At 43.5% G+C, this 144179-nt stretch overlaps 3 protein-coding genes across 16 annotated transcripts; 1 reads left to right on the top strand and 2 right to left on the bottom strand.

Moving 5' to 3' along the window:
- The first annotated feature begins 43047 nt into the window (after positions 1 to 43047).
- FAM241A (family with sequence similarity 241 member A) lies at positions 43048 to 60380 on the top strand. The gene is made up of 2 exons (XM_074589355.1): positions 43048 to 43226; positions 56594 to 60380. Exons 1-2 carry the CDS (start codon positions 43110 to 43112, stop codon positions 56837 to 56839), a joined length of 363 nt encoding a protein of 120 aa, XP_074445456.1. The 5' UTR covers positions 43048 to 43109; the 3' UTR covers positions 56840 to 60380.
- A 22062-nt stretch (positions 60381 to 82442) lies between these two features.
- Positions 82443 to 140995, bottom strand: SLC20A2 (solute carrier family 20 member 2). 14 transcript variants are annotated; one of them, XM_074589344.1, is made up of 13 exons: positions 121508 to 121627; positions 120741 to 120990; positions 115069 to 115619; positions 109566 to 109706; positions 108237 to 108322; positions 106088 to 106184; positions 103923 to 104039; positions 103015 to 103218; positions 100979 to 101567; positions 89867 to 90052; positions 89056 to 89140; positions 85296 to 85354; positions 82443 to 83371 (listed from the first exon to the last, which is right to left on the bottom strand). In XM_074589344.1, exons 3-12 carry the CDS (start codon positions 115355 to 115357, stop codon positions 85322 to 85324), a joined length of 1827 nt encoding a protein of 608 aa, XP_074445445.1. In that variant the 5' UTR covers positions 115358 to 115619; positions 120741 to 120990; positions 121508 to 121627; the 3' UTR covers positions 82443 to 83371; positions 85296 to 85321. The 14 variants fall into 14 exon arrangements, with proteins under 14 accessions (XP_074445445.1, XP_074445446.1, XP_074445437.1 ...); XM_074589345.1 differs by lacking the exons at positions 120741 to 120990; positions 121508 to 121627 and adding an exon at positions 140652 to 140880; XM_074589336.1 differs by lacking the exon at positions 85296 to 85354 and having other exon boundaries at positions 121508 to 121968.
- Positions 140996 to 141318: 323 nt separating this feature from the next.
- On the bottom strand, positions 141319 to 143741 carry SMIM19 (small integral membrane protein 19). The gene is made up of 3 exons (XM_074589353.1): positions 143575 to 143741; positions 143334 to 143458; positions 141319 to 142224 (listed from the first exon to the last, which is right to left on the bottom strand). The coding sequence occupies exons 1-3, from the start codon at positions 143739 to 143741 to the stop codon at positions 142154 to 142156; spliced, it is 363 nt and encodes a 120-aa protein (XP_074445454.1). The 3' UTR covers positions 141319 to 142153.
- Between the last annotated feature and the right edge of the window lie 438 nt (positions 143742 to 144179).

The following is a 144179-nucleotide window of genomic DNA, read 5'->3' as shown; positions in this document are numbered from 1 at the left end:
TGCCAGCGCGTCTCCTCCCTGGCCTGCAACACCTGTGCTGCATTACGGTGCAGAAAACAATACCCACACTGAGACAGGCAAACTGTATTTCATTTGTCAGCCGCGCTCAACTCCAGAAAAGCCACTGGAATTAATCCGCGAGGCAGCCTTTGATAGTCTGTTTTACTGAGAGGCCGGCTGGAGATACTGGGGGCACTCCAGGAAGGGTTACCTCAAGGCCTTTATAGCGAGGTTTGCGCGCACCGAGTTATGTTTGAACTGAGCAGCAGTAATTGTTTCATGACCATTTCTCTCTAAGCTGTCCATTGGCAATGATGTAATCAAAGTCACTTGACATGGAGTTGGCGGACACACAATGCTTTGTCTGCTTTGGCATTTGCGATCCACTTTGTTAGTAGGACCTGCTTATGATTTAAAATATATGATTTCCTTCAAAGTGGCATAGTTGCGAAAAATAGCATGTGATGCACTAATAAATTATTCAGTCTTCTGAACAGGCTACATGAAAAGCACATTTTTCGGACTGCATCTGGCTAGGCATTTGCAACTGTTTCTCTTGGATCTGTACCGCAGCACACTTAGCCATGATTTTGTGACCTCCAGAAAGGATTAATGCAATATGTTGTGCACGGGGCTGCTAGTGAAGGTCACTTGGAAGTGCAGGCTAGTGCGACATGTGGCTGCCCACCTGCTCCGTGCTGTTAGCCGCGGGGAGCCTGTGATCCTGCGTTTCCGAACCGCAATGAGCTCACGCGCCACAAACAGGCAGAGAGTCCGGCTACCTTCTAGCCTTACTCCAATTCAGTGCTTAGAGCTCAGCACTGCTGGGTCTGCTGGGGTTATTTCTCACCAGACCAGGAAGAGGAGACTACCTACAGTTACTGCAATGCCACTTACGAAAATCAGAACTTGAGATGAGACGCTTAAAACCTCTTTTTGTGGAGGAAAAGGAGAAAGTTCTGTAACTGATGGCAACAGGGAGGTCCTTTATCATCCCTCTCAAAGTTACACAAGGGTTCGGTACTACTCAACCATTAACAAAAACTCATCCTTTCTGCTTTGATTTATTCTCTAGAAGTCAGTTTGGATTAGACACTACTTTTTGTTGGGAGAAAGATGGGATCAGCTGCAGCGCTCAAGACCCCCGTTTAAACCCAAGATGTTTTTACACTGAAAGGGTTATTAAACATTAGAACAGGCTGCCCAGGGAAGTGGTTGAGTCACCATCCCTGGAGGTATTTAACAGACGTGTAGACATAGTGCTTAGAGATATGGCTTAGTGATGTTTTTTTGTCACAGGTTGATGGTTGGACTAGATGATCTGAAAGGTCCCTTCCAACCTAGGCAATTCTATGTTTTTAGAGGACTGGCACCAGGACAATGTTAGCCCAAGGGAACTGAAACCTGTTGGCAGCTCAAGACGCCTTTTTAATTTCCCTTTTGCCTGGGAAATGGTGTTGTGCAGTCAGACCTGAGATTGGAAGATTTATGGTGGAGATTATTTTTTATTTTTTAGAATGTTATTAAATTATTTGTTTTATTGTGTACCTGCCTTCTGCATTCACAGTATATTTCATCAATCAAACAAGTGGCATTTGTACATGAAATGAGCACTGGAGTAGTTTGCAACAACCTGCAGAAAGCCGAAATTGTCTCCTGTACCCTTAAGCACACTGAGTTTCATAGGCGGGTGTACTCTGTTGTTAGGCACTAGATAAACAGTGATGATACAGACTGAAAACAGAGCCACACAAAACACTTGATTTTTGTGACAGAAACTGCTCAGCTCAGTGTGCCAGAAACATAACCATGGTCACATTCAGTTAAAATATATTAGGATTTGAATGCCCTGGGCCTTAATTTTGATAAAAGACTTTTGCATACCACCAAAAAGAGAAATAATCAGTACTGCCTAGAGTCTGGCATCAGTGAGGCTCAAAATGATTTCTTTGCCAAGATAAATACATCTTTCATATCTTGGGATAGGCTGGATATTTAATGTGTTGGTACTAGAAGAAACCAAAAATTGGGCATGCTTAGGCTAAGATCAGAAGTTTGAGTCCTACATGACAAGGAAAATGTGTGTATTCTTGTTGACTCTGACAAATCTGAGAAGTCAGAATCCTCATTAATTGTAAGCATAAAAATAATAACAATGAGGAAAAAAAATACGCAGATTATGTCCTCCTATTATTTTGATGTGTGATTTGGTAGAAGGAGTATTAGCACAGACCATGAATGAATATGATACATTGCACTTTGGCCAGATATTATCAGGTACAGATTTACACGGAGAAGCTGGGGGAGCGTGTCACCTCTCTCTCCCCACCACCTGCATCACCACACTGGGGGGAATGCAGATAGTGCAGTCAGGACCATGTCGTTATTTCTCAGCTCAGGCAACTGGCCCCCAGCACTTGCTCTCCTCTTGCCCTCACCTCCTTCCTTCCCAGCACCGCACTGCCAAGTGTCTCCTGCTTCAGTAGGAGACATCCACAGTACAGAGAAGCTTTGTCAGTCCCTCCCATAAGGCCACCTCAGTTTCAAAAATAACATTCAGAAAGACATAATTACGCAGCTGCCATTAGCACTATTGTCTTTTGCTGTTATGAGGCCTGCCTGTGTATGGATTGATCCACAGGATCTCACGCACAGGGAGTCAACAACTTGAGCCACTTGGTCATATGTTCTCCTGGACTCTTCTGCCACTCCTCCTGGCTTGCATCCATCCTTGCACAAGACATAAGGCCACATAGACCAAAGGTCTTTGGCTCTCATGTACACAAGAAGCATGTGTTTGTGATAGAGGTAACTGAATCCAGTGAGACTTGGGAGTGAAGAAAACTCACAGGATCAAGGCTGGGAAAGGGTCTTACCAGTCAGAAGCAGTTACTGCCCCAATAATTTGTGGGTTGGGGAACACAACTTTTTGTCATCTTCTGAGCAATGAAGCTTGCGTCTAACTCAGCCCTTGATTGTGTGTCAGCAGATAGCCAAAGGATGATATTTCACAGCTCTGCAGTAGCTAGGCTGACCTTCTGCAAGGCTCTTAACCTTGAGCTAATAAGTTTTGTCCTTCAAGGGGTAAAACATTTAACTGCAGCTGTTTATTATTTACACAAAGGGACTGACACGTGAGCCTTCCCATCGTGCAGTTTGGCCCGTGTGAACTTTGTTCTAAAAGAAAAGGGAAAAAAAGTTCAGATTTTATTACATTTGCAACTTACAGAGGGCAGACTGTCCTCAGCTGTCGCTCGCGAGCTCTTTCTTGAGCTTTGCTCATTGTCAGAGACAATATTAATTATTTCAGTCATTTTCTTCTCCATTTATTGTTCAACACCAAACCATGAAAAATGAACACTGACGTAATGATTGATCATGAAGCTGGGGGTTGAAAGTGAAGGCTAGAACTGTTGGGCTGTATATGAAAAGGGTTTGGGTTTTTTCCTTTTTTTTAGATGATAATATATTGTTTGTGAATGGGTTATTTATTAGAGCCATGTGTAGCCTAAAAGGTTTGTAAAGATGATTACTAAAGCATATCCATATGTGGAATGTGTGTGCATATTTGTAAACTTGGCAATTTGTCCAGAGTTTTTTTTCAAGGTTTGTAGAAAAAAGGTCTCTGGAATTGTGTAGGGTTATTCTTTTTCTTAATGGTAAGCAATACATTTTCAAAGCTATTGTGCTTTGCATAACCTGTGCTTTAGTTCTGACATCAGATGCATATGTACTGTCGTATACTTCTAAAATTATGAATAATCTAAATATTTGATAGTCCAGCATCAATCTTAGCAGAAAATTGCTTCTTTGCCAGCATATCATATTCTCTAAAAATTGTACTAGATCAGATACAGATCTCTTAATGCATCTGTGTTGGAAGGTAACAAAAACTGGGCATGACCAAACTACTGTTGGAGATGCGAGCATTTATCGCAATGAAAACTGACATATTTTTGTTAAATTTTGGAATCCTGGAGTACCAGATTTTTCTTAAAGACACTTTTGGCCAGATCACACTCTCCTGTGAGTTTTGGAAATACAAACAGTGGAGGCTCAGACAAGAAACTGATACTCTTGTTCCCTGCTCGTAACTAGTGGGTCTAAATGCAGAGCTGTTGCACTGCTCTACGCAGAGAGGTTCGGCAGTAGCGCTGGCGGGGCTGAGAACAGGGCCTTTTCTGTCATGTGTTTCCAAGACACTACCAATGTTAACGGGAATGGGTTCTGTTGGGTCTGACAGCATTAAATCAGGCTTTTACAAGATCTAAGCAGTGTGCAAAGAGGAACGTCCCACAGCGCACCTCAGAGGCAGGCTGCTATCTATTAGTCTCATTTTAAAGGAAATGAGGAAAGCGGCACAGACAGGTGCTCCCTAGCAAGGCAGCACAAACATAAAAGGAAATCCATGAGCTCATACTGCAGAGAGGAAACGGGCCTGTAACTCAACATTGACAATAGTCAACCAGCGGAAAGAAACTCCAGTACTTGTGTATGCAGCTGAATTCAGGCCCAGGGCTCGGTGGCTACTCCCCAGTCTGGGGAGATGCGCGATTCCCTGCAATCATCTCCCCTCGCTGCTGTGCAGAGCTGTACAAACACACTAGATTTGCCTCTTCAGGGTGCCCATAGCAGCACGATGCTGTCACTCTGAGGATCACCTCGTGAAGTCCACGCATTGAACTTTTTTGTGAATGTTTTCGTGCATAAATGTCAAAGTAACCAAAGAAACAGGTAAAAGCAACATGGGAAAACAGATCCTTTCCATGTAGTTGAGAGTCTATATTTCAGGAAATAGGGATGTGATTAAATTATGCACGTAGTTAAGTGCCTTATTTTATCAAGGCAAAAAATATTTATTTACAATACTCATCTAAAAGAAGGCAAGGATTATTTAAATTTGCATTAAATTTGCATTGCACTAAATTTTAATTAATTATTTAAATTTTGCATGTTGCCAGAATGCCTCATTGGTTTGGACTGGAACTAAGAAAGATCAGAAAGTCATGTCACAAACAGATCAAATATATAAAATACAGGTTTACTAGAGAAAAAGATCCAGTAAACAGACCAATCTGAAACTCAATGAGAAACTTAAAAGGGATTTGGGAAGTCAAACACTGGAAGCTATGATTTGCTTCTCATGTTAAAAATAGCACCTCCTTCACATCTCCTTAGGATCAGGCTTATTTCAAACAATTCTAGTTTATGGAGACTATTCTGTGGAAAAATATTTAATATATTAATTTTCCTTTAGGTAGACACTTCAGCAGCAATAATAAACCATACTTGAATTTTATGAATGAATTAATTTTACATCAAAGCTATGGTTTATGCCCATATAGACTTTTGTGTTATAGTCTGATGTGGAAAAAATATTTAGAAATGGGGAAGCTTTTAATTCCTAAAATATTCAATAAATGTTCTTGAAAATGGTATACAGTGTCTTGTCGGTGATGCTGTTATTTATCTTCAGATAACTGTTATTTTGTGGAGTAATTTAAATATTTAAAATGAGTGACAGCAGTGAATGGGTACATGGAATAGTTGTAGATTTTTATAGCTGAAAGTTATGAAAACATATAACTAGGTTCTGATTTTTTGGCTTGGTCGTAACTAGTCTAATTTTGTACCAACAATTTTATAGAGGAGGGTTGTGGGGGGGGGGGTGCAGTAATTGTAGGTGCAATTGAGGCCAGTTTAAAAGTCTTCAGAGCTGGCTTGTTTCATTTTAGTCAAAGATCAGCAGTGGTTACACAGGGTTTAAACCATTACTGGGTACTTAAAAATTTCTCACCAGATGTCTGTATGATTATGTTATCTAGCCTGATGTTTAATTGGGCATCTAAGCAGTATCAGTTGCCCTAAGATTCTTTCCGTTCACAGAAAGTAAATCCTTACTAAATTCATTGAATTAAATCCTTGATACATCCCATTGCTTGGTGTCTTGCAATGTGGAAAATTTACCATTCTGTTTCTGTCTTAGATTATTCTTTCATCCGTCACCACTTATTTTCATAACTTTTTGCTTTGTGACCGTCTAGGACTTCATTAAATTCTTTAAATGAATTTGGGCTTATTTGTGTTAAATTATTGCAGCGTGTCCTTTGTACACTATGATGTGGACATGCACGAGAGATATTCGTAGCTACTAACACTGTAATACTTGATCAGGTTCTCCTTCCTTCAGGCGTTTGTACATTCTGTCTGTACTTTTATTACTGCCTGTTAAATTATAGCAATCCCATTAATGCCTAACAAATGTCTTTGTTCTCCTGGAATTGTCACTATATGTTGGTCTTCTCCCAGCTGTAGTTCCCAATCTTTGCCAATTATCTCAGATAAAGGTTTGGATTTACTTTGGTTAGATGGAGCAGCAAAAGCTCACCAGCATTATATCAAGATAATTTCCTGTCTCTTCTACACTGTGTATTGAGTCCCCATTTTTACTCTTGGCCAGCTGGCCTAGTATGCTGAAGGAGAACTGTAACGAAGATGATTACTTTAGAAACGTTTTCACAGACTCTGCTAGTTGTGCATCCGGATTTACTGTTGTTTCCAGTATGAAATGTAATAAGTATATCCATTTCTCCCTTACAAACCACTCCTCCAGCACACATGTATGATTTATTTTATTTGCTTTGCTGACAGGTTCTTTAACAGGTTCTTGGCATCTGAGAAAGTGTTGGCATTCCCAGTCCTGTGATTGTCAAATACAGATAAGTATTCCCCTGCAGATATTCAGAGAGAGTTATGTTTCTTGCTACCTGAGCTGATAGGGTTGCAACTATAAATGCAATAGAAATATAGGTTTTGAAAGCAAGAATGAGCATTTTTTTCCCGTTTCCATTTCAAATTTTATGTGAGAATGTCTGTCCCCTTACTGGTAGTTGTGGCACAACAAACACCAGGTATTTTTTTTCAGACAGAAATGATGTATCATTTGGTTGTAACTATCCCTGTTAGAGAATGGTATTGGGTAAGAAAGAGTGTTGGATAGTGTCATAATCTAAGAGTGCTTGCAAAAGCATCATATTCAACATTTCTCAGCAGAATATGACATAGCTGCCTTTTGTTATCTACTGTATTACTGGTAGGCCACCTGTCCTCTTGGCGTGTCAGTAGGCATTCCCTTTTTACAGAACTGCATCTTCAACAGTTCTGTAAATGAAAATTTAAAAGCAATGACATTCAAAATACATGAGATACAAAGACTAAGGTCTTCCCAGTGAATTGCTTTACTTTCTGTGGCTATGGTCTATACAGCGGGTCTGAACCAAAGTCACATGGCCAGGCTTTTTTCCATATCCTGGTCTGATGAGGACAGACCACTGCGGAAGCTAAAAAGCTTGCCAGTTTTAATTCGTGGTTACTACCTTGTCATTATTTGCTCTGGCTGGTTTTGCAATGGTCTTGGTAGTTAGCATAGGCCTGCTTGGATGAGTATTAATGGCTAAATTTTAGGGCCAATTCAGAGCTGTAAGGTTAAGATAGAGTGAGACAGAGGAAGGGAGGAATCATCTTAAGTCTGTAAGAGCAGTGTAGTCATCAACAAGGTGAGGAGAAAGGTATGAACTATTTGATAATACCTAAAGAGAAGCATTTGTATGAAAGCAGAGGAGGATAGGAAGCTTCTCCCTTCCTCAAAGCCTTTGTGTGAGATCACACCAATGATTTGATAAACAATGCACTTTCCATCTTTACTGATTGACTGTTTCACAGTTGCCTTCCAGATAACCACAGAGTGTGAACTCATACTTGGGCTGCACCACACTGTGCCAGACACCAGTAAGGGCAACACTTCATAAGGGGTTTGCTTGCCGGAAAGGCCTAGTGCTTTGGCTGTGTCTACGTCCAGACTAGCTCAACTGAGAAGTATTGTTTACTGAATAAATGGCTAATAAGCACAAGATCTTACTGATATTTTTTTTAAATCTAATTGTATTTAGTAACTTGGTAACAGTTCCAAAGGTGTCTGTGAAGCAGGATGCTAACAGATACAGACTTGTATTGTCTCAGGGAAGAACAGCAACATCAGCTTCTGTCACTAACATACTTTTCACAGAATCATAGAATCATTTAGGTAGTATGCAGCAGGGATCTCTAGAGTCACTTCATCGAGTCCACTATTCAAAGCAGAACAGACTGGCTGAAGTTACTTAGGGCCTTGTTCAGTATTTTGTTCAAGTTGAGGTTTCTTTTAAATGTAAGTTGTTCCACGTCACACCAACTGGTCTGCTTCTTGTATGCCTGTTTTTCTCCTGAATAGCTCCATCCATGTCCGTCAAGTTATTCCTCTTCATCAGTGCTTTGAGAAGGGAATGGCTTTGAAGAATTTGCTGTAACAGTGCACAGAACTCTGAAAGAACCCAAGAATTGATGAAACTCACACGTCAGGGAACTTCAGACTGTTTTTTTAGAACTTCTTCAGCTGAATGCTTATCCCAAGAAATGGTTATTTCTAAAGCCCATCTGAGGGAGCCTAGAACTTTAACTGCCATATGCCTTAAGTAAGCCAAATTCTTGTCTGTGCTAGGTGTGGCTTGTAATTATGTGAAAGAATATAAGGCTACAAGCAACATTTATCAAGTAGGAGGAGGACATAAAAGAAGGGAACAGCCTTCGTTGTGGATGGTCTGCACTTGCCTCCATGGCGTCCCTGGTGTAGTTCTGGCCTGTACCGATGGCACATGATGGTCATATGTTTCTCAAGAAAAATTATAATCTTTCTAATAGACTGAATCTCTGAAGTCAGTGCTTAATGCAGAAAACATTACCAGCATTTACTGCAACAAATGGATACAGTGAACATGCCACCAGCCTTCCTGTGAACCAAAATATTATTGACCCTCTTATTGTCTTTGACATATTCTAGTGCTAGTCCATACATCTCTTCTTCTCAACTTTCATAGCAGTAATTATCAAATCCTAGATAGGGCAAGAGTGTTTCAGGCCCAAGCACAGTTCATAGGCTCTGCGCAAATGCTGGAGGGAAAACTGGAGAACACCTGCATAACTATTTTATTACTGAACAGAACTCTTTGTCTAACCTGTCAACCACCCTGCTGGGAACCTCTCATTTTGACACAATAACGAGAGAACCAGTTTTACAAATGAATGTTCAGATGCTGAAAAAAGCAAGTCCCAACTCATACGCTCCGCATGTCACCTTTCTGTTTAATAAGCTGTAATTTAGATGCCAGTTCAGTGGAGGTTTCACCCCTTGCTTTTTCACTTCCAGTTAAGCACGTCAGTGGGTTGAGATGTACATACCCCGCAGCTGCGGCAGTCTTCCCTGATAATAGCATAGAAGGGATTAACCACAAACACATTTTAAAATAATTCCTCCTCTTGGTTGGTTGGTTTTCCTTTTAAAGTTCTCATTTTATTCCTTTGACATGCTCACATGGTTTAACACTGCAGTGAAGACATAGAACTATCTCCCCTGGGAAGCGGGATAATGTAGTTCTCACCATTGCAACACTGTCCCAAGTTACATTTGCCCAGGCTCTGTCCCTTCATTTTCCAGAAGTCAGGCAGCAAAACTGCGTATCTTTTCCTCTAAGCCCTATGAGCCCTGTGCACGTGTCAGGGGTCTGCCAGGTTACTCTGTTCAAGTCTGTAGGATTTGTGGTCTCCTCCAGAAAAATGGTCTCACTTGTCTGTCCGAGGCGCCTTTTCCGCCCGTAGTTGGAGTACATGTGCATGTCAAAGAAGAGAGCTGTTGGATGCGGGCCCAGCTTTAGAAAAATTAGTTCTTCAGTAATTTGTGGTTGCAACACTTGTGAAGGTTTGATGACTCTGCAGCCAGAGACCAGGTTGTGGCCACTGTATGCAGAGGTGAATGATGCAAGAAGTCTTCATCTCCCCTGTCTGGGGCATTGAACAGTGCCTCCATACAATGGCAGTCCCCAAGAGCTTGGAAATCAGGCAGTGCTCCTTCCTTAAAGCATCAGTTCTCTATCAGCAAAATGAGTGGAGGTACGGAGGGAATAAGTAAAATGTGAAGAACAAATAAATGGTGCTGGGCATAGGGTCAGTCTCTATGTTACTGAATGAAACAGGTCAAAAAAGAGGAGACAGTAACAAAGGCTTGAGTTAGTGGTAGGAGTCCAGACATCAGAGGCACAAGGAGAGGGTGACAGGGAAGGGTCACTAGCAGATATTGTGTCATGAAGGGACCAAAAGGCCATCGTGGCCAGTGGGAAGAAACACCAGCCATCTAGGAGACAGAGAGATTTAATGGAATAAGAGAGGAAATCCCAAGCCTTTGAGACTGACAGACTCTTGGTGACAGAAGCACTTTCCCTGAGTGATTAGTTAATCAATTGGGTAGCTTTACTGCAGCTTTTGTATAGACAGATGAAGCACTAGCCCCAGGTAAATCAGTTGCTGACAGAATCTGTGCCCTTCCTTAGATGTTGGCAGACACATAGCTGTGCCTCAGCGGGGAAAGGAGCTTCGTCAGCGTTTGGATTAAGCCAGTGGCCATCTGCAACACATAGTTTCACTCTCCGAGACCTTTTTTGGTTTCAAATATGGCCTTTATTCAGTTTTATTACTGTCTCTTATACTTTATTCCTTGCTCTTACGCTGGCCTGCTGGTTGATTTTGAGCATTTTTTTTGTCTACGTACTTCAGTTCCTACATCTGTATAATAGGCATAAAATAACTTGTCAAAGGATGCTCTGTCAACCAATATGTGGGAGCTCTGAACTTAGAAGAGAGAAAAAATATTTTAAATATAGTATATTACCTTTTTAAAATCAAAATATTTTTCTAATCCATTTCCTTTCCATTTGAAATGCATTTTAATAAGTGTTGTGTATAACTCATTAGATGTGACTTGTCTCTTATCTACCTTATTTTAGTTTTTACTTTATTTGACTGCAGAACAATTTAAATAGAATCCAGAGAATACCAAACATTTGGTTCATCTGTCTCTGATATTGAACAGCCACACTGTGGGGCTTGTGCCTATCCAACTAGGAGATGTCTGTAATAATGGCAGGTCTTGACTCTTCCTGAAAAACAAGGTTTGCTTATCTGACACTAAAATCTCTGGCTCTGACACCCAAAATTGAGAAGCACACTGAATGTCTGAGAAGCATATGTTCCAAATCAGCTGTCATTAAATGACCGAGCAAATGCATGGAACAACGTAGACATTCTTCACACATTGCAAATGCATAGACACTTTCTCTTATTTTTAAGTTTTTCCTTTACGCTTATGTTCAAATGGAAACCTCTTCAAAAGCCAGGTACTGTGGTACACAATGGGAAAATAGCACAGGGAGTGATTGATTGCTAAAAATGGAAGATGTATTGTGTAATCATATGCCGGGAAAAGGAGCAGGCAACCTGACTTGGTTTCCATTTCAAATAAATAGACAGTGGAACAATCAAGAAACTGCCAAAGTAAATGAATTCAGCATGGTTGGAACACCAGCACATCGCTGCTTCAGAAAAGGTTTCTGTCACAAGTTACAGCATCAATGGTGAAAGACACAGGTCTTCTGTTTTATTTTTCACTTCCTGAGCCACACTCTGCTCTCTGTTATTCTAACTGACATCTGGAGGAATGCCAGTGAGTTCACTGAAATTAGTCTGGTTTTAAATTATTGTAACACAGATCAGATTCCTGCCCACTGTCCTTGAACCCCTGAGATATGCAAAATGTGTGATGGACTCTCTCTCATGGGGACTTATACACTGATTTAACTGTTCCTGACAGCTTCTTTAGCACATTATGAGCTTTAGGGGAGACAGAAAAAAATCTTTTAACTATGAAAAAGTGACAGAAATAAAGAAAAATTAGTTACTCTCCAACAAAATTGTAAGAGGTCCCTAGGCCATATCAGAGCACATTATTTAAATTCTTTTAGCTATCATCAGCAGTGCAGGACTTCTCATCCAACATGTCCGAATCTGCATTTGATCTTGTAATTTGAGGTATGTTAAATTAGAGGTTATCATACTCCTTTACTTTGAGATCTGTCACAGGGCTTCTTGTAAAAGGCTTTGATTTTGCATATGCTGAATATAAACATTACAACATGCACACCCTTGACTTGCACCAAACCTTGACAGACTTCAGCGGCGTCGCATATGTGTGTAAGCAAGGATTTACCAACATACCAGGTCGCACACAGCTTGTGTCAGAAGGGCAGAGCGCTCAAACAGTATCCTGATCTAATACCTGACATGCTTTATGTGAAAGCAGGGCATTCCTTCATTAGCTGAAGGTCATAGATTATAATAATGCTTGGCACTTACAATCCTGAAGGTGTTGTACCCCATCTAATTAAAATTTGCGGATAGTAAGCTTTTATGCATAGGGAAAGTAAAGTAGAGATTTCCCTAAAGGCATAGATAGAAGAGGAAAGGAGTCATAGGCACAGAATCCTAATTCTAATTCAGTTCCTGGGCGCCGGTTCTTCCTCAGATTCCTGGACACACTTTCTAATAATAAGGGAAGAATTAGAATTACATCCCTCCCAAAAATACAAAATGAGCAATGAGTAATAAATCTACGATTTATGCTAAAACATGGCACAATATTTTGAATAACAAATAGTTTTTCCAGGACTATGAGTAGAAAAGAAAAGCATAACACCCACTGGTGTTAGAATTTGCAGCATTATTACAAGCCCAAAGTCATCCCTTATTTCCCTTGCCACTCCACATCTTTTTTCCCAGAGTGAAATTATAGGCTATGTACCAGCAGCTTTAAAGAATATTCACCCTGCTGCATATGAGAACGTGTGACACATTCGTCTTATACAGATGTCGTCTCAGCATGTCAATGTATTTATTAAGCTGAAAACCATAACATTACTGTTTACCTTACATTAAACATGAAAATAGAAGGGAAACCCAAATCTAACCAATTCCATTTTTATATTTTAAGATATTTTACTCTCTTTCTACCAAGTGCTACTGATAAATGCATACTCCATAATGAAATATTTAATATTTCAGAAATTGCGTGAAAGTATCTTCGCTGGCAGTTGCGTGACGCTCACTTCAGCTGGGAGTACAACTGTCTGTCATTCTTCACAATGACTGTGTGCAGTGAGAGGCATTCAGAAACGCCAGCTCCCTTGGCTCTCTCCATGCTCCCTGAGGTTGGCTCTTACTAGTGTTTGGAGCAGCTATGGTCATATCCCTTCTATTGAGTCTCCAACTGAAGGGATGCATCTCCTTTGCTCAGAAAATTCCCTGACATCTGCAAAGTTAAAGGAAGATCAGGTTTCTCTTCAGAAGCATTTTGGAATTTTTCTGCAAGGACAGACAGACTCAGCTCTACCTGACTGAGTTACGCCGCTGATGGTCAGCAAGGCCCACTTGCAGCAGGAGGAGCAATGCCCAAGGGCAAGTGTTCTCTGTGTTTGGGATGCAACCTTGCAGTGTATATTTAAGCAAAATGCCATGGAGCTTGGCTTAAGTGAGAATGTAGGTTGAGGCCTGTGTGTCTTCTTAATCAATAGAGAGAGAGGCTGTAAACTGCAGAGTGCACACAGTTGACTGGCTGTAGCTTGCAGTTTATAAAGTCTCCTTTCCTGTTATTCTGTAGGGCAACATCATTAGCTAGAAACGTTTCAATAATCACATATATTTTAGTATGTCTGCTGTGCTCTTACAATTGAGTACATGCAAAACTCTAGTCTGAAGTTTCTCCATTTTGTTGTATGCTAGCTTAGAGAAGGTCTTAGCATTTAATAAATACTATCAATTTTTCAAACCATACTTCGCATTCTTAGAACGCGGTGCAAGCATTGTCTAGTGACATCTGAAAAACATGCGGAGATCAACGTTCAGTAAAGTGCATCACACACGGCTTTTTACCCTTATTCAGTGGCCATCATATAATTCTTCTGGAGATAAGGGACAGAGCAGGCTACCACTATCTCAGTGGTATTTTGTGGCTGTCACCTTGATTTTTTTATGTCAAACCAGAGAAGGCAGGAAGGTCATTCTTAATAAAAGCAACAACTATGGAAAATATGAATTTTATCAACGAATTAATTGTTCAAGAACGCAGAGCGTTCTCTCACTGTGTCTTGTATTCTTCCTTGTGTATTGAAACAGAGCAATATGCTGGAATAACTTTTCTTAATAGGCTGCATTTGCTTTTGATAAATGGAAATCAGTGAAAATGATAGTGTGGAAAGCTGAGAAGATTTTTTCCTCAAAGCACTAGCTGGAGAAGATTTCGTGTGAGAGTGTGGAGGACATTTTCAGGAGTTGAATAAACAGGCACAGTTATTTATACTGAAAAATTCCAAAGATTAAGCTTCTGCTTTTTAATGTCTCAGCCCTAAAAGGTATATGATATATGTGTTCAGTTTGTTCTTTTTACATTTGCCCTTTAAGTGCAGGGTCCATTGATAGCCATTTAGAAAGCACCCAGGACTTGAGTGCCATCTGTTTTAGCAAAGCTAACAAGAGAGAGATTTTAGATATAAGGACTAGTGTTTAAAACAACCTTGTGAAATTGCTGGTTTCTGTACACTGCCAGGAATCATCCTGGGATGGGGGGGAGCAGGGAAGTTTCGGAGGAAGTCTTACAGAAATGAGCTGTAGCCAATGCTGTCGTTGGTGCCAGTGAGAGTCAGGCCAGCAGTTTAGTCAGGGTTAAACTAGTGTCTGGAATTTGGACACTCCTGACCAAAAATCATTAATGCCAGCGAGCTCTGTATCTGACTGGCACTTCAGCCAGCCGTACAGACACGGAGTGGCTATCCTGACGTGGATAACATGTCTAACCTTTGGAGAGAGTAAGGGATCAGAGGTACACAGAGATGGCAACTAGTTGCTTTTCTCATCCCGTCACATGGGATGGTCAGAATCATATTTATACTTCTCTAACAGTCAATTCACACATATTTTTTCATCCGTCTTACACCTCCAAGGAGTCGTCCTTGCTGCTGAACAAGGCAGGACACTGCAAAATTATTTAGTACTCCAGAGAGATGTTTAAAATGTAAGTAATTGTGTTTAATGAGGGGACAGGCCTTTTCCAGCACTCACCAGGTCTCTGGAACTTTTTCCTTACTTTGTCTGAAGCAGTCCAATTTTTTGTGGCCTTGCAAGAAACCTTTTTGGAGAGGGTTGTGTGTAACGCAAGAGTCTGCAGATGAGTGTGGAGTGTCAAATTTGACCCACTGCTGTGATTTGATTGCAGTATTCGTAGTGGCTGAGGATGCCTGAAGTGCTTGGAAATGTAGTCATCTTCTGTATCGTTATCTGAATTGGACTACCAAAGTCATGAAATTGAGGGTGTAATTCAGTGAGACTTGCCAGAGCCTCTGTCAGCTGCTGAGGAACAGAGTTCCAGAGGGATTGATGGGAGTTGGCAGATCTTGACATTTCTCAGGATCAGACCTACATCAGACCTATTTCCTCATGATTCGTACAGCTTTCCCAAATTTAGAATATATTTGCACCCTTTTTTGTAACCAAAACTACAATGAGAGCCTTAGTCTGGGGCACTTCAGAGGCATGTGAAGTTGGCAAGAACTGGTGGTGTGGGGCACAAGCTTGGATTATTAACCTCTGACTCCCATTAGTTCCCAAGAAATGCCTAGTGATCAGTGTTGCTTAATTAATTTGTAGTGAACTGACAGGAAGATGTGGACCTGTTTTCTCCTAATTGTGTTCCTTTATAAATATGTCTTTTAAAAACCTTGTTCGTGTTATTCTTTAGACTTTTGACCTGCCATTCGTCTTTATCCTGCCATACAACAGATGGACTTGAATCTAGCGTGAACGATGTCAAGTCTTCATCTAGTAGAAGCTCTCACCAGGATTGTTCCTAGCTGCTCTGGTTTGCAAATACCCTGTTTCAATAGAAATGAGAAAAATGCCTTTATCCTCATTTCTCTGTGAAATACAATATATTTGGAAGATAAGCCTAGACCTTCATGTTAATCGTAAATCAATTATGTTTATCCCTAACCTAGAAAGCATGAAAAATCCTTCTTTTCTTATTGCCAGATCCAGTAGGATATTCACAGTAATTATGCCACTTTTTATACAAATCGGAAGCTCATATCATAATCATTAGAGCTACAACTGAGTAGTTGTCTATCTTAGAATATTTGAGTTGTCCATTTCAATTGCAGTGGAGGTTTGGGAATTTATTTATTTTTAATAGCTGAAATAAATCCTTTTATTAACCACATTTCCCCTTTTTATTCCTTATGTAGCCTTTTGAATTTAGTTAGATTTTACATGACAGAATTCTGCGTGAAGAAAGTGAGGAGGGAACTACGAGGTTAAGCCTGTAAAATACTATCTATGCCCGGTACCGTTGGCCATTGATTGGGCAGATAAGCACCCTGCAAGATTGCTCCTTACACCTTGAGTCTGTAAATAGATTATGTCAGTCAAGCTGTCCCCACTGTTTGTTATTACTATTACTTGAACCATCCAATGTGTTTATCAGATGGAGACCTCCTCTGTGTTATGGGATGTACAAGGACAGTGTAAACGTGAGAAAAGGTGGGATGAAAGAAATATCCTTAATTCTGCTATATACATAAGCAACTGGGATACAGAGAAAGTAAGGATTCTTCACTGTCTTCATGCTCCCAGATTTTTGGGATTGGGTTTTTTGGGGATTTTTTTTGTTTGGGTTTTTTTTGGAGGGGAGAGGGTGGGGGTGTATTTACATTTCTGATCCCACTTGGAACACAGAGGTTCCAGCTTATAGGAAAATAGGAAAAATGGGTTAATCCACCATCAGTGGCTTGCACGTACTATTCTATTCCCAGCCATGTCTAAAAACTGGCTAGGTTCATCATGGGCTCTCAGCTCCCTTAAACCAATTTACCCCATGTGATACTGAGGTTCTGGGTTTGGCTCACATTGTGTCTGGCGGTGCCAGAAGAATAAATTCACTGCATCTTGCCTCACAGTTTAGTTGGCAAGATGTCAAATAAGCACACTTCTAAGAGTTCACATTTAATTGTCAATGTCTAGAACTCAAGCACCAGAAATATCCCATTATTCTGTGTGCAGTAAGAAATAGGTGTCATGGACGCATTTCTCCTGTTTGTCTCAGACTCTGTGGAATGTAAGCATGATCTTATGGTCAGGCCCTGCTGCCCTTTCCACATTAAGTACTAAACTGTCAGAATGAGTGGAAACAGGTGTATGCAGAGAAAGAAAGATGGCTATATCTGAAAGAGTGATTTTGATTGTTGCAGCCATGGATGAAATTAAATCTGGCTGAGAAGTGCAACCAAAATGTTTCAGGCTCATTTGTGCACCATCGTGGCTAGTGATATACGTGCCAGCAAGCGTGTTAATAACAGGGCACTTCAAAAATTCTCTCCTCATGGCAATGCCCATTTCAGTTGCACGCTATTACTTCTTGAAGACTCTCTGAAATGTTTTGGCTTTGTTATGTCAAACTTTACACCGCTCTGCCCTCACTCTATATTCTGTCATTTCTGCATTGCTCCCTTAACGGTCAGAAAGGATTTTTTTTAAGATCAGAAAGCCCACTTTATGCTAGCAAAGGGGAAGTGGAAATGGCAACCAGCTTGTCATATTCAGTGGTATAGTAAATGCTAAAACATGCCCTTTGATTAACTGGTATCCTAACAAATGACGATGACAAATCAGAATAAATATTCCAAGTAGTACTCCTGTGAAGTATCAAAGATGATAGTTCTGCCCCTGAGATTTCACTTCTTATTTCTTATTCAGCTTTTTAAAACTACATAAAGATGCATGAGCTCAGACCACTTTTTGCACTTTTCTATGCAGAAATCAAAACTTCCTAATGAGTAGGCCAAAAGATTTAAACATACCCTTTGTCTTTCTTTCACTTCCCTAAAAATATGTGACTACAATCAATCCCAGGCAGCCTGCATGTAATTGCCAGTGCTGGAAAAGAGGCATCTGAAATATCCCATCGTTTCCCATGCGCTGTGAGATAGGCAAGGAGGATTCTGCTCTGCCTGGCTCAAGCTCTCTAAATGTAAAGCACACTTTGAGATCACGTACTCTTCCTACAGGCTGAGGCTATTACTACATCATGCATAAAAGCAGCTACTATTTGTGTCGAAGTGCAAGTATGGTAACTAATTTTATGGGATATATAGTGTAATGAAGAACTGAATTACTACAGAGGGGTTTAAATTGCCAGTTAAATAGTCTTTTGTCTTCACTTTGGTGGGGAAAGGGGGACATCTGGTGGGAGGTCTTGTTAAAAATTGAGCAAGGCAATTTCCTACTTGAAGCAGTCGGATACAAATCCGTATGGAAGTGGTATATTCTGAGTAACCATTAGATTTTGCTTAATTTCTAACCAAGAGTGTTGATTAATCAAGGCGCATCAAAATCACACAGATGGCGTATCAAAATGACACAGATTAATGTTTTGCAGTGGTGCATACTGTAAAGGCCTCACCTCCCTTTTTTTAAGTTCTCAAAAAAGTATATCTAAGCCTGGATGAATGCCCAGTACCCTCTTGTAAAGAGATTTTCACTACAGGTCTGGGAGACAAGGGGTAAAAGGAAGTCTGATCCAGAAAAAGTACTTAGTACTTTTTGCTGGAGATTAGAAAATAAATATTAGCAACCTGCAAGCATCGCATGAGTACATAAGAAAGCAAGATGTTGTGGCATTCACTAAGCCTTGAGTAGACATCTTCTCAAGGATTATAACCTGCTTAATCAAGCCTTGGAAATGCAATGAGGGAGGAGGCAAAACATACAGTAGTACTTGAGCATGACACTTCAAAATAAATTCCAGCAAATTAAAAGAAGACATAAGAATGTGGCACACCCAGGGTACACTGCCCAGTATACTTTGGCCCATAATGTAAATAGTAAGTAATGATCACATTTATTGATAAAGAGGAGGAGAGCTACAATTCTTTGTGGTTTCCATCTTCTCTGATCCTTTCCTAGCAGCAGTCAGTCTGGAACATGCAGCTTTTTTCTTTCTGCTGACATTTCGTAGTTTCTGTCCCATTTGTGAATGATCCCTTTCAGAAACTGTCCTGCGTGGAGGCAGCTCCAGGGTGACAGCAGTCACAGGATGAGAGCTTCCATCTTGCTGTGGGAGCAACAATGCCGGGAAATCATTCCCTGCACCAGCATCGCTGCACAGGACTTTGAGAAGGCAGCCAGCACGATGCCGTTGCCATTGCACGATGCAGCCGTGCCATTGCTGATGTCTCTGTCAGGCCTACTTGCATTGTAGCTAAGCTATGTCACCCATTCTGTGGAAAATAAAGACATTTCTTTTCACCAAAGAGTGCATAAGAGATCTGTTGCAAGCCGAGAATTGAAGTGAGTGTATTTCTTTTTCCCCTACTGCACTGCACGCCATAATTCACTTTTTTGTCTGATCATCTTATATTCTGTGTCCCATGGCAGCATAGTATACTTTTAGCCCATCACTGTTACAAACTTTGATTTTTTTTTAATATTTCTTAGTTCTCACTAAAACATTGTGTCTGAACACATACCAGATTTATCTGCAGTCTTTAAAGTGCAGTAAAGGACTATCAGTGCAGACAATTTATGCTTGCATTTGCATTTAAGTTATAGTTAGCATAAGGTCTTAAATCAGATTGTGATTAGCCTGCTTTTGCAAAGCTAAAGCAGAACTTTCTAAGATAAACTGTATCTTGCTACTATCCAAAAAGTTATTTCCATATAAAGTATGTTTATTAAATGTGCTGAACTGTTATAAAGTTCCTTTAAATTTATGAAAAGACTAAGAAACTGCTTGGCAACAATACTTGAAATGACAATATATATCATAAATGCCTTTCATACTATATAAACAGCATGCAAAAAGAACAACTAAAAAAGTTCAGCATGTTCACTTATGCTCCGAGTATAGCATAAGCCAAGCTGACCTCATTTTATACGAGGGCCTTTTATACTCAAATATACCACTAAGCTTTATTTTATCTGTTGTATTTTCATTATTTTTGGCCAAATCTGAAATGAGAGCATTCAGGCTTCTGAGCTGCCTGATAGAGAGGAATTTAAAAATGGAACAAGGTTCAGAACTGACTCCTCTGGTGGATATATAATTTATTTTAAAAGATAGGCTTCTAAGCTAGCACAAAGAAGCGATGCTAATGTTGTGGTCCTATCTGGAATGCACATTTTAATTGTCTGGACTTTTACTGCAAATGGAGTTTCAATTCTGTCTTTCAAAAGGGAGTGATCGCATAGTTCGTTAATTTTGGCAATCGCTCTCTGCGTAGTTTAGTTTTGTAACACACTACAACTGGCAAGTTAAGCCATTAGGAAAATTATTAGAGCCAAGTGCCCTTTTACTGTCAATGAAGAATAAGATTTCTTGCCCTAAATCTTCAATTCCCATTGGTTCCTGTAGGGTTTTATATCAGTGATGCAAAGTCATTTTTAAAGGCAGGCTTTCACAGCTGATGGTGGGCCACGAAGCAGCTCTGTGAAGCACCGTTACTCAACGCAGTTATTGCACCGATGACTCCCCAGTGGGTTACTGGTTGTTTGAATAACTGTTCTGTTTAGGGATGTGCCCAAACCAAAATCCTGGATTTGAATGCCTGTTAATCAAGGAATGAATTTTTAGCACCTGAATCTGAATTTGTTTCTGCGGTTGATAGGTGACAAAAGGAATGGTAGATCTTCTTCACCATTTGTGAGAAAATTTCAGTGAGATTGTTCTCATGGGGAGTCCATTGGCTAAGCTGTATAATGAAATTTTCAAAAGAATTGAGCAATCCAATTGCCTGTAATTACAGAGTTTGACACACTTAGAAAGGTAGTCAAATTTCAGCATCAGTCTGGTATGTTCTTCTATTTCTACTCCACATTAGTCCGATGGCATTTCCTACTTTTCTCTAGGACATTGAATATTTACTACTTGCAAGCGAAAAATACCTGCCTTGACAGAAAAACCAGCTGATATGTTGTGGTAGGTCCTGCCTTCCTGAGAGTCATAGTAGCTTAACAGCAAGGGTAAGTGCCTGCATTACCACAGTGCAAGGCCAGCTGGAGGGGGCTGGCTTGGGCATTGAGAGGCGAGGTGTGCAAATGGTGTCATCCCTGAGGATTTCTGGGACTTTCCATGCGGAGTCGAAAAATGAAAAGGTTTCCATGACTGTGTGCGAACATATATATTTTTCAAAATGCATTCGGATCATTTTTGTGGAAGTGTAGCCATCTGTAAACCTGTTCCTTATCCGAGTTGAACAATTTTAATTGTCCCAGACTGATCCATGAAATAAACAGGTGACTGAGAAATAGTTGCATTACGAAAAAAATAGGTTCCTTGTGGTAATAGATTGCAGCAATCTTCAGCACAAAAAATAAGTGGCAAGTGTTTGCAATAGAAAGCTTATGCACATATTTTAAAGATATTGTTACTGATTCAGGTTAAAATGATAACTGAAGTTAATGCTTACCCATTCTGTTCTCAAGAGCAGCGCAATGAAGAAGATATATCTATTTTTTAATTGGGGTTTTCTGTCGAATCTTGTATAAACAAATCCAAACTCCATTGAACTATACAAATAGAATCCATGCCAGATTAATTTTGTATGGTTTAGGGCTGCTTGAGAACATCACACACAACTGGACTTTCTACAGCAGACGTAAGTCTGTTGACAGCAACTTACATGACCTGTGAGCAACATGTACCCAGCTGTAGGTGTGTGATACATGCCTCCCTACTTTTCATTATGAACTCTACATAAGAGTCTTCCATCTTCCCGGAAGATTAACGCTTTTTCTTTGGCTCCAGAGAGGTAAAAGATACTCTGTGGCAGAATTCAGAATAGGAAGCATTCATTTGAATTGAAAACACAGACAGGAAAATACATGGCATTTATAGCACAACAGTTTATTTCTAAGGGATTAGCTGATGAGATTTTAGGAATAAATACAATGTACATTAGGTTTAGAAAAGGCTTTTCCCTAGATTACTATAAGAACATTATGCCATTGATTTCTGACACTGGATTTGTAAACTGAAAATGTAGTGCTGAATCAGTAAGCACAGCTTTTGTAGAACTTAGAAGTCATCTCATGCAGTAATTGTTTCAGCCGTAACTCTGACACCAGCAGAGTTGTGGGAAGTGTGATTTCTGTTCTAACCGCATGATGATTGGGCTGAACTTATTAATTCCAATGTAATTCCATTGAATTAATGAAGCTACACTAGAAGAAAATTCTTTCCTGGTCTAATTTTCAACTGGGTCTTTATTTTGTTTTTTTTAACCGAAGATAATTGTGAGATAGTTGTACTGGTTGCATCTATAATGCTCATGCTAACCTGACACTTCTATCATACTGTGCACTCTTCCTTTAGGTGATAGAAATATTTATAAGCAGGAGGAGAACTCAAAATACCTTTGAAATAGTCCTGTGGTCATCGTTTGTAAGAAAATAGGATCAACACATAAGATTGTGGGATTTCTGGCAGCACTGTTTGTGAAAAGCATCACTGAAACTAGTTTGTGATTAAAGCTGCAATAATTTTTTGCAAACAAGTCTGCTTAACATATTTTTAGCTCTCCTACATGGCAGAAACTGTCCCTGCTTGGTCTTTGCTCAATGTTTTCCATTTATTGAAAAGAACAGTCATTTTCACATCCAGGGTGGAAGTAGTAGTAACAATTAAATGTTTTCAGCAGTACTAATAGCTAGGGAGACGCAGTGCTGTGCTGATACTGAAAACTCTCTAAGCTGCTTCTGCTTAGAGTGTGTCTAGTGGAAAGATAAGGTTGAAAGTAGCACACGGTTCTCTTCCTGCATAGAAATGTTCTTCTTACTGGCCTGTTTGTCGGGCTTACTTCAGCGATGGAAGGATATCTAGGAAAATGTGCTATTTAAAATCTTTGAACTCATTCAATTAAACAAAAGCCTGGTGTTTCCTGCTACTGCAAAGCCTTCACTGTCATCAAGATAAAGTTGACCTTCAATAAACCAGAAACTGATCTTTCATCATCCTTTGGCATTTTTGTGCTTCTTCCATTATTCCTTTTTCCTATTCCTTCTCCTTTTCCTTTGGCCATTGGAGAAACAGATATACATCTGTATTTCTACATGTGTACATTTACATAATTTTATAAATACATATATGTGTTTAAATTTAAGTATAAACATAACTATGTATAAGTAACCTTGAAAAGAAAACAATCATCAGTAACTAAAATTCACTTCTCTGGATCAACTGTGCCGAGTACCTGTCAGGAAGAAGTGAACCCCAAAGCACTGGAGAATTAACAGACTCTTTGAAGGCAAACTCAGGCAAACCAGGCCACGTGCTCCCTCAGGACCAGCTCCCAGGGTACAGATGGAGAAAATGCTGAAGAGCCTGGGCCTGCCTCAGGACACCACCAATGCTCTGAATCATTCTGCCTTACCACTGTATTTTTAGGAAATATTTATATTACAGTAGAGCACAGGAGTGCAGCTCAAGATAAGGCACTACGGTGCAAGGCTCTAAAGCAAACTTAGCAATAGTATACCGACAGCCTAGGAAGGCTTGCATCGACTTAGAGAGCCCTCAGCACAGTCACTCCTGTAACAGAAATTACTCATCCTCTGAACAAGAAATGCCTCGTTAAGCTCCAGCAGTAAGACACAGTAATCACATTTTGCCCTGAAGCATTTGGCAGTTAATTATTCTTGTAGAGAGTATCCACCTCATTCAATTCTCAGAGAAACTCATTGTCCACACAGCCACCAGATCAGTCCGGTTTTCATCTAGAGATGTTGCTTCAAAGGGAGAACAAGTATTTCATGCTGTATGCTGGAATGTGATTCTGCATCACTAACTCATAAAAAGATAATAGTGAACAGTGACATAAGTGGCAAGAACTGCTAGAGCATAATAGAAGATAATACTTGGCTGATAGAAGCTGCTAAGCATGCATGGGGTACCAGAGAAACATCGCTCAGCAGCTCAGGCTTTGAGGGGCCCACTGGCTTCTGTGTATGCAGTGCTGGGTCCCATTTCTGGCACTCTCAGCTGCACCCCAAGAGAACAAGGGCCATGCATGAGCTGGGAGCTGCTCACATCTCCCACTCCTCTTGTCGCGAACATGAAGCGATTTCTCTCACACCCATGGCTCTGTAATGGTATAAGCCTATTGGAAGGAAAGGGAAGTCAGGCTTTTAGCGTCCCTGTGGCTCAGCTGCTCCTCTCTTAAAATATTGCGAAGGTTTATTTATTTAATATTGTTTTAAAGTTCAGATGCCTTAGTGACAGAGGCCTTTTACACAAATATTTGGAAGCTGTTCTTATGCGAGCTTTTAAAACTTATCTCCTCTGGAGTACTCCAGGGGTCTAGACAGATTTATTCCCTTCACATATGCTTTCTTTCTCTCTCTCTTTCTCTGTTCCACCCCCTGCCCATGTTCTGTAAAACATATTAACTTCTCTGTCCTGAAAGGTATTTACTTTTAACTTATTCAAGAGATGGTCCTGAAACTCCATAGCTACATGAATTAAATACTATCTAGTCTGTAGAGTTGCAAATGTTGCTATGTTATCTTGACTCTATAAGTGGGTACAAAAAAGATTTTTTCCTCTTTTTCAGTGACTCATTCGTCTTTATTCTGTATGAAATATCTCCATCCACTGACTTGCATATTTTGTCAATGGTTATAAATATCCTGGAATGGGTACAAGCCAATCAAATAAATATATACAGCTCTTGAATGAGATCAAAGACAATCATAATCAACCACTTTACAGCAAGAGTAAGATTGTGCAACTGACTGTTAAGTTTTTGTTCCACTATATTTTTTAAAGAGGAGGAAGTGCTTTTAATTCCTACCTTATGCTGCCCCAGATTTGTAATTATTGCACCACTTCTTTGGATTTAATCTTTTTATGATTTTTTATGTCTCCATGTATCTAGTTCATAAATTCCCAGACATTTTTTCCCACTTTGGATAACTTTACCTCTTTCTGGAATGGCAGATCTCTGTACCACGGAAGTAAAAAATAAGCTGTTGCAGAAGAGACTGAAAGATTGATGAGGCACAGGAACTAATAAATTACGTAGACTGAGCATATCCTGCACTTATTTCACATAATTCTTTAAAATTATTATGATGTAATGATTTTGTTTGTTCCATAAAGAGGGCTTTTGGCAAGAACTTGCCCAGTGAACGCATTTAGCCTACACCCACTTTTTTTTTTTCTTTTTTTTTTTCCCTGGCAGGAACTGGCAAAAAAAAAGCAAGCCCTATAACTGGAGGTACGTCTGCTGGAGGACACCACCACTGCCTGGTTTGCATGCTCCTTGATTGGGTTCATCCTCATTCAGGTACCCACCAAGCTGTCTAAGAAACCTACCCCTGCAGAGTTGTGTTATTTAAGTCATTTCACTGAAGTGACTTGTTTCAGAGCATTCACCTCAGTAACTTGGTATCTTTCAAGCACCAAACATCTGATTCTGACAAATCCACTAACGAAAGTCAGTGAAGCTGTCCTAGAACAAAACTAGGGAAAGATCAAAAAGTAGATATCAAAATTTATTGTTTTCAGTCATGAAGTAATCTGTACTACTAAGTTAAACTAAGAAAATTCAATGCCATTAACAAGTAGTGATCCGTGCTACCAATGGAAAGGAAACAATAGTAGAAACGAAAGCTGACTGTGTTTGTTATTTTTGGTTGCAATTTGTGTAACTGTAGTTCCGTAAACAGCCTCTCTGATTTCAGGAGAACTATCCAAATTCTTCTGTCAATCATGCATGCAGGGGCTTAGCATTGTTTCTGGGTAAAGCAGCTTCACACGTTGTGTCACAAATCTCACCTTTGAAGAAACAATGTGTTTAAAGGCAGGCATGAAAGACTACAACTGCAGAGGTCCAAACAGGAGGTTTACATTGAATTAAGGGTGGAAATGGTTTGGGCCCTTCCAGAAGCACCATCTGTTTCTACGGCTGGTCATTGTTTAGATTATTTACGACCATAACTTTAAATTTATCTGGTTAACCTTTGGATAGCCTCCTAAAATAACTATTGACTCTTTGAGTTTTCAAGGTAATATATTAAGATGCAAGGGTTTAATGTTATTATTTTATGGAAAGAACCTCAAGCCTTTTTATGTAATATATCAATACCTATGAAACCAGGAAATAGCTATACTATCACACGGCAAAGGGAAGTGCAGCATCCAATGTTTGTTGTTCACAGCATGACCTACGCTAATTGAAATGTCTTCATGAGAAAAACAGAAATGCAAAGGACAGCTTTTTTTTTTTCTTCTGAGACTTCCCCCCCCTCACAGTACTTACCACAATATTTATCTTCATGTTACGGTTCAACAGAGAGAGGGGAGTAGATGAGATGAAGCTCCTCCAAAAATAATAGAAAAGAAGAAGGGAATGGATCTTGAGGATTCATGACTTGCATCAGACTTAAAATGGATGAAAAGAGATGGAAAAAAGTCTTTTCCGCATTAGCCTGTATGATCTCATCCTGCACTATTAGAGGTGCTGGGGGTCTTTCCCTTTTTCTTGAGCAATCAGGTTCCACGGTTCAAAAAACTGTGCTAAAAAACAAAAATGGACAGAACCCTAGTTGGTTTAGCAAACATTCATCAAGGATGGTTCAAATTTAGGTCAAAAATAAACTAGTAGAAATGAGTATCTGTGGGAAAGGTTTTGTAAGACTGAGGTAGTTTTAGTTGGAGTATAATTACACTTTCCATGCTCGCTAGGTTGTGCATACCAACATATAGACTTCAGAATTAAAGAGCATGCACTTTCATGAACTTGTTTGTATTTAAAGGGCAGAACTCCAGTTAAATGAGAACATTTATAGAATTTCTTCTTCAAAAAGGGTGAGCCCACAATCTCATGTAGCTTTTGGCTCCTCTCTGTGTAACAGGGTAAAAAACCACCTGAGATTAAAACACCTTACTGTTTCATTTTGGACTTTGTGGCTTATTTCCAGTCTTGGTTTAAAATTCTTTTTGCAATACTCTGAATCCACACAGCACTCTACAAAATGCATATTGATAAGGATGTTAGCAACCATTAAAAAAAAAAACAACAAACTTTGGAAAAATATACTGCAAAGGAAAGTTAGTCTTTTAGCAAAATAAGTATAAATTGAGGAAAACATTTTAGTCTTCCTAATAGTGTACTGTATTCCCCTTCCTGCCAGAGAAAATTTTCTTAAGTTATGAAAATCTAAAAACGGCCTTCTTCGTGATAGTCTCCCTGCATTCCCCCATCAATAACAAATAAATCCAAGAGAGATACTGCAGCACAGCGCTACAATCAACAATAGTGCCAGGTATTTTAGGAGGAACTATGCATACCTGGTAGAACAAATGAACATTAGATGAGGAACTCAAAAAAACATGAATTCATGTCTCCCAGATGGTACTGCAGAAAGATCTGATTTTTTCATTTGTGTGAAAAAGAGCCAAAATGCTGCATGCCTAGATTTTCTACCCATTCTATGATTTTCGTTACCCGAATACTCTTTGGCATGATGTTTTTACCATTCAAGGAAGGCAATCAACCATAAGCAACACGAGCATGCTGAAGTCAAACACAGCAGAGGAAGTGAACCAGGCCAACTTATTCTGTTACAGCTGGGAGTTCACAAAATCCACTCAGTATTGTATCCTGTAGTCATATAATCTTCCTTTTTTATGCTTCTAACCCTATAAAGTTAATTTGTCATATTAGACCCAAGCCATTCTGTGGTTCTAGTTCCGCTCCAGTGTAAGGCTGATGGCATAGTGTTAGAAGTTGATCATATTGAAGTTCTTTAATCTAAATAAGATTCCAGAATGGCTAAACTGTGTTTTTTGAACCTTACTAATCACAAAACATAAGGTGAGGGGAAAAAATGGGGGGGGGTTTATGCACCCTTTGTCCTTATGATTAATCAGCTTCAAATAATGCTCTTAACCCACTGTGGAATCTTGTGAGACATACTTTTGTTCAAAGGGTCTGTCTGATTTGATACAGCATGAAAATGTTTTACGAAATTTCTTATGGAGCCAGCATCTGTTTTGAAGTTTGCTACAAAATGAATACAAAACTACTGGTTATTTTTACATGATTTAATCTTTTACTACCGCCTAGTGGCCAAAATCTAAATGAGTCACTGTACAACCTCTCTGCATTATCTGTATGGATGCAGATACTTAGTAGCTATGTATGTTAAAATATTATTTTCATTTGTTTTTATAAACCATATTATATAACAGCATTGCCAAAGGTAGTGAAGACCAGAGACATTTCCATGCTGAAGGACGCTAATGTTCATGTTGAGCACTACCCGTGATTGAGTGCAGTCTTAATGTCAACATTTTATGTCCATTTTAACATAGTTACGGTTTGAGATAGAATTACTTTAAAAACGAGCTGTAAGGAAGGACTTCAGCCATCATGTTTGAGATATCTATCAGTTGTCATTGTTAGAAAGAAACATTCTTGGGGTAGATTGTGTTATAGATGTCCAGTAAGGTTTCTTACATGTTCCTACAAAGCTCTTGTGGCCCAAACATTCATGGGCTTGGTGGTGAATAGAGTTTATCTTGCTCAGTGTAACAGACCCAGACACAGTAAGCCCTCAGGAGTCTATTTCCCATTGATTGCTGTAGTTCCTCTACCTGGCTAAGTTCACCAAATCAAGCCCATGACTGTATTAAGCTTGAAGTGTAAATCATTCAGGAGTTACAGGTTTTCCCATTTCCTCCAAACCCCATGTCACGGCTCCTAGCAGCAGTATACGACTTAGCAAGAAATCAGGCCCTTGCAGAAGCTTAGAGGAAAACACTAGTAGTAAAAATTATTTCCGCAGCTCTCAGGGACAACAGCTAGTTGGAGGAAAGGATTCCTCCTCAAGAAGATGACCTTCCAGCTACTCACACTGCGTGACTTTTAATTCTTGGCATTTTGCATGCCTGCTGCCACAGAAGCTGCTCCTACTACAACTGTCAGCATTCTTTGTGACGGCAGGAGGACGGCAAGGAGCAATAGAGGTGCACCTTGACTACTTCTAAAATTATTTTTTTTTAAAACCAACGTGTCTGTATGTAGAGCTAGATATATAGAGATAGAGAAGTTTAAAATTAGTTTATTCAGGTCTCTTCCCTAGAGGCTTCTGTAGCTCAGGTCTTGCTGGAAGGAGAAATTTTAGTACACGAAGTTAGGTGTGGACCAGAAAAAAACAATGTCATTTTGTCCACCAGATGGCACTTCGTTATCGGGCTTCTGTGTTTAAAACACCACCCGAAAGCAAAACAAACTTTAGGTTATGATTATATGAGATGTGAAGCATTATTGAGCAAGGATCTGTCTTTGGAAACGTAATCTAAAGATCCCTTCTGGGGAGATTTTGATCTTGATGAAGGGAATGGAATTTCTGTCATTGACTCAAGAGAAGAGCCAATTGGCCTCAATTAGGTGGAAGTGTTAGGGAAACAAAATCTACTTCCAGTGTGCAGGACAGACTATTTTTCTTCTCTCTGATTTGTTGGAAGAGCTATATGAGTGATACTGGGTGATTTGTATCTAATGCAACAGAGACGGGAAACGGAAAAGGGGATAGTCACTGAGTGTCACAAACTCAGAATTTTGGACAATGAATAAGCCAAACAGGCAGTACAATTCATTCTGCAAGAGCTTCCTGCCATGATGGAAAACGTCCTAGTGTAGAACTCATAAACCTTTATTTTAATGCAGTTTTAGTCCAACACACACATTGTCTGATGTTCCTTTTCCACCATACCAGCTGGAAGTTAGTCTGCAGACATTGGTATTGTGTAAAGACATTTATACAGTGTAAATGAGGAAAAAAATTATCCCCGGTGGAGGCAGCACAGTTTGAGTTTGGAAACTGTCCCTTTACCAGACATCTGTGCGAAAAACTCTAGTTTAATGTTGTTTAAAAATATTTTATTCTATTCTGCCCATTTTCTATGATTATGTATGAGTATGTTTCGATAAATATAGGAATGTAAGGTGCAGGGGATGCGCAATACGCTGATGGAAGTTGAAACTGTTTTCACAGTGGAAGAGATCCACCTCATGTGGCGGCAGCCAGTGCACCCCAGTACCCCCAACTAATATACTCCTGGAAAGACAACTTCAGGCCTTACCTCTAGACCTTCAATCCTTCCCTCTCTTTCCGTAGCAGCTCTCTGACAGCAACGACTTCCCAGAAGCCACACAGTGAGGTCACAGAGAAGATCTGTCACGGCCTTTGTGCTAGGACAGGTCTCTGACACTGTCTCAGCTGATGATTAGGGAATATTGTATTGATGACAAGGAACTGAAGAAGTTTTCCCACCTAGCCAGTCTACATTTTGGACTTAAATTTCTGTTCATTGGCATCAGTGGTGATTTAGAACCATTTGTGCTTCGCTACTCCATGTACTTTCCAGGTTTCTCAAAGGCTGCTGAAAGCACCTCTGCATACATTACTGCTTGTTAAAATAATGAAATTTTCTGTCTCCTTAGTGCAATACATGTACAATTATTGCACTTCCTGAACCCTAGCTAGTGGTGCTCTGCTGAAAAAGCAGGTTTTAATATCAATAGCTTGTAAGTGAGCTGGAAAAAGGGTTTGAGTGGACGAGTAATGATTGTAAGAGCAGCTACGAGAAAACAGTATCTCGGGTATCTAGTTCTCTTTCTTAGAAACAATAAAAAGCTTCATCTTGTCAATCCACAAAACTGGCATGAAAGTGCTATTTACTATAACCAATTTGTTTCTGTTAAAGAGAACTGTCTCCACGGCATTTGCTTAAATCAGCTTTTTGAAAAAGTACAATTGTGTGCTAATCTACACTATGCAGCAGGAATCTGCCTGACCCTGTACCGTCACTGGAAGCAGATGCTGAACTGGAAATGATCGGTCCAATTAGTTTACAGTTGTAGAAATAAGTAGCTCAAGTAATAAGCAATTCCCCAAAACATAAAGCATCCTGAAATCATGCTGTTGCTATTCTGAACACTTTGCTAGTGTTCTCATGATGAGTTTTAGCTGAGTTGTTAAAAACAAATACTGACATGAAAACTGACACTTGGGTCTTGCCTACAGAGATCGGCTACCTCTCTTAAAATTTGCTCTATCTGCTATGCCTTAGATCCTCAAGATGTAGTTGCATTACTCTAATTATCCGGCCACACTGAAAGCGTTTGGGGGCCTCTACACGGATATTCATTATACATCTCAGAGGAACATCTTCTGATGTCAGACCTTTCTGCTGTCATCTAACCTTCTCTTTGCTGTCGTCTCCACCTGCTAGTTCCACCCTACTTCTTCTTCTCCCTCAACCCAGAATTAATATTGGAATGCTTTACAAAAGGAATTAAAGGGGAAAATTTCTTACCTCTACCAAATTCATTCCAAAAAGTAATACAGGAATGGTACTCTAAAACTGAGAATAAGACTATACTTTATCATAGTTGCCATGGTGATCAAAATTAGGACAGTAACCTTTTTTTCATTTTTCAGCCTGGTAAAGAACTTGTTCCCTGATTAGGGATCTGATTAACTTCAGAACACCAAACAAATCTCTGAGCCATGAAAAAGAAAAAAAATTAAATGTTTGAGACTTTTATTATTGTATCTCTGAAGAAGAAAGAGGAAAAAATGGGGTCCCACTGAGAAAAAAGGGATAGGTGACAAAAGAGAGTAAGGATGAGGCTAAGACATGGGCATACAGAATCACAACATTTTAAGTTGATGAGAAGCAGGCAAACACCTTCATGTTTTGGGACTCCTCCTAATGCCACCCAGTGCCAGATTCTTGACCCAGGATCTCAGAAGAACACTACTACTAAGGAGTCATAGACCAATTTCCTTGACATATTGTTCCAGGCACATATATTCCCTTCCAGACCTCACTTCAAAGGAAAGAGATCAGTGAACACTTGGTTCCACCTTCAGTCCTGGAGCTGCAAATGACAATGTATTTTTTCACATTCCCCACACCAAGGCAAGGACTAAAAGCGAAGTTTAAGCTTATGCACGTTTTTTACAAGACTAGAAGTGTGTCGGTATTGTGCATTTGTGAACTCGATACACCAGTAAGTCTCATAATGTCTATGGTTTTGTCTGCTTTGGCCAGTAAAGGGCTTCCTACAGTGATATGCACTATTTGATTGCTAGTTTGAAGGATTCAGTTGGGTTTCATAGAATTGCACGTATACCATAGCCATTAGTAAACTAGTGCGTAAAACAATTAAAATCATAGTCAAAGTTCAGTGCAGCTTTTTAGCACGCAACCTCATAATTTTATACTGTGGTTAGCTGAAGTGCCTCTCTGTAAAGTTCATCAAGTCACAAAATCTCTCAGCTGACATCAAGAGAAAGAAGCCAATCAGATAGGAAGGACAGGGAATTCTAATTGAAAAACTAAGGGTCATATAACTTGATAAGAAATTCAAAATGAAGAAACGAAGCAGGAAGAGCATTGAATTGAGCAAGTAATTTCAGTTTAAATGGGGTTTAGTTTAATTTCACAGCACTTGCCTTTCCAAATGTAAAGATCAGGGGTTTTATTAGATAATATACTTGGGAAACTGTCAGCATAACCATTTCTTAAAATTTCTGATATTTTCTCCTTTTAAAAATGCTTCTGAAATAAAGGATTTTTTTGCTTTACACAGTCAGGCTTTTCTGCTTTGCAGCAACACAAGTTCTCCATATTCTTTTGCTTGGTCGTACCCTCATTCATATGACAGTGACAAAAATGACTGGGGATTTCTATAGTGAGTGAAGTCAGGTGAAGGTTCCATGTGTAGTATTGCAGGTAAAGTAGCACTTTTTGAATGATCAGTTGCAGTGTCCAAGGCACTGTAATTTCACGTTAGACTTGCTTCACATCTCTAGCTTTTAGGGTCAGTTCACTTCTCTAACAGTCATGCGCCAAATGTTTCCTTCAAGCCTCAAAATGCAGTGCTGTTGCCCGCTCCTCCTCTGATTCCCGTGGCTCTGGCCACGCTGAGCACGAGCAGCACATTTCTTCCTGGCAGCTGTCTTTCGGGTCACACTGGAACCACACTTAGAAGGAAAGGCTACAGGTGCTAAATATGTCCCAGAAGGTCATCATACAGTTTAAACAAAACTTGGGATTAACAACAGGGACATGTTTGGCAGCCTGCCTCTTTCTTGACGAGGTCTCTTATTTAGTGAGCCTCTGTCTCTTAATATCACTGCCCTGAGTTTGTCTAAATTGAATGGCTAATTTAGCATCTGTTAGATCAGCAAAGCTGGTCTGACGTGCTGGTCTCCATGAGATTGGACTGGAATAAGCTGTTTTACTATAAGTGTCCCAGGATAGCTGTCCAGAGTGGAAACACCATTAAAAATAAATAAAGTAGCTTTACTCCAGTACTATCATATTCTGATATTTTTTAGAGGTAAAGACCTATATAGTTTTAGTAATTAAAAAGGGAGGAATGAGGACATGAATAAGAACATGAAACTTAGCTTTTAGACAAGCATTTCACTAACTTCCTTTTCCATTGTTTTCCCCCTTGGAAGTAGTCGTTTTCTTTCCTTTTATTTTTTTTAACAAGCAAAACAGACATGCAGCACCGGAGCTGTTGTACAGTTCTCTGGTGGCAATAAATATGCTCCATTCTGTTTGGATGTCTCCCCTGAGTATGAAGCACAAAAGTAATCTGAAAAGGCAAAAAATCCTAGGATATTTTAAAAGCTAAAAGGCTTCAGTTAGTTTTACTATGAACTACACCAGCTCTCATAATTAGATGATAAATCATCTAGGCATAGGAGGTCTTTTCAGTGTGTCTAAGTACAACCTCTACTGAAGCCGAATCACAATCCCTGAGTTGGCTATTAAAGACTTAATAGCTGTTTCTCTAATAGAACGTCATAATAATCTTTTATACTAGCTCTCGAACACTGCTGTGGAAGGAAAAACAAAATAAATTAAAAAATAGTAGTAATTTCGAAGCAGAACTCATTCAGTATTCTCAGTATCTTAATAGATAATATTTAAGGCAATTTGCTCAGGAGATGAGGAACAGAAGGCTTGACAGCCAGGAAAAACTCAATTATTTGGGATTTGTTTGGGTTTTTTTCCTTCATATTTCTGAGTTTTTCCTTTCCCATTTACTGTGTTTGTCTTTCGTTGCCCTGAGGAGAAATTGCAGTAGCAATAGTAGCTTCTTTGCATTACTTTAATTAAATTCTGAAAGGCGCCAGATGCTTCCATTTGCAATCTCCCTTTCTTTTACTACAGCACAGAGGAGTTAATCATATAGTAGGCTTTAGTTTACTCTGAACCCAGGCTGGGGCAGCGTTAATTAAGTCTTGCCATTTAGTTAAAGTATAGCCTGTCATCACAACAGGTCTCCGCTGCATTCCTTTGTATTGTTTTTTCAATCCAGTAGAGAACTATGATATTTTAGCGCTCTCTGTAGTTTCAGTTATTAAACTGTAATGGTTTCTTTTTGTCCAAAAACTAAGTGTTATAATTTGGACCTTAGGAATTGCCTGATTCGGTCATATTGAAATGTAGATAGCTAGGGCTAGGAGAAACAGCAGGAGAATTTCAAAGGATGATGGTTCGTATTACTTTAAACCAGAGTCAAAGGTTATTTAGGTGCCCAAAGGTACAAGTAGGTGTTCCCTGGGATTTTCACAAACATCTCAGGCCACTTTTAAAAACCCGAGCGTGGCTGATCTGCATCCTTAGGTGTCTAAACAGTCTTTGATGTGTTCTTGACTCCTGCCTCCTCTTTCCAAGGGTACTGCAGTATTAAGCAAGGCAAACGTTAGGCAGCTACGTTGGTATATATTCCAGAAACAGACAAGGAATTCACAGCCTTTACCTTTCGTCATAGAAATTTTATCCAAATAGTCAACAGTGCAACGGGGATGCGGATCACTTCCCAGGTGCATCTTCAGGCTGGCAAGATGATTTTTTTTATCACTTTACCTTTTTCCTCCACACATCTGATTCCCCTGGGAAGGAAATGTGGGCACACAAGCCAGAAGGGACGCCCAGCGCACTCTGACTGGGTCCCCACCTGAGGGACTCGGCACTCAGTAAACAAGTGACCCCAAGGAAAAAACGTATCCTCACAAGATGACTCTCAGATGTTCACTCATGGATGAGCTGCAGACCCAGAACTTTATTTAAAGGAACGACTTAACAAATAATTTTTAATAACAAATATTTGAGGAAAACTTGCTCTGCCTGGGAACAATTAGCAAAGAAGAGAACTAAAATTCATGAGATAAAGTATCCATTATGAATTATTCACGTAATTTTACAGAAAACTTTAAATTAGTGCAAGATAAAGATCCTAATTTATTACTCCCTTCCCTGAAGCGCAAGGGTATGTGAGAACTTAGAGTACTTTGTTAACTTTGTTAAAAAAAATTAATAAAATTAATTTTAAAGCATAGTGCTTAGACCTTTCTAAGTCTTTAATAACTCACTTGTATGAACTTTATCAGATTTGTAGTTACATTAAATTAATCACAGCAAATGAAACTGGGGCCATGTAAACTGAAGTCATCACTAAGCATAGCCCTGACTCCTCAGGCCTAGCTTGAGTCTTACACACATGCACACACACACGGAGCTTTCTCACAGGCTTCTATTGTCAGAAAATAAAATACTGCCTCTACTGCAGACAAAAAAAAAAAAAGGCCCAGCCAGGCTAAAAACAAAACATAAATTGTGTGGGGGTTTTTGTCAGTCTTTCTCCCAGTGTCTGTTCATCTGCCCGCTCTGGGGTGCCAGGAAGCCTTCTCAATGAAATACTTTGAGTAAGGCCATTCCTCTTAATTTTATCTGTCTACCTCATGCTCATACAAATTCATTGCTATTTCTTTGAGAATATGGGGTTACTGCAATCCCTTCTGCTTGCCTGGATGCTCGGGATTTTAATCAGGAGTTAACATAATCTTTCCCAGTTTTAACAAAAAGACCTTTTCTGCTACCACATATCTAGCATCCCCTTTGTTCTTTCTGTAGCTAAGTTTTATATATTCAGAATCACTTAAAACCGTAATTCATTTGTCCACGTGAGATTTAACACACACGCACACACAAACCTCCCATACAGTACCCTGCTATTCTGGCCTGTCCTTACTTGCACTTGGACAAATGACAGCACAAGGAGCACCATTGAGGAAAGCTTGGGTTTTATTTCAGCCTAACAAATTTTACATTATAAGCCCATACTTGTTAAAGTGCCCATAGCCTAAATATCCTTGTCCTCAAAATGAAAAAAAAAAAAAAAAAAAAAAAAAGGCATTTTTTTCATGTAAACACAAAGAGATTCTCAGTGAAGGAGAAGAAGCGTAATTAAATGTTGGGGATGAGGTCACAGATCCATCATGTGAAGTGTTCGGCAAGAGTGCCTTATTAAGGAGTTTCCCTCTCCTCTTTCTAATGCCTCAAGCCATTTGTTTCTGTTCCTATGACTCAAAGCACCCTCTTCGTTTAGTGGTAACAAAACTGTTCATGGGACTAGGCTAGAAATGATCACGAGCCCTTTTTAATACTTGGCCAACATATTTCCCCATCTCTGGAGGTATTTAAAAGACAGGTAGACGTGGTGTTTAGGAACATGGTTTAGTGGTGGTTTTGGCAGCGTTAGGCTGATGGTTGGACTCGATGATCTTAAAGGTCCCTTCCAACCTAGACGATTCTATGATTCTGCGATTCTATGATTCCATTTCTAGTGTGCCGGAACAGCTGTGGGAGGGCAATGAGCCACGAGGGTGGATGAGGAAGGGAGAGGTGGGGAGAGACCTGTGAAACTGGTATGGCACACTGTCGTGGTTTAGGCCAGATCAGCCAATGGTGAGACAACAAATGCTCTCCCCCTACCTCTCGCTCCAAGGAGAGGAGGAGGAGAGATGAAGAGATTTACGAGTTTAGAAGGAACTAAATAAACTAGTTAAGTAAAATATTAATAATAAAATAAAAAGGAAATAATGAAATAGATACAATATATACAGAACCTTGTCAAGCTCTCAGGATGATGTCACTGGCAGGCACTGGGGAAGTGCCAGACTGGACTCAGTGATGGATGGAAACTGGATTCTAGAGCTGGAGTCAGGAATCCAGGGATTGGGATCAAAGGCAAATGAACAGAGAGGGTCCTCCTTGGGCATCGACCATTGAAGTAAAAGGGATGAGCTTTTGATCCCTCAGCTTTTATACTGAGCATAGGGCAGATGGGATGGAATACCGTGTTGGTTTATTTTGGGCCACCTGTAGTATCCTCTCCTCCCTGCTGGTGGGACCCCTCTATGCTTTTCCTTTTCCAACCCTCCAGCGAGGCAAATAACAAAATTAGCTGACCTTGGTTGTTATAGCAATAAGTATAAGCAAGAGCCTCTTTGCATACCATTCCTTAGTGTTAACTATAAACATAGGCCTTATGACTCTGAGAACAAACAGTTTTCTGCACAATATGCTGTTAATTTCAGAGAGTTAGATGAGGCCAAGCTAAGAAGTAAAATTACTGAACAGAAAGTTGGTTCTGTTCTTACCTCAAACCAGGACACACACTAATGGGCTTGCACTGTAAAGACAAAGGCATCGTATTAGTAACCCGTCAGACTTATTCCAACTTACAGATGAACTAAGAGAACAGTTTTATTGCTATTGAACACAGCGAAGAGGACTGCAGAAAGAAAAGGCTATATTACTGTGGAGAACTGCTGAAAGGACAGGAGCTTTGTGAGTGGCAGCAAGCAGCAAATTGGACCCATGCTTCCAGTGTCCTGCAGTAATAAACAAATAAATAAATACACTGCTGTGAATTTAGACTATCTATAAATTTTAAAAGCATTTTTTGGCTTCTTTGAGCTTATACTGTAGTGGAGTAAATGCTTATAAAAAGCTCATGGCAAGACAAAAAATCAAAGCTGTCTTCTCGAATGGTAGCCAAGAAGAAAGGTCATAAATTAAGAAAGATCAGAGCAATTGAAGTAAGCAAAATTAAGGTTCTGTTTTGCAAACCTGCTAATCCTAACAGGGTTAGAGGGAAATATTGATCATGCAAGCAGGCTGTGCAGAAAATCAGACTTTCATCAAGGATGATAAATTAACCTAACCTAATAATAGAATGAAATAAAAAGGGGAAAAATTAGACTTGATAGCCAGAGGGGAGCCTTATGTCAAATTTTTTTATACTGTGAAATAATATCCAAGGGAAACGGCAGACTCCACTTGAGACATTAAAAAAGAAAAAATTAGACTGGCAAATGCATTAGAAAAGGTACGGCAGAAAACTACCCTCCAATGCCGAGGAGTGCTCCAGGTGGCCTTTTGTAATAGAACTTCTCCATTACTGTTTTGTTTCTCTCTTTCTGAGCCTGTATATATGAGCCCATGTATATCTTGCTTTGGCCCTTGAATGAGATTGCATGATATACATCAACTATTGGAGAATAGGTATTGCTAATGGGGGGTGATCTTCAATGTCCTTTTGTCATTATACACGGAACAAAAAAGGAACCAAATTAATTGTTTCATTTCATTTTTATTCAGTATACTCTAATATATTTTCATGTTTTGAATTCCAATTTCTCCCAGTTCACTTTGTATCCAGTGTTGGAAAAGCCATTTCTTGTATTTCTTAATATGCTTGAAGGATCTAAGGAAATTACAGAATTTAACAGCTTTACTTCAAAAATCCATGTAAGAGCTCCAATGACCACCATAAGCTGCATGGTCATACTGGACAAATTGTCTGAGAGTTTAGAGAATTTACTTATATTAACATCTGGAATATAAAGTAGATAAAACCCATCAGAGAGTTTGAAATGTTCCATTCATCAGTAAATCCATTATACTGTACAAAACCACATTGACCCCTTCCCAGTTATGACAAAAGTTTCCATTACTAGAGGTTTAAAGAACCTCTGTCTTTTCCAAGCCTTTTAATATTTAGATGAACTCTGGAGTTTGGAACAATTCAGGATTAAACTGTGCACTCAGCAATCTGAGTGAATCTCATATTGAAGTCAGTTACGTCTGTTAGATGCATATAAAGAGGGAAAAAAAAAAAGCATTTGTTGTTTTTTTTCTGAAGGCCTTAACCGCGTACTTACTAAAGGAAGTTAACTGAGTTACCTCTGAGAGGAAATGACAGGTAGCAAGCAGGTGAGAACTTGGCACATCCGTTGTATCTTATCCCTGCCCTTCCTGAGTCCCCACGAGGGTAAGTTTTGTGCTGAGAATAACCCCAAGGGCCCAGCTTGGCCCGGAGCAGATGCAGGCACGCAGTTGCCTATCCGTTGAATCGGCTAATACACAAGGCCAGTGGTGTAGGCTGGTGGTGGGTGTTCATGCCAGCTTTCTGCCAGCTGAGAGAGAGAGGACACACAGTACCTGCTCTGGCGTAAGACCTGTGTACACAGTGATAACCAATCAAAATTTGTTGACCTATTTAAACCAGCAAGGTGCCTCTGTGTTACACGGCTATTCAATCTGGAATTAAATGGCCTAAAACTCGTTTTATCCTATCTTCAAACCACAGCCTGCACTCTGCAGGCTTCATCTCTACCTTCATGCCCTCGGGCATGTAGCTGGGATGGGGAACGCCCAGAGAGCAGGAGCAGCTGACATCCCTGGGGAGGGGACTCGCTGCCCCAGCCATGACAGCGTTCTAAGGAGGCACTAGCGAATGCCAGAGACATGGGAAAAAAAAGCACCGGATGAAAGGGATACAATCCCTTGGGCAACAAGACCGATATAAGCGCTCTGTCTGACTTGGCCGCATGCGATCCCTGTGGTAGCATGCCTTCCCTCAGCTGCCTCTGATCCCACCACTATCCAGCCCGGCGCCCAGGCTCTGGGAGTCTTTGAACCTCAGATCACTGGAAGCCAAAAGAATACTCTCAAGGAGTATTCCTGCAGCATCTGTTACTCCTTCCCCGGCACCTACTATTGGCTACAGTTAGAGAGCCAGTCAGAGAGGAGATACTTAGAGAGCAGATGCCCATCCAGAGGGAGTTTTCCTTTCGCTCACTCCAGCTGTTCCTATGTTTTGCGGTCTAGAGTGGTGTTGCAGAAAGGCCAGTGCGCTCAGCCTGTCCTAGCTCTGAGCAAAGCTGCAGCATTCAGTCTTCCTCCTCCTGCAAGCACCTGTTTTCCAGAAAACCCTTTAATTGCAGATTTTTATCATGCAGTTCTGACTCTCCTTAGTGACCGCCCCAAATCACAGAGTCATGAGAGAGGACCTCTCTTTACCCTTTGGGAGATATTTTGTCTGTACACGCATTACAAATTGACCACAAGTTGCCTCGTGCAAAACAATTATTTTGCAGAATCTGCCCTTTAACTTGCATCTCTGCAATTTCTTTTGGCACATGGCTTTTTTGCCTATCGTTAAGTCATGCTGGGATTTATCCTGGCATTTTCGGAGATTATTGATACTGGGAGAAGGCACTGTCAGCAGAAGGTCAGCCATGTCCAGAGGGCTTTGGGGTGGGAAACTTCACTCAGACAGTGATCTCAAAAGGAAAGTTACAGTCATCTCTTTTGGTGACACAGATCCTTCAGCTGATTCTTGTGATTAGATCTCTAGGAAGCTGCCACACGCTTGTGAATTTTGTAAAGAATCCTGATTTCAGTAAGACAAGGTTGAAATGTCAGTCACTCAGAGCAGTTTTGCAACAGCTCAGCCACATCCGCAGACCCAGGCACCAGTGCTCAGAGCACACGAAGCCCAGGGGAAGCTGGTGGTAAGAAGAGATGGGGATTGTGATGTGATTGTGGCATCGCCTTTTCTGTGAGTGTTTGCTATGAAGGGGAATGGGTTTCTTTCAGGTTGCTGAAGTTGCCCAGGCTGTAACGCTATCTGCATCCTAAGAAATCTCAGTGAGGGCTTCTAAGTCCCCATTCTTCCCCTGGGCACTGGGGCTATTGCCCCCCAAGGTGCTTCCCCACACGGAGAGTGCCAGGGAGCCAGAATCAGTCCCGGAGCATCTGGCATTGCTCAGGGTGTGGAGAGGCAGTCAAAGGCCGACAGCTGCAGCAGGGAGGAGTGGGGCTTTTTTTTGAAATGTGATTAGTTTTGCTTCACTGCAGCAGTTACGGAAGAATCAAAGGGCAGATCAACATCAAACCAGTAGGACTGCAGATAGGCAAGGAGGAAGGTGTAGCACCAAGCCAGCCCGCACACATTATAGTACTCCTGGCACAATGGTCGCCGGTCCCCGAGAGGCAGCAGGGATCAGAGGCTGTGCTGTAAAGAACAATGGTGGCCTCAGCATCAACTTGTTCTTAAAAAACCCTAACTCTCATACACGTTTTTGTGATCCACAAACCAGCCAAGGTTTATGGATTTAAGTGTCCTAAAAAGCTCACTGAAAGGTACACTTAATCAGTGCTTTATTTAAGACCTTTTTCCAGAGAGAGTTTACTGAATGTCAGTACTATGTGTGACTCTTCATTTGTTCACAAATCACCTGAGGAGCAGAGAGCCTCGGGGGTGTTTTACAGAGCTGCTGCTGAGCAGTCACATTGTGCACAGAGATGTAACACCACGGCCCTCGGTGGTGAATTCCACAGGATTTTTCTCTGTGGTGTCCAGTATTTCCCCATGCCAGCAGGATTTGCAATGGTTTATGCACTGTTTCAACACTTTGATGTTCCTCCAAGAATGTCCCCATTCCTAAGAAACCCAACTAACAAATGCATGATGGACCAGAAATCTGGGCAAGTAATTAGTCAAGTCCTCAGGGCAAACTGCTCTTGGCCACCCTGCACCTCGGGGAGCTGCCGGGACCAGCTGCTTTGTCAGGAAGGGGAGCCGCAGCCGAGCACAGCAAGGCAGGCAGTGACAGTGTCCTGTCCCAGCTGCCCCTGAGCTGGCCCTTGGCCCCAGAAGGCCATATAAAATTCATCTGAATGTCTGTTTTCCACAGAATCCTACAGTCACACAACCTGTTAGTGCCTCCAACCCGTGGAAACAGAATTGAGCCATGCAGACCCACCATAATTAATGCACCACCTGGCTTCTGGATGAGGAGAACAGATGCACCAGCAGCTCCACCACGGCTCGGGAATGCCACACACTGAAATCCAGCTGCACTTTCAGGCCCACTCCTCGCTGTGCTGTACTGGGGTGGCCAGCATTGATAACACACGCAGGGCTGGCAGAAGCGAGGCCTCTCTACAAGTACCTGAAAGGAGGTTGTAGTGAGGTGGGGATCGGGCTCTTCTCCCAAGTAACAAGTGATAGAATGAGAAGAAACAGCCTCAAGTTGCATCAGGGGAGGTTTAGACTGGATATTAGGAAAAAATTTTTCACCGAAAGGGTTTCAAGCATCGGAACAGGCTGCCCAGGGAAGTGGTTGAGTCACCATCCCTGGAGGTGTTTAAAAGACGCGTAGATCCGGTGCTGAGGGACGTGGTTTAGTGGTGGACTTGGCAGTGCTAGCTTAATGGTTGGACTCAATGATCTGAACAGTCTCTTCTAACCTAAAAAATTCTATGATTCTCTCCCTGCAGAGGAACAGTGGCACCACCACGGGGAGCGGGAGCCAGTCACACCGCTGAGTGGTGGCACATCTTCATTGGCATTTCAGCCCTCCATACCCTGCCCCAAGAGCTTTGCTGGATGCTAAGACTTATCTTCTGGGTTTGCTGTTACATTTCCTTCTTCCTCGTTTGCGTTAGCTCGTTTTAAAAAAGAAAAGGACAAGATTCAAACAGGTTCAGAAGAGCGAGGCCAGTGTTTTCTCTTTCCCTAGGGAAGAACGGGCAAATGCTACATCTCGTCCTGCCAAGAGGCTGCCAGCCAGGCATTCCTCCCCAGGGACACACCGGCGGGGAGCGGTGCTAACGTTAGCGCTTCAGCAACACCTGGTGTTAATAAAAGGTTGAGAAATGGGGTTGGGGGTGCTTTAATTAGCAGCAAGCCGTTCTCCAGCTGAAGGCTCTCGGTGGCTCCCGCTTTGGGGCGGTCGCCCAGCAGTCGCATCCTCCTCCTCCCTCCCTCCTTCCCTCCCCGGGGCCCCCGCATCCCCGGTGCCAGGGGCCGCCTCCTCCCCCGGCTCCCCGCCCTCCCGCCGCTCCCCGGCACCCCGTGACGGTCCCGCCCCGCCGAGGCGGTAGCGGCGGGGAGGAGAGAGGGAGAGAGGGAGCCATGGGCTCGGCGGCGGAGCTGCTGCTGCTGCCGCCGCCGCCCTCGCCGCTCGGGGAATGCGAGCGGGAAGCGGGGGAGGCGGCCTCCGCCCGGTACCGGCGGCGACCGGAGGAGCAGGTGGGTGTCGGTGGGTCTGGGAAAGCGGGACGGCAGCCCCGGGGATGGGGCGGGACGCCGGCGGGGAGGGTGGGGGGGGCGAACGCCCCCCCCACCCTCCCCGCCGGCGTCCCGCCCCATCCCCGGGGCTGCCGTCGGGCAAGGGATAAACCCTAAACGCCGTTTTGGTTCATCTTCCGTGGCGTTTCCCCCTCCTCTCGGGGGTCGTGGGGTTACCCCTGGATGATGCTGGGGTATCCTTCCCCCCCCTCCCCCGTGCTTCCCTCCGAGACGCTTATCCCGCGTGGAAGGGGGTGGGAGCCGATGTCCAGGGGTGGTCCCCGCGCAGCATCCGCGCTGGAAGTAACTGGGTTGCTGTGGGCCGCCCCCGGGATTCCCTTTCTTCTACTTACCCTTGTCCGCTTCAATGTTTTAAGCTTTCAGTCTCTTTGTTACTTATGGAGCAGAATGTATCGCAGTCGGAGGAGATAAAAAAAAAAAAAAAAAAAACCAAACCCAACTCGTATTTTAACCCGTCCGCCTTCTCCAGGGCATGCGGGTTGGGGGCACGGTGGGTGGAAGCGGGCTTCTTGCTTAGGAAATGAAAAAATGAAAGGGGCCGCGTACATTTCTCTGTTGTTAATTGCGAAATGGCTTTCCACGCGCTCTTTGTTTTGCAGGCAGCGTCTTGCGCCCGCGCTCAGACAAAGGCAGTGCTCGTAATGCACCTTTATTGATGTTTCATTTAAAGAGAAAAAGAACACAACCTTCTTCGTATTCGATACTCCAATGTAACGATCCCCTCTGAATGCCTTGAGCGGTTAAGTAAGAGAAATGCACTAGCACTGATAATTGCACAGGGGCAAACAGAGCTGCTGGAGTACATCCCAAAGCAATTTCCAGATTTGTTTAAGTTGTTAATTATTTCTGTTGAAAAATCTTACAAGACAGTCCTGAGTGCACTCAACCATAAGGGAGCCCTTTCACAGCTAGAATAGCTAAATATTTGCAAGTGTCTGGTAGTACTTGCCTGACACTACAGCTAGGAGCAGGCCACTTCTGAAAGACGCTGCTACTTGAGAATTCACTTGGTGACCATTTATGTAAGTCAGTGCATTTACCTTGTCCCTTTTTCTAAAAAAAAATTGTGCAGTGCAGGACACCTACCTGAATGTAGGGTAAGGCCAGATGCTCTGAGAGGTGCAGCAGTTCCCTACTTAGTGTCCACAAGCCCTGTTGCGGGATATTGCGGGAGGAGAAGTCTGAAATATTTCCTGGTTCTGGCTGCTGTCTTCCTTACCTGAAAAGCGAGGTGAAAAAAGTGGCATCAGGTCATCTCAGATGTTGCTGCTCTCAAACTGGTTGTAACTCCTCGCTCCCTGCAGGTTCCCACCGCTTCCCTCTCGGTGGCGAGTGCGTCGGTGTGCTTTCAGGGGATGGTGCGGGCTGAGGAACTGCTTTCCAATGTTGCCTAAATGCATTTTAAAATGAAGCTGGTAAAGGTGCCTCTTGGGTGGCCACTGGCACGCTTGGCAGAGAAACTGTCTTCCCACTCTTCTTGGGCACAGGTAGTGATCGTGGCCCTTTCTGACAAGTTGAGGCACAACGTTAGGATAGTGAGGCAGAAATATTAAACGGACTGTGAGAAAAGAAAGAAATAATCCTTCCTGTTTATGGGAAATATTTCACTGTTATAGTGTGGAGTATTTTTTCTGCATACTGAGGTGCCAGCAGCTGGACAGATAATAAACTAGGTTTGGAAATAAGGAATATCAGTTGCCTTTATTTAATATACATCTAGAATGTGAATATATATGTAAATAATCATGATTTGATGAATAAATAGGAGTATTTTATTTCAATGTGTAGGGAAGAGGAAAGCTAGGTGAGGGTTTAGCAGTACATACACTTGCTGCAAGCTTTGACAGAAAAGTCCCAGATTCTCTTGTTGAAGAGAAGCACAGGCACGTAGCTTGATTTGGGAGGGCTCCTGGATCATTGAGCCTCGTCATGTGCTGTCGCTTTTTTTGCTTTCGTGTATGTGTCCAGATTTCTCTCTAAATAATGGATTCCCCTGCCCTTATGCTCTCGTGGAGGAGCAGCTCTTGCTGAACCCTGCCATTCCAGCGGGCAGGAATGCTGTTTCCAGGCTGGGTGCTCACCTGGCGTCCCTCGTGGAGGCCTGGCCTTGCTGCTGTGTTTGCTGAGGGTGTTTGTGCTGGTAATGTAATTGCTTGTGCCTGTGCTTCCCTGTTTCGCATTCTCTTCTGAAGTATACATGTGGGCGCCGCCTTCATGTTATGTGCCATGCAAAAGAAATGGGTCAAAATCTGCTTTTATGGCAGTGTACACTCTTACTTCTCTCAGCCGGTGTAAAGTAAAGCCCGTGTGAGTGCAAATCCTTTGGCCTTTTCTGAGAGCTTTTGTTTTAGGTGAGGATCTGGGGCTGGTAGCCTGGGTGTGATTTGTTTTTTTTCCCCATTTCCTCCAAAATAAACTTAAGTTTGTGTAACATCATACCTAGTAACATAATGCTAAAATAATACATTCCTGGCAAGCAGGATGTAAATAATAATGATTACACCCTCTAAGAATTTTTTTAAAAGACAGTACTTGGTAGGAAATAAACCCATTTATTTAATGCCAAACCATCTGTCTTTAATTTTCTATTGAAGCCTATTATTTTGTTAGCGAGGACATGCTTAATGAAATTACTGACAGGTACATTTTTAAAAGAATAGAAGGATCTGTTACTAAATGCTATACATAGCCCTTGGAATTCACTATTGCAACAGACCGTAGAATTACCTGCTTCAGTGGTTAGATTTAAAAGCTGAACTGGGTGATAGTGCGATTAACATCCTTCGTAGGTTTGCATGCAAAGATGGGAATAATTACCCTTACTTTAGTCTTCGAAGCGCTGCAGAACCTGGGTAGTTTCTTCCACCTCCCTTGTGTCGCGTTGCTGGTGTTCACAAGTGGTATGTGAAGGCACCGAAAGATTCATCTGCTCCTGAAGCCATGGGAGTAAGTTGCCGCTTCACCCTGTGACCTCGTGATTTTTTTCCTAACTGTTGATAGTTATTAGTCAGGCCCACAAGTTGTCCTGTAGTTTCAATGTCGCTAGAGTTAAGGCCCTCAAATCTCCTTCCCTAACCCGCTTTCTAAAATAGGTTAGCCTTTGTCATATTACTGCAGTCTAAGTCTCATCGACACCTATAAATTAAACCACGAAATAAGAATGGAAAGGTGGAACACATGTGAGCGTATAGTAATAAAAGGTGAGGCAAAAGCTCTGCGTTACAGGAGGGCATGAGGTGGTGTGAGCAGGAGACACAGCACCCGCTCCATCCATAGGGACTTTGAGGCCGCGCTGTGTTAACAGCAGACAGAGTTCCTGAAAGCTGTGGCTCTGCTCTGTAAATTGTCTGTCTGGGCTGTAATGGGGTGTAGGCTCTTGTAATCTCAGTTGAAGGCAATGGCAAAATTCCCAGTTGCCCCAGTGAGGCCAGGACCTCTCCATCTCACGCTGGTTTGGGATACGTAGAATCCAAAGTGCTATCTGACAGCTGAGCTAGAACCAACACTTCTCCTAGAAAATGTCTAAATGCAGAGTTAATGCAATACATGTATTCGCAAGTAGATAAATTAGCTTAGACAGTCACCTTTGTTTGTAACCCTTTGGGATGTTTTATTACTGTTTTGAGCAGTGTTTTATTGCTAGAAGTGGAGTATTTTATCTTGTAGTAGATGGGTTCAAATTTAGAGAAGCTATTACAAAAGGTTTTTGGTGTCGCCCATTGAGAATTATGTTGAAGAGGTATGGGTGTCTTAGCTAAGTTCAAGTCCTGAACTTTTGGAAAAAGTTTCCATTATCACTAGTATTTCTCCAGTATGGAAAGAATGAGCAGAAACAAAACTAGAGGATAATATTAACAACCTTGTGGTATCCCTCATGTAAATGTTTCATTGTTCGTTCATTGGACTGTAGGATGGATGTGTGCCGTGTTGCCTGGAACCGTACCATTTCAGTCGTAAGTCAGTAGAGGCCAAGAATGTTTTAAAGTATATGGTATGTGTGGAAACTGTGGTGCCTAAGGCTAGAGACCTATTTCAAATTTATTCCACACTGAGATAATCTGAAAATTGTAGGTTTCTCCTGCTTGCAGTTGTTGGGATTTGTGCCTGAACTGAAAATAGTAGTACCTGACAAGGGAGGGCTTAATCCCAAATTTGTTCTGGCTCTACAAATGATTTAACTCTGCTGCAGATGTTCAGTAATAAGTGATAACAACTTTCTAAAAAGTTGTAGTGGGTTTTCTGAGGCTTGACAGCATGTGAAGAAAAACAATAAAACCCCTTCAGACGTAGCTGTAGCACCTGCAGTAGATAGGATAGCATGCTTTGCTTGAATAATGGGAAGATCCCTTTTCCTTAAAGGAAAAAAAGTATTCTGGAGATAGAAGCAAATAGAAATTTCTTCTCCTTAAAAGGCAAAATTAACAGCTGTTTGTTGCTTTTCAGCAAGCCAGTGCCTTGATACCACGGTGGATTGCAAACCTTTGGCTGGGTCAAGCTGACCAGTTTTAGTAGGAGAACAGCGATAAACAAAATCCTGTGGAAATTACGTGTTGCAGGTGTAAGGAAAAGATGGTTTAGAAATTGCTTTTAATCTAGTCTCTATGTAAAATTGCAGCACGGCTGGGATTGAGTGAAAGGGGCAGTAGTAGGAGCATCAGGAAGAGTGCAGAGAGCAGCCTAAAACAGGGAGGGAGGCAGCAGTTCTTAGCATGGGGGCAGGAAGGGTTCCTCTCCCTCCCACCCATGCGGGCTGGGTTCTTGTCGGTGACACTCTCATCTGGTGCCGTATTAGTGGGGAAACTTCCTCCTGAAATGATGGGACTCAAACCCAGTTTGTCGAGGGAAGCCTCTGTTGCTCCTGAAGCCGCCTCCGCTCTGCCCAGGCACAAGCTCAGGATCTGGAAAAGCCTTTTCAGCTCCTTAACACAAAACTGCCTCTGGTATTTCAGAGTTGGTTTCAGCAACTGTTGATGCTGAAGTGGAGTTGCTGTAAAAGCTGACTGAAGCGAATACGGTGCAGTTGCTTTTCTTATGTTGTTGCTTGTTTCTATAGAAACATCTTGTTTCTATTTTATAGATGGCATCTAGATTCTTGCTATAAAACGAACCTTAACCCAATCTTTGGTTTGTGATTTATTTTATTTTTTTTTATTTAAACTCCCTTTAAGTATGTCATTTTTATTGGCAGCTGTTGTAAAGTACTTTTGGTAGTAAGAATTTTTCTAGTTTTCTTGCATTTCCTTCTTCCCCCCCCCCCGCTTTAACTAAGTTAAACTGAGTTTCTCTCTGTCTTGTTTTTCATCTGGAAGTGAGGTATGATTTATTTTTTTTCCTCTCACTTCCTAATCTATCAGTCTTCTCATATTTAAATACCAGATTTAAATTAGCCTAGGGAAATGAACCTGTTTTGTTTGGGCTTTGTTTTTTTTTCTCCAGACAGTTCAAATTAATTTTGTTGTCTTAATAGTTAGTTGGCTGAGTGTCAAGATCTTTTTACTGCTTACATTTACAAGGTCAAATCGTTAGTTTCACAGCTAGCAAAGGATGCGAAGGGATACCCTTCCCTCCTGCTATAGCAGAAGAGGAAGAAAATCAGAAAAATTTCCAATTTGCCTTTCTTGGGCAAACTTCACTTTCTTTTAATTAAACATAAGAAATCTTTTTTTAAGTTTGAGAAAGCAGGGTGAGATCCTGGTCACGTGCCAGGTGTTACTAGTAACGAAACCATCTAGTTTGCATGTGTGGAGGAGTAGGAGGCAGAGAGGCTGCACCCGGCCAGCCCGTGTGTCTCGGGGTTGCCGCTGGCACCCGGCAGCGCGTGAGGCTGTGGCTCCCAGAAAGGGGAGGCCACCACCTGGGAACTTGCCGTTGGCTGCAACTCTCCAAAGCCTCTCCGTGGCCATACGCCGGCCGGTCGGATGGCTGAGCACCGGCAAGACGAGGTAATTCGTTCCTCCGGGACTTACACTGCTGGCTACCTAACCATCGAATATCTGTAGCTGTGTCCCCGTCTGCACCCAGCAGAAGTTGGCCTCTTATTTTGGAGGGGAGGGAACTTGCGGCTTCTTCCGTCCTGGTCTCTGTCATCTGCTCACTTTCTTCTCATATTTTTCTGTAAGATTGAGCTTGAAGCGTTTTCAGTTTTAGTTTGCATCCTCTAAAAAGAGATAACTTTGTGAGACTCTCTCTTCTGAACGTTAATGCTCCAGCTTTCAAAAATATAGACGTATTTTTCAGTAAGTAAGCCTGTTCTTAAAGTCACATCTCAGTGGCTTTTTTGACATTTAAGTGTCTATGGGCTTCAGCTATCAGATACACCACCTGTTCCCTGCAGTAAAAATAACCCTGACTGGAGTAAAATAGATAGTGAGCAGTTAAATACTGCAGAGGAAACTTTTTACTTGAGGGGAAAAAAAAAAAAAGGAAAATGTGCGGGTGGGTATGTAAATGTGATATCCCTGCATTTCTATATTACGCTTTTTCTTAACGTTTCATTTAGATGTCGTTAAACACACGTTTGCTACTAAACTCGAGAGGTTTCTTTCCTATCTGACATGGAAATAATTCTCTTAAATATGCTGTCTCTTTTTATTTCTTTTATAACTGTAAATGTGACCAACTGTGATCTGAGGCATGCTACAATTTGGAGACATTGCTGCTTTTCTGTGGTGGAGATTAATTTTGTGGATAAGCGTTTCCTACTCCTCTCTCTCTTTGCTGCCTTTGTCCACCAGCAATTTTTTTTTTTTTTACTCTAAAATCACAAGCTTTTACATGGAGAGCAATTATCTTCTCAATCCATTGGACTTTTCTCCTTCATTGCTGCAGTTCACATTTGTGTAATGCCCCTTTGGGGCAGCTGAGGCAAGAAAAGAGAAACGGTCAGCCTGGTGCTGTTGTCAAGTTGAGTGTGGGGTGGGAATTTTTCAAGTTGTCTGAGCAACAGAACACTGCTGGGGTTTCTTCAATTTATTAATCAAGAAAAATTGGAAGAGAGATGTTGTTTGGTTTGTTTTGAAGAATCTTGTCCCTTCAGAGTAGTCGAATGGAATTATTTTTTTTTTTTTATCCTGAATCTTCAGGTGAAGCAGGTTGCTTATGTTCACCCCCTCTCTCCTCCCACAGAATGAAGGCTTTTGAACTTCATCCAGTTATTTCACTCAAGTCAGTTACTTGGGATTTTGTTTTTCCACGCACATGAAAAAATCTAAAACCAAACAAACAGTCTCAAGTTCCTTAGGGTAAGTGCGGAAAACTCAGGACCAAGCTGCTGCTTTAGGAGGTGAAACGCCTGGAAGGCAGAACTGTAACTACTCCTGTTCTCCTCACAGCTGGTGGGATTGCAGGACTGAGAAATGTTGCGGTCACTTCAGAGCTGTTCAGTTTGTGGTCCTCCCAGACAAGTCATCCAGCTGATGGCTGCCTGTCCTGGTGGCCCCGTAGCACCTCACCCATCACGCTAGCTTTGCAGCGGGGGCACCTGTGATGAGGCAGGGCTCTCTTTCTTCCAGGCGCTGCTTGAGTCGCTCCTTTCAGACCACTTTCTTCATTCCAGGGATGAGCCCTGTGAGGCCCAGGTTGTTCTGGTGGGGACAGCAGCCCTGAGCACACAGAGATTCACCCGCACATAGGTGTTGCAGTAGTTTGTTGCGTGTCATCTGCGTGTGGCCAGCAAATCCACTGCGTCCTGCAAGCGTGGGGTGCCCTGAGATTGGGCACTGGGCTACATCGTTTGGCAAGGAAAATGCTGCAGCAGTGGCCATGCTGTGCCCCTAGGAGAAGCTGCAGGGACTTCCAGGCAGAGCTTGTTGGCCATGCTGTGTAAGGACATCTAGCCTTTGTGTAAGGACATCGTTGATACTGTCCTTGAGTGAGCTAGCGTTGCTGATAGCAGAAAAAAGAAATGCCAAATCTCTGCTTCTCTGCTATCTTTGTTTAGCAACAAGAAATTAACTTCCCCAGCAAGTTGGGTAGGTTCATCTCCCCTTCACATCCATCTGTGTTCTGCACCCTCTGAGGCCTTGGCAAAGTTATTTGGTGTGATCTGTAAATGGTCAGGGGCAGGAATTGTGTGCTCCCAGCAATTTGAAGGGAAAAGACCTCGGACTGGCTACATTATATTTTGAAGGTGCAGACAGGGATTAGCCTTAAATGATGGTGGAAAGTTCTGTGCTAACCTTATCCTCTCCTAGGAAGTACCGTGTGAATCACTGCAAAGATGGCTTCTTTGTGGGAGGTATGTTTTGATGAGTTCTTGTGTTTCTCTGTGTAGTCAAAACACCCTTGATGGCAAGGGGATAAGCAAGAAGTAGCCTCTGATTGTGACTTACCAAGTGCTTTTCTGAATTTAGGCAGCAGTGAATTTGAGCAAATGTGGTGGAAGTTTGCCATAAGCAAAGGTAGTTAGTGGTCAGAACACACGTAATTTTGTGTGTTATGTTGATGACAAACATAACTGGTAAAAAGCCACAACCGGGTGTTCGTTGGGTTCAGTAGGCTGAGTTGACTTTACCTTCACTATTGTTTTAAAGCTAGTCCAGGAAAACATTCAATTACGTGGGACTTTTTTTTCAGAAGCACTTCAGGGACACAGGAGCACCAGCTGTGCTAGAAGTGGACAGAACTTGCACTTAACTACCTCCTCTGCAACCTCCTCAGAGACTTTAATCTTGAAAAAAGGTCCTTTTATGGCATCTTGTATCTGACAGAGTATGTCATGGTTACACTTAAGGCATCCAAGCCCCAAAGCCATTTGGCCATAACAGCTGGGTAAATCTGGTTACGAAGTTTCCGTAGTAAAGTTTTTCAGAGTTTGGATCTTCAGGTTCTGACTTTCTGCCAGTAAACAGTGGGAGACAGCAGACAACAGCTTTGCTGATGAAAATATGCCCTTTTGAATAGGGAGGGAAATCTTACCAAACATCTGAAAAAGCACGAGAAAATGGGGTGCTTGATGGGAACCCTCGGGTTCTGCAGTAGGCTTGTGAAGAACATTGTGCATATGTGCTGAGCAACGGGACAGATGAGACACTTTAAAAAATAGAAACCAAATATGAAATTAAGTGTGGAATACTGTGTCCGTGTCTGGAGCCCCCAGCATAAGAATGATGTTGACCTGTTGGAGTGAGTCTGGAGAAGGGCCATGAAGATGGATGATCAGAAGGCTGGAGCACCTCTCCTATGAGGACAGGCTGAGAGAATTGGGGTTGTTCAGCCTGGAGAAGAGAAGGCTCCAGGGAGACCTTATTGCGCCTTCCAGTGCCTACAGGAGAGATGGGGAGGGACTCTGTATCAGGGAGTGTACTGATAGGTTGAGGGGTAACGGTTTTAAATTAAAACAGGGTAGATTTACACTAGACATAAAGAAGAAATTTTTTACAATGAGGGTGGTGAAATGCTGTAACATGTTGCCCAGAGAGGTGGTAGATGCCCCATCCCTGAAAACATTCAAGGTCAGTTTGGATGGGGCTTTGAGCAACCTGATCTGGTAGAAGATGTCCCTGCTCATTGCAGTTGGGTTGGCCTAGATGATCTTTAAAGGTCCCTTCCAACCCAAACTATTCTACGATTCTATGAAATATCTTTTTAATGAAAAAATAATTGTTACACTATATGAAGGCATTTAAGTAATACAAAATAAAAACGGAAATTGAGGCAATGAAGTTATGCACAGTGGCTGTACATCTGTATAAAGGAATCTGCTAGTGTAATTTGCTTTAAGGGCATTGATAATCCCAGTATGGCTGAAATAAAATCACTTAGATTTAAAATTAATTTAAATTATGGTAAGGAGTAATTCATTACAGCAATTTGATAAGAAACATTAGGTTAGGAAACAAACGCTCTCCACTGTCCCTCTGAATTTCTTCATCGCTCCTGTCTTTCAAAGAGCGAGGAAAGGCAAACAAATTACTGCAGATGGAGTAGACATCTCTTATGTTCCCGAGTTGTGGCAAATGAGGTGTGGGGGTGCCCCCCACAAAGCCCGTGTTAGCGGTGAGGAGAGCTGCTGTAAAGGCTTGGAAATCATGCTTTTTCTGGGGCTGGTGTGGGTCAAGAAATTCCCTCTGCTCCCTCTCGATACACAAAAAAAACCCTCAAAAGTTATGAAGCCAAGGCTGGGGTGTTGGTTTTGTAACTAGCAATTTTGAAACAGAAACTTCTTTTGCTTTTAAATGAGGAAGTTCTGTTTTGTTGGGGAGGGGAGCTCAGAATGGGTACATTCCTCTTTCCGCATTTTTTTTCTGTCACAGTAGTTTCTGTCTCGCTTCAGGCCGATTCAGGAAGATTTAGTATGGAAATAATCCTGTGGAAATTAAAAGTCAGCTGGGAACTGTATGCTTGCTGAAGATAGCCAATTTCTTACAATGTTTGGAAAAGTACTTGGAGGGGGGGGAGGGAGTATTTAGTTCTAAGGATATGGTTTGAGAGCTACTGGCACACATGTGGGACTGTATGCCATTTTACTGTCACCCTGAAAATTAGTGAGAGAACATCTAGCTGCGATATTAAAGCTTATTTAATATTTTTTAGCAATTTGGGGTATTGTAACGCTACTGGTGTTTGCCCTAATGGTTCTATTTCAGCTATACCTTTTGAAGAAACATATTTGTCCAGCATGTGAAACATGATGCAATATTAAAGAAAAATATGCCATCTGTGTTTTATGGCTCATCATCTGTTTTCAACTTCACTTGTTTTTTGACGAGTTGCCTGAAGCGAGACGTACTCGGCCCGAATTAACTGAAGCAGACTTTGAAAATTTGAGAATTTCCATGATGATTCTGAAAGGCTTTGTAAGGTCTCCAAAATATTTTGGAAAAAAAAGACGCTTCTTTTGTAATTAAACACACACTTGTCAGTCTCCGTGTGTAATTGCTGTAGGGATTTATGAATCTACCCTTGTTTGAGAAGGAGAGGGTGAGATAAAGTTTTGCTTTAAAAAAAAATAAAATAATAATTTTAAAAAAAAAATAATACCTGGACAGCCTATGTAAGGTGACATTTATTCTGTAGCCTGCTGTGCAGCATCTTGCTGTTAGTTTACCGAAGCAGAAGGGGGCTGCTAGGGAAATCCCGTGTCCTACAGCTGCCCCGTACCAGGAGAGACATCAATGTGGGCACATACTGTCCATCGTGCTTCGCTGGGCTGGTGAGATGGAGCTCGTGGAAGCGTGCCGGCTGGTGGCCTCCTTGCAAGTGCTGCCCTCCCCTTGCCCTGTGCGAAGGCTTCCAGCACCTTCCTGAGTACCACTAATAATCCAGAGGCAAAGCAGCAATTGGGTTGTTTTCCCTCTCCTGCTTGTGCTGGCCCCTGGCTCAAAGCCTAAGCTACTTTGTTAGAAGACAGAGATTCCTCCTGCACACGCTGTTTCTCTCAGAAGTGGTCTCTCATCCCCTCCACCATCATCCTGTAGGCACGTGTTCCTGGTGATCTCTGCCTGCGGGAAGCAAATAAATGTATTTCCCCTTCTCGGCATACCCTTTTTCTTGTCCCTAATTGTTGTGATCAACATGCCACTTAGGCTAATGGCATGTTTGTCTCCTTGTGCTCTTTGGGAATAGAGGGGTGAGAGTTCCTGTAATGACGCTGTGTTCCCAGGGCGGGACTGCCCTTCTTGAAAAGACTAATCCTGAAACACGGGTATTAAAGAGGAGTCAACATTTATTTGGATTAAATAAAGCACAGTTAAAGCAAAAATGCTGAAAACTGGGGTTTCCATATCCAGCAAGGTGGAGAAAATGACCTGGGCTGAGAAGTGGGCTGGAAACAGAGGGGGCGGTGGCTGTCCGTATGTAACCTCCGGCACTGCAGTTCTCCACGTTCAGGCTTCTTTGTAGAACCGTGGAAAAATTGAATACAATATTCATTGCTCTTCAGGCTTCCTGCGCCCCTCCCTTTCTGGGATTCAGTAACCAAAATCTTTCTGAATAAGCAAATAAAAAACGTACCCGAGCACATGGGGCTGAGGGACTGTAGGGGATTTGTTGGGGGGTTTTCAGTAGCAGCTGTGGTGCGTTACCTAACCTCCCTTCACTCAGAAGGTTCTGTATCGTGGCCTTAAAAAAAAAATATTAGCTTCCTTTGGTCTTTCCTGGGTGTTTTTCTGTGGGAATGGGGATTCACTTTATTACTTGATATCTAGTATAGAGTCTGGCACATCTGTGGGAGGGAACTTTTGTTTCTCCACCGAGACCATCCTGTGCAACCAGGGGCGCGGAATAGCTTTCATCCTTGAAGACAGAACTAAAGATACGTGTTTGCTTTGAATCCAGGAGCAGACTAATTGCACCTCGAGTTTGCAGGCAATTTGTTGGACCCTATCGATCAGTTGACTGAAATATTGATGAGCACGTGTTTTCATTGCTGCCTAGTGGAAGGATTAGAAAATTCACGTTCATCCTCTTGAAAGCGTGTTCACCCTGTCATACCAAAACACAAGGCAATGAGCTTTTGTGTGAAGGATCTCTGGACACTGGGGAAGGAGGGATGGGATCTCAAGCTCTAATCCAGTTACAGTTTGCATGTTGAAAGAGTCGCGTGTTTTCTGCAGTGATATTCAAACACGGCATCTTCATCTAAAGATGTGATTCTGCTCTCCTATGCATTTGCCCCATTGTTTTTCTTTTTGGGAAAAGTGCAGAACTTGTTTCCCCTCCCCTTTGCTGCTTCGTACCACCACTTTGCGTCTGTGTGGTCCTTGGGTCTGTCTTCCTTTGCCTGCCTTTCACAGCTTTCTACGCCAACATCAGGGTAGATGTTTGCCTTCTTCCTGGTCGAATGCAGGGCCCCTCTGTCAGTGGTGATAGTAGCCCTGCAGTTCCCTGTGCTTTGGTGTGAAATACTATGGTTTGCGCGTAATAGTTTTGTGTCATTCTTGTGGTTCTGAAGATATTCTGGAAATAATTGATAACAAATCTACTTCAGTCAAATCCCCTCCCTGAAATCACAGGCATCGCATTCCGTTTTGGTTGCCCTGTCATCCATATTGCAGAGACAGGTAAGATGTATGACCTACATAGAGAGCTTTACCCTTCTAGAGCGGCATCTGGAGGGGAGACAGGCTGTCATTTGTTTGTGCCATCTCTTCAGATGTCCCACATTTGGACAAGTGAGGGTCATCCTTAACGTTGTACCAAAGTCACAAGCTACGTAACGTTTTCAGTTTCTTGATTTTAGGAGTAGCTTTATTGCATTTGTATCTTATTTTTATGCATTCGAATAGAAACAGCTGTGGCTTGTTCAGAATTACAGTGATAAGAGCCAGTTGTACAACGTATTTCCTAATTTTGTCATCTGCCTGCAGGTCCAGCAAGAACAAAGAAACCACACCACGGAACCTGTAATAGATGACTATAAAAAGATGGGGACTCTCTTCGGTGAACTAAACAAAAGCCTTATCAGAATAGGCTTCACAAGGATGTACTTTGGAGAACGGATAGTAGAACCTGTAATAATTATATTCTTCTGGGTTATGCTCTGGTTTCTCGGCCTACAAGCTCTTGGACTGGTTGCTGTTCTGTGCCTTGTCATTATTTATGTACAACAGTAAAATTTTATAGATGCTGTTGGGATTATGTATTTCGACACTGTCACTATGTCAGTGGTTTTATGTGCTTAAGTAAATGGGTGGCATATCAAAAACTGCAATGCTTCAAATTGCATTTCGCTGAACTTCCAACGTTCAAAATTATGCATTCTAAGAAAAGTCAGCTATGTTTCTGAAGGGCAAAAAAATGTATGTTTTTAATATAATGGTGTCCAATGTACTGTTTTCTGCACTCTCTGGGGCCTTAGTCCAAGGACTGGCTTTTTGTTCCCACCCTCCTCACCCCCCTAACGTTCTTGCTTTGTACAGTGAAAATTTCCTGTCTGTTTTTAAGAGGACACTTGATTTGAGTGTCCTGTTTCACTGTTGGGGGGGGGGCTTGTGTGCTGTTTGTTCCCTGAGTCTGCATAATTTGCTAGTTTTTTGCTGAAAAGCTAAATCTGCACAAGGGAGGTGTGCTAACAAACCTACCATGACAAACGTTCGTAAGGTGAATACAACTTCCCGACACTGAAAGCATCTTTGGTTAGTGTAGTTTGTAGCAAGCTTTCCCCCAGGAAACCCGCTTTGCCAGCAAAATGCTTTTATACTGATACTAATGACTTCACACAAGGCTTCAGCTGTTGTTTAGGAGGAATTGCTGTCCTGTATTGGCCAAATGGTCTAATGTAGCTCTGCTATGGTTTTGGAAATGTACTCGACTCCTGCTGCTATTATTCTTTCTTTTTTTTTTTTTTTTTTTTATACTTGCTCTTTCCTGCAGCCCTCCTTCTGAAGGTAAATATTTGGTTAATTCACGGACTCTGTAGGTAGTTACAGCTGCAGCGTTGGAGCGTTGCCATTCCAGACGGCAATGCTGGAATATTGTCTGCTTCCCCTGGGTCGCGTGTGAAGTGTCTAAGCAACCAGAGGGGGTGTCACGCCAGATCTCTTAACGCTTCCCTAATTTGCTGCAGTGTGGACCCAACGCGAGCTAAAGGCTTTGCGTACGTAAGCAAATCAGACCTGTTTCCTCATGCAAGGCAAGATCAGGTGGTCGTTTTGTTTAGTAGTCTTAACTGATTCATTTCCGCGCTGGGCAACAAAAGCGCATATCTATAGGTGCATATCATGGGCAACACAGATCAGAGAATAGGATATATACATTCAAGAGTAGGTGCAAAATTCACTGTGGCTCCCCAGGAGCCATACCAGGGGTGTATTGAATATTTCCAAGTTGAATGTGTTCATTTCAAGGAAAACAGTAAAATGAGATAGAATCTTTACTAAATAGGCTATCAATTTAATATTTGCTGGACATTACTTTTAGTAAGAAACTTAATTCCAAAATTGACTTCACCTATGGTAGAGTGAAATTATACATTTACTTAAAGAAATGTAATAGAAGATGTGAAATTTACAGAAACCTACTTAGCCTTTTTGCAGTGAATTTTTTCCTAAACATTTTTATACTAGCAGAGATCAACAGTAGATTAGTTGAAAATGCTGTCTTATCCAGAGACTTTTAAAGTTAAGGGGGGCTTCTCTGTGGTCCTGCTCCTGCACCTGGATGCCCTCATGGATCATGTTGGTTGCTGGGCTCTATTTCCAGGACCCTCGTCCCCAGTCCTTACAGACTTTGCTATTTGTGAAATAATTGTTACTTAGGGCAGTGAACATGAAGGCCCAGCTCCTTTAAAGTCTCTATGTGCCTAAATGTCATCTGTGGACACGTGTCTCTGCTTTTCTAATAAACGCGTAGTCACCTTCTGAGGAGCCAGGTCTCCTCTCCAGATCTTCAGGTGACCTTGGCTGTGGATGCGAGAGGCTCTGCTGCACGGGCAGGACTGCAGGGGAGTGGGACTGAGGCCCAGTTGTGCATTTAGATGGCAACCTGTGTTGATTGGCACCTAGTTGAATAGTTATGCCGATGGCAGGGAAACGTTTGACAACAGATCCTGGAGACAGGGGTTTGTTACTCGCAGCTGGAGGTCCCAAAGCAAACAGCAAGTACAGGCGGAACTCAGAGGCAGGAGCTCTGTACTCACAAGTGCCTAGGGGCAAACTTTGGGTTTGTTTCAGGTCCCTTAGAAAGCAGAACATCTGTTTACACCTTTGCATATTTGTATAGAAATAATGGTGGGTTATAATGTGTATTCTTCTCCTGTATAAGGGCTGTACTACAAAAGCATCTCATCATTAAAAAAAAAAATCCTTCCTTTCTACCCACAGTCAAGTTACTGTTCAGAGGATCTCATCCAATTCCTTTCCTCCTGTAGGAAAAAGTGTCTCTGTGATGTCCTTGTTGCAGTAGTACTCGTGTGTAAAGACACTGTGCTGTGAGATGGCGTGTAGTATTTCCTGAAGTGGTGATTTTGCTCCGTGCATAAGGAATGGGGAGCAGTGAGCCGAGGGTGTGACTGACAAGTTCAGTAAGGAAATTGTTTATTTGCATGTCACCTTTTATTATGTGCATAACTATGACTTTCACTCATGAAGTCATTTTAGTTGTTCTTTTGATGTTCGTGTTTGTATACGTATATTCTAGGGAAAGGTAACTTTTGGACTAAGACTGCGTACAGTGTATGTTTTATATGGTTTCTCTTAAGGGTAACTTACTACGTCTCGTCCTTCATAGAAGTTTTTAATTTTTAAAAATCTGAAGAAATATCTCTCCTAATAGAGTTTGGTTGACTGACAATGAAAAAGAAAAATAATGTGTTGCATGGAAGATACCCCTCGCCTGTTTGGTTTCATACATTCCATTGTATATAAGAATTTGCACTGAATCGTCTGCCCTAATTTTGTGCTATTGCTGTACTATCTCCCTGTCATTTGCAGGAAAGGAAAGAGGAGTTACGGAAAAAAAAGGGGACTGGGATAGAATCAGACATCAAGCGTGGAAAATGGAATGCATGAAAATGATGCATATATGTGTGAAAAGAAATCTGGTTGTAAATGTGTGCCAAAAGTGAGAGGGGAATGGATGAACAGTCCTTGCGTTGTGTTCTTCCTTCCATCCAGGTGTACTTCCAAGGCAGAGGAAGCACAAAGTGTTCAAAGCATGTCCCTAGCGAAAAAGCAGAAGGTTCATTTTAAAAGAAAGAAAATTTCACTTTTGTCTATATAGAAAAAATTGATAGTTATTTATATTACTATATATGATTATTATTCTTGAGAGACCTGAGAGCACCTTTATGCATCTGTGTGTAGGACTGTATGAAGGAATTATGTCCCTTAAATCTGTGTTAAATGACAAATGATGTAATTCCTGTTGGTCAGTGTAACATATTGAAAGCTTTTTACATAACCTCCATTTTTTAAAGGATGGACTCTTCAGCACTGTTTCACACCCGCCAAATGCATAAATGTTTGAACTACTGTGTACAGAGAAGATGCTCTACGTGTAAGAGAATCCTGGAGAACCCTGTTTGCACTGAAAAATCATCACATCGAAACTGTCCATATAAAAAGGAAAAATCATGTTTCTTAAGAACTCTGTATTAAATGAATCCTATGGAAAGCACTTTGTAATTCTTTCTAATAAAAAGTATTATCATCAGTGAGAACTATGAATTCTTTTTGGTGCTTTTTTCGAGGTTACTTGGCTCCTTTCCAAATTTCATAGTTGGCCCAGATGAAATGAGGCAGCGTTCAGATACCCGCTGAAATCGGTCAACTTGCAGAAGAAATAACTGCAGTACAAGAGCTGAATAAACTGCATCAAGTGTCTATCATTGAGTGTGCAGCAAGTTACACTGAATTAAAAAAAAAAAAAAGTAATAGAGCTAGATGTTAACAAATAGCAGCAACATTACGGTGTAAAGTAGGTTTTATTTCATAGCGTATCTGTTTTGCATCCAGAGCAGCCTCTGAAGGAACCAGATGTGGTCAGGGGTGTGATAAATCCTTTAAAGCGACAATCGCTGTGCCACAGAAAGGTTTGCGAGTTTTCAGTTGGGTTTTTTTAAAATATGCATAGAACAGCATTCGGTTCAGATCCGCTTCAAACTGTTCTTTTTTTCCTGCAGGTCAGAAGGGTGTTCGTTCTGCCGGATCCAACAGACACTTGAAGGTATCTGTGTGGCGCAGGATGCACCGTGTGCTGAGCAGTGCAGGTTTCCTCAAAGTAGCAAAGTCGAATTTTGGTCCTACAAACTCATATTGGTGGTGGTGCACAAAATAAGTAAGGTGCACCGCTTGAATAAATTCAAGCCTTTGGGTTTTACTTATGATAGAAGTATCTTGGTCAGGTCTTTTACGGTGTGCGTGCAAATTCAAGAACAACCTGGCTTTGACTCTGTTTGATTCTTTCCATCCTGGGCTTTACTCTAGGTTTTGGAAGTTTGTTTCCTAGCCTCTCCCCTCTGCCAGAACTGATTCCTCACCCCTTTTTACTTTCCTCCTTCCACTCTGTAGCGTTGCCTTTCCTAGGGCCGTTCACTAGAACAGTCTCTCTCTGTGCCAAGGGTTCGGGCTTTTTCATCAGTCTTCTTAAAAGCTGCCTAGACAGAAAATCTATTTTCACCTGGATATTTTGTTTGTTTTACTTCTGCCTGCTTAACACCAGAGGGGAAAAAATTAGAGAGAGGATTTTAAAAAATATGCATATGTTGTCACTTCTTTTTTACGGTGCTTATCTGTTGTTTTAGATGATGGTTACCAAACTGTGATTTGCGGTCACCAAAGGTCCAAGAGAGTGTTACAAACGTGTAAAGAACTGTTGGTAGTTTGGCACCAGGATTTTGAGACTAGCTGGGTCAAGCAGCACGTGGCTTAGGGTTGTTTCAACTTACACAGGCAGGTAGACTGCTAACTTCTCTTAACTCCTGCCAGCCCCTCAGTTTCTTCTGAGAATGTCTCCAAATGCATATAAAATTATCACTAATCCTTCCTCACTCACTCTGAAGAAACTGAGCTTTCATCAGCTCTGTTTCAGACAGAGGAACCAAAAGAGGATGAGAATGGGAAAGGGGAACTGGACTTACAAGCTTCTAGTCTTTTGAACTTTTGGTCTTGTACTATCCAGATAATGTTCTTGTGTCTTGTATAGAGTTGTCAGAAGTGTTTATATCAGCCCCGGCTTATATATTTTTTTCCAATTAATAGGGAAGTGAAGCAGCTGAGTTACGGTGAAGCGGCTCCTTCCCAGGGCCCAGCGTGCCGGGGAAAACATCTTGCCCAGCCCCAGCCGTCACTGAAACAGCAGGAGTCCAAGTGACATGAAAGGGGAAGGACTGTTATACCAGAGTCCAAGGATTTGATCAGACAGTGTGTTTGAGACAGAGCTGTTCTGCAGTACAGTGTCTAGGTTTTATGTTCATTAAATGTAAGTTAATTACGCCCAATTGTTTCTTGGCTTGCCCTGGTGGATGGCCCTGTGTCCAGAATGAACATTGCTCACAGCAAATGTTTCTGCTTCTGGAACCCGTCTGTGTCTGTCTAGGCATATTTTAGACGTACCATTTACTGATAATTGCATTTTAAAGCATTACAGGGGAAAAGAGCTCATCTTCCAGTCATTTGGATGAGGGTTTAATTAATAGATGTGAAGAGGGAGCCAAATTAGCCCCTGGCAAACTGTTCAGGGCTTCCTCATAGAGGAAGAAGCAGCTAATCAATGTGTGGGTGATGAAGGTACAAAAGACATGGGTTTGCAGAAAGTGACCGTTTTTCTGTCTTAATTCAGAAATAAATTCTGTTTTCTAATGTAGCGATCTTGCTTGAGCTAGCTGGAACATACTTCCCAGGTACAAGAAATCTGGAGAAGATGATGGATGAAGGGTGAAGGAGATGAATTATTAGGTAAGGAAAGTCCTTTGGCAACCAAAATCCCGTTCTGTTAATTGTCAGACACTGAGAAGTCTCTTCTTGACTTGAAGGAGATTTGAGTTCTGAAGTGCCTTGGCTTGTTAATTCCTTATTTTGAAAATTTTACCTGGTTATCCTTTTAAATCATTTTTCCATTCATGTTCTTTCTAAAAGCTGTTAATACCAGTCCAAAATTCTGGAGAGCCGCTGCTCTGTCAGTAGCCGTTACCAGAGGGGTGAAGCCCCTGCATGTGGGATGGCAGGTCACAGGGCGGGACACCCTGGTGGGTCTGTAGTGCTACCTGGCCCGGTGTCACAAAGCCTAGAAGCCAGTCTCCAGCAGCTCCTTCCCTGTCTCTTTCCGTATTCATGCATCTTGTTAGGTGGTTAGCGAGAGCCGGCATGAGCCAAGTACCTCATTCCCTTGGGCATTTCTGTCCCTTGAACCCGCGGAACTCTCCTTCGCTTCTCCTTAAAGAGTGGAAAGATACTCCAGCCTACTGCGGTCATGTCCTCCTCCTAATAAGATTAGGAAAAGCACGATGATGCAGTTTTCCTGAGAGAACAAACATTTCTATGCCTTTAAGATGACTTCAGTAAGTCTCTGTGAATATTCCTCTTGCAGAGGAAAAACGATTTAAGAGTCTATTGCCCATTTTTGATGCTCAGCAGATAAGAGAACCAAAGGCATGCAAATGTTTGATTAAAAATTTTTTTATTTTGATTCCTAGTTTCTTCATTCCATCTGTGATTGGAGAGATAAGAAAGTATTTGTCTGAGTGCTGTTAGCAGTGGAGATAACGTGGCTCTTAGTTAACAAATTCTTATCCCAAGGTGCTCAACAGGTACATACAACTTGCTGGTAACAAGCCCTTTTTTTTAAGCTTTCCTTCACAGTCTCTATTTTTTCTTGTTCTAATACATTAGCCTTTTTATTTTTTTAAAAAAAGAAACATATGTTCTGGGGCGAGTCTGTTGCTTGCCATGCATATACCTCTGTGGAGATGGGACAGTTGGACAGTGTAGTGTTTTGACCTTGGACTGCGCACAGGTTTTGTCGTTGTTGAGACCTGCCTGTCGTGACAGCGGGGCTTTACCAGCTGGGGGGATTTCTGTGCTAAGAAGCAGGTAGGTTTTAAAGCATAGTTAAGGCTTTTAAAGTATAGTTAAATAAAGCATAGTAAGAATTTACTTGTGCAGTGGTGGCTACACTGCAGTTTCCCAGGAGACGAAGCCATGTGTTTTGATGACAGTGTTTTGCACAGAACTCTAGAAAAAAAGCTAAAGATGCCATTAAAAGAATTCAGGTCTTCACGAGTATCTGCTTTGTCATTAATGCTCTGTTCTTCCATTGCTACTAAAAAAAAAAAAGTTCAATGTACTTTTAAATCCTCCGCTTAAATTTCAAGACTGGTAACACAGATAGGTTCTTTTTGATGGCACCTTTCGCCCATCTTTTCTGGAAGCTTCCTGATTGCCACCTTTATTTTTTCCCCTCCAAATCCCTGTGTAATACAGAGAGTAGAGGAAAAAAACATGTAGCTGTTCCCAGACAGAAGGCACTTGCTTCCAGGGCAGTGGCGGTGCCGGCTGCTTTTTCCTGCCTAAGTGCTTCAGAGATCTCCTGGGGAAACTCAGAAACCATTTAACTCAGAATCAGCCCTGCTTCTCTATCATTATATATGTCATTTCTTTGTACTTGTTTCGATGAGTAACATTTAAAAGCAGGTTTCTGACTGAGCTCATTTGGGGCTGCTGCTGCGTCCTAAATAACCCTCACTGTAGGAGTCCCTTAAAAGAAGAACTTGTCCTGTGCGTACGACTGTACTGTGTTCAGACAAAGTCCCCAGGGCCACATTCAAATCGTAATGGGAGGAGCATATTCCACCTCCCAGCACAGCTCGTGGTCCCGCTCTAACTGGGCTTGTCCCCTTAAGAATTGGATGGATTAAGAGTCCACGCAGAACCCCCTCTCTGTAAAATCACTGTGAAGATTCAAGGGGGGGTTTCAGGCTGCAATAACCTTCCCGGTAACACAAAGTCAAGAAGACAAAGTCTTCCAGAATTAAGATGTTTAAGTGTCATGTGATCTGACAAGAAGCAAAGGTTTTTTGGTGTTTCCTGTAAAACACTGAAGTAATGAATTCTCTCATTCCCTCCACTTTCAGCACTGTTAATGATTTATTTGCTACACGCCTAGTGGGGTTTTTTTTCATGTTTGTATTCAATGAACATTAGAGTTGATTTTTATCTCCTGAGTGGTGTTGAGCTGTGACATTTTCCATCTTGACATTTCTGCGATAGGTTTTTATTCAACCTCGTTGTCGGTCCTGCTGAAAGTGCGTTAGACGCTGCTGTTGGCAGGGGATCGAGGGCAGCGGTCCTGCCCTTTCTGGTCCTGCCCTGGAAAACGTCCCTGTGTCACCTCAGTGCCGCACCTGGGATGCGAGGTGCATTTCCAGCCAGGCTTGTGCCATGGGATTTTGAAGCAAACCTGCACCCTCGCTTTTCTGAACTCCAGGGAAAAGCCGTGGGGACTGATTCACGTGGGCGCTGTTTCGAAGGCCAGTGTGTTTTGTGAGAGTCACCTGCATCTCCAGTGACCTCAAACAGGGGAGTCACACTCTGTCTCTGTGCCAGTGTCTAGATAAGGACAATTTTGGCTCTTTAGGGGACTGTAAAGCTTTTGCCTAGATTTCTGACTGATGGTTTAGGAGGAATCCTTTGCCAAGCGTGTAGTTGCATGGACTAAAATAGAACAGACTCTGAACTTTAAAAACAAACTAAGCGTAGACTTCTGCCTTTCTCCTTTCAGGCTTTTTATAAGGAATACATAGAATAGTTTCTGTCTCAAATCAGTAGCGTTTGGACCATTCTTTTGTAAAATGAAAACACAACGAGTCTTTAAATAACACTTCTCATCGCACCTCCCAGGACATCCTGGGGTTTCCATCTGCCTTACGGTTGCCCGAAGCGCTGTGCTGTGGCTCTTTCCTGGTGGCGGCTGAGTGTCAGCAGCCAGCACGCGATGCCAGCTGGGTGCACGTGGGTGTCTCCTCTGTGGCTTTTTTTCACTGCTGAACTCTGAAAAGCATTTTATCTTGAGGAGGAGAAATGGAGCTTACTGTATCGAAGACGTACACAGGCGCAAGGGTCCATGCCATTATTACTGTGAAAAGCAGTGAAGCACTCCACTGAAAAATTGAACAGTTGATAGCGCCATACATTGTGATGGGTACCTTTGTTCATCTCTTCCTACTTCAATGATTTTATTAACAGCAAAAATTTGCAAAACCATGCTAGCATTGCAGTTCACAGATGTATAATATCTATCACCTTCCCATCTGGACAATGAGCTTTTACAGGCAAAAAATTTATTAAACCTTGGATTTGTTTCCTTCAGGAGTGTCCTCTTCATATTCTGCTAGTAGTAATATACACATGAATGGAAACTGCCATGTTATTTAGAAGGCTGGCACTACAAAATAGTTTGAAATGTCTTCACAAAGGATTTTTTAAAAGATACTGCATGCAATATCTTAATTTATGTAGGATCTTATTTCTTGAAACACAGGTCCTTCATCTTGGGCATCTGGGAAGGGGATGCCTCCTTCCTTGAGCTGTGCATGGCATTTCCCTGCTCCCATTTGGGTCCCCAGCCCAGCTGTAAGTACGGGTGGGTGCACTTCTCTCTTTATAGAACTGTTCTTGAAAACAGTTCAAGAAGCTTCTCCTTCAGCACAAGAAGGACACGGACCTGTTGGAGTGAGTCCAGAGGAGGGCCACAAAGATGATCAGAGGGCTGGAGCACCTCTCCTATGAAGACAGGCTGAGAGAGTTGGGGTTGGTTCAGCCTAGAGAAGAGACGTCTCTCCGGGGAGACCTTATAGCAGCCCTCCAGTACCTAAAGGGGGCCTACAGGAAAGCTGGAGAGGGACTTTTTACAAGGGAATGTAGTGATAGGAAGAGGGGTAATGGCTTCAAACTGGAAGAGGGATTAGGTATCAGCAAGAAATTCCTACTATGAGGGTGGTGAGACACTGGAACAGGTTGCCCAGGGAAGTTGTGGATGCCCCGTTCCTGGAAGTGTTCAAGGCCAGGCTGGATGGGGCTTTGAGCAACCTGGTCTAGTGGGAGGTGTCCCTGCCCATGGCAGGGGGGTTGGAACTAGATGATCTTTAAAGGTCCCTTCCAACCCGAACCATTCTAAGTGTCTTGCAGATGTAAAAGCTCACGTGAAAATGGAAATGAATTCTCAAATTACTTTAAGGATCACAGAGGGCAATGAAAAGCAGCAACATCAGAAAGCCAACAGGTACAATTCATACAAGCATGTTATTTGTCAGTTTGGAACAAAATCAGCTGTAGATGACTTAAAATAGGACTGGGACCGACTACGGAGTTCTGGGTGGCCTGAAGAGCTATTGTTTGCGTAACTAAATTGAGCTTTTATTTGGATTGTGTATGTCAGCTCTGTTGTGCAGTCTCTCAAAAGTTCTCCAACTCTTCTCAGCAATGTACAGCTTGGACATGTGTGAGCCAAGCTGCAAATTTGTCCTGGCACTGAGAGAAAGGTTTTATAGCGCCTCTCTACATCAGTTCAATCACTATTTTCTCCAAAAATGAACTACTACAGGTCATTTCTGGAATACTTTTGGACTCTTAACATGCTAAAGCGTGTTCCTGCTTGTTCTCGGAAAAGCCATTTCTCTTCCTCAGAAGGGCTCCCTGCTTGTTTGTGGTAAGTGCAGAGCAGGGACCAAGCTCTGCAGTAGCATTAACTTGTGCTGGATGCAGAGTGTCATACAAGGAATTTAAATTATTTATGTGCCTCATGGCGTACTTTTGAGTTTATCTTCAGCAAGCTCAGCTTTTTTGAGCCTGGTGCGATCGTAACGGGGCTTTCGCGCTTTCATATGTGAGCCTTCTCCTTTAAGAAACAAACTAAAAATAGCTTGAAGCTTTTTCCTGTATTTGGCTTTTCCAGGAAGTTTAGCACATTTTGCTTGCGTTTCCTATTTTGCCTTTTGAACAGTGAAATTGTTGAACCGATTGCCTGAAGCCCAGACTTCCTCAGAGTTAGCTGGAAGCTGCTGCACTTTCTAAAATTGCTTACTTGAGCTTTCCCACGCATGGGCTCTGTGTGTTATTTCCATAACAGAAAACTTACCCTTATTCATAAAACTAGTTATAATATAAAGTGAGTTTATTTCTTAGCGTCATGTATTTTTGGCAACTGATTTCATAGCCAGCAGAAATGTGGCAGATCTAGCCTACCTGTAAAACAGTAAAGTATTTATATAGTATGGGAAGAAAAAGAGTAATAAACTGAGACAAGGGAAACAAAGAAAAGCTGTCAGACTGGAAGAAGTTTTATAAGAGAATTCTTCACAGCGGGGTGCGTACACCTATCTTGTTTATATTTGCAGTAGCGATGGCAGCACAAGAATTAGGCGTGTAATAAATTTACAGAAGCAATAGAAAGGATTATGCAAGAATGTGTCAGAGTTAAGGCCTGGATTTTTTTAAAAAAACGGGGGCAGTGGGGAGTAAATTTCATAGTATAATGTGCAAGAGCATATAGTTCTGAATTCATAAGAAGGCACTCTAAGAGCTCCTCTGTTGGAAGTGACAAAGGAGGACAGCTGGAGTTTTAGTTGAACACAGGATAAACAGGAGCCAAGAATACAATGCAGCTGCCAGAACATATAATCCTAGGATGTTTTGGACAATATATTTTTACTATAGACATAACAACGCATAGCATTGCACTGAATTTTGTTAATCTTTTATCTATATATTAATATATAAAAATAACAAACTCAATCAAACTCAATACAGAGGCAATTTCATGAAAATTAAAATGTTACGGAAGCTGGTTTGTTTGTAAAGGTAGAACGAAGTCATAGAGCAAAGCATAGGGGGAAAAACTAAGTGAAAGGGCGATGTCGGCTGAAGGGTAATTGGGTAAAAACTGCCTGTTAGTAACGATAGTCCAGCTATTAGGAAAAAATTCAAACCCTCATTTGAGTAAGATCCTGAAGCAGTAGCATCAGTGACGACAAGAACTGTAAACAGCTTTAAGGATTAAAAGCTTGCTTGTTTCCAAAAGAGATGCCACAGGATGGTTGCCTGCAAGAGGGGAAAGCTGGACTCTGTCTCCGAAGCGGATTTGTTCCAGTTCTCTGGGACAGCTACAACTAAAAGCTGAGCTGAGTTTCGCTCGTGCTCTTCCGGAGATGTCAGTGCAGGGGGGCGGGGGGCACATTAAGTGTGGTCCGCAGAGATTGTTAACACGTTGCAGTCCTGTGTACCACGCGAAGAGATTATCCAACCTCATCTCTGCTCTGACTTTGGCATGTTTAAATGCAAGATTCATTTCTGAGATAACACAGTTTATAGTTTGCTTAATACTGTTCTGTGTTCCCAAATACCCGATTTCTCCGGCTTGGAGGCAGGAGTGATATCATTTCCTATTGAACAAGCAAGCTGATACGATCTGCATTAGCATCACTGCAGTGGAGGAAAGGAGTTAAATGATATGCTCTTAAGTTACTGCTAAATTCTGCTTGGTTGCTTTTATTTTGCCCAATAAACAACTGTATAAGGTAGCAATGTGCCCCCAGCATCCTGGGTTGGACATTCAATTGCTTGTGACCATAAAAGCTGATAATCTCGTGGCCAATGATGCGAGCAACACTTCCCTTTTCAGTCTAACAGAAATTGCTCAAGTTACGGCACCTTCCTCCCCGTGCAGGCGCAGTTCCGCAGCACACAGATGCCTGGGCAGAAACAGCCTTTCGCGAGAGCCGTGGCACAAAGGACACCTTTTCAGCTCTAGCTAACAATTCGGAGACAATCCAAGTCACCAGGAAAACCACAGCTGCTGTCACATCAGGGTACAGGGCTTCTGAAGTTGGACTAAGTGACTCAAAACCCAGTTCCTAGTCAGCAAATCCGTAATCCACAAAGCAGCTGTCACAGATGGCATTATTTGATGTACTTCGTCACCCAGCGAGCCAAAAAACACAGGCCTAGGAAAACATGGGAGTCCAAATTCAGCTTTAAAGGAGGGGTAGCCCAAGGACTAGAACTTTGGGTAAGTGTGTCACAGAACTTTGATTAATTCCTCCTTACCTTTGTTGATGGAGAAAGGCTTGACTTTATCTCCCCTTTTGTTTGTAAAGATGGAAGGAAGATGAGCATATATAAAATAGGTCATTTAAGGGAATCTCAAAGCTAAGTGGGATGACACTCTGAGATAAGCAAGTTTATGCTGCTTCAACCTGCATGGAAAAGTTTTCCATCTCTGTGACGTGCTCTTCAGAGCATGGAGTTCTCTGGAAAACACACCCCAGCAATGCAGACCTGTACTCCAGGCTTGTTGGCAGGTATCGTTAAAACACGCTCGCTTTAAAAACATGTATGTACCTTCTTTGTGGCTGAACACACTGCAAAGATTTAATTTAAGACATTCACTTCCAAATGATTTATTACACACGTGATACTATGTCAACATAGGCAAGGTTACTGGAGGGTGATCAGTGACCTCCCACGTGGCAGAGTCCACTGCCACAAGGGCTGCCCGCGGAGGCAGCATATGTTATTATTTGCTTTCCATTAGTACCTGCACACCTCGATGCATCTGATGCTGTAAAACTCTGATGTAGCAATTCATACCTGTTTCTAAAGGCCTCTAGCTAAGGAAATGAAAAAAAAGGCAGGATTGACAACAGTATTTTTCTTAGGGAGATACGGAGGGGTCTTAGCTGGCAGCTGCAACTTGTCTGAGATCAGAGGAGTCTACGAGAGGGCTGGGACCCGAGCGTCGCCCTCCGGAGTCCCAGTTCTAGTACTTCACCACTCACACGTGCAGGAGGCACACGCTTCAGGAGCTCATTTCAGAATCTGTATAAATGTAGGTAACCAGCCTGAACTCAGCTCATTAACAAATTATTGGTCTCAATTCTGGTAGGAAGAATAAATGTTTCCACTGGCATGACCGTTTCCCGCCATCCCATTCGAAGACACCCACTCAGCTGCTGAACCTGCTGGGCAGCTGCCGGCAGGACGTGGGGAGCTCCGCAGAAAGGAGAACGCTAACATCCAACAGCGGCCACAGCCTGCGCGGCTGCCTGCTTCAGATCTTTCAGTGGGAATACCAAGAAATTATATTCAACGGTTTTAGTGCACTAATGGAAAAATAATCATCTTGCACGTGGGAGCCTCATTCAAAGTTCTTGCTCAAAAAAACCAAGCTTGAATTTCAAGTTCTGCTATTAGGTAAAGCTATAAACCGTCAAAGTATCAGCCAGTGGGATTTGACTGAAATAAATGAAGAAATGGTACCAGAGGGCGTGATATGAAGTAAAAAGAAGTCTGAAGACACGGGTAACCTTTACTACCTGATGAAATACAGCAGGGCTTCATTTGTCACAGCGTAGTGCTTTGTTAAAAAGTCATCACAGCTGTGGCTGCAGCACTGAGAGCTGCCTGCGCTACTTTTCCAGGGGAGCCCAGATGATGCAAATAGCATAGACAGCTTTCCAGGAGACTGAGGACATCACCTAATTTGACCGTATGTTTGTATAAACATGAAACTAATCATCACCATCTTTGTGAATCACATCATATCTGCCGTCACTGCTGCCTCTCAGTGAATGCTACAAGAGAGACAATGTGCTGAGCATGGCTGGGAGGATTTCTTTTTGTCTTCAAAGTGAATCGGGTATGACGGCATCAAACGCACTCTCAAATTTGCATTTCTATGGCTGTTTTGAAACGAGACACGCAATCTTGCTTTTCCTGTGTACGTTGATACATACATACCAACTACACTTTTTCACTCTGAAAAATGTCACGGGTTGCCAAGCCACTCATGACAGAATACTTATTTTCTTAGTGCTTCTTATTTACTAACTGTAAAAGGTGTTATAAAAAGTAGTTCTTGCTCCATTGGAAAAATCTTTACATCATGAAAAGTTATTAATAAAAATCGTAGACATAAAGAACAAGATATTTGTCCTAGCCCCAGATTCATAATGGGCTTGTTGGGTTTTTTTTTTTCCCAAAATACAATTTTCCAGGGGACCTCTGTTGCCTGGTGATCTGTCCCCTGGTAAAGCAGTGCTTCTGGGAGGGAGGCAACCTATTTAAAGCTGCAGGATGTCAGTGATGGAGCACTTATGGCAGTGAGGAGCAGGTCAAGCATTAGCGCTTAACCATGAGGCTTTATAATGCTGATCCAACCTGCAAGTGAAGAATCAAAAGAAAAAGCAGAGACCCATAACCTTGTTCCTCTCCTGTCTTGTTCCTCTCCTACGTAAGAAATACATGAAACATTATCAGATGTACAGAAAATATTTGTGCTGCGGGAACACGTCCCCTGGGGGAGAAGGGGACCTGGTGGGGCTGGGGGTCTCCCAGGCAGCCAGTGACCCCTCCTGCCACTGGGCTCCCTCCTCCTGGTGCTGGTTTCTTCTCCCCGCCTTCTATGGCATGGCTGCCAGCAGGACAAACCCCTCCGGCCTGGTGCTGGCTCTGCTGGAGCCGGGGAGAGCTCAAACCAGTAAGTGTGGGAGTTGCTGGTGGGGGGAACTGGCTTCCACTGCGGTTCAGCCCTTCAGCCCTGCCCACTGTCACCCTCGCAGGTGATGCCCCAGGGCTGGAGCCGGCAGCATTGGGGAGCTACCATAGAGAGGCCTTCAGGCGGGCTCTGGGCCCTGTGTGAAGCCACACTTTTACTGAAAACCTTGTTTTCCAGCTCAAAACGTGCCACGGTGGAAGCAAAGGCTGCTCCAGGGATCCCCACCGGTGAGACGGTGAAGCCGGCCTGGCCGGGCATGGGGAGCGACAGCCATCCCGGTGCTGCTGGTCCCTCGGGAGGTGTTGGCGGCACAGGCGAGGAGTGCTGTCCCGAGGCGTCGAGCGCTGGGGGATGATGCCGGTGGGGAGGATGACCCCGGTGAGGTGGGGCACAGTGGAACAGGGGCACTGGGCTCCCGGGGGCGGCTCTGCCGGCGGGGCCCGGGGGATCTGCGGTGCCGCAGGAGGGGCCGGGTCCCTGCAGGATGCCCGGGATGGAGGGGTGTCCGTGGATGCCGGGGTCTGCCCTGCCCCGGGGGCGCAAGGACCGAGCGGGCAGGAGGGAGCCGGGCCCGGCCGGGGCCCGAGGGCAGTTTTGTGCTCGGGGCACTTTGGCTTTGCCCCGTCCCGCCGCCGGCACGGCCGAGGGACGGGGGGTGCCGTCCGCTGGCGGGGGTCCCCGCGGGGCCCTCGGGGGACAAGACGGGACCCGGGGCCAGAGAGGCAGCGCCGGTGGTGCCGGTGCGCGTCCCTTGGGAGCTCAGCGCTCCCGGCCTCGGCCTGGGCCTGCCCGGGCGGGTTCCCCCAGCGGCCATTCAGGGAGACTGGAGTGGGTGCTGTCGGGGTCCAGCCCAACACCCCGAGACCGCCCCCCCCCGGAGCCGCGGTCCCACAAAACCCCGGCCCAGTCCCGCGCCCTCGCCCCCACTCGCCTCACCCAGACCCCACTTGAAGATCCCGCCCCGGCCGCTGCCGCCCGGCGGTTTAAGCGGGGCCGGACGGCGGCCGCCGGGGTTCAAACCTGCCCGGCCCCGCCCCGCGCAGGCGCCCTGAGGCCCCGCCCCGGTCCCGGGCGGAGCTCTGGCCCAGCACACGAGGCGGCAGCCTCAGCGCGGAGGCTTCTCGAGGGGCTGACCGGGGCCGGTGGGGGAGTCTCGGCCCCGCTGGCCGTCTGTGCCCGGGAGGGCGCGGCCGGAGGACTCCGCTGCCTGGAGTGGGGCCGGGGCCGGCCTCTCCGCAGCGCCCGGAGCACTGGGCCCGGCCTCACCGTCTCCTTCCTGGTGCCGCGAGTAGAAGGAGCCGCGCTCCTGGGCGTGAGCTGCCCCGGGCCGAGCCGGGGGACCGGGAGCGAGGCCCCGGGCCCGAGTCCCGCGTTCCCCCCGCTCCCGCGGGGCTGGGGGTGCCGCCGCGGCTCCGGGCGCGGCCCCCGCCGGGGCTGGAGAGCAGCGGCGGCTCGGCGGGGGAACCGACGGCGTCGCTGGGGCGTCCCCGGCACCCTCTGCCCGGGCACGGCCCGCCCGGGACCCGCAGCGCGGCGGGGCTCCGAGCCCGTGGGCACCGAGCGGGAACGGCCCGGGGAGGGCGGGCGGCGTCTCGGCTCTCAGAGCACCTTTTGCCCCGGGGACGGGAACGGGTGGGGGGCTCCAGGGCTGAGTCCCCAGGGCCAGGCTGCTGCTGCCAAGCCCCCAGCAGCAGCCCAAGCCCCAGGGCACCGCGGTTGGGCTGATTGTGAGCCCCAGACTGGCCAAATGAGCTTGGTAGCAAGCCCCCGAAATATGACAATCTCTGTTTCTACATCCGCAAAATGCAGGATTTAGGTTCAGTTTGTGGGCCCTAAGCACAGACAAGTGAGCCTGGTTCCAAGCCTTCAAAAAACAAGTGGTTGTTTCTGAGCCCAGTGACACAGGGCTTAATCTTAATTTTCAAACCCTAGAACTGCCCAAATGAGCCTGGTTCCAAGCCCCAGCAACACAGGACTTAAGCTCTGTTTTTCACGCAGTAAAACGTAGGACTTGGTCTCCGTTTTCAAGACCTTAAACTGCTGAAATGAGCCTGGTTTCCAACTCCCAAAACACAGGACTTGGTCTCTGTTTTTTAAACTCCCTCCCCCCTGCAAAACGCAGGACTGACTTACTGTTTCGGAGCCCTAAACCTGCTCAATTTGGAAATTAAAATTAGAAGTTGCCATAAGAAGACTGAAGAGAAGATGAAAGGGAAAGGTAAATTCAATTAAAATCTCCATCATGCTTAACACAGTGAAGAGAGGTGGGCAATTTCCATCCTACTGCTGTGCGATGCCACTTCTCTGCCACGGAGATTGCTGACACCATTAGCTCTGATCCTCTGAACCTTTGCAGGGTAGCTCAACCTATGACATAGAGACCATTAGTCTCACTGAGCTCTGGGTCCGCTTTCCCTGAGGAAGGTTTACACACAGAGATGCTTGAAAGCTCCTTGGTTTAATAATACATTACTGGGAAGTAGCTTGCTATGATTCGGAGTCTTTTCATTAATTTTTGCAAGCTCAGCATAAGGCTTATAGCAAATAAAGCTAGATCAGGAGTACATATGCAATGCTGCCTCTAACACAGCCTTCAGCTTTGGTGACCCTTCTTTGATAGAGCTGTTAGCAGCAACTTCAGACCAGCTTCTACAGAACGCAGAGCCTGGGCCACGCTGGGTGTACAGGACTGTGCATCACATTATCTACACTGAGGGGGCGCAGAGAAGCTCATTTAAGGTTTGCTTTTTAAAGAGGAAAGAAAGAAGTCAGGGTGTTAGAAGAGAAAAGCTGAAGAACAGAGGGTAAATTGCCCTTTCTGTGAGCATTGCAGTCACTCGAGCCTGACAAGACAGAAGGACTGCTCACCGCGGCAGGGGGAGCCAGCAACTTGGAAGAGGCAGGGAAGTTCTGATGGTCACTTTCTTTGACCACCTTAAAGCACAGCCTCTGCTTTTCACATGTTACTTCCCAAGCCTCCCATGTCTTAGCTGGGCTTTCACCCACCAGCAGGTTTACTTTTCCAACAGCATTTGAAGTGAGGAGACAACAACTGCAGTTTTAATAATGACTTCTTTTAGATGCGTATTTATTTTTAGTGAACACTCTGTTCTTCCCTCCTTTCCTTGCTTTCCCAGGTAATTGGGTACACAGCTCCTACTAAATTACCTGTTGTTCTTTGCCGTTGTTCTCTGATGAACTTTTCCCTGTCACTCTCACCTCCTTGGTAGTTTAGAAAGTCCGCCAGTATGTTTTACTGTTTGTTTTATGATACTAATACTGAAACTCACTTGTTTGGTTTTTCCTTTCCCCCAGTTTTCCTGGTTTACAAATTACATACCATGCAAATCCAGTCACTTCAAATCTTTGCAAAGTCTCATTTTTTCCTGTAGCCCTTCAACTATTAGAAGCAATGCCCCCATATTTGACATATAGTGTATGGACATTTCCTCTCTTCCTCTGCTTTCCTACCTCCTCTATCTCCAGCTCCGTGTAAATACTGGTAATAAAGACAATGCAGGCCCCGGCTATTTCAGCATGCCGGTGTTACACGTGCTCCCCAAGAGGTAAATGAGGGCCCCCTTTATGCTCCTGTGACTTTTTTGCCAGGGGAGGTTGCCTGTGGGTGGGAACACAAATACAGACAGATATCCCAGCTCAGCTGACCACGGACAACTGTATCGAGTGCAAGTCTTCCCAATTAGTGAAAAAGAGGAAAGCCGGACGTTTCCTGATGCTTTTGACAATGAGAACAAGCTGCTTTGCAAAGGCGGTTTGTTTTGTTCGCTTTTAGGAAATAAATGATTGTGGTCCTGATTCAAACATCTCTGTGTTGCTAACCACAAATTACTGATGCTCTCCAAACAGTCCTTCAGTTATTGCTCATATTATTCTTTTTCCTTGACATTTTCCTATTGTGTTATTTCAAACGGCTGTGATTGATTGCCTGCTGACCGCACGCTGTTTGACTTCGGGAGTTGCACTCAACACAACTGCATTACCTTTTTTCAAAGGAAGCAGGCAGTGTTGAGATGTGTTTAACATCAGGCAATATCCGGGGAAAAAAATCTCCATAGGGGAATATCTGCTGCTTGGCTCCACCAGAACTGAAAATGCAGTGGTAGCTCATAATTGAGTATATACATGAGGTAAAGCAAATATATGCCAGGCTAGTCTGAAAACTAGCAGATCCACTTTATGATGCTCTTGGTCTTACCATCCACTACACCTGGGGCTGGGGAAACAGTGGGTTTGTACAGTGTATGTACTTGTATGCTCTGCGGCTAATTGCCTAGTACTAGTTCTGTAAAGGTATTTAGGGGCAGTTAATTTCTAGTGATTTTACTGAGTATGGGCACCTTAGCAGCTCTTGAAGTATGACCTTTCCCTTCAATGGGCTCAAGTTACCTGAATGTTAAAAAAAAAAAAAAGGCAGTAAAACATTTCCTCATAGTAACATAGGACTGATGTATTCAGATTTGAGATACTGGGGTAGTTTGGTGATGGGTGTGAGTCCCTCGGAAATCCCCAAGGAGGATTCTTCATATACCTAAATTAATCCCTTCATATCCCTGATCCCAGTCAGAGCCAAACTCACCAGCTCCAGCACAGCTGGAAGTAATGCAAGGTGGAGAATGGAGGATCTCCTGGTGTCCCCATGTAGGCTTACAGGTCTTTCACCAACAAGGCACTACCAGCAGGTCCCAGACGACAGTGGCAGTTTCCCTTCCGGGCTGCACCAAAATCAGCATCATCTGTCTGAACAAGCCATGCTGCTCATCAGCTCCTCAGAAGGGTCATTCAAGAGCTGCTTTGTTCTGTTCCGTGGGACATACACCACGCTGTAAGATAATTAGGGCCTTTGGCAGTCTTTAAAAAGGTAAGATTTTTATATAAGCCTGTTCTAAGAACCTCAAAGCCTGTGGAATTAATAGACATTCGCCCCTGTAGTTCTGTGCCCAGCAACCCCAGCCATAGAGCTCTTTCCCACCTAGTGTTATGGTGGCACGTCAATATTTGTCACTAGTTATTTATGGATAAAGTGGCATTTCAGGGCACACGAGGTCTCCTGCATTTAATAGGCTTAAGCTAGAGGATCAGTTCTTTGCCATGCTCTTTCTTGCTGTACCGCTTGATGGCACACTTGCATTAGCAACTGCAGGCTGAAGGCAGGACAAATCCACAAGCAAATCCTGTCCAAAGTTGTTCCACTTAATTTGTTTTGCATCACGAATGTACCTGTTTAATTGATTAAAGGAATCTTACACTGTAGTAGTGAGTAGGAATAAGCAGAGCATACAAAATAATTACTCCAAGAGAGCCCTATATTTTGCAATTTTAATCCCAGGTATTGCCTGGATAATTCATTACTCCTTCATTCTTTCAATAAGTTTGGCAAGAAACTTGCTATTGTTTTACTGAGCCTTTTCTTCCAAGGGTGGCAACTTTTCCTTTTCTGCTTTCTCTCTATCAGAAGGTCTGTAGCAGGTTTGTTCATCGCATGCGTTGCTGGCCTGCAAGTGGTAATTAATTTATGTCCTCTGAGTAATAAAATTGTGATCCAACTTTATATTGAAGGAACATTCTCCAGTGGGCTATATGAGGGTATGAACTGTTATCACATGTGCCACTTATCTCTGGATGGTTATAAAGACATCAGTGAATGCTGCAGATGGTTACAGGCCACAGGTAGGAACAACTTGCTGGTCTGTTGGATTTTATGACTTCATGAAGAATGTATTAAAACATTTATTAGCTCTTTATATGCAGAATCTTAATGGCAAATGTAAATGACAAGGATCTGAAGTTAAAATGTTTCAGAGCGGGAGCCTCACAAATAAGTGCCATGGGTAGGTAGCACATGAGAGGTTTTGAAGCACACACTGTCCTGACTTCCTCCATTACCCACTGAATTGCATTGGCAGCAATAATTGCAGCTCCAGGAGAAGTAACTGCTAAACAATGATAGCAGTAAAGCCCTGCAGCCTTTCTCAATTAAATTAAGTGGAAATTTAGTCCTTGAGTACTACTCCTGAAACTGGCTGAGCAGAATAAGAGGAAGCACCCTGGTGTGTTGGAGGATAGTTCAGGGCAGGAGAAAAACTGCTCTCTTTGCTCTGTGACCATCATTCTTATGGCCCCCATCTGAAAAGTCAGTGGCCACCTCTGCCCTTTCTCTACTGTTGGCACAGGAATAAAAGCAACAGATTGCAAGTTGAATCTACTTTAGCAGAGGCCGCGTAAGCTGGTGAATTTCGGGGAGAGCCATTGTCATCTTTGTAGCCATCATTTCTCTTCTGTTCTGCATCAGCAGCTTGTACTTCCACCATTATTCATCTGTCTGTGCTGCAACCTCTTGATCTTGGAAGGCTATTTTGGTATTGTTAGTATGTCCTTTCTACCTCATTTATTTCTACCCTTTCTGCTTATCCTGGTACTTATCAGCACCACCTGCAAACACCTTGCATTTGTTAACAGGTCTTACAAATTAGGACGTTTTATCTCTATACATTCTTGTGTGAAGTAACAGTAACATTTTCAGTAACAAAGAAAATACGTTTACACTGATTTGATGTAAACTTCCCAAAAAGAAACAATGAAGCAAACAAGTAAGAAGTATTTGTCATAATAGGGAATCCAGGAGATTTTCTTCAAATGATATCTGAAAGAGCATTTACTTCAGCCTTCCTATAGGAAGGGGAACTCTGCCTTAATGAACATTATTTGGGATAAAGATGGGATGGGAAGGACAGGTTTTTATGGAAGAGAATGGCCTGCAAATTGATATAGCCTTTAACCTCTTTCTGCAGTCCTTAGAAACGATAACCCAAATCAGTAGAAAGGTTTCTAGCCAACCTTTACATAACGTAGTTCTTGAAGAATTGCTGTCTCAAAGATTGTGGGCACAGATTTCTGTATCCAAATTGTTCACAGTGCTTAGGAAAAGAAAAAAACAAGAACAACCCACCACAATATCTAAAACTTTGGAAAGCAGGTAGACACAGCACACGGCTGTGACCTAAGAGAACTGGGTGCATTCACCTTGTCTACCATCCAGAGCTTGTCCACCGAATTGAGTTTGTGCAGTTCTCCCCATAAGGTGACCAAGCTCTTCACAGTGCTTGGGTCTAACCTGAAGTTTCCTTTCTCTCTTTCATCATAATTTCTTGTGCCAGTCCCCCATTGCTTTTGGTGTATTTTGAGCAGCACTTCACCCCAGCACTCTGTGACAGGCACTTTATCAGTGTAACAAAGCATCTCTGGTCTTTTGGGAAACAGAAGTTGTCGTCTGTCTGGAAGCGGCCAAGACTTTACTGCCGGTTGTCATGCAGAGTCAGAGGCTGAGAAGAGCGAACTTGTCAGCTTTACCTTGATAAGTCCCTGAGCGTGAAAGACATGCCACATGCAATTTCCATTACAGAGATCACCAGGAATCCATGAGAAGCATGAATGAGCCAGAGGAGTCAGGCATGCAGAAAATTATTCAAACTAGAAACCTTGGGCACTTCCAGGTGTGTCTGCTTTCCAGAGGAATCAGGGGATTCTCAAAATTGTCTCACAAGAACAAGAGGATCATAGAATGGCTTGTGTTGGGAGGGACCTTAAAGATCATCTAGTTCCAACCCCCCCTGCCACGGGCAGGGACACCTCCCACTAGACCAGGCTGCTCAAAGCCCCATCCAAGTGCACAGGGCACTTACCTCGGGGGTAGGAGACCAGCAGCAGGGTGCGGGAAGAGCAGGGCTGCTCCGATGGGGAGGACAAACTAGGACACACAGGGTTCCATGCCACAACAACTTCACCAGTGAAGGACACAGTGCCAGGCAGCACAAGCAGAGCAGGGTTGGTGGCAATAACAAGCCCCAGCAGCAGCCCAACGACCATCAGAAAAACCTGCAAGGATAAAGTGAGCCCCAGGGCAAGCTAGGAAATCTAGCAAGCAAACGAGGTGGAGGCTGGAGGCATCAGCAGAGGTTGATGAGGGTAATTAAAATCTACTAGCACCGTCACACCCTGCCAGCTGGCCCTCCTTCTCGGGCTGGTTTGATTTTATCACTGGCCCATGAGCCACAGTAGCCACTTTGGTTTCTGAAATTCGGACTGCGTTTCCTCAGTTAAAAGAGATTTTACTTGTTATAAATATTTCCATCAGGCTTCTGTCTCTCTTACTTCCTGACCTGTTTCGTGCCCTCACCTTTCCTGAAGGGTGAGCCCCCAGCAGCCTGCGCACGCAGCAAGGTCTGCCTCATGGCGGCCATGGAGTCCTGTGCCCTGCCGGGGGCTGTAGCCCTGGTGGCCATGAACCATGGTGGGAAAACCTCTGCCATAGCACTGAGTTCAGGGGACGGGGTAGCCCTGCGGGTTGCAAAGCATCCCATGTCTCTTTTGAAGTCCATCAGCATCTGCTTACTAAATGGGTCGTCACTAAATGAGGTGAGGCTCTTGTGCCCCACTAAGCCCCCACACTGCTGCAAAAATGCAAAAACCCCACCATTTCTTGCTCTGAAAATATACCTGTACCTATTTTGATTGCTGTCCGGGTGAAAGGTGTTTTAACCGTGCCCATATTTGCAGGGCATTTCACCAGCTGCGCCTCCCCTGTGGCGATTCTGCTTCCCTGGGGTGGCAAAGGACACCCCTGCGCCGTGGAGAAAGTCACTTCGGGTTTCCCATCTCCCTCCAGATTAAAGGTTATTGTATTTGGGGGCGGAGACATTTTGGATTTTCATTCAGAAATGTGTGTTGACAGACGCCCAGCTGCGTGTGCTGGGGGATTATCACATTTGCCTGGGGACGGCGCAGCCCCCCCCGCACGCTGCCTGCGTCTGGCAGGGCTGCAGCTGGGTCCCCGCCGCTGGAGCAAGAGAAATCTGCTTTGTCTCTGTAGATAAGACAAGCTGGCAAGCTGCTAGGCAGGCATTTGTTTATGCAAGTGCTAAGATAAGGTGAGGCCTTCCACCCTTTTCCACAGGTCCCAAATTGTCTTCGTGCGTTTACTGCCTGCTCTGGTCACTCAGCCACTGCCTGGCCGTCCCACGCGCTTCCCAGCACTACTTACACCAGGGCTCTAGGGTTTCGGAGGGGTTGGAAATGAAGTGCCACAGCAACGGGGATGCTTACGGAGAGCCCCAAAAAGGAGAGTCAGGGTTCGGGAGGCAGCTGGAGCCAGCAAGTGCCCGGCAAATGCATCCGAAGCAGCCCCAGAACTCCCAAACCTCGTTGGGGAGATGCCTGAGCCCTGGGCAGAGCGAGGGCCGGGCGCTGGGGCGGCGGGAAGAAAAGGGAGGTTTTGTCAGCGCCGCACAGAGCGTGGTTTCATGCCCACCAAACCCAGCAGACAAAGAACAAAAGGCAGCAGATGCCAGGGAGTAGGTTTTAGCTGCCCGTGGAGCCTTCCCATGACGGCTGGCATGGCTGAGTAACACTCAAAAAACCCAAGAGGCAAACAGTGATAGGGGCTGTTTATCTTTTTATTATAAATTTAGTATGAATGACCAATGGAAAAGTCACAATGGAGTACCAAGAACATTTTATCAAAATTTTAGCAGCATTTAAACAGTAATAGATTCCCAACCTCCTCCGGGCACCCCTTGCCCTTTGCCTCCCACCCACGAAACAGTAACTTTCACCCAGGTGTGCTTTCCAAAGCCATGCAGGGGATGTAGCTAGCCATTGCCCCCTGAGCTGCCGTGAAAAAAATCTCATCCCAAATGCTGGTTTACCACGCAACCTCCATCCACGCAGGGCCAGGCTCCCGTCCCCTCCTCAGGGTTGGCGGGAGGCTGGTGGGCTGTGGCGTGGGACGGGATGTGCCGGGGGACGCCTGGTACCCGCTCGCATCCTCGCCATGCTCCTCACGCCAGCCCCCTCTGCGGGTCAGCACTCCTGCGGGCGCCCATACCTTCCACCACAAAACCAGGGCTAAGCCCGTTTCCTACCCGCTGCTGCCCTTCGCTTCTGTACGTCGGGGTGCCGTGCACCCCACGGTCCCGCTCCTGTACCTGAGAGTGTGCGGTTGTGGCTGGATGGACAGAGGAAGGGGAGACCGACGGCCCGTTCTCCTGCTGGAATTGACAGCAGGGCAACCGGGAGCTGAGACTTGAAGGGGAAAGGTAGCAGGTGAGCAGTGAGCTACTTGAAATTCAACCTACAAAATGAAGTCGGCCTACTATCAGCTAATGTGGAGAACCGTGGTCTGCCTACTAAGTAACGAGAACTAGCTTTTTTCTGTGTGCTTTTTTTTTTTTTTTTTTTTAAAGTTACATTAAGACATGAACAGTACTATCCCAGCCTTGCTGGCAGGAGCTTGGTGAAAATAACATTGAATTAGAGGTGGGAAAACACAACACACGCCCACACGTGTAGACAACGTAATATCGGCAAGCTATTCCCCTGCTTCTTTGGTACTTCCTAAACTTTCTTATCCAAAATATATATAAGGGAAATGCACCATTTAGAAGTTACTGTTTGTAAGTATTTACGCAGCCATAACCAGCACACTATGATACACAAAGATCAATATGATATGAACAAAGTTATTTTATGAAAAGCGCTTCTGCACATTTTATTTTGTTCCAGTATCTTAATAGCTTTAAAAAAAAATCATGTGTTATGCAGTCCTGTACCTCGCTTCTTCTTATATCAAATGGACAAGAAACATTTCCTAATCCATACTCTTCTTCAAAAGATTAAAAAATTGCCACCAAAATGATACACTATGTACAAATTTTACTAAATATTAAATTCTAGGCAATTATTTTCACCCCACTGATAATATAACTTAGGTATTGTTACCTACTATATGCATATATATTTCTTTAATATATAAGAAATGGCACCACATCACCATGTCACCAATATGACACATTGTTATGTACAGTAGATAAGAAGTTAGATATGGAAGATGGATCCTCTCTGATTGGTTCTTTCACGGGAACGCTTCTCCCCTCGGTAGTAGCTTGGCCGTTTCCCCTTTTCCCAGCGGAGAAGGCTCTTCAGACGTAAGGCAGGATCCCGTACCTCAGCAGCGCCATCACCCCGGCGCTGAACAAGCCGGCCACCGGCACAGTCACAAACCACGCCAGGAAGATGTTGCGGAAAAGGCGCCAGTCGACAGCTTTCTTGGAGCGGATCCAGCCAACGGCCACCACAGAGCCGACCTTGGGAGCGCGGGGAAGAGACAGAAAGAGAGATGTGAGGGGTACGTCTGAGCACCCGTAACATGCCCACGGCCACACCAATGCCAGTCAGCTGATACCAAGCAATGCTGAGATAAAGGAGCCCCTGATGATGACGATGGCTCTGTTTTGGTGGGGTGGCAGGAAGGCGACACTTCCGGGGTACTTTGACCTTTATTTCTCAATGATCTCCTGTTTTTCATGGGTCTCGGGGTCAGCCAACAGAGAATACACACACTTGCGTGTTTTTCTCTGCCCTGCTAGCTCCTGGGCCAGCCAAGAGTGCAACTGAGGCAGCCCTCCACCCCCCCAGCGCCTGACTCGCTCTGGAGAGGAGAGGGCAAACATCCACCGAGTCTGGCCAGACTGCGGTCTAAATCATGAAAACACCGGGAAAGTTGTTTTTAAGGCTCTGGTGGAGAGTGTGACACTGGGGGGGGAGGGGGCAGGTTGGGATAGGTAGTATGGTTCCCATCCCACCTGCTTGTCCTCTTGCTGGTTTGGGATGTCCTGCCTGTTCACCCAGCAGCTGCTGAAACTCTGCAGCTTACAGCCTGGCATATGGAGCTGACTGCAAACAGTACCTATATATTTCCACACTGTGGGCTATAAACAGGACAGCAATGGCAATGTAAGCAGCTGAGCCCACCCTCCAACAGCCACGGCAACTTGGCAGGGGGCAGACAGACAGACAGCGCGAGGTTAGACCCAGTGCAGCTGCCCAACATCAAACTCATCAGCCCGAGCCCTCCGAGGAAAACCAGTCCTTCTGGACCAGCCAGCCAAGCAAAGCATCCAGAGCTAAAATCCTCCTTGCGGACAAAGACATCAGCCTGATGCTACGGGGCATGCAAACTGCATGGACGTCAAGGGGTCTGGCTTCAGGTGGGGAATGGATAAACCACCAAAATATCCTTTGAAGGCACTGCTGCCAGGGCAGCTGGGTAGGTCAGTGTTGAAGACAAAACACAGTACGGCATGGGCAAAGCTACCACCTTTTCTTCCTTCAAATGTATTTTCAATTAATAAGCTCGGGTATAAACCCAGCATTTTATTTTTCAAGAAGGAACTGGACTGAGAAAAACATTTCCAGTGAAAAATAATGCAAAAACTTCAGAAATTTCAGCTGCGTTTTCTTTCTGCCCTGGAAGTTAACAGCTCTGTGCTGTTAACAAAAACCTGTAAATCAGTGCAAATCTATTCAAAGCACATGGTAAAGCAGCAAGAAATGTGGAAGGAATATCCTGTTTTGAAGAAAAGGAAACTCCAAAACACAGCCAGGCTTGTGCTCCCTGAAATGCCATCCCTGCCTGCTCTTCCCTGCTTCTTTTCTTAATGGGAAAGAAGTCCCTGCCTATAGATTAGAAGGTGGGCTGCTCCCCATGTGCGGAGCCAGGAAAATGGTAAATGCTGGGAGGACGGGGAAGCAGGGAGAGATAGGACGGGGATATCAAATCATCACCTTTTGTTAACGTCTATTCCACTTCTAACTACTGCTTAACATTTCTTTTTGGAGAAAGGAGTTTTTTGTGGAACGCCCCGTAACCCTAGGGAAATAAGACTCTCAAAGGTGCCTGTGACAGAACAAGGGAAAACTAAACTTGATATTCCAGGACTGAAAAGGCCTCGGGGTCTAAAGCTTGATCCAGTAAGGAAATCTGTTAGATAATATTTAATCTGAATACCCCTTGAGCGGACAATACACTATTCTGTATTTAGGAGGCACCCAGCTAGGAGGAACCCCACGCTTCTGACTCTATCAAAGCATTAACGCGAGGGAACAGCGTTTGGTTTTTCAGCAGCCCAGCTGTTAGGCTCTGCTGTACATTTTGCACGTCCTCAGCATCCGCCTGTCATGCTTGCGACAAGAAGCGTTGCTTATTGAGTGAGCCTGCAGTCTACGTACGACAGTCTCCGAGTCCTTCCTGGAATTTAAAAGGTATCAGCAATGATGGCATTGGTAATCTGTATTAAATATTATTAAAGTTTAGTTTATTAATAGTGATTTGGATGGACTAGAGGTTAGGAGAGTAGCTAGAACTTGGGTGTAGGAAGACTACACCGTCTGCAGAATTTCAGATGGTATCTACTTCGAGATTGCCTTGGAACCAGTGCAGTTTGCCTTCAGTATGCTCTGTGTAAAGCATTACAGAAATGCTTTTGGCTCACTTGTTCCTGTGCAATGGCATATCATAATAACACACAGAACATGATAATTCCACCATTAGCAACACGGAGAATATTTTTCGAAACCTCCAAAATCATAAAAGCAAACCACAGCTGACAGTATGACCTCAGCAAAGTCACTTTTGCACAGAAAAAGCATTTAACTCCTGCACTCTAATTTTATCTGTATGCGAACGCGTTCAATCTGCTACAGCTGAGAAATGCCTGTTTATTTCTACATCTCATATCTTAGAATAAATAACAGGCGCTATGAGTAAGATGCAATACGATCAGTTGCCTACCTGGGCAGCAGAAAGGCAAGGTTTGCATTCACACCACACCGGCTTTTCGGTGCTAAATCCCAAGGGAGGTGGAACGGGTGCAGGCAGAGCAACGTGGCTGCCGTGCTCAGACTCACAAATTCCTTTGGAGGCTCAAAAGGTCAGGTCTTTCCCTCGGGCCCGCTTGACTTGGAGGCTTTCAGAGGAACTTTCCTCTCCCCTTTGGCTCAAGGCAAAGCTGCTGGGCCGTAGATTGAGGAGAGGCACATTGGGCGGTGGCTGCCTCATGTAGACCAAAGCCTCTGATTTAGGACCGAATGCAACTCCTGATCTGAGCTGAGAGGCTTGATGAATCTTTCTCAGAAGATAATGCTTTTCTTCCTGCTTCCGATCTCCAGCTCGCCACCACATCTGCTCCAAGACCTGAAAACTGCTGCTCAGAGCTTCCCCTCATACTTGGTCTCCATTTTTCATTAGTCTATGGTTTCACCTTGGAAAGGTCTCCCCCCCACCTAAGGTCTTTCACGCTGCTCCTTCTTTGCCATCGGTTTATCTAGTTGCTGCATGTTCAGTTGACTGACACCCCTTCGGAAAAGCTCCCACTTTAGCAAATGATATTTCGCTGTGGAGCAAATGTTGGGGAAAAGCATAATTCCCACTCCCTGATGCTAGAGGCTTAGGACTAGGCTCCCCTTGAACCCGTTTTCTTTTTGATTTCTAGGGCGAACTAATTTTTCTATTGATTTTTAAGACAGCATTTCTGTCTCAATGGCTGACAGCACTTTCAGAAAGGCATCTTCCCAAGGAATAAATGATATATATAATGTTTCTTTTATTCCTTCACCGAGCCTTCGAAGAAAACAAGGAATACACTCTTACAAGTGTTTGCTTTATCTTGTGTTGATCACTTTGGATCTTTCAACTCAGGATCTCATTTTGCTGAAACACAGAGTCAGTTATAATAATGTGACATCCTGGAACAGTCTAATCCTATTGCAAAGTGAATCTTCCCATTAAGAACGATCCATCTAATGAGATACAGCAAACCGCAGCGGGCAGACACAGACTAACCACATTAACTGCTTTTATGGAAGTATTTTTAAAAAAAGAATTATTTTGCTCTGCAGTTAGAAAAGATCAAGCTTTTAACTGCATTGAGTCAATGAATACCTCCTAATGCCGCCCTCTCATTAGCTTATGGCTTCCAAGACATTTTCTTTTTAAATTTAGCCTATTTGTCTGCACCAAAGTGTATTTTCTCTTTTACGACGGCTGCTAGAAGTGCTTCAAGGCACGCAACTGGGATAATCAAAGCTGTATTATTCTCCCTGTCAAATTCTTCATCACACATTTGATATACCAGTCAGCTTAAAGGGAGGTGGTTTCAGGCTAGCATTTTTAGAAGTGGATCACATTGTTATTATTTTTCCCCTCCCTGCTTGATTCAGAGGAACCAGAGTTCGGCCAAGGCCAGGAAATCTGAACGGCCTTTCAGAGCAGCTCAGCCTTGGCCGCTTCTCAAAGAGCTCTACAGCAGAAGAAAGAAATGATTTTGCAATAGAGGAAGGCTTTCTGAAGAAATGGTTTTCACTAGAAAAAGGCCGATTGAATCAACTTGGGGCGTTTTGCAGGATGTGTGGATTTCATTGACTCTTTCACTGGAAACCAGGTCAATGTCACAGGCAAGGATGCCCGGCTCCTTGCCAGCCCGCCTGCCATGCCGTGGAGCAGTTTGCCCCGAAAACCTGCCTGCCCCAGCTGGCTCCAGGGTCCCCAGGGTGCAGTACCAAATCTTAAAGGATCTGGCTTTTGTAAGGCTTGGGGATACATCTCAAAGCAGAGGGGCTTTGCCGCTCTGGGGTCTCTGATTCCAGAGGGGCTTCCCCATGCCCTGCCCGAGGGCAAGGGACACAGACAGAGCTCTGTGCATCCAAGAGCTGGGGAGTCCATGGGGAAGCAAAGGAAAGAAAGACGGGATATTTGACTTAGGAATTTCCCAGGGAACAAATTCCAAACTCCCACTATGTTCTTCCAGCAGTGTAAGTGTCCACAAATGTCCCTGCTGCCTACGAGCAACGTAAGTGTCTTCTCACACAGCGTATCATATGACACAATTAAATTCTGCTCATTACCCAGCCTGTATCTATACTTCAAACTGGTCTTTATTTTTTTAAAAATAAGCCAACAATCTCATTCAAAGAACTAATTGCGAGGACCGGATTCTGTATTATAATGCACAAAAGTGAGGACAAGTTGGTTTAAAAGAAGAGAGACATTAAAATATTAGCTTAATGATGTAGCAGTGTTTTTCATACAGGTGGCTCTAAAATACATGTAACTGGGATCACACAAACTACGAGTCTACATTGTTTTAATATGTCTATATTAGTTCAATATGATCACATGAGGGTGAAAGACGTTCCAGACTTTTGTGCAATTACTTATAACGCTGACTTTGCTTAGCCATACCGGCTTTAAAAGCGGCCCTTGTTATTTTGCGGTTGCTGTCTGCACGGCGCATCGCATAGTGAAGGCAATCTGCAACGATCGGTATCTCTCGTGTTTTGTTATGGTTTGTCCTAGTGATGTGATTTACTGATGTGATCACTGCAAACTCCAATACCTTGCAATGGGTGGAGCTTATTGGGATACCCACATTTGAGGCTACAAGTACCGTTAGCGCACACATTACTTCAATGCAAAATCCACTGTGAAGAAATAAAAAAAAAAAAAAAAAAAAAGACAGATGGAAAACCTGTAGTAAAAGAGTTATATGCAGGAAATCCCATGCCATGCACTTATCAAGAAAAGTGAAGTATAAATGATGAATGGTGCGCAGCCTCTGAACAAGGGAGAAACGCTACCTGACCAGGTTCAAATGGCACCGTCGGAGGAAAACAGGTTCTTCCTTGTAATCGTTTGCTTTAAAATTGAGGTCACGTTTTTGGAAGTGCTGTTTTTCTTTAACCACAGCTATGGAGTTCACGCTGTGCCCGATTGCAGCGACTTTACCGTGACCACTCCAATGCGTTTTTTGGAAGCCTGATTGTTTTCCAGCATGGCTGGCACGACTGAGACGCAGCGATGCACCCCCGCCTCGCCATCCTGCGCAAGCGGCTGCTTTCCCCTCGCCGTGCCATTATCCGCTGGCTCGAGCAGCACAGTTTTAAGATGAATAGTCCGGACTGCCTTGACTGCAGTCGCTGGGCAAAGGCATACCTTGCAGTGTGTAGTACTGACAGGAAGTCCAACATTGGAAGCTACCACAACTGTGAACGCCGAAGCCAACTCAATAGTGAATCCACTGCGGGAAGCATAAGAAAACACTTCACAATCACTCTTTGCATCAGCTCGGACTGATACCGTGCAGCGTGCCGAAGTCTTACCCGTGGTCTTCTTTCGACTGTTTTATCTCCAACTGATTTTTTGTCATAGGAATACGTTAAGAGAACAAGGAAGGGCTGAATAACGGGAACGGCACAGGCTAGTCATCTGCAGTAACCCGGCTGCACAGCTCATTGCGTCAGGGACTTTTACTACTCTACGCTGCAGTGGATCATGCCTAATTAGTAATTCAGTTAGGCACCAGCAGAGGTCAAGCATGCATTAAGGATGAAAATTACTGTAATAAATACATATGTTTTTAATAGTCTGAAGCGCACTGGGAAAGCCGCTGTAATCTTGCCATTTCCAAATGCACCTTCTGCCACGTTAATTAGGTCATCAGCAGAAGACTCTGTTCATGTAGACCTCTACGCCTCAAACGCATTCAGTATTAGTTTACAGGGTTATCTTTTTTTCCTGTCTCTCTTTCTTTCTCTTTCTTTTTCTCATTCTTTCTTTCTCTCCTTTTCATCTTTTTTTCTTTCATTTTTTAGAAAGACGGAGAAGTCGAAGCCAGGTTATCATTAAAATCAAAAGCACAGCAAATCCAGCAAACTGCATTACAAACAAAATACAAACAAAAGCAATTTCTCAGAGCGGTTCACGCACAAAGTTCACACCACCATAAAGACAGCTGTGCACCTACCTTGATGGCGTGATTGGAGTGAGGTCTTTACCCATGGTCTGGATAACTCTTCTGCCCCAGACCCAGAGACCAACACAGATCCCGACACCTCCATAAAACAGCAGCCAAACGGGAGTCGACGCTTCTTGCATGACACCACCTTGCTCGTAGATAAGCCAGAGCGCGACAAGGGGGCCGATTGCATTGCTGGAGAAACAGACCAACATCGCCTGAGTTATAAAAATGCAGATAATTGCCTTGACAGAAGTCTCTTATTTCCCCTGTGGTTGTGATTTGTTGTGCGCGCAGCATTGCTCTGACTTGACCCTACAGGCAGCACCTTTTTCTCTCTTGGAAAGGCTGCAGCAGGGGACTCTTATCATGCTGCTTTTTCACTTGTCACTTCACCACTGATAACCACAGCGAATGCTGAAAGGAATTTCTCTTTTACAAATTGTTTCCTGAAATCTCAGAGTCGGTAATACCTCATTATGTCTGCTTCGGGACAAAACCCAGTATTTTCAGTACTGTGCTGAAATGATCTCAAAATTTACCAGTTCAAGAGCTCTGCCTCTTTAAAATTCAAGTATTAAATTAGATCTGTTTGTCAAAGAGGGAAATTAATGAACAAAATTACCGTCGCAGACAAGAAGATACAAATGTAATCTAGTCTGACAACCTGTAATGTTTGGAGACACGATCAGAATGCAGCCAGGAAGGTGACTCAGTCCTCTTTAAATGCGTTGTAGAGCTAGTTGGACTAGATCAGAGAGGACTCCTTGGTGACACAGAGCTGGCGTAAGCCCTTTTTGCTACCCTGCTGCTGCTATCTAGAAAAACACTGAAAGTCAGCAACACTGAAGTCCCCACTCCTAATGCAGGTCACCCGATATCGGTGCCTCCAGTGCCTGGACTGAGACTTCTGACTCGGTTTATTCTAAAAAAGCATCACGTTTCTAGACATGAGAGTTAGAAGAAAAACTTGAAAGGTGGTATCCAGTTACTTTAAAGGCTTAAATACTAAAAAGCAGATAAGAACGGAGTCTCCACCTCTGGAGACATTCAAAACCCGCCTGGACGCGTTCCTGTGCAATCTGCTCTAAGTGACCCTGCTCTGGCAGGAGGTTGGACTAGATGATCTTCAGAGGTCCCTTCCAATCCCGTCCATTCTGTGATTCTGTGAACTTTGACACCCTTTTTTTTTTTCCCATCTCTTTTGCTAAACTGAGTAGCATTTATCCACAACCAAAAAAGCTTAAGAAACAAGGCAGCGCTGCACTTATGTCTAGATAATCAGGAGAAGAGCAGAGCAAACAGGTCCAATGTCAGTCAAAAAAGCCTGAAAACCAGCAGGAAGCTCCCCTCTTTGTAAACCGATAAGGGGAGCGGGTTGCGGCGAGCGCCGCAGGCCGGGCTGACAGCTATGCTTGCCCTGCAGCCAGGACCCGCTAAATTTAGTTCCTGGTCTCGCTCCAAAGCACACAGATGGAGTAAGGGGCAGTTTTAACGTCAAATGTTGTGCAAACCAAGCCACCGTAACCGACAGTTAATAATTGACTTGAATCCCGTCTTTACCAGATACGGGGTGGCAGGGGCTGGGTGCTAATTGCCAAGAGAGGAGGGCCCTCAGCATGGCACAGCTCGGTGCATCTAAGCGACATGAGACCCTCCTCCTTTCTTCTGGTCCTGGAGAAATCCAGGCTCTGAACCCTGAGAAGCCATCCTGGAGCAAAGTAACTAGGAAGGAATTTTTCCCTGGTAAACACACACAACAACATTCAAGCTGCGAGGCAACAAAAGTACTTAAGAATGCTCTTTGATATAAAAAGGAATGAATAATTGTTACAGATTTTGAGAAGGATGCTGGAAATAAACTAGTGAGCTAACACAGATAATAAAATCCAGAGGGTTTGAAGACACTGGGTAGTATGATGAAGAACTAAATATGCTTCAAATAAAGAGTGATTTCCATTAGCAAAAATACTTTAAAATTCTGGTCTGATACTGTGCCTGAGCATGCATTTGATTTGTTGAGTTTTGGTGTAAGGATGGTATGTGAAAAGTCCTTAGTGCCTAAATGCAAGAATTATTTTACCTTCAAGGATGAAGAGACTCTTGATGGAAGCATTTCTAATATTTTTAAGTTGACCTGCAACTTCTTGGCCAGTGTTTTCAGGTGCGGATTAAATTACTTGCACATTTAAATACCTTATTGTGCATAGTAAAAGAAAGGTAATTCACTGTACCTTCAGCTGCAGATGCAGAAGGAAGGATAAAGGCAACTAAAACTTTGATCAGATGAATAAAGGGAAAACTGATCATCCCTTCTTATAGTGCTGTACAACATGGGGAGAACCTCCCCGTTGAAAATAACAGGTACATTTGGAGTGAGCCCAGGCACTGATTCCTGACTGTTCTGAAGAGATTATGGATGGATATTTGTCAGTCCTAATGTAAATGAGAAGACAGAAAAGGTTTCAAAAACTACAGCAGCAAACTATGCTCTTTTGTACCAAAATCCAGTTTTAATTATTTGCAAATGCTACACCTCTGTGAATCAACTAAGCCTAATCCTCAAAGAAAAGGTTATTTTCTTATTTGTGGCAACAGAAGGCAAAGCAAAACTCTGCTGACTTATGCTCAGCCTCGGAGGATCTGAATGGCTGATGCTGCCCAACAAATCAGAAGAGACGACAGCGGTGCCCACAGAGGCAGCACTTCTGATACCTTCCCTGCAGGAAAAGACAGCAGAGGAGCACTGGATCCATTTATGCTCGGAAAGGCAAAAAGGTAATTAACTGCATTTTCATTTGTGGGTATCTGCACCACTGGTTATCTATACCAGAGAGGCATTTCTTCTCTCCCTCTAAATCACGTTTAATGTGACCTAAATGTTCAGCTGGTAGGGACAAAGGCATCTCCCAGCCTGAATACCTGCAAGCGGCTACCAACAGCCAGCAAACCGGCAGTGGTGTGCAAGCCGGTGGCTCCAATCTACCACCATCATGGCTCTTCAGAGGGCTCCTTCCACTGATGGATTTGTTCAGCAGGTCCAGTCCCAGGGGCTTGTGGTATCAACGCCTCCTATGCCAATGGAGAACAGCTCTAGAAGAAGCCATTAGGCCTGTCCCACCACAAAACTACCAAAAGCTCACAATGAATGTGCCTAACTCACGAATTGCAAAGACAAGGATCTTGGTACTACATACATCAGCTTTGAGACACTACCACAATCACGTGCAATCAACCATCCTTGGGACTAGGAAGAGTTCGTTGGTAGAAGACAACCAGTCCCAACTGAAGAGTAAGAAAGAAAAAAACACACCAAAAAAAAAGCGTTAGGTAAGAGATTTTGCTTTGAGAACTTCTGTGGTTATCAGATGTCTCTTGCAGCTGAGTGACTAAGCAGATGAACCACAAGGACGCTGGCTAGACTGGGATGTGGCTTTCACAATATTTCCCACCGTTTCTATCTCATTTGACTCAAGACATGATTAGCAGGAAAGCAGACCTAAAATCTTCCATGCATTTGGCTAAGACTTGTTTCACAAGTCTATTTTCAAGAAGTGATTTTCTCTTACTCTCCCACGCAGCTCTTTTACTTGCCTTAACTAACTCTCCTTTCTGCTGGAGCTCCAAGTCTTATTCGTGGTAGTTTAGAGGGAGAAGAAAAAAGCCTGAAAAGGCCACCCAGGGGCTCTGAACGCCTATCTGCATCTATCTATATGTAAAACTGCCACTAGGTTCCTATGTAACTGAAGTGTTTTTGAGGCTGTTATCGTATTATTTAGCTATTGGGTTTAAAAGCCAAGATAAGCTAACTCCTGTCGTGGTGCTACTTTAGTTTTGTTCACCTAATACACATTTTTTCCACTGAGCACAAGAGGGTGACCATTATGAGTTAATTGTGAATTTATAAAACATGATGGCATATGAAGCCTAACTCCTGAGTCTACCTGTCGTGAAGTGTATTCTCCACGTCCAGTATTTTCCATCATCTCTGCCGTGTTCCGCTGGCCCCGGTTACTCGCAGGGCACAGGACTTTGCAGCAGGGGCGGTGCGTGGGGGCTCTTTGCCTTCCCCCGAGGCGCGATACAGGATTAAATGCCATGTACAGCAACGCTCGTACTTGCAGACACGTGTCACGGCGGTTCAGCGAAGTGCTGCTGAGTGTTTCTGAAGTGCTGTCTGACCCTCATGATGATTTCGCTAGCTCTCTCGACTAACGGGAATTGGCACAACTTCTCTTTTTTCTGCTCGCTTGTGCCAGTTGAGAATCTGTCCCGCACCATTTATAAAGCTGTTGTGAAAGATAGCATTTGACAGTGAATCTGAACTATAAATAGAGTTGGCTTCTCCTCTCCCCTGTGAGACAGATAGTATTACCAACCAAAAAAAACCCCACATACAGCTATCATGAGACAAGCTTAGAAATTACAGTTTCCCATGCACGCACACACATTTTTAGGTACCTTTGGGTCACAAGTCCAGGCCCTCCTCTGGAGGAACAAGGACTACGACCTTTTTTTTTTTAGTAAAAATTAAGAGTTTTTTTCAGTAATGGAAGGATGTCATCAGCTGAATGCTCTATTACCAAATCCCACCAGACTTGTCATAATATTTTATGAACTAGCAACACTGCTATTACCTCGCTGCTTCTTATTTGAGGGGAGTCATGAGTTGCTCAAAACCAAAATCTAATTGTATTTGAATGCTACACTCTAATAAGCTTTGTGTTATAACCCACAATCTACAGACTACTTGATGACCATGCTTTGATTCTCTGCTACCTGACAAAGCAGATTGTATTGTAGCTACTTCTTCTAGTTGAGTGACAGAAGCTTGACACATACATTATCACCGATTAAAACTGAATGACGAGCAAAATAGACGTCTGAGAAATCTATATTAGGCTTCCAGTATTAGAAATATAATTACAAAATCCCCAGTCATTTGACTATTTCCCAAACCAGGATTTCACAAACCAACTTTGCACTGGGAAAATAAATGGGATGATATCTCTGAATATGCTGCAGTTATGCCCAGAGACATCACCCAGTTGAGTAAGGGTGCGAGGAAGATACGCCCGTATGTACCAACAGGAAAAAAATAATGTCCTAATCTCCAGAGATCTCAGATTATTGGCAGAGTTTTATCCTAGTTCAAATAATGAGACAGCTTGGAAATAGCACGTATACCATAGAGCAATAGAAGTGTGTCACAGCTGTGGCCTGTGAAGTGCAAGCTTTGTGTGCGTTAATGAGTCAGGAAGGCCACTTATTTCTTCCTGCAGCTCATCGCTGTGTACTGTAAATGCTGGCCCTGAAACCCCAGCTCCCTGCAGCCTGGAGGTTTGGGTCCATCCTCCTCCTCTCCCACCAGCACCAGCCTTCCCCCAGCAAGCCCAGCCACAGCAGGATGGGGGAGGGATTCCTGGACCCACCAGAGCCCCCTGTTTCTTGCTGCTCTTCTATGGCTTGCCTGCGTGGCACAACAAAGATGCCACGTACCTGCACAATTAAGGACACAAGCAAAGAGTCATACCTACTCAGGACACTGGCTGCACTTTCAGGACAGACTGCTATTAAAAAGGGAAGAAATCAGATTTCATGCTGCTCTCAGTAATAGTAATGGACAGATTAGCTTCCTAAATATTCTAAGTGATCTTGACCGCAGGTTTCAGGGAGGAAATAAGAAGTACTCATTTTGTAATCCAGCCTTATTATAGCTCCTTTAGGCTCCTTATTTAGCCAGGAGACTGAATCCCACTAAGCTCTCTGTGTGCAGTGAGATACTGGCCATCTTCTGGCCCTTCCCTCCTTTAATCCCATTGCATTTACTTTAGGAAGAGGGGAAAAGGTGAGTCTCGCTGCTCTTTGTGTGCTCTGACCTAAAACTCCACAGAAATCTGTAGGGAGGTGAAAGGAGAAGTTTCCTCTCCCTGTATTTTGGGCTAGCGAGTATTTCCTAGTTTCACTTGCATTGCTTTGCTTAACAGTGAATTACCTATCTGGTAGCTGTTCAGTTTCCCTAAAACCACTGAGACAATGTGTAGAAATATATAAAAAATGCTAAACATTTTTACTATAGCTCTGAAATGGTTTTAAATCCTATCTTCAGTAATGTAGCCTATATTGTTTGGATAATAAGAGAGCCATTCTTTGTCAAGCTTGTGCTATAAATTTATATGGCATTTCCTGCAGACTCTAGCATGAATGACCCCTTTTTCCTATAATATCTAACTGTGAACACGCAAGGGTAGTCCTGAAGTCCTCCACGTGAAATTTAATTAGAGCGGCCACATTCAAACAATTTATGCAGCAGGAACTCAGCAGAACTGAGATGCCCCACACAACTGTGAAACATCTGCAAGCAGGTTTCTCCTTCCTACAGCAGATTTTAATCAGCAATCCCCATGTCAACCTACAGCATCCTTCCATGGGTCATCCCGCTTCGATTGCGATAATTCAAGGAATAGCGAGCTCCAGAGGTTGCTTGAGTCAACAAAAGCGTTTTCCCGTTTGCTGGGATGGGCTGCGGGGCCGACGCACCGTTTGCTCACAGCTTTCTCATTCCCAGCCCTGCAGCAAAGGAGCCGCAGCCACCGTTGTGCTGAGCACAGGAGACAGCTATGGGGTTCACAGTCACAGGATCATAGAATGGTTCGGGTTGGAAGGGATCTTAAAGACCATCTTGTTCCAGCCCCCCTGCCATGGGCAGGGGCAGTTCTCTCTGGCCACTTCCAAAACAGCCTGCCCAACTGCCTTCATTTTCGGGAACTAGTTAATTCAGATATGCTTCCAGACTTGGAAACACAGGATAAACACTCCAGCTTCAGCAACTCTCCCACTACCTGCATTTCCTGCGGAACCAACCTATATTTACAGAAAATAAGCTCAGTCCAACTCAACCATAGGTGCATATAATCCCCGCCGGCCAACAAAGCCTAGCCTCCCAGCCTCTGGAAAGCTGGCTCTGAACAAGCAGTTAGGAAGCTGGCAGCTCTCCTTGTGTCACGCTCCTGGCCCAGGTCTTTTTTTCCATCCTGCCCTTTTCATTCTGCCGTTGCCCTTGCAATGACCTGACGTGCTCCCTTTGTGCTCGGGTGCTGAGCCAGTGGGACCTGCTCACTTGGCGCCGCTAATTAAGCTCAACAACAACGGGTTTTTTTTCAGCGGTTCTGTCCCAACACAATTTAGTCGGGATTTTAAATTCTTTAGATTTCATTCAGCCCATGTGCCATGATGGTGTCACAAGGCTCTCGGCCCGGCTCAGTTAGTCCCAGCCCTGGATGGGCTCCAGCATCCTTGACACAGCGCATATAAGCTCTGTGGCAGAGGGGCGGGAGGGGATGGTCTGAACAAAACAGTCACCCAAATAAGGAGTAACCATGACTCCCTGTTTCTTTTAATGCACAACTGCCCCGGCCAGGATTCCTGCTGATGTCAGCCTAAACACGAGCCCGGACTGCTACAAGCATCAGCTCCTACAGCAAAGACGGCTGGTATCCTTACGATGCTAAAAAAGCATCATCTTGGAAGAAACAGGGTTCTAGCTCCCCTTGTTATGTGTTAGTTCTGCAGTCGAAGGCAAAATACTGATTTAACTTTTCCACATCCAGTGGAAGGCCTGGACAATGAAACAAGGGAGATCTCCATATGATTTTTTGCCCGCTAAAGTGCTATCCAAACTATTTGGGGCACTTCTGCTCCATAAAGCGTTTCTGAGCTGCATCATGGTTCAGTCCATACCCTATGCCTCATGCTTAAACACGCTCTAAAACACGTCGATCATTTAACTACCTGCAGTTTTTCATTTTTATATTAGCTTTATAATTTTTCTCTCTCTGCTCCTCTTACCTGCTCCTGTCCCTTCAAGGAATACCAGCAAACAGCCTGATGGAAAATAAATAGAAAACATGGGAAAAGAGTGAGTTCCAAGATGGAGAAGGAAAATGTAGGAGACAAGTCCAAAGAAAAAGATATGGACAATGGAGGTGCAGCCCTAAATATGAGTGAGGAGCTTAAAACCAAATGCAGAGGAAAGCAGGATTTTAACAGGATTCAAGGCTGAGAAAAAAATAGAGAAGCAGGTTGACAGCAGCACCTAAAATGAGCAGAAGGAAAGTGAACGAGGGAGGGAGATGACAAGATAGCAGCCTTCGGTGGAAGATGGATTGCCAAGGCTTGCTTTCTTAGAGAAATGTGGACAGAAAGCCATGCTACTAGCTAGGTTCTACTGCATTATTTTTAAAACGCCACGCTGCTTTTTGGGCTCTGCAGATCTTTATGCAACATGCAGAGGAGCCAAGAGCCCAGTAAGAAATCTTCTGCTCTGCTAGACAAAGACCAGCAAAATGTCTCTGCTACATAATCCACTGGATAGATACCTGCATTCCCAGAGTGTTTTATCTGCTCAACGTTTTTGACATACAAAGGGGTCTTTACTTTTTATTGCTTAGCTGGAACTCAGTACAATTGCAAGGATGGGTTCCTACCCAATCCTACACCCATGACCATCTTCTTGCATTTCTACCAGCTTTGATAAAATGAAGCTAACTTGTTCTTTAGTTTTGCAATTACATTAACTCAGTTTAAGAAGAGATTTTGGAATAAACGGCATTTAATAAAAACCCATGCTAGCTGGTAAACTTGGTAGGATCCCCGACAGAAGTAGAGATCCGCAAAACACTAAAAAAATATGAATTTTCAGAAAAGGATATTCCCAAGGCAACAAGCCAGTCCAAATGCAGAATTCTGGGGAAATTAGGCTGTAAGATGCAACAAAGCATACTGCACAGAGCCTAAGCCTTGTCTTTCATCCTGTCCAGCTCCTATCAACACCAAATTTGATTTCTGAACTCACTGCATCCTTACAGATCACTTCTAACAAACTCTACTTCCCTTGCCTCCTACAGATAAGGCAAGTGATGCTTGCATAAACGTGTGAGTCACTAAGGAGAATGTATAGACATCACCTACAGGGAATCAAGGAGCAGGGGCGGCTACGGCAGTAGGCTGTGAACTTTTTGCAATGTGCTTCTCAGGGTACATTACAAGAAGTATCAGCAGTGTTTGTCCTTTTTCCTACGTTCCCCTTGGCACTCACTGCTGGCCACTTGCAGAGCACAGGTTCCAGCCTCCATGGGTCTTTGCTCTTGCCCAGTGTGCTCAGAGCAAAGGTCCTGATCAACGGAGACCAGCTGAGAGGAAAGCAAGTTGCACCGCTGCCCTCTGATCCAGAGGATGAGGGGACCTGGACTCTTTCACAGAGCCAGATCCCCGCAGATACAAAGGGAGCAATAACAAGAGCGAGGACAAGAAGGCTCTTCAGAAAGCCCTGTTCCAAATTCCCAGGACACTGGATGGACGGGGAGGGAAGAGACGTTTGTAAGTGTTTTTGAGATGAGCTGCGAGTTACATCGGGTGGCTGACAGGAGCGTGGAGCAATAACCACCCTCCTTGCTGAGTGGGACAGCTTTTGCCCAGGCGCCTAAGGAGGACTATGAAAGTTATGAACGCTGCAAAGCCCCACTGCTAATGCTGAAACAGACACCGCCAGGGCACGGCTAACACTGCGAAGGTTCAGCAGGAAGGAGACTCAGTACAACCCCCCAGCTACAACCCAAATAAGGACCACTGCTTCAACAAGCAGCTTCTGAGTGGATTTCTTGGGGGACCTTATCAGGATACAGGAAAGAGTGCCTACTAAATACCAAGTGGATCGCTCCAGGCATAGGGAAGAGGCAGTTGCAGCCAAATCCTAAAGGAAAAATATGCAGTGTTCCCAGGGACAGAGCAAAAACATCCAAACTGCCCATCAGCCATGTGCCACTGAGGTGGCAAGGTGCAATAGGGCCCTGCAGATGAAGCAATTTTATAATGTTATAACATTATGAAGCAATGTGAGCGCAGAAGAGGAAGGTATAAAATGCTCCATCCTGAGCCTACACCCTCCATCGTTTGGTCAAAAGTTTTGTACTTTGTGGAATAAAACAGAGCCGAGCCTTCAAAGGGAAAGAGGCTGGCAAATGAGTGAGTGAAGAGACACTATTTCCCGGGGGTCTGACCAGATGATGAAGGGCAAAGAGGTGCAGATAAACAATTCTGAGACCAACTTTGGGATTTTTTCAGCTGCCTGAGTCGATATGAACATGAGAGAAAGACTCCTGGAGGATGATCCTTTTCCTTTATTCCTGGAAAATGATGCTAATGCCACAGGATTTAAGGACCAACACAAGCCAAATGACTGAAGGATGAACTCACTGGCTTCTTCCAAACTCAAGGAATGGTGATAGCAGCTCTGGATAAAACTGCTGTCAGGGAGTACTGCGTACCAGGACTATACTAGGAGATGGGAAGCTTCTTAAATGAGCACAAAGAGATGAGCCATAGCCCATGTCCCCTCTCCACATGGGGCACAGGAACGTGCCCCGGGCTCCTCAAGGGGTAGGCTCTCTTTATTTTGCTGAGAACTGTGGCAGCTGGAGAAATTGTATGTGCAGTTCATGAACTTCAGTAGGACTTTGATGTTAAGGCTTGTTAGATTTGCTGGGCTGTTTAGTGATACACTGCCTCACACGGCACTAGACCCCTGGAAAACTCCAAGCAAAAGATTCAGCAAAGGGAAGTCTATAAGGGCTGCAGCAATCAAAATGAAGATGGTCTTCACACACCTCTTTTCAGAATGTGACAAGAGATGAAATTCATCTAGTGACAAAAATACTCTCAACCTCTCATTTTCTGATGGTCTCCAATCTCACAGTTAAAATAGGCTGCGAACTCTGGGGGGCTGGGAATGTCCTGTTTGCTTTTACAGTGGTTGGCATGCCAGGGGGAATCTCAATGCCTCAAAGCTTGCCAAAATTAAACCTTAATTAAACTAATTACTGCACAATTATTTAGCAGCGAATAAAAAAAGATGTTATCATTAAGAAGAAAATAAACCAGAGACAGAGCAGCCCAACTCCTGGAAAGCACCAGGGACATCAGTGTCACAAGCTTTGCAAAACACAGCCCTGATGATCATCTGCCTGCAAAACTGAAAACGCTTTCTGACCGGCCAAGCTGGCAAAGCTTGCTCCAAGCACTTAAACCGCAAAATTGCTGGTTTGTGAGATCTCATCCTCTTACCTGACATCATTACCTCCATGGGCAAAGGATCCAAAGCAGGCTGTTAAGATCTGGAGGAAGTGGAAAAGCAGATGGACCTGAGAGGTGTCTTTCTCTTCCTTATCCTCTTCCACGGGATCAACGGGGGGCCGGTTAGGATCTGCGAGTTCAGAGGCCAACTTCATTTCCACCCCACCTTCCTCTGCCTCGATCTCTGCCTCAGCCACGGCGTTGCAATAGCTGGAGTAGCTGTCGTAGCGAACTCGCTTCTTGGAGTAGGAAACAGTGTCGCCCACTAACTTCTCACTGTCCTCTGGAGTCGACGTATCCGCTGCCTTAAAGGAGGAATGCACGGGCATGCCACAAATAGCAGCTGTGTAACACGTGTAACTGTTGTTGCGTCGTAAGAGTTTGTAGTTGTTTTCTTGAGAGGGCCTCTCGTCGGTGGCCCTTTCCAGGTGTATTTTCTGGAGCAAGTCTTTGTATAAACCTGAGTCCTTGTGCACAGTGTGATAAACGTGGCCGTCGCTCCTCATCTGGCCATCGAAGCTGAAGGTGCCATTGGAAACAGGTGATTTCACCGAGGTGTGCGTCATGGAAAATGCCCTTCCTAAAAAGGCCGAGATTTAGAGTTTTTATTTCTACAAAATGTAATACAGAAGCCCCCTCCCCTCCCACTTCGGGAGATAATAAAACAGCAGCAATCCAAGAGTACAAGAAAAAGGAGATCAGTTTCCAATATATGCAGTGAATAAGCCAAGATTCAACTCACTGCAAAACAAACTCTTTCATCTTCTGTGCAAAAAGAGCTTTGTTCCAGCGTTGGGTCTCCCCCAGACACGCTGTATGACCTGCAGCAAGTCAGTTCGGATCGGCTATTCAAACGTGATAGTTGAAGGTTAAATCCTCAGGTTCTTTGAAAAAATATTTTCTATAATATTCCTTTTTTTTGTAAAATAGCCTCTACAGTTTCTGAGGTTTTGTCTACACTGAACAGGCACAATAAGGATTTCAGGAAAGGAGGTTTACTGTAAATTCATACTGAATATGAGGTCACCTTTCAAAAGTACCTATGTTTAAGAGACTTTTACATAACTTTTAAAAATAATTTAAAAAAAAAACAACAGAAAGCAAAAAATTTAACATTCTGCAGAAATATTTCCTCAGCTATTCCAACATTTTGTATATCTTATTTCTATGAACATGATGATAGTTATTCCCTCTGTATACATTTAACATTAGCAAATGCTGTAGGACACATGTCACAGCTAGAGCAATATTTCTGAAGGAATTATCTTTTTCATTTCCTGACTTCCCGGATTTCCACTGTGCAACATTCAGAAACGTTTTTAGCTATTTTTAATCTGGAAGCACACACTCAAAGGGCTTCACGTCATGACTTATTTGATTTTGTAAGAATCAGTTGAATATATTAGGCATTTATTAACCAAATTACAGGGCTGTGTAGATGTTAGCAAAGTGATATCAAAGTCAGCAGACTGCTAAGTGTGTGTGTGGGGGGGGGTGCGATCCCACCACAGGGGAGAACAAAAAGAGCTTTATGCACACAATCCTACTTCTTATAAATATACGTTCAGAAAACAATGCGTCAGATTTTTCTAGTGGACACGCTCCAAACAGTCATACATTTGTCAACTAAAGCCCAAATCTTTTCATCTCCTGTGGTAGTATGCTAATCATCTTTATGCTGAATTTAACCTTCATACATCAGCAATTTGTGTTAGCTGTATTTTTCCACTGCTTAAAAGGACAGAAATGCCATTAAGGATACAAAGTAAAGCAAAAAATGAAAGCAATTTTCATTTTCAGCTGTTTCTAAAATTGAAATACAGCCAAACAAAATGTAATTGTTATTAAGTCCTCTCTAGAAAATGTCCCTTGTAAACGAGCATCTTTCCCAACAAGTGCTGAAGAGGGATTAGAGCTGGAAATCCCAAACACTAACTTACCGTTTCAAACAGAGACCTCCTTGCAGTTAAGAAACCCTATTGAAACAGGGAGAAGATGAACCCTCTTGTCTTGTCTTAGTTTCTTACCATAGGGCACACGCGGATGGTTTCCATTTGCAATAGTATCTGATGCCCCAGCAGCTTCTGTTACGGAGCCAGTAAGGGGAATCGTGCTCTCGTCAGATGCTTTGGCACCGGGAAGCTCTTTAAAGACTGGTGTTTCTTCATCTTGAATTTTATCAAGACTTTCATCTGATATCCTTGACAGTGCAGCATCTTTCTTTAACCGGCCTAAGGAAATAACAGTCCTGTAATTTTAAACCCAACCTACCCGTCTTGCTGCTTATGTTTCTACTGTTTGCATCAAGGGCATAGATCAACGTGGATACAGTAACCGGGCCCTGTTTCATACACATTCTTTATTTAATTCTAACACTTATCTTTACTAAATTCATCTGAGAAAATTCTAGAGCATCTTCGTTTCTTCCTACAAAATTCGCCAAAGCAGGTAACTACAGTAAAACACCGAGCTGCTCATTTATTAATGAAATCTGAAACTTTTCTCTGCGTTTTAAACACTGCATTCGTTGAGAGTAGCAAAGCAAACAAGCAAAACACTCTAAAGCTAAAAGCTGTGATCAGCCCAACTTACTGTAGAGTTAAAGAAATCACTTAAAGATAATCAGTCTGCCAGATTTTTCCTCTTTAATGTTTCCTTAATAAAATATAAAACGGATTATATTCCAGGTTTTATTTTCCTGTTTCTGCTAGACTCTAGAAGAAGACAGCACTGCAATGGTTTGCCTAACAAGGTTTTGAATTTCTACCACTGCAGGTTTTTAAGAGCAGGTTACACAAATACATGAGGAACAGTTCAAGCACATCCTGCCCGTGGGTGGGGACTGGACTAGGTGACCTCTCAAGGGCACTTCCAGCTCTGAAATGCAATTTTCCACAATTTTACATCACTCTCATTTCACCAAGCAACTACTTACTTTCTATTTTTCTCTTCATCCAAGGGCAGACAAAAATCCAGACCAAGATGGCAAATACTAAGGATACGCCGACTGATATTAGAGCAATGGCCCACATTGGCAGTACCAGTCCCAGTACTGTGAAGACAAAGAAATAAAACACAACCGAACCATAAATTAACATGACTTAATTATCTCAGGCAGTGGAAGAACAGTCTGTTGCAGAAAAGCCTGTGTTCACAAAGTACGCAAACCCAACATAATAGTTTTTAACATATATATCAGTTAATGCAGTATTTAGGGGCTAGTTGACAGGTAAAAAGTTGCAGGTTTAGTCTTCCAATTCTCTGTTACCCCACTGTGATCTTACTTCTAAAGAAGTCAGGGGTAGAACTCCCACATCAGGGCTGCAAAAACAAGTTTGCAGTGATTTTATACAGTAACGCACGTTAAACCATGTTACCCATTAGGGTAAGTATTTACCTGACCTTTGCTCTGGTCAATAAAGCTTGATGCTTAGCTTAATCTAAGCCATTATCTGCTTACGATAATAGCTTAATGTAGCACCTGAGAGAGCTGAGGTTTCAGTCCTGCAATGCGCTATCATGCCGATAACTCATGCTCCCGTATGTCTCCCCCCAACAGAGCTCGTTGCGCTTGTTCAATTAAATGATCAGACCCTTACTGAAGAAATAGCTTGGACTCCGATCCCTCAAACCTGCATACACACGCCTGTCTTGAAACCTATGTGATTAATTCATCCCTGTGAGTAAATGTTGCCAGGACAGAGGCCTTGGAGAGTAAATATGTATTTCCTGAGTATCAAAAATGGAGTCCCACCTTTTTAATCACGCACTTTAAAGACTGCTAAGCTGAAACAGAAGGGACATTAAGATTCTTATTTCATTTATTTTGCTTAATGAGTCACTGCAGAGTGCCTGACCTACTTCTGCAGTACAGCTCATGAGGAAATGTTGGCTATACAGCTGATTTACTGTGAAACATCTTGGATACATAGCCAATTAGACTTAAGAAAAAGGGATGGTTGAGTTATGTTATCCTCAAATTGGGAACTTCTCGAGCTTTTTATTAATTTCAGTAATGCTATGTTACGAAGTAGAGTCTATGGACTGCATTTATCCAGTATATCTATCTAGTGCATCAGGTTTTAAAGAAAACAAATTTCTTTCAAAAAAGGTCACTTTCTAAGCCTGCTTTCTTAATTCAGGGGCGTGTTCAGGAGCTCTTTTCAGTTGCCTGTTCCTTCATGGCTCTGGGATAATAATCTAATCTAAATATAACACTTAATGACCAGAGTCTTCAATAAAGTAGTTGAGAGCACTGAATATCTTTTTTATGAACTCTTTTGCTGCGTGTGTTTAAATGTACACTGCTTAAGTAAATTTAAATATAAACTTAGAAATGTAAATATATAAACATAAAATGTGATAATATAAATATACAAACATAAATATAAAAATATAAATATAAGTTCAAATATAAACACAAACATAAATAAACACAAACATATAAATGCACATAAAATATACAACTATACAAAAATATAAATAAAGTCCTGAAAATGACATGTCTCATTTGCTTCTACTGAGTTACGACGAAAACACAGCACCCAAGAAAGAAGACGCACTCAATGCAGGAACAGGCTCAGGGCTTCTTATCATTGAAGGGAAATAAAGAAGTAAATTTAATTAATAGGCTCCGTGCCAGCTCTGCCAGAACAGTGACTCTGCTGATTTCAATGGAGCTATAGCCTTAGACTGAGTGCAAACAGCCTGCCCGCTCTTACTGCCCTGAACCTTCTGAAACTTCTCTCCTTGATGCGTGTATCTGGAATACCTTTGAGAGCTCAACACGTGCTCAGGTTTATGAAGCCGAAGCCGGCAGCTCAATATTTCCCCTTCCCCTAAAGAGGGATTTTTTTTCCCGTAGCTGCGCTCTTCCCCACTAACCGGCGTGATCAGGAGGGCGTCACAAAAACACGTGCACAAAGAGAAGCATGCGGGGAGGTGTATGATCTACCCTCGCCCTCGCTAACTCCTGGCGTAGGAGATAACCGTGTGGTGTCGACAGCTACCTGGCAGCTCGCTGGCACAGCATCGTCGCGCACCGTGGGTAGGAGGGAGGGAAGCCTCCCCCCTGCCTCCCGCTGCCGACGGCTCACTCACCTGGTGCCCCCGTGTACATGATGGAAAACACGTTAATAGCTATGGTAGCAGCATAAAACACTGGAAGTGCGCGGAGACCATTGGGCACAGGGTCTTCCTGCATAGAAAACGCAGAAAAAAAGGAAACATTAGCTGGATTTTCCACCAGATTAATGTCAGCACAAACTGCCATGATGAAAACGCGTGCTCCCAAGTCAGTGCCAGGCAGGTGGAGTTTCTGGGTGGCTAGTGAGCAAAGGATGGGTGAACTGTCTGGTTACACCCAAATCCACAAGTCAGATCCTGGAAAGGACCAGCCTTCTGGGGAAACGTGACACTGTTAGTGGGAACCAGGGAGACAGGTTGTACTTTCAGGTCGGCTGCAGACCTACTGGGTGACCTGCGGGCAGGTTTCTTTCTGCAAGTGTTTCCTTACCTATCTTGTCTCCAAGACGAGGAGTCCCTTTCACTCGGCACAACTGACAGGCGCTGAGTGGGACAGGGCTTTGATAGTTTTGGAGCAGGGCTACAAGCATCAGTGCAACTCGTCCGTTGCAAAACCTTATTCCTAACCTCTCAGTTTCAACGGGGACAGCCCAGCACTTCCACCAGCTAACAGAAATCTCTGACATATTGAAGCGTCTGGCCACATTAAGCAGGTAACACACGCACAGAGCGAGCGTGTGATGCTCGGCACGCTGCTGTGCCCGCTGCCGGCCACCGTCTCCTGCCCTTGCTGCTCACAAGGAGAGGCTCAGCTGACAGCACGGTGGAAACGCACCGCGCGAACCATGGAAAAAGCCTTTGTGAGGAGACTGCTTTGGCCTTTTGAGGGCCTTCGCGTGTTTGCAAAGAGCCTGACGAAGCTAAGGGCTGGCTAATGTGGTTTTGTTTCTCGCTGCCATGAGCTAAACAAGGGAGGCAAGAGAAGACTGCAGCCGCCCTGCGCTGTGTCCCGAAGCATGCTGCAGCACAGGCTGTACCTGCAGGGACAGCTGCTATTCACAGACACCCTCAACAAGGGCATGAACCCCTACACCAGGGCATGGACTCGCAAGCTAAAAAGCTGCTCTTTTTTTTTTTATGCACGCACACAATGCAAGTCGCTACCTGTTGATGCCAGAAGCTCTACAGAACTTACTGCTTTGTGAATGGCACAGATGGCAGGCAGAAGACAATTTCCTTACCTTGAGCTTTTTCTACCTCTTGAATGCTTGAACACTTAAACGCTTAAACATGTGGCTTTTATACCAGAGTTCATGTGATTTTGATGACTAATTTTTTAAATTGTTAGGTTTTGAATGCAATAGAGGAACTTTATGCAACTTGAGTAATTTTAAATCCAAAGCTGAGTCCAATCAAATTTATCATCTGCTTTTATCAGTGACATTTATTTACATCAGAAATAAAGAATGATGAAGCTGAGGTTACAGGTGGTGTTATTTATAGCAAAAGAATTAATACCTCATCTATTTAAGTTCCCTGTATAACTGCTAATATAGTGTTCCTTATTTTAGGTCATTGTCATGCGCTGCACTCCCCCATTTTAGCAAGTTGAATGGTGTGAGAGAAATGGAAAGAGCAGATAAAAGTGTTCTGTTTTCCAGTTCATGGTGGGTGGCAGGCAAATCATCTTCTGCACTGGAGATATATGGGCTGATGTTACCTCAAACCTGCCACTTTTGACTGAGGTCACTGAACCCCACTGATTCAGATTTCTTGAGAATCTAGGAAATATGCAGTAGCCCATCTTCTAATGTCTGATGTGCTAGAAAACCAAAGCTTAAAATTTCACAATTACGAAATACCAATTAGAGTATCTCCAAGGGAGGACTGTTCTATTTGAATAACAGTCAGAACGGCTATTGTGAGGCCAAGTCAATGCCAACAAGTTTGTACTAATACAGAAGCAATCTCAACGTATCATCCTTTAATATCGTACATTCTGTTTGATTAATTATCACGTAGCACCTTCTAAGCCTCAAATACTTGTCAAATTACTTACTCTGAGCTTTCAGAACTAAGAACAATTACAGTTCCAACAGCTATAAAAATAATGACTGGTCGCCTGTCCAAAAAGCAAGCCACAAACTTTCAACTCTGGAAATGCCAGCACTCAAATGGGAGGCTAGAATGCAGCCTTCTCATTATAATAGTGAAATTTATTTACCTTGTTTAAAATGAAGAATCTAATCAGCACAAAGAGGACTCCAGACATCAAGCCAGATAACAGCGGGGATATAAACCAAGAGGCAACTGTGTTGAAGAAAACAAAGAATGAAACATGAAATAAACAGTATTCTTCCGTAACAGTTAAGTAAGTAGTAAACGAGCAATAAATTTAAATCAGTCCTTGTACAACTGGAATGAATGTTCCGTATGTTTATTTACAACTGGTGCAACTCAATGTCAACTGACACTCATGAAAGTCAAAGTAATGCTAGGCACAATTAGAAGCATCAGCCAAAGCATTTCCCGATAATTTTGCAAGTTAGCAATCAAATTCATCATGAAAATTTCTTGTAGTTTGATGCAGAGTGGACCAAGAAAGCCCTGTAATTTCCTAATCACCATGACCATGAATGTTGCAAGCAAGTGGAAAGCAACTGCATCTAGCAGGATGCCATGCTGCTCGCAGGGTAAAAGTCTCAATTTCCAAAATGCCACAGAAGCATCAACTGTAATGAACAGCACGTGTACATTTTTTGCGGGACAGATTTGCAAGTGTCCCAGACTGATTTAACTGAAGTAGGTGGCAAAACTCCCACTGATTTCAATAAAACCGGATTAGGGCAGCGCTCTGGAAATCTCATCCAGAGTGATTTATTGTTTGTGGCACGGCTAACAGGTTGATTCTGCTGTCATTGCAAACTCTCTTCTACTTTTGACAGAATTAAAAAAAATAACAACGCATTGCTCCAACTTCTCTGAAGCTCCAATTTATTTCCCTGCCTTCAGCATCAAATCCTTTTAATACAGGGTTTAGGCTGCAACTTGGGTTACAAGGCTTCCAAAACAATAATGAAAACTCCTTCACGTCCCTGCTTGGCTGTGCTGATCTTGGCAGTGGGAGGCTGCGAGTTAAACACGTGCTGTATGCCCAGCTTTTGCCTCCCTGAAGCTGGTGGGTGGAGAAACATGACTGTGGGCATTCACATGATGGCTAGCATTGTTGAGAGCAAGAACGAGGTGGTATGAGGTGCCACAAAAAGAATTAGAAGAGGAGGAATGTAACCTTGAAGCATGTCTCTGAGGGACAATGTCTCCTCAGCCTACTGCTGAGGAAACGCAACTTGTGTCTTACCCCTTTCTCCACCAGAGACACACTGCAGCCATTAATGAAATCGGCATCAGTGCACCTTCTGAATGACAGGACTGGGGTGGAAAACAATTTAAGGAAGGAATACTACCAGCACAAAGCAGACTTCTGGGAATGTTTTTTGCAGGCAGCACACACTCTTGCACATACCCGCAACACATAAAAGGAAACGGGACTTACCAATCTTGACAAGCTGCATCCACTGGACTCCCTGGGTGCCAATTGCCACCAGAGAAAAACCAATCGTAGCACCTACGATGCAATGGGTGCCCGATATCGGGAGTTTCAAGAATGATGCTATTAGCTGCCAAACAGCAGAACCTAAAAAAGAACCCAACCGTATGGTATAAACAACAACAGTAACAATAATGTCATGCAGAAAATCCTTCGCCAAGTACCCACATTCTTTTACGAGCGCTGCCTACACTCCACATGCACAACAGAGATCTCCTAAAGCGAGTTTTGTTCCTGTTTTGTCCCTAAAAGCAGATACTAAGACAGTTCAATAGCAGCTTTGAACACTGCATCTTACTTATGACTTTTTTTTACTAACAGCTCCTTATACGGCGCAACAGCTCTGCTTTTTTTTTTTTTTTTTTTTTTTGTAAGTAAGTCTTTCAGTATTTACAGCCTGTCTGACTCAATACACAAACTGCTCCCAGTCTGCATCAAGCTCAGAAAACCTCATTCTTGAGAGCTGGACCTGGAAGCCTCCGAGTGTGAGGAGGCATCCACTGTTTCACTAATGAACTACCCATGCTCCTAAATTCAGATACCACCAGAGAAAGGCTCAAATTGTGGGGCAGGGTGTTTTATGCCTCTTCTCAGTGACGTGCCGCCATCCGGAGTCCTCTATAGGAAAAAAGGACTGAGGAGGAAATAAGGACTCTCTGACTACCTTCATTTGCAGCTCATTGCAGCACTGGAAAAATTCAGAACTGCAGAAAAGGCTTATCTTAGTCATGGAGTCAACAAAGATACCCATGGCATAAGGAAATAAGATCCCCTAACTAACTAAGGGATAGTGGCTAATGGTCTATAAAGTAAATGCGATGCTTGGTGCCCAGCAGATGGCCCAAGGAAGGGTGTTCACCAAGAGTGCTGGAGAAAGAAAAAAAAAATATTACAAAAAGACCCCAAGCACCAGAGAGGATGCCTTGTATTTTTTTTCAGTCCCAACTTTCGATAGTTAGATCAGACCACAGTGGGCCACCAAGCCCTCAAGCACACAACTCCATGCTCTGACTCATTTTCATGTTGCAAGGACCCAGGTTCCCTACTCCTCTTGCAGTGGTGCTAACCTCAGGACACCAAAATTGTTTCAGCAGTGACAGAAGCTTTCTGTGGATCTCGCCTAATATTAGAGAATTCTTAGAAAGATCTCATCTTCATAGCCTTAAAACTAAATCTTCATGCAATCAAACTGCTATAAGAGATTCTGTATTTTTTTGGCTCATGCCACCTCTCTTAACAGATCTCCAGCAGACCACAGGTGATAAAGCAAGGCTGCCGGACATACGCTGTTAGTCAAAATGCCAGCCTCCATCCTCAATTCCAACAGGAGAGGATGGTTTGAAGGTCTTGAAACAGAGCCATCTGCAAATGGTGATTTGCTGGCATCATATGCAGCTACATTTGGAAGTCAACCAGTTTGTAAAGCTGATCTCTCCTGGGGTACTATCCCAAAACAACTGATACTCCTATTGCTATTGGAAATTCTAGATCAAACAAGGAACACCTGCTCTTTAGTTTTTTGGCTTCTCTTCCCATGTACTAAAATAAAAATAAATACACTTTGAAACCTTTGACATGAACTTAGAGATCAGCAAGTGGAAGTGAGGTGAAAGAGAAAACAGATGGTAAAATCTGTAAAGAGCCAAATAAACAGATAAGCCAGCCATAGATATGTAATTATGAAGTACTCAGTCTAAAAAATAGGGAAAATGCAACCAAGTCACAGCTGCATTGCAAACGTGTAGTGAGAACTGGGTTTTTTGTTGGGGGGCAAATAGAGGCACTATTTCTTATTTAATCAACTTCACCATGAAAATAAACAGGAGAGCAAGAGGGAAAGTGACGGAGGACAGATGGATGCTCTGAGAAGGACAACACGTGGTCTAAAGATGTTTAAGAAAGCACATTAAGGAAAAGAAAGACATACAAATCAAGCCAGAGCAGGACTTTCCTCTGGGGCTTGTAATGCCTTAACTACCTACCTCAAAGCTTTAACTCCTCTTTAACACAAAATGCACGTTCCCAATTTTCATCTTTGCAAAACTAACCTATGAAGCAGGAGGCTCACTTGATCAGTCAGAGTCTCGAATTCACAGAATCATAGAACGGTTAGAGTTGGAAGGGACCTTGAAAATCACCTAGTTCCAACCCCCCTGCCATGGGCAGGGACACCTCCCACTAGACCAGGTTGCTCAAAGCCCCATCCAGCCTGGCCTTGAACGGTCTCAGGGATGGGGCAACCACAACTTCCCTGGGCAACCTGTTCCAGTGTCTCACCACCTTCACAGTAAAGAATTTCTTCCTAATATCTCATCTAAGTCTCTCCTCTTCCAGTTTAAACCTGTTACCCCTCATCCTATCAGTACACTCCCTGATAAACACTCCCTCCCCATCTCTCCTGTAGGCCCCCTTTAGGTACTGGAAGGGGCTATAACATCTCCCTGGAGCCTTCTCTTCTCCAGGCTGAACAAGCCCAACTCTCTCAGACTGTCTTCACAGGAGAGGTGCTCCAGCCCCCGATCATCTTTGTGGCACCCCTCTAGGCTCGGTCCAACAGGTCCATGTCCTTCTTATTTTGGGGGCCCAGACATGGATGCAGTACTCCACGTGGGGTCTCACCAGAGCAGAGCAGAGGGGGAGAATCACCTCCCTCAGCCTGCTGGCCATGCTTCTTTTGATGCAGCCCAGAATATGGTTGGCTTTCTGTGCTGCGAGTGCACATTGATGCCTCATGTGGAGCTTCTCATCAACCAATTCAGACTCTTCATGCCTGCTGACACTGTGGGCACATACCCTTTCCTCCTGGTTGCTGTCTCCTAAGGAGGGTTGGCTGCAGACTGCCCTGACCAAGAGTCGCCTGAGCCGGCTGTCGGCTCAGGGTGCGTTTCATGCTCCCCAGCTGCTGAAGGCACCGCATCCATTCTCCTGAGGCTCTGGTGCTGTGTGACAGCCACGAGCACTCATCAAGTACCACGCCACCTGCAAGACTGGGTTAGTACTTTGCTTTGCTAATCCTGGCTGGGATGTCCTCTCTGTCCATGGCATCTCCTCAGTTGCACCAGATGCAGACTTCAGCTCCCACCAGGACCTCTAGAACACCGCTTGGGCAATTCCTGACAATAACCTGACAATTAGTTAATGCTAGGGAAGTACTACAATTTACCCCCAGGAACAAGAGTCCCTAACTTCCCAACTGCCTAACAAACAACATCTTAATATGCTACAAATTATTACAAAATGTTACATTTTAACATTTTAATCCCATTGCTCCCTGCTTCTTTCTCTCTTAGGAGAAAAGGTCGCCCTGAAAATCACCATCTGCTCTTTGCTGCAAGCATCAAAGGATCTTCCAGCAACATCTGGAAAGAGAATACAGTGACTTTTGGTCTCTCTCAGACCATTGACTCATTTAAGCCTCATCGAAATTCAGAAGCTAAGTCCATTTGCAAAAACATGATCATGAGGCACGAGAGAACGGGGCGGGGGGGAAATTGCAGAGCAAAAACAGAAAGAGGAGAAGAAAACATCTAGGAAGGCTCTGAGAAAACACAGGAAAAAATATCACACATCCAGAGAAAAGCTGGAAATGGATTTGAGGAAAAAAAAAATTGAAATCTGCAGTTTGTAACTTGTGATTAATTCTGAGATTTAAAATGCAGAATTTCTTCTTAATGCCCTTACTGGAGGGAGGGAATGCAAGTGGTCATGAAGTTCACACAGGCTTATGTAAATATGCATGCAAATAAGTTGTTTTCTCTGAGCTTCTGGCCAGTTGCCTCCACAGGGGGTATCTGAGACTTAAAACTTTGCCCGGCCAGGATCAGGGTGCCATAAATAGATACAGAAAAGGAAAAGGACCCTCCCTTCAATGGGGACCATGATTGTCAAGAATGTGAAGGTCAGAAGATGCAGGTCACTTACATTTCAGACAGTGCACGCTGCTCCCAGGCACGCGCCCGTGGGAAATGATGGAGCTATCTCCAGAAGCAGAAGGCTAAATGATGCAAGTGGAGTGGTACTACGAAGACAGCTTGAGGGAAAGGCCAGAAATCTGCGGCTGACCTTCTGAGGCACCGGGAAAGAGGAACTGATGGGGGTGCCCAAGAGCATTTGATGTGGTTTAAGTTGGCAGCATCACAGAGGGACCATTTGGCGAAGCGTCTGCGGTCCCAGCAGTGACTTCTCGCTAGTCAACCCCTCTCCCCCTTGGGCAGGGGAAGGTGGCCAACCCTCAGGAGGCTCAGGAGCAGTAAAAGCCCAAGTGAACCACCTCCCTGCTCTAAGCACACAAAGCCACCTCAGACAAGTCCAGAAACTGGCACTCAATGTCCATCTTGAGCCATTAAAATTTAAAAAAAAGGCCAAATTTTCCCATTTCCCCAAAGAAATGGGAAAATAACCGCATGTAGTAGACCTCTGCACGGATTCACCTATCTCATGTGCAGGTCCTGCCTGAAAACTGTGGGGAGGTTCAAGGGGGTAGGTGGAAATAATATTTAGGTTAGGTTTAAGGAAGAAAAATCTTTGAGTGGAGCATCCCTTTCAAACAGAGGACGCTGCGATGCTGGTATAAACCACCTCACGCTGGCGTGGGATGCCAGGGACCTGCCAGACTGAAGAAGTGGTGGTGGGACGGGCAGGCTGGCCCCTTGCCTGGGCTGTGTCTCCCACAGTGAAAGGGTTTCCTTCCTGCTGCCTCCTGCTCTTTAAAAGCAGGTTTGCTATTGATCCTTGAGGGAGCGCTCCAAAAGCGCACAAAGCCTCTTGCATATAAACAAAGAGTAAATACCGTGGCTTAATGTTACTTACCTCAGAATACACTATTTGTTCTAAACGGAGATTAATTTAACTGCAAACAAGAGCACGCGGAGCAGACTCTAAGGTAGTCTGAACTGCTGTCGCTTTGAGTCAGAAAAATTAAAAAGACCTTACTATCTTTACTGCTCCTTTAATTTTGCCATGGACAAGGGTGAAGTGTATTATTAATTGCAATCACTCAGCTAGACAATCAGTTTAAGCGAATATGTTTGGATTTTCTGTAATTTTTTGAAACGATTTAGGTAATTCCTTCTCGTACGTATTCATGGCAAACTGCTGTTTCTGTAGGATCTTCCGTACAGTCACAAATGCTATGCTTGCATGTTTTCCATGTGCCATCAAAAAAATCTCCAAAATAATTTTTTCAGTACCCTAGGAATACATATATATGATTCATTATGTTAAATGTTTTTTTCTTCTATTAGTTAAATGGCTGAACCATTGAAAAATGTAAATGAATAGAAGCATTTAAAAAACACAGGAGACTAAAAAAAGGAATACAGGCCCCTGCATTCACAGAAAACCAGAAGTGCAAATACAGAAGATGCAAAGACTTAATTAACAATATTCACAAGGAACAGGATGACAAACACACAACGAACGTTACTTGGAATAGGAAAGTATTACTTACCAACCATTGCACTCACTTCTCCTGCCATCAGCAGCTGGACGGTGCTGTTGTACAGGTTAACATCAATGATACCTTTCCGAATCGTTTCTCCTACTTTTGCTCCCAGTAATACTGAGCCAGTGGTTTCAAAAACCGAAGCCAAAATGCAAGCCTGGCGTAAAGTAACAACACCAGAGCCCACAGCCGTTCCGAAAGAATTGGCAACATCATTTGCACCCACCGAAAAGGCTAAAATAAAAGCAATGATAAAACCCACAATGACCATCCACAGGTACCCATCCGTTGCCATCTTTCCCCAAACCGTAGATTAGCTTCCCCTTTGCAAATAGTTAATAGTCAAGGCTGGAGGGCACCGTAACGGATTTGGAAAGCAGATTTCTTGTAAACAATGAGTTCTCTCTGGAAAGTGCTGGGTAGTGTTAGAATGTGAAGAAACTGCTAACTGCTGATTTTCAAACTACTATAAATACTGTTCATTTGGCTGCCTTCGGTCAGCAGTGAAACACATTCCATATTTTGCTCCCAAACTGGTACAACTGCGATGTTCTGTCCTGCAACAGAAAAAAAAAAGGGAAAAAAAAAATTAAAAAAAAAGGGGGGAATACTCAGCAGAGCCCGTAACAATGCGTGTTTTCAGAAGTAAACAGATGATTTAAATCCACTAATGGGGTCCTACCTCAGCATGTGACCGTTCTAATCATAAAGCAATTCAGAAAAGGTTAAAATTAGGTCACCTCCAAAGCAATATGTTTCTTGCAATATCACTGACCGAGAAAACCTTTTGAGCAATTTAAAAGGATTTAGTTGGGGGTTTTGTTTGTTTTGCATTTACCGAGCAGTGCGATAAGCTCTCCTTCTAGAAGGAGGATCCTTTTTGGCTCTTTGCACCCAGTGAATATAAGACACGTAGAATATATAGACCATACCATGCAGCCTGATTCCCAGCTGATGTATATCACCTAGCTCCACCGACCTCAGCAGAGCTCTCACGAGGCTATCAGCGGAGACAGGGACGCACTCCTTTTTGAAAAATGATTTTATCTCTATGCCTGTCTAGGAAACACCACCGAAAATACTCTGAAAAGCATTAATATTCATCTATTACTGTTATCACAGCTTCTCAGTCACTGAAATAGCACAATAATCATGACATTCCCATGTATTCCTGCAGGTCTAGGGAAGTCTATTAAAAAAGTTTTTGAGCTCTCTGCTCTTACCTATAGACAGTTACCATTTACTAACAGGTTTATTATATTCAAACCTTCAAACTAGACACCTTCTAGTATTTCTTTTGATGGTTTCAGTTTTATGACTGCCTTTTGAATTACATTTTAATTAGTCTAATCAGAAAAAACGAGTGAGGTCTTTCAAACCGAAAAAATGGACAGAGAGAAAGGGACTTTAAAAAAATAAAACCTTCACCATCCAAAAGCCTGTTAAGCAGAGCGACAAGGCCCACACTGATGTCAAGCTGGTCAAAAGCTAGAAGCAAATTTGCCAAACCACCTGTCCCTTCTGCTGGCTACTTCTCTTCGGCTAGCAGCCGCCATGACAACGTCCCATGCCACCCTCTGCTTTCCTATCCATATTGTTTGGCTCCAGAAAAGTGTCATTTTGGACATGACAAGGGGTCAAATTAACATGTAGCAGCAAATACCCATCAGCCAACTCCACCCGTTTTAAGAAGCATTTCAAGAGACTAGGAGTTATCAGATGAAATGCCCGAAGCCCACCTCCTGCTCTCTCTCAGTTTCCCCACAGTCACTTCAGTCTCATACCCATGGTTTCAAGACCATGCTTAATTTCTTTCGATGAATCCAGCGTAATGTAGGTCCTGCGGTGGCAGGGAGAAAGGTCTCTGAAACCTCTGAAATAATAGCAAAACTAAAAAAATAAAAGAAATTTAGGACATTCCTAAGATGCTAGATCCTCGAGAACAACCAACAGGAAAATACCACATCTATACGTAAGTGTTTCCTAGAAAACCCTGAAGTTGATGCCAAGGATTGATGTTTTCTCTAGAGATACATATTCAGCAGAAAAGATGTCCCTCTTTCTTTCTCCAGGCTCCAAACTGGCTGAACAACTGTCACTCCAGTGTTTTCCAGACATGAAGCAGACATCAATCCTTGAACGCCTTACACTTTAAAATAACATCTCAGAAGGTCTTAGCGGCTAAAAACATTTGTATAAGGATTTTTATACTATGAGATAACATGTGAAAATGAAGTACCAATGCATTTTTGATGTTTGAAGACTTGTTGCCTTTTATAATTCATGAGCTCTCAGCCCACTGAGTGGAAAAGGACTTGACAGAGACAGAAAAGGCTAACAATATTTGGAAGAAACAATTAGAGTTAGCACTTGTTTGCCTGTGAAGGAAGACAAAACTCCATTAAATCCATTCATTAAAAAGATTCTATGATGTATTTCAGATTTTCGCTAGGAGGTGAAGTGCTGGACTAGGGTCCTTCCTTGATCCTGAAGATTAATGATTAAATTCTTCATTCCGAGTGGATTCACACAGTACCTTTGCCAAGTTAGCCCCTGTGCCTCAGTCTCCTCTCCTGAAAATGGGCAAAGTTGACTGAGATCCACGCATGCATGCACAGACACTGGCAGACCCATTTCCTTCGGACGCACAAGATGAACGCTATTCCCAACAGAGATGTGTCTTTTGTCCACTTATCAACCAACCTACCAATTTACTGTGGTAACCCAATTTCTGGGATGAGGAAGAGCAAGGGGAATTGTGACATTCCCCCACTGCAAGGGAGTTCACGGGACAATGTTTGCCAAATCTGGTTCCTCCAGCCACAGCAAGTCCCTGCAGCTTCCAAAATAAACCACTAAGTCACAAGGTTGCCTTTATTAGCTTCCCCGGGAGGGAGGGGGAGAAGAACTCCAGATGGTCCCAAAGCAATTAAGACTTCCAAGCTCCTAAAACTCCTTGTGAGTCTCCCAAAGTTTGTCAGCAGGGCTCTTGGCAAAGGGCTCTGAGAGGCAGCTACATAATCTCCCTCCCCGTGAAATGGGATATACGGCCTCAGGAGAAAAGGGTGTCTTAAGTAAGAAGTCACCCCTCCTGTCATTTTATGCAAGGTGATGGTTCGAAATAGAGCTTCCTCCAAAAATTGGGAGGCTCAACTTGACGTCCATTGCGTTTGCACAAGTGACAGAGCACAGCAACAGCCAAGCCTTGTCTTTAACAAGATGAAAATCCAAAGGAAAAGAGGAAAGGGAATAAACACATGTTTAAAAATTAACATGCAGCCAGCATGTGAACGACTAGGTGCTACTACTTTCAACCTTAAATAACTGCAAGAGATGTTAAACGTTTAAAGAAAGAAATAGAAAGAAAGGGGGAAAAAAGGCACATCTCTGCTGAGAAAGTTTTCAGAAATGCAAAATATCCTGCAAAGTAGGCCAGTGACTAAATACAGACTAAGTCTTCTAGCATGCTTCTTTCTAGAGCCCAAAATACATCTGGCATGCTCAGACATGCTGAGCTATGCCCCTCATCACCTAATCTAACCCAAGATCCTGTGGTATTTCATGTTGTTACTGGGACAAAAAAGAAACTGGAAAAAATGCCGTACAGTAGGGAATGGCAGATCTTCTGGTCTCTGCATGACAGGTGGGAGCCACTAGCCCGTTTCTCTCCTGCACTTATTTATATTTCATAAACACGCCCCTACATGTGCCAAATGCAATTCAACCTGACCTGGCAGATGCTAGGGAATCCTCCCATTTACCTGCAGGACCGACACCTCCTCTCCACCAAGGCCTCCGCAGTCGGCTGCGCCACGCTCCTGCAGCAGAGCCCGGGTGGAAAAGTTCGTTTTCCTATTTACCCCTCAGATAACTCTTCCTGAGCCAGCCCAGCCTCCACTGCAGCGGCCGTGCTGCCAGCTCAGCCCTGGGCATCGGCAGGGCAGAGGAACTGTGTTAGCGCCGGGGAGCTGCAGGACCCCAAGCTGGAGCGTGCATCTCTGATGGCTGATAGAGCAAAAGGACATGCGTGGAGATGAAATTTCAAGTTGTAAGAAGCTAATTTTGTGCTAAGGCAAGATTTTTAGCTAATATAGTTTGCTTTAATCCACAATTAGAGTATCATACTGAGGAATTGAAGCTTTTAACTTCAACTGAGATTGAAGTCCGAGTTGAAGCCTTTAACTGTTTAAGTGGACTTAGAAACTTACAGAACTTGCCCCTCAGTGAGAAAAGTCTGATTTTTGGAAATGCTAAGCACGTCCCTCTGCCTCACTGGCAGATGATCCAGACACCCCCCTCGGACTTTATTTTGTTGCTAGCTAAACATCTTGTTGTAACTCTGTCAACACAAAGTGCACTTTCTTCCCTAAGGGAAGAAAATCTAGGTAAGGAAGCACCTTGATTCATGCAGAATGACAAGTGAATCCCCAGGAAAAAGTCAGAATCTCCTGGTATCAGGAGATCATTTTAGGACATGTTTCTATATGGACACTTACTAAGACAGCTCTCCTGGAAACTATTCACAGTACGCTTCTAAGCCTAGACAGGTTTTTAGGGAAAAAATAATATGAAATTTGAAAAACAAAGTTGTCATTTTTATTATTTTGCTTGGGGTTTTTTTGCCAAACAAATTGCTGCAAAAGAGAACACAGAAACATCTAACAACAGGGACGAATGGTTAAATAAAAGCTCAGGACAAAGTTCAAAGTCTAGGGCAGCAATCAGAGTGCATTACCCATCAGCAATCCAACTGCGTGACATAAAGGAAACAGAGACACCCCCCCCCCGCCCCCGATGTCCTTTAATCTTCTTTTCACAGAAAATTAGGGAAGAACCTATTGCACTTCTGAAACACTGAAAGGTATATAAATCATACCATAGGCAGCTCATACCATATATATAGATCATACGATACACAGCTCTTCTGCTCTCAGAAGTTGCCCCATGCTGCGGCTGAAAACTTGCTCCTACTTCGGATGGGACAGAGGCTCAGCGAGGTCCCGGTTTTAACTGTTTTGTTGTTGCCCAAGTATGAGCAAAAAATCAAAAGACAGCAGCTAATGTAGCATTTCTGAAGATAAGTCTTACAACTACTCCACATTATGACAAGACAGACGGGGGGGGACGATTTCTTTTCCCTGCAGTGTTGAAAAAAGCAGACATTTCATGATAGACGGTCGCACTGAATTTGTACTGACAGGCAAGTTCACTCCTAGTTACCAGCGTCTGAAAAGTCTGCCCCAAATGCTTACCAGACAGCAGCTTCTAGGAGGTTATTCCATACCCCTCTAATTTCTGTATGTTGCTCTTTATATAAAATCGATCTGTCAGGCTTCCCACCTATGTATATAAACTCATACCAGACCTGACATTCCAGTGTATCGGCACTAAACACAGCACTGCACAGAAACCAAGCCCGATTTATAACCAAAGCTATTAACATCATTCACATCAATAGTCCTTATCGTTTCCAGTCGGTCCTCGGGCCACAAGGCTCACAAGTTGTCTACTTTAAATTACTAATACTACATTCATGATATGGAAGGTGGTATTAATTCAAGTGGTTCAAGACTAAGAACATCCCTATATGGCTCTAAATTACATGCACAGGACTTGTCACAAGGCCAAGCATGATGCAAGGTTAATGCTCCAGTACACAAAAAGCACCCTCAACTTACTTTAAAAAAACATCAGTTACTGCATCCACAGAAGAAGGTTTTGTATCAATCAGTTCCTATTTTAACACGTTCTCAATGCGTTTAAGCATACATCACGCTACTACTCGATATGGAAGCACGACTGAAGTTGATCGCTTTCCAAGGACTCCCATCCAGCTTAACATTGCAGAGAGGGACTGTCACCGCCAGCTCCCAAAACTTCCAGAGGATGCTTCCTTTTCTTAGCCCCTATCAACCTCTGTTCCCACCACTGAAAGGTCAAAAATGCATATTAAATATTTAGCAGGAGATTCTGTTGCTGAAAACATTCCCTAAAAACACAGACAGCAGTCACGTTTAAGCAGCAATTCTACAAACAAGTAAGATAGGTAAAGTATCAACAAGTCCTTGTTGTGCATTTGCTGATAAATATCTCTTTCTCTAACTAAAGGACAATGTGATCCTTCAGTGACTGAACAAAGTCCTTCTAACAAGCAAGTGGTTTTTATGATTCGACACTACAGATTTTTAAGATCCATTCAGAGAAAACAAGTGTTCATGGTTATGGAAAACATGTTTTACAGAAGAAAACCATGCACAGAAATCTTTAAAAACTCACCCAGAATTTAAAAGTTGTTTCAAAAGAAAAAGAAGCTAAGTTCTTCCAGCGACTTGCCCTCTCCTGATTGTAAATACAGGCTGAAGTCTAAAATAGACATCCTATCATTCAGCACAGTCACATCTGAACATGCAAACTTCCAGAAGGGAGAAAGAGGGCTATAACTTACACCAGGCAGTTCGGGGATAAAATTCACTCCGGCACAGGAGAGCACACAAGCCAGCACCGAGAAGCATCAATGCAAGTCCAGAGTCTTATTCAGTAGGTGAAAATCTGCCTCCTCTTAAGCAAAGAATTCTGCCGGGGGTGGGCACTGATAAAACACAACACTGCGTCACGACTGCACTAGTGAGACAAACCAATCCAATGAAGCTCATATTAAAAGCAACAAAACGTTCCCTTTTTTTTTTTTCCCCCCAAGCGTAGGCATAGACGAGAAAGGAAATCTCATTTTTGACGGCCAGCTGGGAGTTTTGGTGAAATCAGGTAATCTCTGAGGAGCCCCAGGTCTTCTATTCACAAGCACGCTTAAACGCATGCTGAATTCCAGTGCATGTGACAGTAGGGTGCATACACCCAATTTGGGAAACGTGTTGCATGCTTTTTACTTTATCCATGTCAGCAGAGGTCTCACAGGCTACACAGACTGCAGAAAGTTAAAGATGTGCACAAGTTTTGACTGGAACGACGCCTAAGCAAGCAACTTAGCTTTCAACAGTTCAACCTAAATTACCCAATTCCAAATTCCTTCAACCACTTTCCTTTAAGTGGGAAACATTTTTGCATGTATGTCAAGGCAAAAATAATGTTTGCCTAAAAGCACCCAGCTTAGCTTTTTATAAAATATTTGCTTTAATGCTATATAGCGCAATTAAGCCACTTTATTCAGCAAAAAGGAATGTAAATCAAAACTGCATTGTCACAGTTTAAAAATCTGACAGACACAAATTTATTTGGACACATTTATGGTTTATAAATAAATGATTTTTAAATTTAACTTTTAGGTTTTACTCCATTCTGAGTCACTCAAAGCCATGGCATCATATTCCAACATAATAAACTTACATCGGTAAATTTTCTGTGTCCTGAACATTTGAGAAAAGCCAAGTCATTGATTTAGATTTGTAAACACAGACTTGGAAACGTAATTCTTACCTCATCTATTTTTTTCAAGTTTGAATAAAGGGTATTTCTCAACAAAGAGGCAAAAGTTTTCTAAATTGGTTAAATTCAGCTGAAGACGATATTCAGGGATAATTTGGTAAATCTGAAAAGTGGTTTACATTTCTTAAGAAAACTCACATGGATTAGTAAGCCTACATCATCTTCTGCAAAGAATTAGGGCAAAACTCCAGCTAGAAATCTGCAACGCAGAGATGACATTAAAAGTCCCCAACAAAGAAAGAATTCTAAGTATCAGGCCATGATTCTTTGTAAGAAATGCTGACTCTTTATTTAAGGTCAATACCCAACTACTATTAAGCTTGCAATATTAGTGCTAACTTTGTGAAAAGCTGCATCTCCTAAGTCTGGTTGTAAAGTCTTTCCTTTACATCTGTAATAGCTGGCAAACAGGCTTCCCAGTTTTAGAAAAGTGAGAGAGGTTGACACTTTGACACTGGTTTTCCCTTATGTACAAAAGCAACATATTTTAACAAGAGGATTAATCTTTTCCTGCAGATCTAAACACATCTTAATGCTTTTTTTTTGTTTTGTTTTACAAGTAGCATCAATCAATTCAAATGAGAATGATCATAATTGTAAACATGAAGTCAGCCTGTATTTATAAGTCTGGAATCCAAGGTTTTAAGGAAGTGAACAAACACACACAGAGAAACTTTCTTGCAGCACTTATCTAACTTTATAAAGTAAAAAAAAAAAAAAAAAAAAAAGAATGCAAAATATTATTCCATGTTCTCTTTATAGCTGACAAGTTGTTGATGTCTGGCTTGGTAAAGCTCAAACCCGAAGGGTCTGAGTAAGGGCTAAACTCACCCTAGTTCTCCTTTAAGGGCCATTCACCCAGCCTAGAGTAACCACCACCAGCGTGCAGATGCAGGCAAAAAGACCGTTGAAAGGACACGTTATTTGGGAGTTATCTACATGGATTTCAAAAGCCAGAAGTTGCCGGCTGGACCTGTGGGAATCATCTGGGATCCAGGAGAACAACAAACTGGAACCATTTGAGTGCTGCTTCCCATGAGCCAGCCCGACCACAGCGGTGGTTTCTTGTTGACCTAAGCTTCAGGGCTCGGTCTACAGGCGAAGCAAAGGATATAATAAACAGCACAGAGAAAAGCAAATATCTTCAAAGTTTTTGTTCTGCTAAATCAGCATTGTGGACCTCAGGGACAGGAAAATTCAAGCCAAGATAGGTTGACCATTAAAAAGTTACAATTTGGAATACCACTAAAGAAGCAGGCAAAGGAAAATTTATATGACCACAAAATAAATTATGAGGATCGGCTTTTGGCAATGGCAGCATCAGTTTGGTTCCCATCAAATCAAATAAAATATTTGCAGAAATTATAAATATCATATATAACAATCTTGATCAGATACCACAATTTTTTTTTAATTGTAATTTATTCTAATAAATCCACAATTGAGAGATCCCTGTTTGATTCAACAAGCCCACGCTACGCAGATTTATATTCTGGTTTAAATAATATAATAGGACATGCCGATTTCAATAATTAATTTTAAACCCCCTTTGTTTTACATTTCCGCATCAGCTATTTTCTAAAAGATACCCAGGTTCTCATTTACCAGTAACAACTTAAACAACAGTAATTTGCAACTTAATGTAACTTTTATATCAAATGCAAATGGCCTTTTTGCCATTCAGATGGGAACGCTACATATTTAAGTGATTATATGTATTTTAAAATACATACATTTTGAGTAGAAAATAACGGGGGATGATTATAATTTTCTAACATAAAAACCTGTAAGAATTGGAACCTGAATGCCTGTAAACTTCATTTGGTCAGAAACAGAAGTACCATAAAAACATCCAAAAGCTGCAGAACATTGCTCCAGTTACATTGTGCCAACTTAAATAAGGTTACTGACCAGCAATGGGAGCTTTCAGGCTTTCACATACCTGCTGGTACTCTAAAATTGTGAGCCATAAGCAGCCAGAAATGGGGACTTTTTGTTTCCCTTATCAGTATTTCTGCCCCTGGCCCTGGCTCGGAACCGTGATTTCCCCTCAATCTACAAACCAGAATAAAATTAACGAGAAGGAATGAGAACGGGTTGCAGATGACTGCACAGGTACCACATAGTATCTCAAAGAAATACAGCTCTTGCAAAACTCTTCCTTTTGGTTTTGAAGGCTCCCATGACCATCTACACCATGGGGGACTTGAAGAAGGACACCACACACCAATCATGACCTGGAAATCAATCCTGAGGTCCTCAAGGCTAACGGAGATTTAACACAGCTCTATCAAATGCAGCACCATTTCTGGGTGCTTCAGCAACCCCATTGTGCCTAACGAATACCAACAAAACTCTGAATATCTGCTCTGCAGAGAGCTACAAACATCGTTCAAGCTGGAAAGAGCCAGCTCCAACCAACAAAAGCACACCTGCTTTTGCATATTGGGTAGCAAGCTCCAACACATTCTGTTATCTATCAGGATAATCTACAAATAGAAAGAGATGCACTCGTGCTTCACTGCAAGAACAACCATCTCAGGGGCTCTCTGGAAAGTCTAATGTGGTAGACATAAAAATTAAGAAGTCACTTGGCATTCAGGCATGGAACAACTCTCTGCTCTGTGGAAGCAAACCATTTGGATGGACTTTCTTGATGGCTTTGAACTCTGTCACACTGTTGTCCAAACCTCTTTTTCCGGCAAGTCCCCAGGCTTTCAAAGAGAACATGCCACTCCATCTAGGAGACGTCCTTTCCTGATGGGCAAGAGGAATTGTCTGTGCTTGCATAGGCATGCAGGAAGAGCTGCCATGGTACAGAGTGTGACCCTGCTTGAGATCACACTTAACTATTGAGCAAGCGAGCCCTGGGAAAATGAAAAGGAGGAACCCACAACGGGAATTGCTGGAGGCCAAGGCTGGTGCAGAGGATGACACAGGCTCCGGGTGCCGTGTGGCCTGGGAGAGCCAGGCTGGCTCCAACCCCTGCCACAGCACAAACCCACACCGAGCCAGGAGGAGTTCAAAGGCAGCAAACCCATTCTGAAGGAGCAGGGCTTTGGCCAATGCTGATTCAAGCACTGGCCCAGTTAATGCTAGGGACTGGACTCGTATCGCCCATGACTCTGGCTGATTCACTGGAGACTGAGCGCACTACATCCATACTAAGCCCAAGGAAAAGGGGTGAACTGCTTCTCTGAGCCTCCCTGAGCTTAATCCACCATTTCCCCTCCCCAGCCCCATATCTGAAGAAAGCAATCAGCATGGGCGAAGTATTTCTAAGAGCCCTGGCTACTGCTGACAACTCAAGAAGCATTATTCTGAATTACTAACAGACCTATACTGACTTTACACAGAATACAAAAACTGCCCATGAAACACCCCCGTGGCACTCCAAAAATACAAATTTTGCAAATTCAGAGGCTTATGCAAAGATCTCCTTGGTAAGAAGCCAGAGTGCGGTTGCCAAAAGTCAACAATGTGAATTTTTCAGATAAAGGAAACCTGACACCTCAAGCCCCAGATTGCCTGCCATTTCCATTCCGGTTTGGGTTTCAGAGAATAACCGCTGTGGAGTCTTTTCCCCTTGAGCCAGAAGAGATGGTTGGGGCTCCCCTGAGTCCAATGACTCTCTCTCTTCAAAGGGAGCTGGAGTGAGAGAGTTGCTATCAACATGCCAAACCACATTGGCTGGCTCTCACTGGCAACCTCCAAAATCGGTGTGGCCAGCAGGACAGACGACCAGCTGCTGCTGAAATGAGCTAGCTGAACGCCAAAAGGAGGAAAGGACCAGGGGCACAACCAAAGAGGGACCATGACACTCAGAGGTGCCGACCAGGGCTATGGGGGTAAGTGGAAGTAGATGAAGCCAATACATTGTGACAATGGAAATTCTGTTGCCTTTTTTTTTTTCCTATAAGCATTGCATTAATAAAGATATAAAGGTGGAAACAGCAATGAAAGCTGTGACCTTGGCTTCATTTCATAGGAACAGGAGCCAAATATTACACCAGGAGGCTGTTGACTGTGCCTAATTCTGTATGGAGCCCATGCAAAGAATGGCACCTGCCAACTAAAAGGCCTGTTTCCCCCCCAAAATCCAGCAGCTGCTTATCTCTGCTCTTCAGAGTCCACGTACTGGTCCACATCTACCTCCTGTAGCATTTGCTGCTAAAGACAAGAGGAGCACGATGGTGAAGCAAAAACCTTGAGCTCCACCTACAAGGCAGAGTTAACGTCACAGCTACTTCGCTGTAAGCTGACAATGCTGCTGGAGCTAACAGGTGGCCAATAAACTTATCACATTGTCCAGGAATTAAATCATCGCCAATGCAACACACCAAAGAATGTCCCATAGATGGGTACTTGGCTCAGTGAACACCTCTAAGAGGACTTACTAAGGGCATGTGGTCCTGTGAAGCAGGTCAAGAAAAGCTAGGCTTTACCCTCTATGAAGGAAAATGATGCACTTCAATGCTTCTCCCGTATGAGAATCAGCACTGAAAATCTTAGAAAAACTGGACCTACAAACCAGCCCCATATGGTGGGCTTGGTCAGGGATCTTATTATCAAGAACTCTCTCTGCCTTAGATGAGTTACTGCTCATGGAGAGATGGCTCCATGTTTTACCTGGGCTTTTTCTAGCCTGGGAGCAAACCCTGGTAACACTGGCGTTTGTGCCTACATGTGCCTACTGGTCCAGTGCCTACATCTAGGTGGAATACAAAGAGTCTTCCTAAAGGTACCAGCAGAATAACACATTGCCTCCAGTGAACTGACGAGTGTATTCGTCTGCAGCAAGAGCTGGAACAGATAGAATTTCTCCGCTTGCTGACACAGAGGCTATAAAGAGAAAAGAAAGTCATTAAAGTAGCAGAAGATATTTCTTTGAGTACATGGCACCAGCAAACAGGGCCAGCAGCTAATGTGCCTCACCCTCTTAAAAAGGTGTTTATAGCTGAGCTGTGCTGGTGATAGTGGTGCATTACAGCACCCCGGCAGTTGCCCAGAGGAAGAAAGATAGCATGGATGCTGCTGAGAGGTCAGGAATAGCAAAGGGGATTCCACAAGGAACTCTCCCTTCTTCCCCGCCTTTCTGGAGAAGGGTGAGAATCAGAGCTAGCCATGCCAGGATCCTGTTGTGCCCACCACAGCTTGAATTGGGACTTCCCTACACCTATGCGTTTCCCTGGAAGAAAATGACCTAGAGAATGACCAAGAAAATGGCACAGCACTGACAGACCTCTCCGCCCCATACAAGCACCAAGAGAAGAGCCACACCACTCCAAGGCAGGGTGCAAATTCCCAGAGCGCTGAAGTATCGGGGAAAAAATTAAGCAAAAAAGGACAAAAGAACGTAAATAAATAAATAAAATTAAGTCTACAGCAGCCAGGTATGACAACCATGTCACGAGATGAGAGTCCTCTGGAGTATGGAAGCACACGTGGAGCACATTTCTTGCAAGACCTGGAGTGGACCACAGTCTACCTCTGTCATACTGATAAGGAAAAAATCACTCAGTGTTATCCATAAAACAAACGAGCAAGTAGATCATCATGTAAAGAACACTGAATACTCAGGAAAAAATAAATTCTTTTCAACAAGGAATCCATAATTAATAAACATCTGGTTGTTTCTGGTCACCAAGACCTTCAGAAGTCATAGAAGTCGTTTTCTCTTCTATCTCTTCTATGCATAAGTTAAAAAGGGAAAATCAATTATGCCTTTTTTCAACTGTCAATCAGTCTCTCAGCCTTGAATTAACCAGATGTTGAATTAAATCCAATGAATAAAATAATGTGAAGAAAACAGTTGCTCTGAAGCAGTGGAATACACTACTCCCCAAATGGGCTTAATATTTCAATCAACGCTGTCTCCAAGCTTTTAACCAATTATCTCCCGCAATTTGATTTTGTTTTCTTTAAATCTTCAGCAGACACAAACTCCTTTGAGTCATTTCATTTAATACAAATAACTAAACAGTTTACAATAAATTTGGGCTATATTACAAGTTTGTTTCTTTCAAATCTGAAGTACCAGGGGTTTAAAATAAACATAATCCTTTCCAGTTTTAAAAATTTGTCAACCATTCTCCAAAATAAACCAGAACATAGACCACACTGTTCATTAATATTCATTCAACCTAGGATACCTGGTGTCCCTATCTAACATGAAATTCAGGTGTGCAGAAGACTATTCTGTACCTACTTTAAAATACAATCATCAGTTACTGACAAATATATTTAAAATATGAAAAAAATTACAAACTGGCCCACTGGCTACTCGACTAGTCCTGGGATTTTATTTTGTCTGGGATTCTCTAGGGTTTATTCAGAAAACAAAGTAATTGCACAAACTCAGAGGCACAGTTCTCCATCAAGAAAGTCTTCCATATAAACATGCAAAAACCCACACCGAGAGTGCCTCATGGGTGAATCTAAAAAAAGCAAATACTATGAAAGGAGTAATGCTGGAAGAAACACTAGGTGAACGTAGAGGCAGAGGTAATACGAAGAAAACAGAAGTGTGCAGATTTACTTGTTCCAGTCAACAACAGTAACTAAAGTTTATTGATTTCAGTTTCAGCAGCTAATAATCCATGAAAACATTTTTATATGGTACAAACAATACTATCCCATATTCAAATTTCTATCAAAGTAATAACATAGGCCAGGATTTTCTCACATTCATTGCGATTTACTTATCAATTAGTACAGTAATATCTATTTTAAAATATAAATATTACTAAGTGCAAATAGTTTTTGTATCCAAATGTAATTTAGCTGCTAAATTATACCAAAATATCTAAGTAAAGAGACTGAAAAAAATAGAACTGTTAGCTACAAAAATAGCTGAACACATTCTCAGCCACTGTCTCTCAACTGTTCCCTTTATATCCACTGTAAAAGTATTTCCAACACACTAATCATATCTATTCAGACGAAACTAAAATTATATGATTTCAAACTATTTTAATTAGAAAAAACAGTCCGTGAACAACTGCTTTTACTCTTCCAACTAATTATATACCCTTAAAGGCCAAATATTCGGCCAGTATGCAAAAATAGCCATAGCCTTTTATTAAGGGTAAAACAACAGATAAGAGTTTGTAAGAAAAATAAAGATGCTCTTTGCCTCTACCAGCAACACTGTCCAATATAGGAAACTACACTTAATTTTAAAATTTTAAAGGCATATATGTCAAAGTCTTAGTAACTCCTTATCAGAGACTTACTAAAAGTAAGTCTATTCACAGCACTGTAACTTGCTGGACTGCATGGATAGTATTTCCTTGGAGATACTTCACCTAACAGCCAAGATGTTAAAAAAACCCTACGTTTCTAAAAAGCTCTCCCCTAACTCAAAACGAATTAAGCTGCATGTAAACCCCACAGCCCTGCCAAGAATCCTTTCCTACCTGGAAAATTTTTGTGACCAACAGTCAAATAAAAAAAGATTGAACTGATTAATATTTGAATCTGACATCTGTCTAAGGACAGCATAAAAACACTCAAATTAGAGGGCTAACTACTCTTTTTTTTTCTTTTACCTATGCACCTGTCATACTCTTTATGCAAAGGCTGTTTATTAAAGGCAAGCAAAACCCGTGATTTCCCGTTTTGTAGTGGTCATGGTCTGATCTTTTCCATATTCAATGTAGTTTTCTACAAAAAACCAAAACTGATTTCAAATACAAAGCTATCTAATCCACAAATAAAAACTACAGCAATGTTCTGCTCTTCCTAAAACAAGTTTGAAGCCATGATTATATTAAAGACACAGATGTGAGGGGATTTTTCAACTTCCAAACAGATATGCAAACAAAGTATTACAATCCAGGGGCGCAGGTAAATGAATAAGCAAGCAAACTACGTGAAGTTAGCGCAGCGTCCTCTCAAATCCTGCAATCCCTTCTAGAAAGTCTGGGTCTACATCTCCCTCTTCTTTACTCATGTTCTTCTCACATGGCTTGGTCTCAGAAACTTTCCATGCCTGTAACGGAAACTTGAGCCAACTTCTTAAATGTATGATTTCTTCATCTCCACTCATCATCCACTTCTGTTTCTGAGAAGCTCCTCATCATGACACCTGTATCTCAAGAAGCAAAACAGGAAACATCACAGGGATGAAGCAAGGAAAGATGAATAATAATATGCCTCTGTGTCTTTAATAAAATCCCAACTTTCATTCAAGTTCCTTTTAGGAAATCAGTTTCCTTTCACAAAAGCAAACTTTTGCCAAACTAGGCATGTAAACATTGCCTGCCAAAATGGGGGTAACCAATGAAATCTCCCATGTGCACCTCCATTCCTGACATGATGAGCAGGAGAAATCCTGTACCAGCTAGCCTTACATACTGTGCAAAACATCGTCGGGTGCCAAGCTTGCAGAACTAGTGTGCGGCAGCCAGCTCAACTAAAAGAAACCGCTGACCCATCTACTAACTTATCTGCTACCGAAAACAATGCAAGTTATCTTTACCCAGGACCCGTTTGTCCAAGTAAGTAGAGCTCTAGCCCTCAACTGAGATGAAAAACAAAGATGTAAACCTCTCCTCTACTTTCCCCAATGCTCCTTAATATACGCAACTTCCACAATACATTTGTGTTTTTACACACTTAATCGGGTACCGGAGGAGACGCTTTCTCTGCATTACAGCAGTTTAACTACAAGGTAACAAAGGCCTAAGGTACTTTCAACGTGTCTTTGTCCCCAGACTCATGTCATAAAATTTGGGGTTGTGGCGGAGTGGACTTGCCTGTCTGTTTCTGCCATCCAAAACTCGGGATCAAGCAGGCCCAAAGCCAACAGCAACACTGTTCAGAGTCTAACAACAAAAAGGCAGAGGGATGACTCATCCGCAAAATGGAGATACAGCCATCTTGTGTCCAAACAAGCAGCCCAAACCATTTGCCTGCCTCACGATTTTGCCCGAACGCTGAACGAGGTGGTGCAGGAGAAATGATCTCTGCAGCCTCCCCGGCCATGAAGCCTTCAGGGCAGATAAGCAGGCACCAAAGCTGTTCTGCCAGCCAGCTCTCAGCCAGACAGAAGCATGAAAGTAATTTTCTCTCTCCCTTTTAGGGTTAAGGCCATCTTTAAATAAACACTAGCACCAAAATCTCTTCCTAGCAGAGGCAGAGCAGATCCTACCTCTTATCAGCTACCATCTCAAATTCTCAGAATTCCATGTCCCATCTGAAATCCTCCTTTTCTTCTACAAACACACTTGACAGCAGCATGCTCCATACACAGGGCACACTTCACTCAGAAAGACAGCACAGTCCTTCGCCAACTCCTCCCAGCGAAACAACAGGCCGTTCCTGCTCTCTTACACTAGAAACGAGGGACAGCCATAGGGACACAGTCACATCCGAGCACAAAAGGTCTTGGCTTTGGTTCTTGCACATTGCAGTACAGAAGATAACTGAGCCTTGGACAGTCAAAGCGAGAAACCCTCTGACAACGCTCTGGTTATTGCAGAAACAATAGCTGTCAAGTAACCGGACAGAAATGTATTTGCTGTGCAAGGATTATATGTCAAAGAAAAACACATATTCTGAACTCTGGGAGTAGTCCTTACCCTCAGAAGCGTTTTGGAGGCAAACAGTCCTGAAAGCCTGCACCTCAGTGATCATGTCCACTATTGTGAAACATGCTATTGCCTACTCAGGCAACTGAAAGGCAACTATCACAGATTTCGAAGGCTTACAGAGCACAAAAGCCGAGGCAGCCACACACATCCCGTCAGCAAGTCATCCAGAACATGTCCAGATAACCATCCAATTATTTTATACCACAGTGATTCTTAATCTTTTACCATGATCAGTGTACACAAGAAGCAGAAACTACCATTTCACTGTTCCATACTCATAACTCCATATTCTCTCTGAGCATCAGAAATTAACTGACAAGTAATTCAATTTATTATTGACATCCTCACTCGTTAATCAGATGTCTACATTCAGCATATGCACCGTACAGATTACAAGGCACCCAGGCTGCTGACTGTTAAATGCAGAAAGAGAACTGCAGAAAAAGATTAATAATTGTCAAAAAGATCTGACGCTGGCTGTCACCTGAAACAACCGAGGAATTTCCTGTTTTCTTTTGAAGAGACAATTTACTGGCAGGCTGGTACTTCTAACTTTGATCTTCATAGCAGCCAACACTGGCAGAAGAATTTTGTAGCTCAGTAACAAAACACAGCAACCTCCTGGACTGTTAACTCAATTACAGTATTTTGGCAAGGAAGCCTTTCCCTTATACCTTGGGGAAAGTCTTAAGATTACACAGGGCATGTTTTAAAAGCACACATGCCTCAATTATTTGCTGTAACTGTTCATGAACCTAATTGCTTTCAGAGAAAAAGTATTCCACAGGAACTTGCTTGGAAGACTGATATTTTCCCTTGTTTCCTGAGGAAACAAGGGTTACATAACCACAACTGACTGTCCCATGCACAGAAACGTAAATTATAAGGCCAATTTCAACCTGATCTGATGGAAAAGGATAGAGATTTCACAGGTGCTCAATTCCTACAACAGGGATGCAGAATAAATAACCAAGGCAGTCCCCTGAACAACATGCCTCGTTCACAAAAATCATCGAGACATTATATTTTAATTAAATATACACAAAAACTATGGGGCAGTGAGGGGCTGCTCAGACACTGTGCTGTTGGGAAAATCAGGGATGCTAACAGTATTGCTATATAATGGAAAGAAAGAAGGGAAGATGTTTACGGTACCTCAGTGACACCAAAACTGAAAAAGCTGCAGTAAACTCATCTTCCCTAGTTCAGCTGCTCACAGAGCTACTTTTTAATCTATGGAGCAATACAGCCATGCCTTGTGTGCCCATCTCAATTCCATCTTTACGTGGGCTGCTGCTGACATGCCAGCAGGCACTTCTCGGGATTCATTAAAGGCATTTGGTCAACAGTTGTCCTCTTTCGCCAACAAGAAACTGGAAAAATAGACACATACTGCAGTGCAAGTGGCCTCATAAAATCCTTAAAAAAAAAAAAAAAAGAAAACTCTTCTCAAACCCTTTCAACAGGATTCTATCCAGGCAGGGTAAGCTAAGCACTGCCACGACAGGTCAGATTGCTGGTCCATCTGTTTGAGAATCCTGCCTCCTGTGATCGGGACCAGATGCTTCAGAAGGTGGAACAGCTCAGGTAGTGAACAATGATGTAATTCACCCAAAGGGGAAATTCCTTCCTGACCTCATCAATTAGCGTGAAGGTTTATATGCTTATTTTATTTTTAATCCTATTTACTGCAACTCTGGATGTTGTCATTATATATATAAATGTCCAGGTCTGCTTGGAATCCGACTAAACTTTTGGCCTCAGCAATATCATGTGGTATAATTATGCCAGGTTTCAAATGTACTGATTTTCAATTTCACTTAAACATGCCTTTGTTTGTGCACTATGGGAACTAGCACAGCTATTAACTACCTCTCTTCCCCTTCTGAGGGCTCCAGCCCTTGGCTTGCACCATAAACTCCCATCCCATACGGTGCTCTGTTACAAAGCAGGAACGTAATCCGAGGGCCTTTAAGGCAACAACTTAGCAACAGTTATCCAGCAACATTTCTATATGCTAAACTTCTGGGATCTGCTGGTAGGATCTTTCTGGCAGCTCCACCAGAATTTCACCAGGCCTTACCCTCTTTCAGATCCTGCAAGCTCACTTTTCTGATCCTTTCCACTCCAGAGCTGCCACCTTTATAAGCAAACTGTTTTGCCCTGTGTTGTGTGCCTTCAACCCCCCTGAGATTCTGATAAAATTAGTTATAAAGGAACCAACAGGAAGCATACCATGCTGGGCTTTTCAAGTCACACAGGAACCTCTCCCTCTCAGCAAAGAATTCCCATCTCCATGCCTGGATAAAGAACAACAGTGTTCAACCAAGAAAAACCAATCCCATTTTGCTCATGGCTGATGTTCCTGTGGGATGCAGGTTCCTCTGTTAGCCTACGTTGTTATGGATGAGCTCATGACATATTCACCATGATTATTACGCTAAGTACTTACTAAAGCTCCAGTGCTATTAGTCACTGCTGTTTCTGCTCACACAATGCTTGCAAGAGGCATGAGGGACAAAGCCACACCTTCATTCAACAAGCTTGTTGAAAAAAAAATAATGATCTATGCAAGCAGCAGACAAGGATGGGAGACTCTTAAAGCAAACTTGAGGTTCTAGATCCTCTCGTCTTCCCAAAACAGTCCTGCTTTCAGTAACTATTTGGGCTGCATTTTCTTCTCCTAGCCTCTGGGAAAAGAAGAGAACTTTGGACCCCAGGCCACAGGTTCTTAATCCCAAAGATCAGGTCCAAACGTAGGGCTGGCTGATATCTCATGGGAAGATGGCCCCCCAAGGAGATGACGAAGTTTTTAGAGCATCTGTGAGAAACAACAAACAGCCATCACTGTTTTACCGCAAGTGTTTTGATTATGGGCTTGGAACTGGTGAATTATGGCAAGAGAGTACTACTTTGCCTCAACCAAAAAGAAAATTACACCATTTCATCCTTCTTTAGAATAATCCTCAGGCAAGCAACCGGTCAAGAGAAAACTCCTGTCTAAACCCATGGTCCATAAACAAATGGAGCTCTTTAATGATCAAAATAGCACTAACAGAACTGGTAACAGGCAACACTTTGCCAAGTGTTAGCTCATTAAGTAATGCAACCACATGCAACTTTGTCTATTTGAGTATCATATACTGATCAGAGTCAATAAAAATCACAAGTCTCATGGCTGTCAAATTGTCCCATGGTATACTTCCCAGTGACCTCCCCATGCTGTTTAATAGTTATGCAGCAGTTTTAGGAACTCTGCTCCAGAGCGATGATCTTAATACTTTCTTCCTAAGAGGCCATATACACTTTCCTGTTCTTCTGTCTCACGTGTGTAAAGACAACACACTGGTCAGAGTAACTTCTACAATGCTCTTAGGCAACGCTCAAACAGAGGTCCAAGCCACAAGTTTCAGAGCAGTGCCATACCAGCATCTCCAGGACCTCTGATCAGCCATCAAGTGGTTTGCCTTTGGCATTTCAGGATTTGCTGAGGTTGAAAGAGAAGACAGTAATGATAGAGAACAATTCTCCCATCAGCAGTAGCAGAAGTAATCTTGGAGGCCTCGAGTGCAACGCTTTCACCACTTTTGGATTGTTACTGAATACGAAGTCAAAAAGATGAGATATTTTCTGTTTGTCACACATAAAAATGGAGTTTGGGTAAGGAAATCTTTTAATGGACTCAAAGGTATTTTTGGCTGCTAGAATTCTCAATCTGCTGTGCTAAAATTAGCTTCGAATAAATGTGCAATACAAGCAGTACATACTTTGCCTAAGAAAAAATCCACTGGCCACTTACAGATCATGTGAACTTGGTTATTTAGTTGAGCTAAGAACACCAGTTATTCCAAGCCTTATCTGGCTGTAGATTTGGATCTATTTAGCAATGGCACTGCCACATACCAAAACGCACAACGAGCCACAGCTCATTACCAAAGTGAAGGCAATTTGCTGAAAAAAAACGTTGCTGCCATTTAACAAGATGGTCATGAAGAAAAGAGGTAAGATTGAAAAAGCCCGTGCCTCTGCCTCTACCCTTCCAACCTTCCCTCTGAAAAGAAAAAGCAGTCCACCCTTCCTTCCATATTACAGTATAAAGAAATTGGATGCCTTCAACTATCACTCCCTGGTGTCCACCAACCAAAGTTATGGAAGATGATACTCTTACTTTTTTTTCCCCTTCAAGCTTTTCATCAACGAGTAGAAGGGTTCCCTAAGTTCTGCTCTGTTTTTACCACCAGTGTCACTCTCAGAAGTTGGTTCTAATGTTGCTCATCGGAGTGTACACCACGATCTGAGCAACGGCAAAATAGAGTCGTTCAAACATACCAACTACTCTCTGCTGGGTAAAGTTCACAGCAGCTGTTCAAATCCCAGAAAGAGATCTGAGAGGAGCGCCATAAATAACGAGATCACATGGAGTCTCCCATTGCACAACCAACGTACATCTTTTCCTGTTCAGGAATTTATGCTTCCCACCCTACGCTGTCAGTCAAGAGCATATTCCAAACTATATTTTCAGGATGATCCAGAGGATATTTTGGAAAGTAATACAGCCCTCCTGCCAGGCGAGTCTTTTCAAAATACTCCTTCTATTCCATTACAAAAAAGACAATGTTTCTATAATCTTGTCCAAACCGCGGTCTTTCTCAGGAGCAAGCCATAGACCCACTCGTGCCTTTATACATCACGGATGTATAAAACCAGTTCCAGCAAGACTGACAGCCTGGCGGGAACGGAAGGGGACTACTCCTTCACAGACTCAGGAGCTATGTTTGTCTTCAGAAGTGAAAATGTAAGGTATTTTCTCAGACTCCAATTTCAGCAAATCCCTGATTTGAGCAGCAAGATTTTTAAGATCATTAACACATTTTACTGTTAGATTAAAATTATACCCAGTTCTCCTAAAACACCTCATTCGAAGGCCTCTCTGAGGAGAGAATCAATTTTCAAAGCAGTGCCTGGCTATAACTGAGAAAGAAGATATATGGCTATTTTATAAAATTGAGATTCTTTTTTTCTTTTTCTGGAGTTTTGCCACAAATTGCCTTCGAGGGCTTGGTTCAGAAATTCCAAATTCAGTTTATTGTTTTTCTCATTGAGAACTAACTCCTTTTAGTAATTCTGTTAATCTTGGAGTTTGGAGTTATTTTTATTAAAGTAACGCCCAGAGTTCAGATATTCCATAAAAAGATCAGGAATTATTTTTATTAAAGTAACACCCAAAGCTTAGACATTCCTTGCAAAAAGCAGGCAAAGCACCTTCATTCTTAAAAAGGTCCTTAGCCTTTTCCTTGTAAGCACAGATTTCACAGAGACAACTGAACACTGAGAAGTTTTATCAGCCTTTTTTTTTTTTTTTTCTGGGAGTTGGAAAAAGGAGTTATTAAGGCAGGATTTTTCCTGCCTAAAGACATCCTGAACCTTTTGCTCTTAACACAAGGTGTTGGTTTTTTCCTCCTCCCTTCTTGTCTTCTGTTACAGAAGTAGTACTGATTTCTGCTCCCCGATATCAGATTTCTCATGGGACATTCGCGCTGGCTTTGGGGTGTTCTGCCAGCAGTCATTATCTCTGGTCATACTCAGTACCTGTCCCTTCGTCAGCAGGGAGTCCTGCCGACCCAGGCAACACCAATTTCTGACAGAGCTTGTTAGACTACAAGAAACTTGTTCTTAGCCCTTAACTCTTATGCCACAACAGAAACAGGGCTGCAAAGTAAAGGATCTTACCTTCTTTCTCAGGGGCCCGAGGCACTGAAACCTTCTGCTCTTCAGTGGCAGCCCTGTCTCAAGGACAAGAACAAGTGCTGCCTTTTTGTGTGAGCGACTATGTTAATAAACTAGGTGACATCACCCAGGTTCCTTACCATGACTAAAACACGGTTTAAGCATTCGGAGGGCAAAGGGAACGCCTTTTGATTGCTACTTCCGATTCAGAACATATGCAACCATGACTGAAGAGCGTGCTTTGTCAGCAAGCCTCCTCCAAACACCATTGCTCTTTAGGCATAACAGGCCAAAGACATCATGGAGTTAATAGCACGTTTTCCAACAAGATGCTTCTTCTCTGTTGAAGAAGGCACGTAGTGACAATTTTCAATCTCTTTAATGTAGAAATTAGGGCTGGGGCAAAAATTCCTTCGAAAGAGAGGTTAAGTTGCAACATCCCCACCTTTCCCTCTGCAGCGTGTATAATTTCAGCTTGCTCAATAGCAGCGGCACTCCCGAGTTCAGGAGGACTTTAAAAGGAACGATTATGCTCACAAAAGTAAGCTAACGTGAATAAACTGCCCAGGCAACAGGGAGACATTCCAGAGCCCTGTGCTGTCACCAGGCTTTTGGCCAATGCTGCTTAATCATATATGCAAAATGCAAATTACATAAAGATTCATCATAGGTTAGAATATTCTCAATGAATAATTTTGCATTGCGCTGAAGAAACTTCTTGGCAAACCAACCTTGGACAAAGGCACTGGGATATTCTCCCTATTTTCAGAGTTTCTACTTGGCGTCAGCGGTACAAGTGGCACAGCAAAGGCTTCCCCTGAGGGTCTTCTTGACAGACCGGGAGGCAGAAAGAAGGAAGTTTGAGAACAAGTTTAGCACCACCCGAGTGTCACTCTGCTGAAATTTGTAACTCTTATGGCTATAACACACCACAGCAGCTGCTACAGGCTACATTGTCATCTGGGCTCAGACGGCACATGCCAGTTCATACTATCTGAGCGTGTAACACTGGACTGAAACTCAAAATGTTCATGGCACGGGGGAAGATACTTTCACAAGAAGGCCCACAGAGTTTACAACTCCAGCTTTAAACACAGCCACACTCATAGCTTAGAAATATGTAAGACCCTCTTGAGCCTTGTCACAGAATTTATAAAGCTCTATCTGAAAAGCTTTGATTTTCTGAGCTGCACTGAGTATAAAACCTAGCCAGCCACATTTTAGTTATGAAGAGAGAGGTAACTTTTCCACCACTTAGCAGAAGATTATAGTTTTCGCATAAGATTAGAGAGTCATGGTTGTAACTTCATCTGAAAACTGCATTTACAAAGATCTGACTGTTCAGCAGCTCCCATGGACACAACAGAGCGGTCAGATTCTCAACAACATCCGAGTTATAATTGAGAGCAACTTGCTAACGCTTTTTTGCGGTATCTTATATATGCAAAGTTTTAACTGCTTTGAAAGCCTTCCCTCGCACCCTTTGTGCGATCAGACACCACTAAATCTACATATCATACACAGCTTTTTAAACAGCATTGGGTAAGCTAGTAAGATTTGCCTCTGTACAGCATTCTCAAAAATAAACGCGACTAAAGATAACTTTGGCACAATTTTTTTAAAGGTCGCAAGCTTTCCCCATCCAAGACATCTAATAATTCAGCATGAACAAAGGTCCACAAGAGTTTGAGAATCTGTTTCTGCTCATGCCTACAAGCCCAACTAGTGCAAATGAACATAAAGAAATAGATCTACTGTCTCTACCTTATCTGCCTTTGCTTTTATTCACCAATTTTTTACTAACAATTAAAGAAAGCACTTTATTTCTACATGCAATATCATGAATTAATGAGTAAAGATAACTGCAGAAATTTGAAGTAAAATTTCAAAAGGTGGCTGCACTTTCCATTCCAAAGCATACTTGTATGGTAAAACTAAAATATAAAAACTCGCAACAAAACAGGGTATAGTTTTGCTAGGACAGAACTTCGATAACTGCACTTAGGTCAGGAAAAGAAACCACTACCTGCCGGTCGCTCATGGTTCAAGCACCATTCTTCTCATGCAAACGCGTTAGGCAAATGCGAAAGGCACGTGCCCCGGAGAAGCTTTAGCTTTGGTTGCCTCTCCTTAAACACGTTTTGTCTCGACAGGTAAGTTGGTGAAATACTTGTGCTGCTACCTCAGGTCCACGAATACAAGCGGAGCTGGGAGCCGCCTGAGATTTCTATGCGCTTCACAGTGCTTCCAGCTCGGCTGTGAGGAAAATTGTAACATTACTAGTTACAGACGGCCGGGTTTAGGAAGCCGGAGAAAAGGGTTTCGTTCTGACACGCTGCTTTATTGAAGCGCGCGGGGCCGCACCGGATGGCTGCCGAGCACAGTAGCCCCGGCCAGCGTGACAGCAGATGCGCCATGAGGCAGGGCTCCTCGCCGGCTGACCGCTGGGGTGGGCCGGGCCGCTGGGAAGGCGGGCAGAGCTCCCGCTACAACCACGGCGCCGGGACGCCGCTATGGCGCCGGGTCGGGCTGAAGCCGGGCACAGGAGACGGAAAGCCCTCCCGCGGAGGACGGAGGGGGAACCCACCCGGCCCGGCGGTCCCACAGCCCGCTCCGGAGCCTCAAGCGCAGCCGGAGTCGGCCCCGGTCGCCCCCTCCCCACCGCCGCCCGTGCTCTCTCCTCAGGCGGCCCCTTCCCGCCTCGCAACGGCCCCCCGCGCGCCGCCACCGCGCGCCGCGCCCCCCCCCACCCCGCGCCAACCGGGCGAGGGGAGGGGCGAGGGCGGGGCGCCCCCGCGCGCGTGCCTCGCCGCGGCCCCCACTCACCGCCCGGCGGGCGCTCTCCGGCCTCACAACTGCAGCGGCGGCGGCGGCAGCCGGCACAGCACGGCACGGCCCGGAGGCGGAAGCGGCGGCAGGAAGTGAGGTCGGCGCGGAGGGGAGGGGGGCGCTGCTTCCGGGGGAAGTGGATGGATGGGGACGCGGGCAGAGGGGCTGCGCCGCCGGGCCGGGCCGGGCGTCCGTCCGTCCCGTGTAAATACCGCGCAGCCGGGTCGTCGTACGGACGGTGTAGCGTAGGAAGGAAAAGGGGGAGACGCGGGGGGAGGGCGGGCCCCGGGGTTCCCGCGGCCTCTCACTTCCCTCTGCCCCGCGCTTCGGTTTTTCCCGGTGACGGGCGGGGCAGGTGTCCGGAGGGGCCGCCGCCGCAGATGGCTTCACCCCAACGAGCCCCTTTCCCCGGGGCGCACGGGCCTGGCCGCCTCCCGCCGGGGTTGGTGCGGCCCGGTTCGTGCTTCGGTCCCTACAGTACAGATAATTCGGAACTGCAGTGCTATTTACCACTGCCCCAAGGCTTCATCTATTTTAGCACAGAATTGGGGAAAAAAACCCTCCTTCTGGGCGTAGGCCCCCAGCGCTGTGGGCGGTTTGTTAGTGTTCTGCTCACCGCTCAAGTCGTGCGATGTTAGGAATTACAGCAGGATACATCTTCAAGTAGTTTTCATGATGCTTTTATTAAGAAGTGATTTATGCAGTATTCTTTAAATTAAATGAGTTTGTGATTTACCTAGAAAGAAATAAAGTAACTGGGGTGTGATGTCTCTTCTGCATAAGCCATGATCTTTCTGTTTATGCAAATTTTTATAGACAGTTCCATTCTTTAAAGCAATTTGGCTAAATTACGCTAACCACCTTTGCTATTAACATTACCGTATTGGCTTAAAGTGTCTTCTAGACATCCAATTCACCGTGTACTTCTCAGAGCTTCTCCAGGAAAGGTTCACAGTATTGCACGTGCAACCTCCATATAAACAGAGAGGGCAGAATCTCTCCGCTACCGCCAGCAACATGCTGGGCTCTCAGAGCTCTTTGTTCGCCTTCACAAGGCAGTAAGGCCACAGTATCTTCACTCACATTTACTGAAATCATTCAGCAAATTCAGCACTGTGTGATCAAGAAACAAAAAGGTTTCCCAGCAGATAGGTACTGCTTTACTTTCCCTAGGGTGCCGTTACCAGAAAACGTAGGAGCTGATTTCCAAGGTGCTGGCAGAGAGGGAAATAATTTAAAATATTGGTAAGACTGCACTTCTCTACCTTCGGAGGTTTCTCTGGGCAGGTCTGTCCTGTGTTGGGTACTTTCATGCTCAATGTTTCAGTAGGCACTCAGTTTACTTCATGGGGCTCTGAGAACAAAATTTTTTAGGAGAGTCCCCTTCCTTTACCCCTTGCCTTTAGCTATGTATCAATTAAGAGGCCTTGAAGATAGCTCCACACTGACTCTTATCATCAGCACTGGAAATAAACCCTGGGTTGCTACAACTGTGGGCTTCACTCCACTGAGAGCTGTACGCTTTCAGTCTGTTTTGGTGGCTGCTGCTGCTGTTGTTCATACTTCCTTGCTGAAAAAAAGAAACACCGATCAACACCAATTATACCATTTATTATATACATGCATATATATGTGTGTGCCTGTATACATATCTATATATATACACATGTATAAATAAGATAACAATCAAGAAACAGACTTGGAGAATGTCATTTCACCACTTAGCCACACAAGGGGAAGTTCGACTCACCACGTGGAACTAGTCCTTTAGTGCATGGCCTTGGAAAGGCTGAACAGTGGGGTCATAGCAAAACATCAGTAAATTAATGGCAGAAAACTATGATTCTGTTCAGGTCCTTTCATTTAAAAAAAATTAAAGACTATGGCTACAGATGACCTGAGCGACTTGTTAGTCACAAAGTTGATCTCCACATCACTCATCTCCTCCACAATATACAAGCCACAAGCTAACAACTACATTGACTTCAAAATTAATCTGGTTAGCAAGGCAAAGGGAGATCAAAGAGTTGTGTGTGGTGGAACAAACACCAACAATGAATGCCAGCAGGCATTACTCTGTAGGAACAAAAAAGGATCTGCTTCCTACAGAATGCAATGGCCTGGCTTAAGAGTCTTTATATTAAATCTTTACATTTAAAAGGTGGTTTCAATTCATTAACTATTTCTTGCATGTATTCCCTCTAGGCATGCATGTATGGCAGAAGTGAAGCAAGTACAGGTGTTTCTCTGAACTGGACCTCTGGAACATCAGAGGCATGGGGCCCTTTCCTACCTCCATCCTGACCTTCAACATTAAGACAGGAGTGGCAACACATATTGGTACAGTAAAATTCTCATTTATTTTCAGTGTATGAAGTTGAATTACTTGCAATTCCACAGTCCTCTCAACTTTTACAAATCCTTCCACGTTTTGACAATAGTCAGACATTCCCAGCTCTCTTTAACTTCACCATCGGATTCGTTTTGTCAGCTAGAAGAGACTCGCACGGCCGCTCCCTCACACCTCAGTCCTGTGCCCCACGCTCCGGCAGAACCCCTGCTCGCAGGGTGCCACAGGTCCCCACCGCAGGGGGACAGGCCGGCTGGAGGCCACCCCCGCAGGAACCGTCCCCAGTAACCCCACGGGCCCAGGGGAGCCCCCTCTCTCCGTTGACTCACCGATAGAGTACATCTCCAGCTGCTGCCGCAGGCGGATCTTCTTCATGCTGTCGTAGAAGTTGGGCTCGGGCGGCGTCTCGGCGGCCGGGGGCAGGGTGAAGATGCGCATGATCCTCCTCTTGTTCCTGCGACGGGAGCAAGGCGGTGAGAGGCCCGGCCCGGCTACACGTGGGGCCGGCGCGGCCGCTGTCCGGCGGGAGCCCTCGCCCCGCCTCCCACCGCCCCCCCTTTCCTCCCTCACCGGCGGGCGTAGACGAGGAGGGCCAGGCTGGCCAGCACCACCAGCAGGTACACGTTGGTGGCCTCGTTCCACGCTTCGTGCACCGAGTAGTCGATGGCACCACTGTCGCCCAGCGCCGCCGAGCCGCCGCCGCCGCCTACCCCCCCGGCCGCCGCCGCGGCCGCCATGGGGGAAAAGCAGCCGTTGGCGGACGGCCGTTAAGGGCGGTGCGCGGGCGGGAAGTGACGTCAGGCGAGGCGTCCGGGCCGGCGTGAGGCGCCGTGCCTCGGCCTGAGGGCCGCCATCTCGGGACGTCAGTGAGGGGCTGCGACCCCCCCTCACCTTCAGTTTCCCCTCTAGCTGCCAGTGCCTGCGGGAGGGGACATCAGTAAGTGTCAGTTTCTCCCCCAGCCACCGGGGTTATATAGAATCGTAGAATCGCCCAGCTGGGAAGGGACCGTTCAGATCATCTAGTCCAACCATGAGCCTAACTCTGACAAAAACCATCACTAATCTAAACCGTATGTCTAAGCACTATGTCTGCCCATCTTTTAAATACCTCAAGGGATGGTGCCTCAACCGCTTCCCTGGGCAGCGTGTTCCAATGCTTAATAACCCTTTCAGTG

This window comes from Larus michahellis, chromosome 5 (assembly GCF_964199755.1).
Source record: "Larus michahellis chromosome 5, bLarMic1.1, whole genome shotgun sequence".
NCBI classification, from domain to species: domain Eukaryota; kingdom Metazoa; phylum Chordata; class Aves; order Charadriiformes; family Laridae; genus Larus; species Larus michahellis.
The sequence above is the reverse complement of the archived record's forward strand: the minus strand, read 5'-3'. Positions and strand labels throughout refer to the sequence as shown.

Coding starts and splice junctions, on each gene's coding strand:
- FAM241A (XM_074589355.1), top strand. CDS start 43,110: ATGGGCTCGGCGGCGGAGCTGCTGCTGCTGCCGCCGCCGCCCTCGCCG. Junction 43,227..56,593: donor GGCGGCGACCGGAGGAGCAG/GTGGGTGTCGGT, acceptor ATCTGCCTGCAG/GTCCAGCAAGAACAAAGAAA.
- SLC20A2 (XM_074589338.1), bottom strand. CDS start 115,357: ATGGCAACGGATGGGTACCTGTGGATGGTCATTGTGGGTTTTATCATT. Junction 101,568..103,014: donor CCATCCGCGTGTGCCCTATG/GTAAGAAACTAA, acceptor CGGCCTTTTTAG/GAAGGGCATTTTCCATGACG. Junction 83,372..89,055: donor TCAGTACTACACACTGCAAG/GTATGCCTTTGC, acceptor CGCGCTCCCAAG/GTCGGCTCTGTGGTGGCCGT.
- SMIM19 (XM_074589353.1), bottom strand. CDS start 143,741: ATGGCGGCCGCGGCGGCGGCCGGGGGGGTAGGCGGCGGCGGCGGCTCG. Junction 143,459..143,574: donor CTCCTCGTCTACGCCCGCCG/GTGAGGGAGGAA, acceptor CTCCCGTCGCAG/GAACAAGAGGAGGATCATGC. Junction 142,225..143,333: donor GCTGGAGATGTACTCTATCG/GTGAGTCAACGG, acceptor TCTTTTTTTCAG/CAAGGAAGTATGAACAACAG.